The sequence below is a fragment of the Phocoena sinus genome, chromosome 3 (genome assembly GCF_008692025.1).
Source record: "Phocoena sinus isolate mPhoSin1 chromosome 3, mPhoSin1.pri, whole genome shotgun sequence".
Lineage (NCBI taxonomy): Eukaryota > Metazoa > Chordata > Mammalia > Artiodactyla > Phocoenidae > Phocoena > Phocoena sinus.
Genome location: NC_045765.1, coordinates 167570759 through 167692760, shown reverse-complemented (window position 1 = coordinate 167692760; position 122002 = coordinate 167570759). Strand labels below are relative to the sequence as shown.

Here is a 122002-nt window from a genome sequence, read left to right as displayed (position 1 = left end):
GAAATGTGGGCTCAAGTAGGTGAGTCAATTTGCCCTACCCCATGCAGCTAGAAGATGCAGGAGCCACAGTGTCACCCAAGTCTGTCGAGCGCCAAAGCCCGATCTCTTCCTGTGACCTCTGGCTGCTTCTCCACCGAGGGATGACAGCAGCATTGCTGGCCACCGAGGCCACCCATCCTACTAGGGACTGTTGTTCTCGGTTGTCCAAAATTCTGTTATTTGTGGCTCAGGCCTGTGGCGGGGTGGGGGAAGGAATGCTGTAGACGCTAGAGTTCAGCTGTGCCGAAAGGCAATTTCATTATCTCCCCATTAAGTATTGTTTGTGATGTGAGACGGTAGCGGTTTCCATAACCGGTAAGAAAAGGACCTGCGCACCATTGCCACGAGTGCCTCCGCCAGGAAGACTCGCAGACGTGGAGAGGAGCGAACAAAGATCAGCCCAACCGCTGTCAAGGGGGAGCAAGGTTTTCATTGTATTCAGATGCTCATAATGGATCAATCTCCAGCATCATTTCATCTGAAATCGGTTCGCGTGAAAACCGTCATACTAGGTAGGTGTCCATCCTCAGACTCGCAGGCCTTTGGCCAGGCTGGTCGCCAAGGAAACGTGCGGGAAGCAGCCCTGCGCGGTCCTTCCCGCGGCCCCAGCGCATCGGGGGCACATCAGGCGTCGCCCACTGGCCCGGGAGGTCCACACAGGGACCCTGAGGCCGGCGCCACACCGCGTCCCCCCTTCCCCTCCCCCCCCCCGTGCCATCCCTCTCGCCCGCGCCCTTCGGGCCGTGCGAGGGCGTCAGGCCGGAGAAATGTGACCGAAGCCGGGAGCCTTGATGCTGGGGATGTCGTTCTTCCGGTAGAAGTCGGCCTTCACGTGGCCGGCGCGTCTGTGATCCCGGTTCGGGGGCTCCACAGGCTGGTGGATGCGCCGCCCATAGACAGAAGACGTCAGCACCCACACTGGCCTCTCGCGCTCCTGTTGGGGGTGAGGGTCAGGGAGCAGAGCGCTCTTACCTGTCCAGCCCGCGTGCCGCGCATCTGCGCCCCACCTCCACCTGGCTTCTTAGGACCCCTCCACACTGACGCCGGGGGAGGGGGACCTCTTTAACCAATTCACACCCTGTCCCCTCTGCTCAGGGCCTGCCACTGTCCTCAAGTCTTTCAGAGGAAAGACCAAGGTCTCGCACGGGGCAACAGGTACCCACTGACTTCAGGGTCCTGTTCCTCCCCGTCTTCTCCCTTCTCCCCGAGCTCCTACTGCCTGTCTTCTGTCCACCTTCTTCCTTCTCCCAGATACACATCTCCCCAGATCTCCCATCTCCCCCGACCTCTCATCTCCCCAGACCTCTCATCTCCCCAGATCTCCCATCTCCCCAGACCTCTCATCTCCCCAGACCTCCCATCTTCCCAGATCTCCCATCTCCCCAGATCTCCCATCTCCCCAGACCTCCCATCTCCCCAGACCTCTCATCTCCCCAGATCTCCCATCTCCCCAGACCTCTCATCTCCCCAGATCTACCATCTCCCCAGACCTCTCATCTCCCCTATCCCCCATCTCCCCATGCTCCATCCCCCAGACACCCTCATCTCCCCAGGCCCCCCATCATGTCCCCAGCCCCCTTCATCCCTTTCATTTTCTCCATCCCCTTAAAAGGCTGTATTTCTCTGCATACCACTTATCAATACCTGACATCCAGGTCATTATTTATTTGGCTTTTACTTTTCTGTCTCCTCATGGGAATGTCAGCTCTAGGAGGATAGACACTTCTGTTTTCTTCCCTTTATACTCAGTGGCACATGGGAGATGCTCAAAAACTCTGACTGGATCTAAGTTAGGCCAGGCGTGTGCTTATGAGAGAAAAGCACTAACTTCACTACCAACTTGGAATGAATTAACTCAGACCAAAACAACAGAAAAACAAAGTTAATGTCAGTGACTTAAGTGGTGATACTTCATAGTACCTCCACCACTTAATTCCACAGCAGTTAAAAGTTTCTTTGAAAGTGACACGATGGTATTCTTAAACATTAGCTGCCACAGGCAAAAATCCTCTGATCCAAAAAGGAATCCCACCAGAAGCTTTTTCATCCAGATTTCTGTGTATTGTATAAAGATTATGATATTAATACAGAATCCAGATTTTAATAAACATACTGTCCTCGGATCAGATTTAAAGAGACAATGTCCTAGCGTGGAAGAGGGTCTAACCCAGTGGCAGGTCGGCTCGACCATGCCAAGGGGATGCACAGCCTCCTTCCCCCACCCCCATCCCTATCAACCCCCCTCTCTACGCCCACACCTCCAACCCACCACCCAACCCCCTCTACCTGCTGTGAGCCTGACCTTCTCACCCTGTGAGTTTGGTTCCCTCTGTTGGTCACCACCCACCCTGTGCAGCTGACGAGAAGCAAAGCCCTTCCTCTCAGAAAACCATGCAGAGATAAAAGAAGAACTGAGCCGTATGTGGTACATACAGTGGCCTGGTAACTTGGGAGAAATACTCTTTCTTGCATGTGTGGTTTCATCCCTGGAAGGCCAGTGTTCTTAGAACTATGATAGCCAGGCCTGGGAGGTTAAGCAAAGACCTATTTATCTATTGAAAAGAACTCTTGAGTTTTGCTGTCATGGAACTGTTACATTCTAGAGGACTAACCAACAGTCACAAAAATTAATACACAGTTTAACATGGCAGAATGGAGTGAGCTGTGACAGTAGCTTGGTCTTCACTTCCTGGCACAGTGAGACAGAGGAGAGCCTCACAAAGGCGAGTTACGTGCAGCCAACTGCACACGGTGCTAAATAAACACACACACAGTGAATCTGTTCACACCCAGCGATACCCCGCCTTACTATTACCTCCTCGTTAACGTGAAGTCCCAGGCTTTTTGCATGTTCTCTGTCGTCTCGGTGCAATTTCTGATTATAACCTGGGTTCCTCTTAAAAACACAGTCATAGAGGGAAATGATTCCAGTCTGGGAATAAAAAGAGAAAGAAAGCCATGGTTTATTCAAGGGCTGAGCTGTGGAAGCTTCATGCGGCTTGAGAGCCCAAACTCTCCCCCTGATGAAGAGTGGAGATGTATAGAGATTCCCCGACTGCACCGAACGTGTATGGGGAAGGTCACCACCCCTCGGGCAGTGACCAGAGCAGGGACGCAAGGCCCCAAGTTTCTGAGAGGCCCGACAGGGTGGAGATATTTCCAGGGACACTTTTCCTAGACTGTTACAGACTCCTCCTTCCCAGAGGAGGCTCCTGGCTCTCCCTGACTCCACCCTAGGGCTCAAGTCTTAAAATTATGATAATCCACTCAATATATGTGTTTCCCCTCTTTTTTTTTTTTTTTTTTTTGGCCATGCCCCGTGGCACGTGGGGTCTTAGCTCCCTGACCAGGGATCGAACCCGTGCCCCCTGCAGTGGAAGCTTGGAGTCTTAACCACTGGACCGCCAGGGAAGTCCCTCTCCTTCATTTCCACTTTTCTTGAATTTCTCAAATTTTGTATAATAGGCTTGTACTGCTTTGAAAAACTAACAATAACTGAATACTAGGACAATATACCCAAATAGAAGTTCTCCCTCTCTAGAGAGAAATATTTTCTTTAATCATATGTGGCAGCTATAAAAACTGTAATTCATATGTATATGAACACATATATTTGGTATATGTTATATATGTGTATATATACATATGTATAATATACACATATATCCAAACATAGTATAAAATACTCACACGCACAGCTCTAATGTGTTAGAAAATGATCCCATTAACAGAGCTGCCATCTGTAACATCTCCATTTTTTTATCCCCAATTTTTCTTACTACAAAAATAAAACTGCCTCATTTGGTAACTAGTAAAAGGAAAAGAAATCCACGTGTTAGCTGATCTTTAATCTTCGCCTTGTAAGTCAGGCCTGTCATTTCTGTTCCTCCAGCCCAGTGCCAGCTGCCTTGAATCCTCCAGCAGCAAAGGCAGATGCACCACCTCACTGGAATTTGGGATTGCGGGCCCTCTAACCTCTGCTTGCTTGTTTGCTTTTATCCTGAATAGTAATGCTAGAAGAGTCCCCTCCGACGGAAGGACACAGAGGTAGAAGGTAACGGTGAAAAGGATGCACATTGTGTGCAGTCTGTTGGAAAACACATCCCGCCCATTCTCAGTGTGGGAACTCAAGAGCTGCTGACAACAGCAGATATGGCTGGAGTGTGATGTAGCTTCAGCCCAGCCGTGAAAACTCCTTCACAGCTCATCTATCCTGTGCACGACGTGCCACTTCAGCTCGGGAAGGTTTGAAGATAACTCAGACACGGCTGCTGTCCTGGTGCCATTAACCATCTAGTCAGGAAAACAACGCCATTATTTTCAAGTTCTTCAGAATTTCAGTGGCACCATGTTCAAGGCACTTATTCAGTGATGCTGGAATCCTGGTTTGCCTACGTTCCGAGTCACTCCAAGTGACTAGAGACAGGAGCCATGGCTTCTGAATCCGTGCCCTGATGGTCATTTAATGAGGTCACCTCGCAGGAGCTTCTTCTTGGCTTTGTCTTCTCTCCCCCACTCAGCTGCTGGGCCTGTGCACGCATTGGTTTGGCCGGCCCTGACTTTCACACCTCCTGAAGGTCACCTACACCCTACAACCTCCTGAAGGTAACCTTGTACTCATGGGATTAAAAAGCAAAAGACCCAAATCAGTGGAGAGGTGATACATTATTCAGCTTTTGGTACTGTGAACATTGGCTAGCTCTTTGGGAAAAAAAAGAAAAAGAAAGCTGGGTCTTCACAGCACACTATGGACAAAAGTAAACTCTGGATGGATTAGAAAAATAACTGAAAGGAAAACCCACAAGGGACCTCCTAGGCAAGAAAGCAATGGGGACATATCACAAAGAAAATATCCATCACTTTGCCCATGTAAAAATCAGACATTTGCTTATCAAATAAAATTCAAACTTAAAAAACCTTCAGGAAATGAAGAAGAAATCTCAGTATCTTTAACATCAGTGTATAGGATGTCCACAGAAGCAGAAGCTGGTGGGGTTGGCTGGGTGCTCACTTCTAGCCTAGAGAGATTAAGCAAACCTCACAGGAAACCTTTTTCTGGGTAAGCTACCAGGCCAGCGGGTCCGGCAGAGACACAGCAGAAGCTCAAGGATGCCACCCACTCTGCTGGGATGGTGGGACACAAATTCTCCAAAAGAGCATCTCGCCTTCTGTAAAGGGGGTATTGCAATGCAGACCCTTCCCTTTGGGGTTCAGAGCTACTGGCCAGGCCTGGCAGAGGCAGACACGAACAGTAACTTGAAACCCCATCACCCCTACATCACCTGCATTTACACGGTAATGTAGGCTGGGCTCTTGGTCATAATGTAGATTTTCCATTGTCACTGGAATCCCTCCTGGCCTGACTGACCTGTGAAATGGGTGTGTTTCGGGAAAGAGCTGCCGTGGGCAACAGAATAACCTGGTTTCCTAGGACCGAGCACCTGAGTGGGAGCTGCACCTGCAGCCAGAGCCCTTCTGCACCCTGAGAACTTTGGGCCAGAGAGGAGGAGGCCAGCGGCCAGTCTCTGCTCCCTGCAGTGAGTAAGCTGCTCCCTGGTGTGCAGCTCAGCCCCACCACAAGGGGGCAGCCCTGACAGAAGGGGAAACAGGGATCCCCCTTGTGCTGGCTTCCTGTGCAGGTGGCCCATTCCTGCCTGCCCCTCCTGAACTGAGTAAGCCCCTGGGGTCCTTGGACTTGTCCTGGGAGAAAGACTAAAGAGGGAGGAACGAACTCAAGAACAGAATGAGAATGCCATCGCTGTTACCTGAACGAGGAAGGAAGTCTTGCTTCATTCTGTCCCCTATGATGGAGAAACCCACTGCAATATGCAGCTTTACAGAATAATGCCTATTTCTTGTCATTCTAATTGGGTCTCCTAAAATACTCTATGAAAGTAAGATCTATGAGCAGCAATGCCGGACTCCCATCCCCAGGATTAGGTACCAACAGCCTACTATATCTTAGAAGAGTCTTTATTAGAAATCTTACTGCTGACGGATGTGATCAGAATCTTTAAGTCTTCTGTGTGGGGATTTTGCCTACTCAGGACTTTCCAGAGTAAAAACGAGTTTTTTTTCTATCATTGAAAAATAAGAAAAAAATAATCCATCACCAAGCAGGCAGCCTTACTTAGTAATGTGACTGTCCATTTCCAAATCCTAATCAAACCAAAAATCTGGGGTTTCCCGGATTTTAATTATTAATCTTTCTTCTTTCGGTCCTTTTTATTCCTTTATGATTTGAAGCAAAATGATATTAAGAAAAGCCAAACTGGATTTAGATGCTGCCACAAAACAGAGCTTCTGGGTTCCTGATATTTTGCTATTAAAATCTCTCAAGGGATTTCCTCTATTTCACAGATGACTTTTTTTTTTTTTTAAGGCAAAGCAGAGCCCCTTTATTTTTCTCTCATGATTTCCTTAGCTCCTTTGTGTTTTGAGTATCGTTATAATGTATTCTGGTCTTATTCTGGTCGTGGTGTCTGATCACCCACCATCAGTTTCCCTATGGTGACCCTTACTCTTAACACTGAAAAATCACTCCAGTCTATAGCCCTGGGCTGATGCCATAAGACAAGTGGGGGCCTTCAGTTTTCAGCCTCCAAAGCACGTTGGGTCTACTTTGTGCCAGGCACTGTCCTAAACTCTGGAACAGAAATAGGGAGACCCTACTTTAAAGGAGACCACCTAAAGGCTGAGAATGGAAATAAACCCACTAATTAAAATATCTCAACATAACACCCAGGGAGGAACAGAGGTATGTACAAAGTACAGTAGCATCAAAGAAGGAAAGATCAGCTTTTGTCTGGCCTGGGGGTAACAAGTGGATGCAAATGAAGTTGACAGGAGGGACCACACCACTGTAGCCAAGGCCACTGGGGAGTAAGCTCCCTGTGTGTTAAATTCATATGTTGAAGTCCCAACCCCTAGTACCTCAGAACATGACCTTATTTGGAAATGAGATTACTGAAGGCGTAATTAGTTGAGGTCAGACTCGGATAGGGTGGGTCCCTAATCCAATAAGACTGGTGCCCTTATTAAAAGAATTTGCACACAGACACAAATAGGCAGAAAGTGAAGATGATATGAAGAGACACAGGGAGAAGACAGCTGAGCTAAGGAGAGAGGCGGGGGGCCAGCTTCTCCCTCACAGCCTCAGAAGGGACCAACTCTGCCAGCACCTTGATTTCAGATGTCTAGCCTCCAGAAACTGTGAGACAATAAACTTCTGTTGTTTAAGCAGCCAGGTCTGTAGTACTTTGTTACAGCAGCTCTAACAACATACACGATAAGGAGAAGTAGCCATCTTTTGAATGATGGAAAGTAAGGATAGAGATAGTACAAAGGTTATTGCAGTGGAACCAGAGACCCAACCATGGCACACTCTGCTCAGATAAACTGAATCGGTACACCTACTGGCTTGGCAGACATCACCAATATTCAGTGCTCCTCTACTGACTACACAGAGGATTAATCTTCCCTCTCCTTTAGGTTAGTGAAATCATGAGCCCAGTTCTAACCAACGAGTGGTGCATAGAGGTGACGTGTGACTCTTCGATCGGAAGTATTTAAGAGCTGGTGCCAGGGACTCCTGAAGCTTAAGACTGAGGCGTTAGCAGCTTCCACGGTGGCCACTGAGGGATGGTACTGGGCAGGGTCACCCTTCTGATCCCTGTTGGACGCTTAGCATGAGAAATAAGCTTTGTTTCAGGCCACTGAGACTTTGGGGGTTGTTTGTTACTGCAGCATAACCTAGCTTATCATGACTAATGCAAGTTCATAAACAAGGAAGAAGTCCTAGCCTACCACCTCCAGCCCACAGGGGGCCTGGGGGCTGTCTCTTCTGGGGTTGTGGGCTTTATTATACCCAGTGCCTCCTCCCAAACTTGGAAGCTGTCTTCCTCCCAGAAGTTACACAAACTCTCACACAAATAGTTGGGGGAAGATTTTGAGCAAACTGAGATTCAAGTTCTTTATTTTCTCCTCCCTTTCAGAGCATTTTGAATATTAATGCATTCTTCATTGTAAGTTTCCATCACAATTAGGCCAGGGCCAAGTGACCAGCTCTGGCCAGGGAATGTGGGTGAAACCAGTGGGCGCCGTCTCCTAGGCCTGGTCCCTAAGAAACTCACAGCAGGCCTCCACACTCTCTCTCCTTGCTCACTGACCAGCAATTTAAAGGATCCAGGGAAAGACCCAAAGTCCCAAAGATTCCCAGGCCCTGGCAATAATGGAGTCACTAAAACAGAGAAGCTCAGTTTCCCAAGTTAACTGCATTAAGAAGACCCGCCCAGGAGAAACATACATGTTAGGCTGTATTTCATTATGTTATGTTTATATGCTTAAGGCCACCGGTGCACTTATGTTAACAACCTGCTCTCTGGAGAAAAAAGACCTGATTTGTAGTGTTTGCTAATTTCTGTGGTGTAAATACTCCCATCATGGCCAATTTCAGGCTTCCAATTGAATGCAGAGTTCAGAAGAGATGCTAAAAATCCCCTCTTTGTCAGTATGATCAGGCTCTGACACACCACTAGTTAAGACTCTCAGGGTTTGGGGTCCATTTGTTTGCATAGCACATCCTAGCCCACCTTTATTAATAATGTTATGACCGAGCTACTCTCATCTCCTCTCCTCAGGGGCCATAGTACTGCTACCTCTCACCTGGAGGCTTTCAGGTACTGTTTGCCTACCCAGAGCTTTGTGACCTACTTTTAAAACTGAAAATTCCCAAGGTAACTGAAAATGGTTTTCTTTGATTCATAAGGGCCTCATTTTACTTCTGATAGATTCAGTGCTTCTCCTTGGGAGTCAAGCAGTGTATGAAGCTTAAGGAGTATGTTTTCATAAATTTTAATATTGTTCAAAATTCTATCTCTCAGAAGAAATGTAGCTTGTCAAGGACATAATGATAACTTTTTTAAAAGGACAATACTCAACTATTCTCTTTGGTTTGTGGCAAAGATTGTGTTTCCTCTCTGGTGTGTTAAGATCACAAATTTGGGAAATTTTCATAACTTTCCAAATAATCTGAATAGTTTACCAATTTAATAAGAATGAAGCCAGTTGCCTTCTCTCTGCCATTGTTACCAGCTCCCCATTCGCCCCCTCTTCCGCCCCCTGCCCCCCAGCAATTCACATCAAGGAAGAAAGGGCCATCCACGGGGGCTGAAACCTGAATCTAGTCTTACATGTTGTCACTTGGTCAAATATATTGGGGAAAATGCTGTTTGTTTTCATGTATCATTTGCTTGTTGTACTTCTTAAAAGGGGATGGTTTTGAAAAAAATGTCTGAGATACACTGTTAAATGAAAAGAGCATGCTGCAAATATATACACGTAGATGCGTGATCGTGTGTGAACATGTTCTTATATTTTAAAGTGTGACACACATGACTGCATTCATAAACGCATGTGGAAAGGCATGCACCGTGTGCTCACATGGGTGGTCATGACTGGTAGGGACCAACGGGTAGGAAATTCCCTATTCCTGGTGTTTCCTTCCAGAGGAATCACTTCCGCTGGAAGGGCACACATGACCTCTCTCCTCTCACTCCTTTCTCCCTCTTGGGTGACCTGCCCCCCTTCCACCTGCCCTGGAGGAAGACACTCAGCCCCACCCTCCAGGCCTTAAGTTCCCAAGGGCAGGTCACTGAACAGTACAAGTGCAGCCAGCCCAGACAGAGAGAGGCAACCAGAGTCCACTCCCGAGTTTAGTCCCCCGAGGAGAAGAGCAAGGTCAAGGATAACCCAAACAGCAGATAATCCAAAAGGAAACCTCTGTTTAATCTAAGAAGCTAAGCTCATCAATCGGTGACTTGTCTCTCTGCTTAAAAAGTCCGCATCCATTTATTCATCCTTACCGGTCCATCAGCGGCTATTTGTGACGCACCAACTATGAGACTGTGGGCACTCTTTCTATCGCTGAGGATAGAGAAGTCACACAAATAAATCCCTGCCCTCATGGAGCTCATATTTCAATAGGAGAGAAAAAACCAACAAGATAACCAAGTAAAATATTTAGTAGGTTAGATACTAACACATGCAAAGGAGAAGATCAGGCAGGATGGGGAGTGTGTCTTGGTGGGCAGGGGGCGGGGCGGGCATACTTGCATTTGGCTAGTACACATTGGGACTGGAGGGCATGCAGGTGCAAGATGGATAAGAGAGAGAAACTTGCCTAGATTTTGACAGGTGGCCCAGCAACAGAACTGGAGCTCATGTGTCCTCCACAGCCCCTAGGAGTGGCCAAGCCTGTATGGCAGATGTACTTGATGCCTAAAGATGAAGAGGGTCCAGGAAGGGCTTGGGGAGCTGGTATTTAACGCTTCCTGTATCCTGGATGTGGGCATAGGGACACCCCTTTGCACCTCTGTGCAGTCAACACCCATCATTATGCTTACCAAGCGCTTGGCTGCACGAGGCAAAGGAAATTCAGTATCAGGAGGGTAAATAAACAGTCAGCCCCTTGCCTCTTTCTCTCCACCACACACCGTCACAGAAAGTCGGCTAATCCCACCAACACTAAGGTTAGATTTTCTGAGCAAAGCTTCACTCAAGACACAGCTACCCACAATTCACATTAGCATGAAGGAAAGCATATTCTAAAACTGCCTAAGATTTTTTTTTTAATGTAACTTTTAGACTTTGAGAAATTTAATCAAAACTGTCATAAAAGGGCATTCTCCTTTGACTTAGCCTTTCCATTTCAGTAGCAGAAATGTTGCACGAGGCAGAAGAAGAAAGAAGTAATTTAAAAACACCATTGAACTGAATCTATGGAACACTATTTCGTAGAAAAAGCCCACACTGCTAGAGGCTCCCTAGGGAGCAGGACAGCACTTGATAGCATTTTCACTGGTAGCTTTAGAGGACAAATCTGTCTTAAGATCCAGGGTATTACTGGGGCTTTAAAGAAGCATGCTGCTGCAAGAGCTTTGACTTTGGGCTCCTGCAGGGGAGATGCCTTATAGAACATCAGGAACCACCAGACTGACACGCAGACTGCCTGCCTCACCTGTGTTAATTTCCAACAGTGAACAAGATGGAGGATAAAAGGCCCCAGGACCGGTCCCTCAATGAAAGGAAACTCTAATCATCACTAAGAAGAACAAATAATAAGAAGAGCTCTTCTTACATTGGGCTTACTATGTGCCACTTTCCACCCATTAATTAAATTAATTCTCATAAGAGCTCCATGCCTTTGGTGCTGTTCAATCCCTGATCCCGAGATGGGCAAGGTGAGACAGAGTGTTTGGTCTGTGACTTGAACTAATAACACAGAGGACTAATAATGCAGGACTCCTGGGCCTGTGCTACTAAGGAACTAACCGGTGAGTGTGACACACAGCAACTGACTTAAGAGCTACTTTTGCAATGTTTCTTCCCAGCTTTGAGCAGGGCCTGGAATTATTTACAAAGAATTTAGGGGCAGGTGAGACCCCAGCAAATCTGTGATACAGAGTTCATCCTTTTTAGTCCAAATGATCTCAAGGTCAGAGAATCAGCTTCTGGAATCCTGTAGCTGATTGAATACCAGCACATACAAGGTCATTATTGCCATTGGTAGCTGGCTTGCAAATGGACTTTGAAATGTCTTTTGTTGTTCTTGCTGCTTTGAAGGCTTTTTTATTTAGTTGTTAACCTTTCTCCTGCATCATTTTTTTCCCTGTGACGCTAAAGGCCTCAGGACTTGAATTTGCCTGTGACCCCAGCTATCAATAGTACTGAATTTTTTTTCTTAAAATCTACTTTGCATTAATTTGTCTAAGGCCCATCCCTCCATTGGCAGTAAGGCATCAGAGCAGATGTTGGCAAGCATTTTCTGTAAAGGGACATATAGTCACTGTTTTAGGCTTTGCACGTGTCATGGTCACTGTTGCAACTATTCAACTCTGTGTGGTTGCCACTGACAATACTATACACATGGGCATGTGACTGTGTTTTAATAAAACTTTCTTAATTCAGGTGGCAGGGCAGATTTGGCCCAGGAGGCTTCCTATGCATGGCCCCTGCACCAGAGGGGTACACTTCTTGCCTACTTCATATCTGCTTCCAAGTACAGAACCCTGGTCACCTCATACCTTGCGCGTCTCTCTGCCCCTTGGTTGATTTGGCCCCAGAAAGGTGGAGCCATGTGTCAGATTGGTGAATTTAGGAAGAATAAACTGAGTCTGCCAAACTCAACTCTGCCCCTTTTCCCTTGGTAGTGTTTGGCCCACAGGGGGTAGAGGGGTCTTCTCTGCTTTTTCCGGCACCCACAGCTCTAGTGGCTGGATGGGTAAATCCATCTGATTCAGAGCTTCAGTCTCCCCAGGCCCAAACCCATTTGCCCAGAGTCCTTAGCGGGATCCTGCACCCTGGCTTTTTTCTCTGACAGATATGTATCTTGGCCCCCACCTGCTTAATCCTTTATCTTATTTCCCTATAGCCTCAAAGTGGTAATCAATAAGACCCCTCAAAGATACACATAAAATGGTGTACTGTGAATTTTTTCATTATGTCAAGAAGCCGGATAATACTTATATACTTCCAATAAAACAGCGTGGACCAACTTAAAACATCAAGACTCCTTGATTTTTGGCTGGTTCTCTCATGCTGTGCATTAATGCTATGCGTGACTCATAAACTCACTGGCAAGAAGTTCTTTCAAAATATACTGCTCATGGGAGGAAAAGACATGAGGTCCATGGTGGCTGTGAGGTTGGGAACCACTGCTCTCAATCCCATTCCTGTCTTAATGGTTAGCAGAGATATTCAAGCCCGGGCCAGTCAGGAAACAGGGAGGCAAGGACAGATGAGCTACAGGCGTCCCCTTTCTTCCTCCTGTCCTTTTGTCCTTCCATATCGTCAAAGTCAAGCAGAGAGGCGCTACCAGATACAAGAGATCCTCCTGGCTGAGGTTTATGTGTCGGTTTGCTGGGGCTGCCAAAACACGAAGTACCCAGAACCAGGGTCTAAGCAACAGACATACACTGTCTCACAGTTCTGATGGCCAAAGTCGGAGATCAAGGTGCCAGCAGAGCTGGTTCCTTCTGAGGGCCGTGAGGGAAGGATCTGTCCCCAGCCTCTGTCCTTGGCTTACAGACAGCTGTCTTCTCCCTGTCCATTCACATCATTTCCCCTCTACGCAGGTCTATCTCTGTGCCCAAATTGCCTCTTTTCTTAGATGGCAGTCATTGTGGATCAGGGCCCCCCACTAATGACCTCACTTTGATTACCTCTGTAAAGACCCTGTCACCTAATAAAGTCACATTCTGAGGTGCAGGGGATTAGGACTCTAACATAAGAATAATAGGGGGACACGGTTCAACCCCTTACAGTTGTCTAAACTAGAAACTACTGCTTCTGTTTGCACGGCTAAGCTCCGTGGTATCCTTTCACGTGTGGCAAGTACTCAAATGTGTGCTGACCTGATCTAAATGGGGATTCACTTGGGCTCTGTGGATTGTGGGTAGGGAGAAGAAAAGGATGTGTTTGGTGGGAACACCTCACACATCAGGAGGGAAAGACCTCCTTCCTCCCAGGCACTTGGTTATAGATCCCTCTTCAGGCCACCCCTTATCACTGCAGGCTGAGCATCTCCAATCAATGCGCCTTTTAATAATGATGCCCCTGCTTCCCCAGCTGCAAGACAGACTGCAGCAACGTACAGTACAAGACACTGGATGGAGACTTTTAGGAAAAACATGGAGAAGAAAGGAATAAGCGACCCCCACAAATTCTGAATGTTTCTTTTCCTTTCGCTTTTCTTCCTGCTTCGGCTGCAGGGTGGCCTTCGCAGACCCTCAGGCTTTCCCCACGACTCGTGTGTGCCTGGTGAGGCCCGGCCACAATCCTGGGACGCTCCTAGCGGCGCTCTCCCTGCCAGCGGCAGTTCAGCCCTGCCTCGAGGTTTCCTTGTTCGCAGGCGGGCTTCTAGGAGGGTTTCCGCGCCCTGGGCGGTCCGGGCGCAGTCCCTGCGGCGAAAGCCTTCAGGTAGTGGCTGTTTTCGGGCCGGCCCAGGCCTGCGGCAGGCAGACCCCAGAAGCAGCGGTGCCCCTGCCGGCTGGGTGGCCCCGCGCTCCTGCGACCCTCCTCCAGATCCTGGGCATCAGGCTCACCTTGCTGCTCCCGGCAGAAGGAGTAGAAGCCCACGGGCTCTCCCTCACTTCCCGGGGGAAAACTCGGCCCTAACCCACCCCTAAAGGGCTCCGAACACCCGCTGAGCAATCCCGGCCGCCCAGCCCGCACGCCCGGCCTCGCAGCCCCCTTCCAGGTGAGCGTTTTTCCCCTCCCCCCATCCCCACACCCGGCTCCGCGCCTGCCCATGCTCTCGTGGGGGGCGCGGGGGTCCACCTTACGCCGGTGGTCGTAGTCGCGGTACTCGGGTCTAGGAGCCCCAGAGGGAGGCCACTCTCCCACCCTCCCACCCCCTTTGACCCGTACGCCCCCCGACTCCCTGCGCCCCGCCCCGAACTCCGCACAGGTAGTGCCGCTCAAGCCCGCCCCAGCTCTTCTGTGCAGCCCCGCCCCCGGAGCCCTAACCTGAATCTGCAGCCCCACCTCCCCGGCCCTCCACACTCCGCGGGGCGGCCCCGGCCTGCAGCCCCGCCCCCAGAAGCCCTCGCCGGCAGTGTAACCCCGCCCCCAGCATCCTCCCGGGCAGTGTAGCCCCGCCCCATCCCTTCTCCCTCTAACGCCCTCCCCGGAGATGCCCCATTCCCCTCCCCCAGGCCCCTCCGGGATAGTGCGGCCATGCCCCCAGGACCCCTTCCTAGCAGTGAAATCCCGCCCCCAGCACCCTCCCCGCAGGGTAGCCCCGTCCCATCTCCCCTCCCCGCGTCCCCTCCCAGGCAGTGTGACCCCGCCCCCAGCACCCTCCTGGGCAGTGTGATCCCGGCCCTATTCTCCCTCCTCCCCCGGTCCCCTCCCCGGACTGCAGCCCCGCCCCCAGCACCTCCCTGGCCCCTCCCCCGCAGTGTAGCGCCGCCCTCAATTCCCCCCTACCTACCTCCCATCCCTGCTCTCCAGCCCGCCCCGCCCGCCCCGCCCCGCCCCGGGCCGCTCACCCTGCCCTGGCGGTAGTAGTAGCTGTACTCCTTGGGGTCCTGGCGCCGCGGCGGGACGTAGCTGAAGGCGGACAGCGCGGAGATGGGCGGCGGCCGGGGCTTGCCCCGCAGCGTGGCGGCGGTGATCTCCTCCTCGTCGTCCTCCATCCGGCCGCAGTGCTCGGTCCCGCCCGCCGAGGGGCCCGGTCCCAGTCCGCCCGCCGCAGGCTGCCCGGCGCCCGCGTTCGGCCGTTGCCTGGAAACCGAGGGGGCACAAAGCTAGGCTGGACTGCGGGGCGGGGAGGGGGTGGGGCCGACCCTCCCCCGCCCCCCGGCACCTCTGTGCACACCCGGGTCTTTCTTTCTTGGAGCGTCGGGGGAGCCTCACTTGCTAAAGCCGCTGCAGGGTTCCCGGGTGGGAGGCACCACTGGGATCCGCACTTTCCACCTGCTTACCCTTCTCCACGCAGTGTCGGTTCGTTCACTCAGAGACCATTGTTCGCTGGGCAGTTAATGACCTTGCACCTACTGAGTGCCGGCGCTGGGGATGTAGCCTTGAACCACGCAGCCCTTGTCCACTGGGATCTGACAGACTGGTGACGAAGATAGGTGATAGGTGTGAAAACGCAAGTAACTTGAAGAGGGTCTGGGACAGTGCTGCTCAGTAAGAAGATAGAGAGGGCCGCGTGTGTAATGTAAAACTTTCTGGCAACCTTGCTCTCATCCTCCCCTGGGCAGAGGTCCTCATAAAAGCACCAGCAAAGGAAAAAAAAAAAAATCAAAAAAACTCTTATAGTCCACTGCCACTTTCAACCTCTCCAATCTCTTTTAAAGACCGGATATAGGAGCTCAGCTAACGGTCAGGAGTCTTCACAAGCCTTGCACAGGTGATCTGATCTCACACTTTGCAAAATGGGAGAAGTCGACACCAATTATCTTGAGACCTCAGTTAAAAGTGAGACCGAAATCGTTTCATTGAAAAACCCTTTTCCACAGCTGTGTGGACGTGCTTCTGTTAGCTTCGATTTCAATTTCAATTTGTTCTGCACCAGACTGACAGCTGCACAGGGCATGGTTGCACACATACACTCTCTCTGATGGCTCAAGTCTGGCACACAGTAGGTACTCAACAGATACTTGGTGACTCAGTACGGAATACAGCTGCCATAATTGCTTGTGTACCTTCTAAAGGTGAGTCTGAGACAAGGGCTTGGATGTTCTTGCTTTATTTGGGAGGTAATTCCAAGGAGCAGGCAGGAGGGACCAGAGGAGTGAGTGCAGCAGGGAAGTCTGTATAAGGCTGAATTCTCAAGGTCACCCCTGAGGGCAGCTGGAGCTCGACCTTGCCCAAGACTTTCTGAGGAGCCTGGAGCAGCCTCTCAGAACCACCTGCAGTTCAACATGAAGGCGCTTTTTATTTCTTGTTCCCAGTCCTCCTGGGGTGAGACTGCCTTCTGGTTTGTTCACTTCTGACTTTGTAGGACCCCTGCCCAATGCTGCCTAGGCTCCCTGTGGGTCTCCTCGGTGCCAGAGAAGCCCTGGGGCTGACAGTGACAGGTACAAGGCACCAACTTAAGGCGGCATGCTGCTGTCGGGAGGTGGGTGCAGCCCCATGGAACGGCCACCACCCCGGGGGTGGATTCAGATGTGAGGCTGAGAGGCTGCAGGGCGGGAAGCAGAGGTGGAGGAAACGATAGGTAAGACCAACTTTGCCAGTTTCAATTATCAAGAGACTTTAGTTCCTTTATAAAATAACATTTTTCCTCTATGATCCTATTATGTATTCTGGGGACATGAGTGGAATACAAGGTCAAAGAGTCTAATGTGTTTAAGTCCCTTGTGTCTGTGACTTGTACTTGCAAAGTTCTGCGTGGGGGGAGGGAAGGATAAAAGAATGAAAACCCTGCTCTTAAAATAAGTGGGTTAATAGTACAAGAAGGCACGCTGAGTACAAGTTAACTTTGCAGGAGATCAGATCAGCTTTGTTTCACATGTTCAGGTCTACAGTCCTCCGCTCTACCAGCTGAGCTATCGAAGGGTGCACAGATGAGCTTTGTTACAAATGCCAACCTCAGTAGTCTGGGATGTCTACCCCCCTAATCCCATGCCAGCCTCATGGATATACACCGGCGCCCGCAGCTGACGCTGGGTGATGACATTGCACTGGTCTGGCTTAGGTTGACATGGGCGTACTGACCGCTTACTGTTCATGCAGCCTGCTCTGCAGGTCCACCAGGGCCTCGGCTGCCTGCAGCTCCCCGCTGGATGACACACTGGAGGGCGGCCTCCACTGCAGAAACTCAGGCAACTCATGGGAGCATTGGAGGTGCCTAGTCCAAACTGCAGCTGGGACTTGTCCCGTTTCTCTTGACCTCTGGGCAGAATGTAAGCAGGGGGAGACCTGGTAGGAAGAAGTTCTGTTAATTTGAGGCAGGGAAGGAGAAAGCTAATGCTGTGTGACATTAGCATGTCACATGTCACATTAGCGGTGGTTTCAGCACATCTTGGGCGGTGTGTGTGTTATATTTATCATGAGTCCTCATGAGCCCACAGACTTGTTAAGTTCAGAAGAACCCTCTGGTTCTTTATGCTGATGAGAAAATTGAGATGTAGGTAGGATAAGTGACTTGATGCAGGTGACAGGGCAGTGGGTGCCCCTCCTGAAAGGTGTATGGAATATCTGGAAAGGGGGGGGCTGGTCTGAGGGAATGGTTTTCTCCTTTGGAGCCCTCAGACCATTCAGAGATGGGGCCACAGCCTGGACAAAGCACAAGCTTGAGCCCTCAGACCATTCAGAGATGGGGCCATAGCCTGGACAAAGCACAAAGCTTTAGCCCGCGATTCTCAGCCAGCGCACTGATGCAGCCAAGGAACAAAGTGTCCAGATGGCCTCCTCTCCACCTTGTAAACCTTTGTTAACTGAGGTGGAGAGAGGGGGGAAAATCACCTATGAATACATGAAAATGCCATCATCTTTCTAAAAAATCTGTTGAAAATGCAGAAATTTTAAAACAAGGTTGATATCTCCATTTTAAGTTTGAAAGCTTTTACAATCATGTTATTTGTAAATGTCACTGTAAACTCATTTAAGTGGCCCAACATAATTGGACTTTAATTCACAGGCTTTAAAACAGCTTAAAATCCCTTGGATTAAGTACTCCTCTGCTTTTATGATGGTTCAGAGTTAAGAGGGGTGGATGGACAAACACACATATCCGTCACCGGCTAGGAGAACTGCCCATCTGTGTACCCAGCAAACCTAAAGGTCATTATGAACTCAAGGGGTATGAAAGGGTGCTCCTGCTGCACCTTTTCCGGATCCCCCATCAGTGCTGTTTGACAGTGAGAGTAACTGCATGACCCTGGCTCCTGCGACAGGGGAGCCACTGCCCGTCCTCCAAAGCATCTCCACAGGCTCTGGGGCACTGGCAGTGGTCCGTGATGGGGTAACACGCCTTTACCTCACTCGACACCTCCTCCCTGGTAACGAGGCGTGAGTACTGCTGGTAGACTTAGAAAGCATGTTTGTCATCAGGTTTTTCCTGTAGGCTGCATCACTCACTTGATGGAGTCCCTTGGAGTCATATTAAGTATCAAACTTATGAATCAAGACATAGAAGTGCAAATTTAATTCTGGCTTGTTCACCTTGTCGATTTTGAAATCAAAATGAATGTGATTTTATAGATGCCCCCAATGAAAAACCCCCGATACCGACGGCTCTAGCAGTGAGCAAGACCACGTGTCAGAACCAGAGCTCCTTACAGAGGCTGGACCCCAGGGCTGAGACAGGAAATGGTAAGTGAGCCTGGGCCATCCTCTTCTGCCGAGAAATTTTCAAAATCGAATGTGTCAAGGTCAAAAGGACAAAGAGGCCATCCTGAAGGGTATCCCACCGATCTAAAACAGGACAAGTTATGCATCCAAAAGATGACTGTAATGGGCTGAAGCACATCAAGTATATAAAATGTCATGAAGTCATAAATATCCTAAACAAACAAACAAAATACTGACCAGATAACCACCTCTGTATTCTAAACCTTGATACAAGGAAAGACACATTTATCTCATTTTCTTTTTCTGAAACCTTATTTTATTTTTATTGGAGTATAGTTAAGATGTTGTGTTAGTTTCTGCTGTACAGCAAAGTGAATCAGTTATACATATACATATCCACTCTTTTTTAGATTCTTTTCCCATGTAGGTCATTACAGAGTATTGAGTAGAGCTCCCTGTGCTATACAGTAGGTCCTTATTAGTTATCTATTTTATATATAGTAGTGTGTATATGTCAATCCCAATCTCCCAATTTATCCCTCCCCCGCCTTTTCCCCTGGGTAACCATAAGTTTGTGTATAAACCTTATTTTAGAGTTCAAAAATAGTTGATGGGAGAAATTTCTTCTTTATAGATGAATACAAGTAAAGGAATAAAATAAAAGGATAATAAAAATAATAAAAGTAAAGGAATGATAGCGTTAGGAAATCCTTTTTTTTAAACACCTGTTGGAATAATGAATCTAGGCAACAGTCATCAACAGATGCTGAAGCCATTAGGTGACAGATTGACGGGGACTATATGGTGGATGGATCAGGCTGGTGGTGATCCAGGAACCCACTATCAATCTTAATGAGTATCACTAAGAGGGTAACGAGACATTACGGTATGATGTAAAACAAATATACAGCATCTCCTCTGAAGCATCCTTGCTGAAAAAATTAAGCTGAATCTAAGCAAGCCTCTGGATGTAACTTTTAGTTTAACAGGAAATATAGCAAAGGAACCAGTTAGAAAATGTCAAATCAATACTGTGGGATATTTTACAAGGCAATTGATCTAACTTCTCCAATAAATTAATAACATGGAAACCAGGTGAGGGAGGGGGGCAGTTACAGACATGAGACTTAAGACTTAGGGGTATAACATCTAAAAGTAGTATGTGGCCTTTGTTCAGATCCTGCTTCAAACAAATCAACAGTTAAAAAATATTTCTGAGAGAAAGACATATACCATATGATACCACATGTGGAATCTAAAATATTGCACAAATGAATCCATCTATGAAACAGGAACAGACTCACAGACGTAGAGAACAGACTTGTGGTTGCCAAGGGGGAGTCTGGGGTTAGTAGATGCAAACTATTACATATAGAGTGGATAAACAACAAGGTCCTACTGTATAGCATAGGGAACTATATTCAATATCCTGGGATAAACCATAATGGAAAAGAATATAAAAAAGAATGTATATATATATGTATAACTGAGTCACTTGGCTGTACTGAAGAAATTAACACAACATTGTAAATCAACTATACTTCAATAAAAAAAATTTTAAAAATATTCCTGAGACAGTATAGAAAACCTGGAATATAGACCAGGTATTAAATGATCACAGGTAATAATTATTAGTTTTAGGCTTCCCTGGTGGCGCAGTGGTTGAGAGTCTGCCTGCCAATGCAGGGGACACGGGTTCGTGCCCTGGTCCGGGAAGATCCCACATGCCGCAGAGCGGCTAGGCCCGTGAGCCATGGCCACTGAGCCTGCGTGTCTGGAGCCTGTGCTCCACAACGGGAGAGGCCACAACAGTAAGAGGCCCGCGTACCGCAAAAAAAAAAAAAAAAATTATTAGTTTTGTTCATTGTAATAATGGCAGAATAGTTAAATAAAAAAGAAAAAAGTTTTTTGGTTATGGATTCATACTGAAGTATTTAGGATAAAAGTATATGACAGCTTGGATTTTTAAAGAAACATTCCAATAAAAAAGGAAAAGAAAAAAAGAATATGGGAGTAAATAGATGAAACAGAATTGGAAAATTTGGGTATTTTGCCATGCTGAATAAAGGGACTCATGTGAATTCATTATACTATTCTTTCTACACTTATGTGTGTTCAGTGTTTTCCATAATAAAAGTTACAGTAGAATTACTGAGATATTGTTTATTGCAAACATTAGAACCCAGAATATTAGTTCAAGACACAAATAGTGTGCCCTATATACCAGAGACTGTGGGAAGAGATGGGGACAGAGATGTTTAGATTTTTTCTGAGATGGGATTTCAAGTATATTAAGGCAAAATTTCTTATGATGGAGCCAACAGCCAAAGAACACCAACAAAAGGTAAGGCTTATTGACTACACAGGCAAGGGAGCCGGCACACCAGAGGAACCAGGCAGAGGGATGACAGGATGGGTAGAGGATTCGGGTGAAATTGAACAAAGCTGGGTTGGAGATGCAGAGAGCAAGCTTGTGTGTAAGAGAACTAACATGAGGCCTGGCCTGAGAAGAGGACCCAGGATGCTCAAAGATAAGAAAAAGGTAAGGGGGTTTGTGTCCCAAACCCTCTATCTGAAGCTCTGCATCGTCTTGGAAATCAAGGCTGCTTCTCTGCACCAGAATGACCCAGGAGGCTCAGATCCTGCAGGAAACAGAGGTGTGTTCCATTCTTATTACAGCAAAGGTTTTACAGAATGAGGTTTCTCAGCAGGGTGTCTGTGATGCTAATTAGCAAAAGGAGTGGCCGCTGGTTCAAGCTGCTGCCCCAGGAGTCTTAACCATCCAGGCAATGGTGCTCCTCCTCATAGAGCATACCTGATGGGCTCCCTCTCCACGAGCTGTAACAATGAAGTATGACTGCAACGTAACTCTTGTACCAATGACAACAAGAGCCCTCATGGCTCGCTGAGCACTTACTGTTTTCCAGGTACTGGCCATACAGCTGACAAGGCACGACTTATTTCATGATCCTGAAACGGAGCAGGACCCTAAGAGGCCTTTCAGGGACAGTCCCCTCCCCCATGTCCTCTGCTGCAGCTCCTCTCTGAAGTACCCAGATAATAGATAATGGTATCTGATGCACATTTCCTGAGTTGTTTTACAGATGCTAAAACCACCACTAAATGGAAGAAATTAACTACCTGATGACCATGAGAAGTAGCCCCCAGACCTAACTGGCACCTGAGGACTGACAACATTAACCCCTGCGACACCACCCTGCTACCTCACCATCAACCAATTAGAGAATTGTGCACTAGCTGATCACAGATCCTGGGACACCCCCTCCCTCACTTGGCCTTTAAAAATGCTTTGCTGACCCCCATCGGGGGGTTCAGGCTTTCTGAGCACCAGCTGCCTGGACTCCTTGCCTGGTGCCTGCCATAGATGCTGCACTTTCCTTCACCACAGCCCCGTGTCAGGAGATTGGCTTTGCTGCATGTGGGTGGGCAGACCCAAGTTTGGTTTGGTAACAATCCGACACTATGTATTTAGACTCCAGGTGGGTCTGGATATGTTTCCAGTTTGGGGAAATCTCAGCTTTTGGAGGCTTATTCACCACCATGGTGCCACGACCCCCTCCCTGAATTTGTATACAAATTCATGGAAGGGTGCAGCTTTTTTAGAGGGAACTGACTTTTTACCCCCCAGAATTCTATCAAATATGCTCAGTTCTGCTCCTTCCTATTCTTTCTTCTACCTAATGAATATTTACCAAGTCTCCAAATGCACCCAGGTGTACAGAGTCCGCAGGTAGAATCCTGGTCAAAGAACCAACCAGCATCTCTTCATCCCAAGATACCATCTACCCTCCCTGTCTAGGCTTGGTTCAGCCAAACAGCATTCCTTCTTTAGGTCAAGGTATGGAAAACTGCCTGTTTTGTTCAGGCAGAACTGTCACCGCATCATTCCACAGCTCCAGCCTGCCGCCCCCCTCCCTTCCCCACGCCAACAGGCGCGCAGGATACACTCTCTCCTCCTGGGACCAGGGATCATCTCCGTTCCACTGCTGAAGCCCAATAGATGTCCTCACCTTTGCTGCCCTCTCGCGGCTGGTCTGAAGATGATCACTGTTGCTTCAGGGGTTATGCTCGCAAGTGAAATTTTTTTCACCTATTTTTCTTTCTTTGCTTTACTTTTTTTCCTTGCTTTGCTTTTACTTTTAAAAAACAACATCAAGAGTATGTCTTATTTAAAAACATTATTAATATATGGTGCCAGGAGTTATCATACTGTATATGTAATTTCAACAAGGAAATTCACGTCATATTTACTTACATAGGTAGACATTAAAATATTAGTGGCCTGAGGATTCAGTTTATAAGGACATATGGCTGTATAATCTTACGGAGCTTGCCAAATTTACTCCAATTGGTGAAATCAGCACTCTTGTATCTGTTTATTAGCCTAAACTATTTTCATAGCATATCCATGCACATTTTCAGGATTCAAATTTGCTTTAAAACAAAGTCAGTTCTGGCCTCACTCTCCATGGCGACCGTCTGCTTTGTGCTGGGTGCTCTGGCCATGGCAATGCCTGAAATGCTCTCCCACCAGAGACCTGCCTCCTTTTCTTTGAATTCAGCTCACAGATCACTCCAAGAAGCCTCCTGCTGCACCCCAGGCTGGCCTAACGTCTTCTGCCTTCCAGGGTCCTGCTCATACATCAGGACTGCCAGCTGGCTCATCACTATAATCACCCATAGCCCCTCCAGGCAGGAGCTCTTTTCTGCTTCCCTCTGCAGCTCTAACAGTCAGTGGGTACCCAGCATGATCACAGCTCTTTAATAAATGTTTAATGAATGAATGAATGAAGAGGGCAAGGGAGAACTAAATGAGACAAAGGCTCAGGAGAGGATGTAACTAAAAGTGCAGAAGAAGGAGCTTCTCATTCCAATTAGGGCAACCAGGAACAAAAGTCCCGATGGAGAAGGATTTAGATAAACGGAAAAGGCGGAGGAAGAAGGTTTTAGGCTATACTGTTTTTTTCATAGCATTTATAACAGACTGCTCTTACCTCTTTGTGTGGCTATTTAAGTCTATGTAATCAAGTCTCCATAAAAACCCAAAAGGACCAGATTCAGAGCTTCCAGGTTGGTGAACAGGTGGAGTTTAGGGGAGAGTGCTGCCTGGAGAGGGCAAGGAAACCCCACACCCTTCCCTATACCTGCCCCTAAGAGTGTCTTTCATCTGGCTTTCCTGAGTTATATCCTTTTGTAATAAACCAGTAATCTGGTAGGTAAAATGTTTCTCTGAGTTCTATGAGCTGCTCTAACAAATTAACAGAGCCCAAGGAGGGGGTCACTGGACCCCCCAATCTATAGCCGGTTGGTCAGAAGCACAGGTCATGTGACAACCTGGACTTGTGACTGGCATCTGAAAGGGGGGTGGTGGGAAGCGGGCAGTCTTGTGGGACTGAGCCCTCAACGTGTGGGAGCTGGTGCTGCCTCCAGGTAGATGGTGTCAGAATGGAGTTGAATTGCAGGCCCTCAGCTGGTGTTGGAGCATTGCTGAGTGCTGTGTGGGACACCCACACCCCGCCCCCTTGGCCAACGCGTACACTGTAGTTGGGTGCAGAACCCTTTTATCCCGAAACTTTAACTTGACCGTAACGGGACAATGAAGCATCTGCAATGAACTGAAGAATTTTAATCCACGCTTAATTTAAAATTTAGAAGTTTCTCCCTCCAAACACCCCCCCCAAAACCCTACTTAACTTGCTTTGTTTACATCTTTATTCCTTTATTTAAAAAATTATAATATATATGTGTATGTGTGTATATATATATATATATATATATATATATATATATAAAAAGCTCCTATACCAATACAAAATATTATTAACTAAAGGGTTATTTTTGCATAAGTCTACGGTTATAAATGTTTACATCCAAAGTACTAGTCTATTTTTCATTGCTCCTTTTCCTTACCATATATTACTTCTTCTAACAAAATACAAAAGAAAAAACCGGGAGATAAAATTTCTTCCTTATATTTGTTAGAAGAAGAAACAAAGGTCTCTCAAGAATATATTTTTAGTTAGCAATAACTGTCACAAAACACAAGACTTAAAATTATGACACTTACCCATTACATTCCTTTATTGTACTTGATCAATTCTGTTTGATGTATAAAAGTATCTGATACCAGTATTAAATGAAGGTTAAAATTAATTTTAAATTTGCTACTGATAAGCGTATACATGGTATAAGGAAACTAGAGACCCCTTTCAGATCACCAAAGTACATAAATAAACGGCTAATTTGCAAGTTCTTTCACTATTTGAGTTCTGAAGTCAGTATTCATTCTTGTTACCAGTGACCACCAGAGTTTTGAGAAAATAGTTTTCTTTGTAAATATTCCACTAATTCATTTCTTGATTTTAGCATCTCAATCTCGTAATAGGGAATCTGTAAAGAGAGGAAAATAAATCCATCCTCATCCTTCATAATCTGAAATTACCTTGGGTTTGGTTACCCTTTCCGCCTACCACACCCTCCCCACAGCAGCGTGTAGGCTCCCAGCAGGCAGAGATCCCAGCGGTGCCTGTGACGGTGCTGCCAGGTAGCAGAGGCTCAACAATAGGTAGAATGTCTAAATAAGAATCAGACATGATCCCTGCCCTCAAGGAACTTACAAGTTAGGTGCTAACTTAAAATATACAAAAAGTAGGCAGTAATACTAAGCAGAACATGCAAAACAAATTGGTGCTCTAGTGCTGAGAGGGAGTCGACACTTCAGATTAGGGTGAAAGGTCAACCTGAGCTGGGAGTTGATGAACAGCCAGAATTTAGACACTCAGAGAGGTGGGGACCACCTGACTCACATCAGCAAGGGAGAAAGGCCAGACAGAAGAGACCACTGAGCTGGGAGCAGAGGGCCTGGCTGCGGGCAGACCTTGAAGGGACTAGAATGTTGAGATATAGATGTAGTCTTTATCCCATAAGCAGTAAAGAAACAATGAAGGTTTCTAGGCACACACTGGCACGATTCACTTTAGGAAAATTAATCTGGGTATGTACAAGACGGAAAGGAAAAAAGTAACCAGACAGGAAAGCAGAGAGGAGACTGGTAGACAGATTAGAGAATGGAAAGCTCCATGGACATTCATCACGGCTCATCACCTAAGACCTTGCTAAGTGATCTACGATGTAAATACAAGTAAGAGTCTTAAACATTAAAAACCAATGAAGATCCTGCTTTTAATGGGTCATCTTGTACATTCTCGTCATTAAATCAAAGGGAAATTAAAACAAAACAGATATTCCAATATTTAGTAATTCTAAAAGCAAAGTAAAGCACAGCTCATACAGAATTTAGGTATGTCTCACTTTTGGAAAAGAGAAAATTTGAAATTCGTGATTTCAAATTACACATCAAGAGACTTAAGCCTAATGAACAAAGCTGGCATTTAAACCAGACTTAAGAGGCTTGGTCCACTGGGCTGGCATACTACTTAGTATCCTGGAAAAAGCAAATCTGAACTAGAAATGGCTTTTAGGAAAAAAAAAAAAAAAAGGCAAAACCATACCTGGACAACTTGATAACCAAGTAAGTACAGATGTCTTTGTTTAGTAGCTTCCTTTCCCAGTAAGTGTTTGCTATTCAAACAAAATCTTTTTGGACCATCAATGCACAGTGCTACCCTAAAAAACCAAAGAGGAGAGGGAAACTTAATTTTTAAAACAATCCGAAGTATTTATATGGTTTTAGCTGCCAGAGTTTATTTGGGATTTGGCTATTCCTTCGTGCCAATACTATTTTCAAATGAATCATGACTGTTATCCATTAATCTGTTGAAAAAGAACTCAACTTAATTAAATTAAGGTTCACAAGATATTACATGGAATTTCCAAAACTGGTATGCCATAGTGTTTTAATTTTCAGAAGCATGTCTACTTTTTTCACTTTCTTAAGAAAACAATCCCTGTGTATTAACCTCAACAAGTCTTATAACATATAAACCACAACAGTTTTCTTTACCTTTTATGTATATCTTCATCAACTGTAAATGGTAATACAAATCCATCTTCATCTAATTTAATTTCAACATCTGGTAAGAGAAGAAAGGAAAAATTCTTCGTGTGATACCCTCACAAACACTAGCTTCCTTTTCTCCTTGTTGTTTTGATTTCTTCCATACTGCATTTATCAACTGGGCAGAAGGCTGCAAAGTAATGACCACACCAGACAATGGTGAGAATTTTAATTTAATCAGAGCTTTGCCCAACCAAGTCAGCTTTAAACTAAGAGGGCCTTCACTGCACTAAAACAAGGAGGGGGCCCTCAAGGTATCTGGGGCATGATGTGAATCACACACACTTTTACTCTCCTTATAACAACTGGTGGGAATAGTGAAGAAAATCCTTTGAGTAAAGTCAGACACCCGCGCAACTGGCACCTTGCATCCCTGGAGCTCCAGTGCCCAGGGAAGGTGAAGCAGCCGGCAGCCCAACACGTGGGCCCTGGGCGCCGGCAGGCTCCCCCTTCCCTCCTTGTCAAAGGAGCCCATAAAGGAGGGGATTGAGATGTGACCACCTGAAGCCTAGAAACACCGTCCTCCCTGAGCTCACTGTCCTTTACTCATCAATTTGAAAGGAGAAGGACTTTGTAGTCAGCGCTGTCCGCGATGATGCAGACGCTTATACCTGCTACTGAGCACAAGTGCAGCTAGTGCAACTGGGGACCTGAACTGTGAATTTTCAAAATTGGAATTAATTTAAATTTAAGTAGCTACTGGTATGTGTGGCTATTACATTGGACAGCACTGGCCAAGAGGATGAGAGCAGCTAACAATTACTGAGCACTTACTGTCTCCCAGGTATTAGTCTGAGTTACCCCATTTTGTCCTTAAACAAGTCTTTGAGGTCACTACTCCTCTTACTCTCATCTTGCAGATGAGAACAAGCAAATGAATGCCCCGAAAGGATGCCCAAAGGCATTCGGCTACTATGTGGCTAACATGGAGTCCCGACTCTTCAGCCCTACCGTCCACCCCTGTTCCAATTTGCCTGCAGGTAAGGGCCAACTTCATTTTGTTTCCAGACCTTTGGTGGCTACTAAGCCCCACGTGTTCCATCAGAGGACAGCACACTGAGGTTTAGTTAACAACAACAGAACTCCCTACTACTTACCTATCGTGTAACAATAGGGTGTTAACACTTTTGAAGCAAAATACAATCTTGCTCCTAAAAGGTCAATCAGTCCAATCATCACAGATTTATAAAGCTGAAAATCCATGGGGGTCTCCAGGGAAGAGCATGGAGTAAGAAATGATTTCACTTGATATTTAGGAAGAAGTTTTGGACCCTAAAAATGTATGTGCAAACATGAGAAAGAAAAATAAGATACAAAATCAGAGAATAAAATGAAGGTTGCCTGAGTATAAAGTCTGATCCAATATTACTTTATAGGCATGATGCTTCTCCAGGACTTAGGACAAATACCTTTCTCAAAATGACAACGCCAAATATTCTTGTTATAGTTCAAGCCCAATAGTCCAAAATATCTTTTAAATGTGTTTAAATGTAGCCAATGGTCACTGAAAGAAAGAAAGATAGAAAAAAAGAAAGAAAGAAAGAAAGAAGGAAAGAAAGCTCAAGAAACATCTTTGGAACTCTCAGAATTGCTTTAAGGGCCTTGAGGAAACACAGCTGAAGTTTTTAATAGTGGAAATTGTGATAAAGCTGACATTTCAATTTAGAAAGAAAAGGACAGCTATGTAATAATGGTGCTAGCAATTGGTTATCCATCTGGAAAAGAACTAAGAGTTCTGCCCCACATTACAGACTATAATCTATTTCAAGTAGATTAAAGATCTAAATATAGTATGGAACACAATAATTTTTAAATTTAGTAAAATATTTATATTACCTTAGGAGTCATAAAATATACCCAGCAGCTATAAAAAATGAATAATTTGACTACAGAAAACTTAAAAATTTCTGTATAGCAAAAAGGCATCATAAACAATATTAAATTAAAACTAAAAAAATTTTAAACCACAAACCAGGAAGAAATATGTACAACGTACTTAACAGTTAATATGTTTTACAATGTGTTCTAGGACAAAAAACAAATACAAAAGAGAAAGACAAAAGACCCTACACAAATAGAAATTAAGGTGTAACAAGGCAATTCATAGCAAATGTAAGTGACCAGTAAACATGTGAAAATATGCTCAACTTCATTATCGCTCGTTAAAGTGCAACTGAAGCATGTGACTTGACATTTCACTGAGTCAAATGACAAAATCAAAGGGACTAAGAACACACCGCAACACAAATGGGGACACGTGGTCACCTTCATTCACTGCTGGTGAAATATGGCATCTACAACTATACGGGAAAAAAAAAATGTCAGTCTATTGAAAATTAATCCAGTAATCCCACATTCAGGAATCTAGTCTTTAGATTAAAACAACAAAAAGGTTCCAGTATGACAGGATATGTAAGTATGTTTATGACAGCATGGCTGATCAAGACAAGCATTTGAAAAAGCCTGAAAATCCATCAATGGCGGGACAGTAGAATAAATACCGTGAAATATCAGACCATTCTTTAAAAGTATACATTTGATCTTTACCTGTTACCCCTGAAGAATGTCCATGATATACTGGGAATAAAAGCAAATTGTAGTTTGAATAGTCCCATTCCATGAAAAGAGAGAAACTAGATGGTGTTTATGAGTACTCATAAACGTGGTTCAGTCAAGTACGGAGAACACGCAGGAATGGGCAAGATGGAGGTACCATTTCGGATCCTAAACAACGTGTCTGATTAAGTTAGGAGAATGGATCCTTAGAAAGCTTTATACAAAGCTCGAACTCCATGTAAACTGAATTCTATCACGTCAGAGTGAAACTTCTGCTTGGTTTAAGAACATACTCAGTAATGGTTCAGGATCTATTCAGTGCATAAATTCACACCTCTATATCCAACAGCCATGGGGAATGCTAAAACCCTTTAAAATCCCTAGAGAAAGTCTAAGAGCACTAAGACTCATAAGCCTGCCATACTTGATAAAACCTTCTAAGAATCTTACACGGTAGGAAGTGGGTCTTTCAAGGACAAGAACACAGGAATAGGGTCAATTTATTAGAGAAAAGGCTATCTGGTGGCAACTACTCCAAGTGAATGAAAATTCTGCTTTCTAATGAGGTTACTGAGACAGCTCAAAAGAGAAGGAACTTAAAAGATTCGGGAGCGGAGGAGGTGCTGGAGAGGAAGGAGGAGGCAAAAGAATACCATCCCTGTAGGGAAATAAAGCAATGCAGCTCATGCTTTTACCTTATAGAACGGGCATTCTAGAATCGCGGTTAAGAAAAGTTGGGTCAGTTGTGCTAGGCTCAGTCTGTCCAAATAGGGCTCTTCACCTGAAATAAAAAGCATCCCAGTCATAGTTAAGCTTGAACTTTGGTGTGTGTAATAAGAGAAAAGAATATCCAGAATGCACATTAATTCACTCCAGTAAGGGACTTTTAAATGGACACTAGGAAAAGAACTTGTTAGAATTAATTATACCTTCTTGCCTCCCATCTCAATGAAATCTCATTTTGGCTTCCAAGAACGCATGATCCTAACTAGAGAATATAATTAAAAGTGACAAATGTAATGTTAGTAGAATTTGTAGGAATTTCCTTTACCTACGGAGATCTAGATTCCGGCATATTTGGGTGGCTTTGCATTAAGATGAACATCTTCTCAAAAAAAAGGAGTGATACAGTTGTTCTCATCAAAGACGCTAACATGTAATTGTGACACTGCCTCAGCCATCACCAGATCCCTGCAAGAAGACTCAGTTTCTCAGCTAGGGCAGCAGAGTCTGTTTACCCGAAACTGTTTTCTCTCTCCATGCAATGTTCTAGCATTCTTTAATTCTGTGTTTATAATAGCATCTGCAGCTTCGGATTTCTTCGTTAGATCGTTATGGAAGAAAAAATAAAGGCAAAGAAAGCACTGCTCAATAAAAAAGGTACATATGTGACTTGAAAACATCACAAGTTCAAACGCTAAGTTTTCTACTTTCAGAAGTAATAACCAACTCACCTTGCAGCTGCTGAAGAAAATACGGGCTGAATATTTTGGCCATAAAGTTGACTGGATGGCATTCAATAAGTGAACATGAATGGAGAAGTTTCAATAGTGTTTTGGGTGGAAAATAATTGAAACGAGTGAACAGTATGTTTTCTAGCCTCCTAAATAAAGCAGAGGCATTTGGTGGCAAATAATTGAGTTTTCCAAATGGCTCCATTAACTCAGCAGTTTGATTAGGTGAAAATTTTTCTGACTGACAAACAAAAGTTTCTGCCACTGCATTGAGGATGGGTTTTGAAAAAATCAGCTTTCTACTGCAATACTCCATGACTTTGCTGACAACCTCGGGATCCAGAGTGAGACAGAGGGAAGCAACGTGTTGCTCTAGGGCTTCTGTAAAAAATCTGTCATTGTACCCAAAGTAGATGAATGCCTCTAAGACTTCTTTGAGCTCTTCATTAGTGAAATGGGGGATATGCCTCACAACATATTTACCCAATTTTATAACCAGCGTAAGTGCCTGAGTTTGATCAAGGACCACCAGGGCGGTGAGGATTTGGCTCAGCAACTTAGGACTCAGGTTGGAAACTACTGACAGAGAAAAGTTATTTATCTTATGTAAAAACGTCTGGTCAACTTTTTCAGGACATGCCTGCAGTATTCTGTAAAGGGTCACAATATCCTCGGGGGTAAATTCTTCCAAATTTTCACCTTGCAGTTGATATATAATCAGGTCTAGTGTCGAACAACCTGGACCTTGCAGTTTAATCAGACATTCCCCCAGGATACAAAGACTGTGAATGTCCAGGCTACCCATTTCGAGACGATGCTGGCACTCTGCCAGGAGGCTTAGCAGCAAGCGACTTTGGGGATCCACATACAGGGTCAGGGCTTGCAAAGCAGTCACCAAACCCGTGTTTGACAGATTTGAGGGGTCCTGTGCAAACTGATTACACAAAGCTTGAAAGGCGCTATTCTCCAGTATTTCTTTTGGCAACCTTTGATCATCATCGTTTTTTTCCATTTCACAAACCCGATGTAAGGCTCCTGCTGCCATAGTATCAGGCAAAGTCTGCAGTGTGCTTATATAATGTAAGACTTCTTCCGATGAAGTGAAGCTGTTTAGTCTCCTGTAAAATATCTGTTCATCCACATTTTTAACACTGTGTTCAGACCTGTCCCAAGCGTGTGCTTGAGAGAACACTGGCTCGCCAACTGGATGAAGGTCATTTCCGTTTCCTGAATGGAACTTTTTAGAATGGGCATGATGGAACCTGACCCTAACAGGCTCAAGTTGCAGTGACCAGAACCATGGATACAGATGCTCCTTGACTGTCTTGTGAACACAATTTACACGTTGAGTTTTCAGACCAGCCAGAGCTCCATGTATCCGAAAATCAGATAAATGACAAAGGTTCCTCCGCAAGGTAATTAAAGCCATGCCACCAGACTCTCAACTCCTCTTGATTTATAACTATGTTAAAAGAATAAAAATAACACGGTCAAATATACTAGAACACAGTTTATTCAACATCAATGCCTATGGAACTAAGGATGAGTACCCCAAAACGAATGATTCCCACTAAACATTTCCCACTCAAACAGAAGTACCAGAAGAGCAGCGTCTCTGCACCCTAGAGCTTAGAATAGCGGCTGGATCTCGTAATAATCGCTCTCATTTGCCAGGCAATGCTGTACTTAATTACGCCTCCTATGATTTGGTTGATGGGAGGAATTGCGTTTAGTTCAACTTCCCCAAAAGAGGCAACGGGTAAAGTGGCCATTAATTCGGATGGGTCAAAGCAAGGGTGAAAAAAGCGCTTAAAGGGCCTTGAGGTGTTGGTTTCCCCTCAGTTAGGATCTTGTTCCAGGTCTGAGGAACAAGAAGGTCTAGCTTGGCAGATGGGAAGAAAGAAATGTCAGTAGAATAAAAAAAGACGCTGGTCAACGACGGGATAAGGTGGGTGGCGCGCCCACACCTGAACACCCCCGCTGTGGAACCTGGTAACACGAGTGCGCGGGACGGAAAGGACGGGGGACCCCGGGGACCGCGTCCTCCCTGGAGGGAAAGGACCCCACGGGCCGGGCGCCCCCCTAAACCGCCGGGAGCGGCGCCCGAAGAGCGGGGCGAGCCAGGGAGCGCAGGCGCCTTAGCGAAGCCGTGGGCCACGCACGCCGGGCCGGAACAACCGAGCCCAAACCCGGCGTGGACACCTACCTGACTCGGCTCGCTGGGGGACCCAGAGCACAGCAGCCTCTTGGAGCCCCCGTACGCGCACGCTGTACTGGGGCCCAGAGCTTCGGCGCCTGCGCCTGGAGAGGAGCCGCCCCACGTCCGGCGCGCCGTGATTGGCCCAGCTCCTTTCCCGAGCTTCCTATTGGTCTCAGGCGCCGACTGTGTGCGCAGGCGCGGGAGCAGGGGTCGTGGTACCTGCGCTTTCCCCAGCGTCCCCGCCGGACCCCCGCAGGTGAGGATATGGGGGCGGCAGCTTCCAGATGTGGGCGCCCGCCCAGCACGGGACTGAGGGTGGGCGGCTCGGGGTCGGCGAGGGCACCGGCTTCCGCGTCCCTCCCCTAGGCGGGCTGGGCGCTTGCGGGTCGGTCAGGACCACGGCCCTTCGGGGTTGCGGGCGGCGCGCGCGGAGGGCGGGCTGCGCCGGGGACTCGGCCTTGAGGCCTCCCACTGCCTCTGGGAGCGGGTCCCCGGCGGCGCCGCGGCGTTTGCACAGCGGAGCGGGTCCGCAGGTCCCTGTGGGCCCTTCCTCCGTCGGCACTTTTCTAGACGGGGTCAAAGGGTACATTCGGGCGCATGGTCAGGCGAGGGCGTCCGGACTGGGCGCCAGAGGGTCAGGAATGTTGGGAGCGCGGACCCGGCCGGACGCAGGCTCATGCTCCGCTGTTTCTCCGCCGGACCTTGTCCTGCGGGTGCGGGCGAGCCGCCCCCGAGGAATGCGGGGTGCAGTAGAGGCTCTACGAGGTCGTTGTGGGGCTGAGGGGCTCATTCTCTGAAGCTCCTAGGATCGTGCGTGGCTCCTGGGAAGTGCTCCGGGTCCTTAGCTATGATAATAATCGGTGCCGTTTCCATCAACCGTTGTTTTCGTCGGGTGTCTGTGGTCATCGTCCCCGCTCTGAAGGTGTGGGAGCTGAGCCACCGGTCAGTTGAGAAGCTGGCCTAAAGTTCTGCTCTTGTGAGTGATCCATCGTGGCTGGATTCAAGCCCCAGTAGTCTGGCCCCAGAGTGTGATTTGTGTGCCGCGGAATTCGAGCTTCATACCTTGTATCCTCCTTGGTTTAATGAATTCTCTCTTTTCAACCTTTAGAATTAATGCTAACAAACAAACTTAGGAGTATATTTCGTATTATCTGTGGATATTGTTGCAGTTATTTTAAATTAAGAGAATTCATACCTGCAGGTTGATTACTACTTCATTAAAAAGGAAATCCCTTTTTCCCTTTTCTGTTTGTCAGTGTAACTGTCACAGCTGTAGCAGATGCTTTGAAGTGATGAGGTTTTTGTTACTCTATGCTACACAGAGAGGACAGGCAAAGGCCATAGCCGAAGAAATAAGTGAAAAAGCAGTTGCATATGGTTTTTCTGCAGATCTTCACTGTATTAGTGAGTCTCATAAGGTAAGTCATGGTTTTTACGGGGTTTCATACTTTGAAGTATTCTGGTTGGGAAGCGACGTTAAACAACGAAGTGGGACGCTGAATGCCACCATGATCCTTTTTTTTTTTTTAACACTTAGAAATTTATTTTATCAACTGTGTTGCAAGATTCCTGCCAGTTTTTTTCTACGTGTGTGTGTGTGTGTGTGTGTTTTGAATTAAACTACATAGTCTTAAAAACTAAGACGAATAACTACTCTCAACTGTAAATGAGAATAGTAGTATTCGCCTTGTTTTTCTCACGGGGTGCCTGGGAACAAATGAGTTGTGCGTGTTCACAGGAACATGGGAGCTTTCCACCTCACGAATCCTGCTGCCCCATTTGTAACTTCCCTGAAATTCGTGCCAGAGTTCCTCCAAGTGAAGAACCATTGAATTCTTTGGTGAAATAGAAGTTAAAGTGGAGGTGTAAGGATCTGCAGAAGACTTGGGACTGCTTGTTTTTATCACGTTCAGTCTCTGCAGAAGTTCCCACCTTAGGATACATGAGATCGTAACAGATCTGTGCCCAGACTAACTGGTTTGATTGAGACCCTCAGATTATAATTTCATACAGTTCAGGCCCTAGCAACGAGCAGGGGCTCCTCCCTAATACCACACAGTGATGTGCCAGCCACTAAGCCCTCGAATTCAGCTCTGTACTTGAAAACCCACCCTGCAGTGCACTCTCAAGTTCACAACCTCCTGTGGTCCCTCCCGCATCTCTAGTTGTAAAGGCTAGCCTGTCAGCAGCAGAGGTGAATTATAAACTCAGTGCATAGCAGGGAAACCATCAAGTTCCTTGATACAGCAGGGCTAGGGTGGCCCCGATGGAGTCAGTCACCCAGCAGGGAGGGTCCTGGGGGACACCAGCAATCGCAGGCTCCGTGATTCTACAGCACCTTCAAAGTGAATTCACATTGCTGCTGCCACAGGGTGGAGTACAGTCTGTATCTGTTACTACAAAGTCATCAGCATCATATAACCAGCCCTGGTTTGGCCCCCTCACCAGTGACCCCAGTGGGGTCAGCAGCTATTTGAAAGTTAGGTGAGTAGTGAATTTTTTTGCTGCCGCCATAGTCATGTTGTTTGCTCTTCCCAGCTGAGTGATTTCTCCAGTTGACAGTTCTGCTTCCTAGATCATGGTAGTCTTTTTCAAACTAAAGTGACTTTAAACTGCATGGAGTTGTGCTGTGTCCTATAAGCACGGTAAAATGTTAGCTCAAGTCTTTACCTGTTATAGCAGCATGAAAAATAAAGTGATGAATTCCTTTGTGCCAAGTTAGATGATATTCTTGAGGAACAGAGCTCATGGAGTCGATACGAATAGAGACAGGCAAGTGCTTTATTGGAAATACTTAGATTTAGTTGAGAATTAGAATAAGGAAACTTGGTTTGTAAGACTCGGAAACACTGATGATCTCAGTTTACCACTGATGATATTCTTGGCTCTCTGGAACCCTGAGGGAGTCGGGCCCTTCCTGACAGCCAGGTTTCCTGATTTCTGAGGAGTATCACTTTCTTTGCCAACTTTAAAATGCTCTGTGTACCTCTCTGCCGTTATGCGATACAGACAACAAGACGGAAAATTAACCTGATTGCTTTGCTGATGTGTTAAGTCAAAATTACATATAGTAATAGATCTCTGACATGACACCCTTATTTTATAGTATGATCTGAAAACTGAAACAGCGCCTCTTGTGGTGGTGGTTTCTACCACGGGCGACGGAGACCTGCCAGACACAGCCCGCAAGTTTGTTAAAGCCATACAGGACAAGACACTGCCGGGTGACTTCTTTGCTCACCTGTGGTATGGATTACTAGGTGTGGACTGTATTTTGTGCACTTACTGTACTGTTGCTGCTGGATTTAACTCTAGTATCTAAATGTATCTTTCAAAGCCATGGTGTGTAATTGCCTGGGTTTTGTTCTTTTTGGGTTTTTATATAAATACTTTATGTATGTATAATATTTGAATGTAAATAAGGTGCTGTTTCCCCAGTCTTCACCCCACAGCAGCTCCTCTGCAGAGCCCCTGAGTAGCACCTTAACCCCAGGCATACACCAGATTCAACCAGGAAATATTTTCACGATGTTAGTGGCCAGGCCCCACCCTAAACCTGCCAGAACAGAATCCCTGAAGGAGCGACCAGGCATGCTGGTGCTTTTTGGCGTTGTTGTTGTTGTTTTAAAGCTCTCAGGTGGATGTGATAGTTTCCCTAGGGGAAGACCCATTCCCCTAGGATGTGGTTCTCAAGCCTGGCCATGCACTGGGATCTGCTGGGGGAGTTTTCCTTCCAATTCCATTATTTTGAGCCCCCCTCCAGTGATTCTGACTTAATTGTTCTGAGGTAGGGTCCTGGTATCAGTATTTTTTAAAGCTCCCAGGGGACTCTAATATGTATCCCAGCTTAAGAAGCACTGGCCTAGGGCTCTGTGAAGTATAGGTTTAAAATATTAAAGGATCAGAGGACCAGCTCAGCAAGATAGGACACGAGAGAGGGAATTCAGGGTCCATTTGCCTGGCTTGTGATCTGTATTCACCTTTGAGAACTAGTTTGGGGAAGGTATCCAGGAAGGATGGAATGTGCTATGATAAATAATTGGTTAGAGATTTGAGGTTGTGACCCTGGCCAAGATCTGTCGTGTAATGTATTCAAGAGAGCATTTTAGAGTGTTCACATCTTTTTAATTTGTTTTTTTCCAGTTTCTTTATTTTCAAGAGTGGACCTGTACATATTGCTTTAAAAATTCCTCCAAAAATTATTTAAAAGGAAACACTGAAGCTTATCCAGCCGTTTTAGTCAGTCTTAGGCCCATATATGGACCCACCAATTGCTTACCTCATTCTTGTAGGAAAAATCCAGGAAGACAATTAAACAACTAAGAAATTTAAGCTTTTAATTTTAAATTTTCAACTAGGTATGAAATATTAGTCCATTTCTTACCAGGAAATATAGAAGCAATTTTTAATTTATCCAACACAGAAACAGAGCAAATAAATGGTTGGTTGTGTTTCACATGTAACCTCTTCATGTTCTAGATTAGGAGTCAGTAAACGATAAAGGACAAGATAGTAAATATTTTAGGCTTTGCAGGCCACTGGTCTCTATACCATCTACTTATCTCTGTTGTTGTCGCTGAACCTGCCATAACAAGGTGTGAACCAGTAGACTTAGCTGTGTTCCAATAAAACTTTATTTACAAAGACAGTGGGTGGTAATTGGCTCACAGGCTATAGTTTGCAGACCCTTCAGTAGATTGGAAAAGTCTTCAAATACAGATATTACATGTTTTTAATCCTTGTTTACAGATTGCCATATTTTTACACAGATTCATGGAAACAAAAATGTGAGATCTATTTCTGTTAATAGTGGTCCAAAGAATTTATTTGTTTCTATTTGTATACTTAGTATTTCTCAAGGAAAAAATAAGAAAACGTGAAGCTATACATTATTTCTTGTTCCATCAACAACAGCATGGAATGGTATTGTTTTAAATGTTTTGTTTCTCTCTTCTGTATGTGGTTAAATTTAAACCTTATTGCATACTAATAACCTATTTGGTCTCTTTAGGTCTGGGTGATTCAGAATACACGTACTTCTGTAATGGGGGGAAGATAATTGATAAACGATTTCAAGAGCTTGGTGCCCAGCGTTTCTATGACACTGGCCACGCGGATGACTGTGTAGGGTAAGAGCAATGTATCTTCTGTCATTTCCAGTAAACCTTGTTTGTACATGATGAAAGTTAGTGAGTTTATAAAAGGGGTTCACTTTTGATTTAGCACTAAACTTCGATCTTGAAAGTCTTATTTTAGTTTTGTTAGCTGTTTTTAATTCTAGCACCAAAGAAGACCATCCAGAGTTTCACTTATCTATTTTGCTGATTTTTTTTTTTATGTGCCTTATCCATCTCAGTATCTGTTAATGGAAGAAACTAGGAGAGGTGCCCCAGTACAGTTACCTTAGTCTTAAAAATGTATAGGTGTTTGCAAAAAGTCAGCATTTTCTTTAGGCACTTGGGTAGCGTGTGCCCACGGGAGCGACTGGACTCGGGACCTCCCACGTGGAAGGTGCCCAGCAGGCCACGAGTTACGGTTGGAGGATGCGGGTCAGAGGCCTTCCTGGCACACCGGCTCCTTGGTGTTCTCCCTCCTATTGGCCATTTGCCACCATGCCAACCGGAAATATAATTTCTATTTCATTATTTTTTTCTTGTTTTTACAATTCAGCATTTCACTCTATGTGCCACCTTTCAAATGTTCCTAATGTCTTAATTCAGAAACCTTACAGGTACTGTGCTACAACTTACGCTGTCGTTTATCCTTGAACTGCTTTAGCCAGATAACAGCACACACACACGCATTTGACTCTTTTTCTACTAGGCCTATGTACTAAGTAAATCTCACCCACTAGATCTGTGTTTATGCATCATGACAAGTTCAGCAAAGGTCGTGCTTTTCTGCGTATATCACCTTGCCCGGGCGTGTTGGAGACACTTCTATTTCCCCATAACTCAGCCTTTGAGTCCACTACATCCATCGTTTTCTGCAGCTGTGATACTGTGGGTTTGTTCCATCTCCCCAGGGCATATGTCCTGTCTGGTGACAAAGCTCTACCACATTTCCTTGCACGTTATCTTTTAGTTTTGTCCCTTTGTATTGGGCTTCCCCCCAACCCCGAAGCTTGTTGGCATTAAATGTTTATTGTCCTGTATGAGCTATTTAATTGCTAAACACTTATAAATCCATTAGTCCTATTGCTCAGTTCATATTTTACTTCAAAGGCTTTTAGTTTCCCTGTTCATTTATTGGATCGAGCATTAAAATTCTTGTATGTATATTTCAGCAGCCTGCATCTCTTAAGTTGTCAACCTAAGTACTCTTTTCTAAAATTAAAATATTTTCAAGGAGACATCTTGGCTTAAAGTACCACCACATTGAAGGGGTTAAGAATGTAGACTGGAGTCTTAACCACTGCACCACCGGGGAAGTCCCCTGTATTTATGATTAATTCAGCTCTCCTAAAGGATGATTGCTTTTTTCCCCTGTGGTCAGCCTGCCTGGAAATTTTACCGGAATAATTGCTCAGAACTGATCGAAGGTTTGAACTATTAGTCAAAAGAGCATTAATCTGGAGTGGTTTCTTGGTAATATTTTAATCTGTGGGAAACAAAGATCAGTAAATTGGCTAGGCAAAAAAAAAAAATAAAAGGTGCATTCGATTGATGTAATTATCATTTGTGATATTAGAGTAGACTTGGATTTTGGGTAAGTACTGTTAGCCTCATCAGAATTTAGCATGCCTGTCTAAAATTACAGCTTCTTAAATTACCAACTCTAGTTTAGGAAGTTAAGAGGAATCACACTCCTATTACCTTTTACTAAATTATCTTCATTTTTGCTCTCTGAATTTTGTACAGCGCAGCGCTAATGAACACATTAATGTTCTGCTTTTTAGCTTAATCATTCATAAGTATTTTTTGTATTCTGAATAGCCTCCATATTTAGGGTTTTTGACAGTTGCACAGCCTTCTGTCAAATGGACAGATTCTGCCATTATCCAATTGTTATGTATTTAAATGGAGAACTGAGGCATTTGTTTCTTTTTTCCTTTTTTATTACAACAATCCAGTTTAGAACTTGTGGTTGAGCCATGGATTAATGGACTCTGGGCCGCCCTGGCGAAGCATTTTCTGTTGAGTAAAGGAAAAGAGGGGATGAATGGAACTCTCACAATGGCATCTAATGCCTCCCGGAGGACAGACCCCGTGACACCGGAATTACTACACATTGAATCACAGGTCGGACTTCTGAGATTAGATGATTCCAGAAGAAAGGATGCTGAAGTTTTAGAGCAAAGTGCAGTGGACAGAGGTCAATCGAATACATTGGTTGCAGACTTTGAGCCCTCGCTTGCCCGTTCAATACCCCCGCTTTCACAGGCCTCTCTGAATATTCCCGCTTTACCACCAGAATATTTACAGGTGCATCTGGAGGAGTCCTTTGGCCAGGTAAGCAGTTTTACTTTATGTGCCGTGGGTGGTGGTGGTGGTGGTGTTTTTTAAATTACATTATGATGGAGTCCAGCAGACTGTGGCGTGCAGGGAGAGTGTGGTCTCCCACCTCTCTTCTGTAAATAAAGTTTTATTGGAACCCAGCCATGCCTCTCCATTCACGTGATGCCTGTGGCTGCTTCTGCACTGCAGTGGCAGAACTGAGTAGTCACTGGAGAGGTGCTACCTCCACGCATTGCACACCTGCTTGTGTTGCTACCTTCCCTTTCTTTGAAGAAGGAAATGGTTAACAGCTCAGTTTCTCCATTATTTTGGAGAATTAACTTCTTGGTTTCTCACTTTATGTGTTGGCCAGATGAGGGCAAGTTGTTGTGGGCAGTCAGGAAATTATCTCAGCAGCTAAACTCAGAGGACTCATTTATAGGAAAATCTTTTTCCAGTATGGATTTTTGGTATTCTGGGTTACTTCACTTTGTGGGTTTTTCTTTTTCTTGATAATGTCTTACACATATATTTTTGTCTATATTAAGTCTTTTTCTCTTTGCCTAGAGTATTTTTCCTATCAATAAATAAATGACTTTAAAGTGGTCTGTAAATTTTTGAGCATCAAGTTGAATAATAGCTAATATTACCCCATGATTGCCAGTGTATGGTACCCTGAAATTTCTTCCAGCATGCTTAGAATAAATTTCCAGTGCAGCCAATCTTGTAATGCAGAGCCAAGCCCTCTTTTTTAGAGTGGCTGATTGGAGTCCCACAGGGGCTTTCTCACATAAACCACACCTTCTAATGCATTCAGATAAACAGGTATGGTTTTATATGACCAGCCGTGGGTTATTGCCTTTGCACTTATACTTCCATTATTTATTAAGTGGGGTAAATCACAATAAGTACATTGTAGTCAGGGCTGGGAACAGGCATGGGTGGCTCTAGTAAACATGCCGGACTGGTGGGAGCAGGGTGCATGGACTTGTGGAGAGCCAGCCCCCGTGTGCTCGCTGCAAGGACGGGTGCATGTGGCAGAGGCTGTGAGCGCTGACTGATCTGACAAGGCACTTCACTGAGAATCTGCTGAGAGTTTCTTTTATGGTAGGTATCATTAAATAGGCTTGAGTTGTTGGTAATGTGGTTAAAAGATTTTTTAAAATCTCAACTATTTAAGGGAAACTTGTGTAAATCTGTTCAAAGGATATACCTAGAGGATAAGGGGTTGGGGAAAAAAGTTTCCTTTTTTAGGGCATCCTCTTGGGATCATCACCTTGGGGGCAGGGTGGGTGGGAGAGGGGAGGGTAGAAGCAGGATTGGCTGAGTGGGAAGCTGAGCTTCAGTGCAGCCATAAGAAAGCCTTCAGCTGGACCCACTCACGCCACACAGTGTCGTCTCCCCATCCCTTCTGCCTCTAACGCCGTGGGATCTCCTGGACTGTGTAGTACAAGCAACACAGCCTCCGATGAGCGTGTCACGGGGTCCTGCTGCAGAGCTCCTTCCTGCTCTGGGCCCCCCTCAAAGCTGGCCACTTTTGTGTCACCTGGTGTTTGGGTCGGAGCAGTATCTCAGTATCCCAGAGCCTGAAGAGAGGCCTGCCAGGTGTAATGCATCTCTCTAGGTGAAGTGAAGTGCAAGATGAGATAGTGTATTCTTTACTTGGGGGGGGATGTCCTGACACGCACCAAACATTGGAATCCTAAAAATTGTACTTACACCACAGGCCCTCAATCTCCATAAGGCACAGAAGACTCCAGCATCATCTGATTAGCATAATGGTGTTGATACTGTGGACTAGTGTGATGTTTTGCTGAGTGTCCAGATGTTCTACATTCATTTGCACTGTCTTGTACCAGCAAGCAGGAACGATGTCATGGTCTTGGGGCAAAATTGTAAATGTTCAAGTGAAAGTGAACATGTCTAGTCCGCTTTATGGATAGAGATGGAAAAGAGCACCTTAGCTAAACCTTTGTCCACATGCCACGTGCTATTTCTTTTTGCATAGTTCATTAGGAAGACTGTTAGACCTTTACATGAAAAATGGTAGTATCTGATATTTTCCGTATATCTCAGAAATTCTAAAGTCTAATAGGCAAGTTTAAGGTGTAGATGAGCTTCTCTTCTGAAAGACTGAGAGGTGTATGTCTGTAGCTATTTACCTTAGGGAAGAATACTTAAATAGCAGGGCATTTTAAAAGATCCTGTAGCTCTCACCTTGTCACTAAGTGAAGCAGTGGTAAGTATAATTGAAAACTGCACTTAGTAATATTTTATCACATTTGTTTCTCAAGGAGGAAAGCCAAGCACCTGTGACCTCAGTGGATCCAATTTTTCACGTTCCAATTTCAAAGGCAGTTCAACTGACAATGAATGATGCCATAAAAACCACTCTTCTGATAGAATTGGACATTTCAGTAAGTTATAGAATGTGTTTCTGAGCGCAGGGATGTTGCCAGCAAGTGCAGAGACTTGTGCTGTGTCCTCATCTACACACTCAGGAAGAGTGAGGTCTGTGGCTGGACAGCGGCCTTTTTATTCTTGACCCATCATTTTTTCTCTCTGCCTCATACCTTTTCTTTTCACTTCAAGGAGGGCCTAAAATGAGTGACTGGAGGTGATTCTACTTGAGAGCATAGTGTTGGCTGCCTTACTCATTAAGCCACGAAAGAATAATGGAATCAGAGCAGTATTTCCGTATAAGAGCCCCTGGAAAGGAAGCTGTTTACCTGAGGTCAGCGGCTAGTTGGAAGTAGAGCCAGACTAGACAGTCGTGTGACATTCATTCCTCAAAGTGGTGGTCCTTGTTCCTTTGAGGATCTGGAAGAAATCATGGACCCCCCTCTCCAGAAGAATGATTGTATATAAACACTTGGCACACAGTTTTCGGGTGTTGATGTGCTCCCTCTCTGAACCCCATCCATGAGGCTTCCCCAGCCGCTGCCTCATTGGCCTCAGGTTAAGAAACTGTGGTTGTACGTCTTCACAGCCACGTAGCTCAACCCTTGACGAGGGCCCTGTGAGGTTCCGTGGGCTGGGCTCTCAGAAGAGGGTGCACCAAGGCCGTCGATGTGGGTTTAATTGAGTTTCTCATAGAAAGAAAGAAATGTGACGGGCGTCAGAGCTAGATGGTTTTGCTTACGTAGTATTGAGTAGTTCGATTTTCCTTTTGAACATTTTAATCCATATTGCTAATATCGTATGTACACCAAACCATTTCACTCTTGTTCTGTACTTTCGTCATAAAGAGGCAAGGTTTGGCTGCCTGGTAGGGACAGCCTGTGTCCCTCCCAGGCTAGAGGTGTGAGCATGTGTGGCCAGAAGCCCCTCTCCAGAGCATTCCACACCCCGCACTGCTCTAAGTAGACCTGCTGTGGGAGGTGGCTCCACCTGGAGCCCGGGTTTGTGCACGACCAGTACCGAGCCAGGCGGTTTGACGTCGTGTGTCATTAAGGGAAAAGAAATTGCTCTCCCCGACCCCTGTTCCACCCCAGAGAAAAGGAGTAAAGAAAGGAAATTGAAAACCAGTGCAGACGGCCTTAAGTAGTTTCTTTTGCTCCTGATGTGTGTGTGTGTATGTTTTCATGAGAGGACTTTTACATGGATTATTAAAACACTACTTACCAGAGCACCTTAAATTTTAGAAGAGGTCTTAATTTCTAGTCTATGAATACTCAGTGTAAAGCAAAACATTGGATAACTACAGCATTTCTTTAAAAAATAACCCCTAATAAAAGTATGTTTGTTTGGTTACTTGGGCTTATTTGTCAGAAACAAAATAATTCTAGTTGCAATAAACTAATTCATTTATTCAAGTGGTCATATATTTAAAACTCTGTTACCCCACAACTAAAACTCCTTTAACTCATGTGGAATTTTTTGTATTTCATGTTGGTTCTTCTCTAGAAAACAGATTTTTCCTACCAGCCTGGAGATGCCTTTAACGTGATCTGTCCCAACAGTGACTCAGAGGTACAGCACCTACTTCAAAGACTGCAGCTCACAGACAGGAGAGAACATTGTGTCACCTTGGACGTTAAGGCTGACACGAAGAAGAAAGGTACAGCCCTGATCTTTTATTTCCCAGGATGTCATTGGGCCAAGGGACTGGAGGTGACCAGGGCGAGTCTGCACAGACGCCCGGGGGTCAGCCATGGATCGGCAGGCGGAACACAGACACTTGCTGGTCCTGGAGGTTTTTAACTTTCACGTCAAGGACCCTGAATGAGTCAGTTACACGGAATGAGATGGTAGTAGAGTTTACGCTTATTGGATGCTTACAGACATTAAAAGTGAAGTTGAAGAATCAGCTTTTTCCAAACTCTGGAAATCAGCAAGCTTGCAGCAAACTGGGGAACGCTTAAAAAAATGAATGTAACTGGTTTTGGAGAAGCAGGTTGGTTAGTTGACTAGGGCTGATTTGTTAGGCTGTTCTTTGCAATCAGCATTATTTTGTTTCTAGGTTAGCATATTGTCACGCAAAAAAAACTGTATTATATGAATCTTTTTTAAAAGTCTTTTGTTGGGAGTTCCCTGGTGGCCTAGTTGTTAGGACTCCAGGCTTTCACTGCCGGGGCTGAAGTTTAATCCTTGGTCGGGGGAACATCCTGCAAGCCACATGGCATGGACAAAAAAAAAAAAAAAAAAAAAAAAAATTTTTTTTTTAATGTTTGTTTTTCATAGCATATTTGTTTTTGCTTATTTAATATATGAAAATAATTGCTTGCTCCATAATTAAAAGAAGTTATTTTTTAGTTATTTGCTTAGAATCTTGAACTGGAATTCAGTCAGTTCTGAAATTCTTTTTGAGGATGATAGTGTTATTGGACCACCGCCATCTTTTGGCTTTTTGTTCCTTTCTTTTGTTCAGTGGTTTTGGGTAATTTCCCTTTCTTTTGTTCGGTGTACTTAGATTTGGTAGGTATGGCTGGTACAATAATGCTGTTGAATTTATAACCATTGTTTTTGTAAAGTAGGTGTTTTCTTCTGTATTCCTTTTGAGGAAATTTTTTGACTGAATAAACATTGCCACAAGTCATATTGCCACAAGTCATATTGCCACAAGTACTTTGATAGCACTATAATGTAAAATATTACAGCTATTAGTGTTTTTAGGGATGGAAAACATTGTCTTCTCTATTTTCTGTGTCATTGACTCTTTCCCGTCTGCCTGAAAAGGAGCAGCCTTGCCCCAGCATATACCTGAGAAGTGTTCTCTCCAGTTCCTTCTTACCTGGTGCCTTGAAATACGAGCGGTTCCTAAGAAGGTATTTTTCTTTCTTCTTTGGGTGACTATTTAAAAATATGCTCACCTCTTTGTAGGGTTTATTAAATCTGGTATTTGCCCTTTGAAGGCTTAGAAAATATGGTCTTCACAGCATGTGTTCAAGTAGTTCCCAAGGTGCGCAGTGCTTTTGTAATTGTCATGGACAAATATTTTTATGTTGTGCTCATACTGAAATTTTTTGTTTTCTACTGAAATGAGATTTTTAAAGTAGGGCTTTTTCTTAATCTTATTTTTCTAGACATTAACTTGATGTAGCACGGTAACTAGTGATGAAAATGGCCCTAGGTAGCATGTGTTTTCCAGCTGTACGTGGACACTTTTTCTCTCTAATTGGTGGCAGGAAGCTTGGCGTGTAGGGCTTTTCCACTGCTTGCCACCTGTTTAATGTTGTGAAGACCCCTTTTGTGTAAAAACCTGTACTTATTTATTATGTCAGAATTCTGCAGGGAACATTGAAAGGTTTTGGTAGGTTATATTGATGTTTAGATGAATTTGGAGACAGAAAGATCCACTAGATGTCAGTGTTATGCCGGGAACTACTGATTTTGTTACAGCCATGTTACTCAAGTGGATATTCATGGGTAAACTTTCCAAGTTGTGCTTTACCAAACTTGTATTGCCAATGAGCATAAATAGTACTATTATTCGGCTACCCTGTCCGCAATGCAATACAGAAAATATTCTGTATTTTATTATTGTGTTTACTGCATTTGTAGTCTTTGGGAAGTGAACTACTTTATGGAGAGGCTTAGTCCTAGATACAATTTGAGCAAATCTACGATTCACTGTGATGAGAACTCCTTGATTAAATTAAATAGTTTCACAGTTTTAGTTTAACTCTTCCGTTTCTGAAAATTTCGTGAAGTACATATTTAAAAATATATCTTTCCTTACTGCAAAAGTAATATGCTTATAAAAAGTCTGGACACAAAAGTTAGTAACTCAGGAAGCAAAAGTCCTTCATAATCAAACCCCTGCAATTAACAGTTGGATTTTGTTTTGCTAAGGAAAAATGAGGTTATGTAGTATATGTGCTGTTCTGCAACATGCCTTTTTTTTACTTAAAAGGAAATGAGTTTGGGTATGCCAGCATGGAAGGGTACTGAAGATATTTTTAAAAGATGCTATGGGTGCAACACAGTTGTTGATTTGAGGACTTCCCTGGTGGCGCAGTGGTTAAGAATCCGCCTGCCAATGCAGGGGACGCGGGTTCGATCCCTGGTCCAGGAAAATCCCACATGCCACAGAGCAACTAAGCCCGTGCACCGCAACTACTGAGCCTGTGCTCTAGAGCCCGAGAGCCACAACTACTGACCCCACGTGCCACAACTGCTGAAGTCCTCGCACCTATAGCCCATGCTCTGCAACAAGGAGAAGCCACTGCAATGAGAGACCCGCGCACCACAACGAAGAGTAACCCCTGCTTGCTGCAACTAGAGAAAGCCTGCACGTGGCAACGAAGACCCAGTGCAGCCAAAAATAAATAAATAAATAAATTAAAAAAAATTTTTTTTAAGAAAAAAACAATTGTTGATTTGATTATGGACAGTTGGTTGTTTCCAGTTTTCCACTATCTAAAAAACCTACATAGGTGAACATTCTAATTCATCTTTGCACACTTGTTTGAAGTCTTTTTTATGTTTTTATTTATTTTTATTTATTTATTTTTTGGTTGCGCTGGGTGGTGTGTGGGATCTTAGTTCCCCGACCAGGGATTGAACCCATGCCCCCTGCATTGGAGGCGTGGAGTCTTAACCGCTGGACCGCCAGGGAAGTACCTGAGGTCTTTTTTATTTTTATTAAAAAAAATTTATTTTAACTTTTTTTTTAGATTTATTTTTATTTATTTATTTAGGCTCTGCCGGGTCTTAGTTGCAGCATGCGAATTCTTAGTTGCGGCATGCATGCGGACTTCTTAGTTCCCCAACCAGGGTTCGAACCCTGGGCCTTCTGCATTGGGAGGGCAGAGTCTTACCCACTGGACCACCAGGGAAGCCCCCTGAAGTCTTTTTTAAAAAATAAATTCCTTGGAGTAAAATTACTGTGTTAAAAATATTTCTAACTTAAGTTTTAGTAACGTTTGTCAGTTTGTTTTCTGCACAGTGCTGTATTTCCTGTTTTAGTACCATGAAGTTTCTGTAATTGTAAAGTGAAAAATATTGTAAAGGATTTACAATTGCTACTGTTTTAGCCTGTAATTTAGGGAATTTTATTGACTTGAGAAAGCGTTGTGTGAAGTGTTCTTGGTAAACTCCTGTCTTACCAGAGATCCATGCAGAGACCTGGGGCTTTACGCCACGACGTTTCCCAGGTGCTTGTTCTATGTCCAGCACTTTGAAGAAGCCATGTAATTTGTTGGTATCTGGATAGTTTAAGCAGGGATTCTTGGCTGGGCCAGTGGAAACCCGTGACCCTCACAGGAACATGGATCTCATTTTCCCTGTTAAGGGCATCCAGCCCTCCGGGATGTGGGAGCCATGGAATAAAAAGTAGTGGTGCCCACTTGCGTTTCAGGTAGCTTTGACGCAGATGACTTGCCGAAGTTCTTTGCTTCCCGTGAGTAATGAGAGTTTTATGTGTTCCATGATGGATGTGCTTGGAATTGCATTAGAACCAGAAGTTGTCATTAGCAAGTTTGGTCTTTTGCCCAAGAGTTTGGACTTGGTTCAGTCTTTGAGACTAGGGATCTGGGACTTTCTTGTTTTGCTTTATTTATGTTCTTCTCCTCCTCTTTCCACGATGGATCCGAGGTGACTCAGAGTCCCTGTGCAGGGGTCTGGATGTTCTGGCCCTCACTGTTTGTCAGCCTCTGCCCGTGTCCACATTTCCTTGCATTTGTGTTGAAGCGCACGTGCTCCCCAGGAACCGTGCTTTTGCCTGCCTCCCGTGCCCTCCTGTGGCTCTGCCATCTCTTTGGCTGCCCGTCACTTCCTTTCTTCCGTGCAGCCCGCCTTCGGCTCAAGCCTGCCTTCTTGGGAGCCTCTGGCCTCAGAAGCCCTGAACGTCCGTGTGCCCTGGTGGATAGGCAGCCTGTCGCACACTGGTTACTTCTTGACTTCTGTTGCTCTCACTCGCCTGTGAAGCCTTTTGGGCAAGTTAGGTGTCCCCTTTGCCCCATGCTTTACCTGCCCAGTGCCTGTCATAACAGTGGTCAAATAAATGTAGAAATCTGGGTTGCAATCATCAGCTAAGGCGAGAACAGGTACTGTGTCCCGAGATAAAAACGTTAAGTTGTGAGACTTTCTGATGACTCACGTATACCTGCCATGTAATTTGAGATTGGGTTGGTTTAAGATATAGGGAAGGTGACCAAAAATGGAACATGAAAGTGGGGTTTGCCTAACAGGCTGCCATTAAAACAAATAACAGATGAAATGCTCTTGTCCTGACCACACTCCTAGTGACCACACTCACTTTTTCTTGGATAACTGGGCACATCCCCAGGTGGGTACTCAGCCAGCGTTCTAACAGCTGTAACCACAGAGCGCGTGGTGATTTAAGTCGGCTTCCTCGGCCACAGGCGTTCTTGCGAGCCCTCGTGGACCACACTGGCGACGGCGCGGAGAAGCGACGGCTGCAGGAGCTGTGCAGCAGGCAGGGGGCGGCCGACTACAACCGCTTCGTCAGAGACTCCCGTGCCTGCCTTTCAGACCTCCTGCTGGCCTTTCCGTCCTGCCAGCCTCCGCTCAGCCTCCTGCTTGGTGAGTGGATGCTGTCACAGTCACCCCAGCCCTGGGGGGCAGCCTCTCCATGGTAAGAGCACCTTTGAGTTCTCTGCAGGCCTGTGGGAGTGCATCTCGATCACTGTGATCAGTAAGTAAGCGTCTTACAGCTTGCTCTTCACGCTGCCTTGACAGCTGAACTGCCTTCTTGAAGTCGAAGAATCTCTCTTCCAAGCTTAAATTTTTATTTTTTAATTTTTCTTTCCTACCACTGTCACTGTCATTTGCTCTCTTAATATAGCCAGCCTTAATTCTCTTAGCCAAATTTTATCTAAAAATGAGGTTGCCAAGAAAAGGATCTTTTTCAAAGATAGTGATAATTGATGGAGTCTGGTGAAGCGTGTGCTCTGTGTGCAGGGTACAGAAATGTACCCACCTGGGCAGGTCCACCAGTACAAACAAGTGGCCTTACTCACGGTGCCCCGGGGCATTAGCCTTGGGAGAGACAAAACATCCAGGTGTAAAAAGATCATATGCTGTTTTTTTTGCCCAGATTGTGTCTTCTGGTCCTCATACTCCAACAGAAGAGAGTTTAAGATCTTCCCTGAGGAACTGGCCTCAGGAATTGGAGACGTTTACTAGGGACAGTGACTATAAGAATCTTATAGGATTTTAAAACCCTTGTTACTTTCCTATGCTTGTGATTTTGTCGTCTCCTCTCTGTTTTCCTTGGTGATAAATAGTAAAATGTTTAAAATTTGCATTTGTGTTTGGTGACAGGAAAACATGTACTTTTTACCCAAGGTCCCTTTTGATGCCGAGTATGGTTAAGGACACTCCGCTTTACAAGTCAGGCCCTGCCCTTTTCCCTTTTTATTTCTTAGTATTCTCTTTCCTCCTCCTCAGAGTGGTGAGGCTGCCCTTCCTGCGTTCCTGTGCGAGTGAACACTCTACCCCTCCTCAGTTGAGTCTTTTGAGCTAATAGAGGTGTTGGGATAACAACCAGAACACCCATTAGGGAAGTTATAAGAAGTCTTGTAAAGCTGTTAATCATGGAAAAATTGTTCCAATTCTTTTTATAGATTTTCTGTTACCTTTTTAAGCTTATATGTATCATTTATTATACAGTTATGTAAAAAAATTAAAGGCATTGAGACATAAAAGTTTTAATTATTTTCTAATTTCTGTAAGAAAACTTAATATAACTGAAGTATTAAGGTGAGCCCTCTATTAAACCTTATCCTGATATTACAACTGTAAGACATTTTAGAAAGGTCTTTCTAAATTTTTGCTAAATAGCTATCAAAAATATAACATACGGAGCACAAAAAATTATCAGGGTTTGATAGTGGACAATCAGATATTCATATACTGACTTCTTAATCTCTTTTAAAAGAGTACCTGTGGATCTTAAAACCACTAGGTTTCTGGATAACTTGATTGAAAAATGTCCACCATTACACTCCTGTTTTTTTGTTATTATCATGTAAATATTATGAAGGAAAAATATTTCAAGCCTAAGTATTTTCCATAGTCCTTAATCTTTTTTGGGTCATGATCTTTTTTCAAATCTGGAAACTCTGGACACACCCCAGAAAACAGTGTAATTGGTTCCTTGACTCTGAGGCCCATTCATGGACCCTACTCTTACTGCCCTTTGATGTTTAAAAACAAAAAAACAACAAAAAAAAACAGCTTTTAGGTAGAAATACTGAGTTCAGATTGGGGAAATGTGATATGTCTGGTCTTTAAGAATTGGAAAAAAGTATTTAGTGATATTTTACTTAGACACAGTGAATTTATGTGTGCTCTAAAATATGATTTAGAATTAAAACAAGTTATTTAGAAATTCTAAATAAGAAAATAGGAATCAAATTCAGATCTTTACATATAATTTACATATATACATATAATTTATTTTCAGTAGGAATGAATTAATAATTGCTTATTTTAATTTTTTTCCAGAACATCTTCCTAAGCTCCAACCCAGACCATATTCATGTGCAAGGTACTGACGTTTATTAACATAATACTTAGCCTCTTTCTCCTAAAATGTAATGAAACTCTGACTTCCAAATGCTTAGTAGCTACAAATCCATTTACTGAAAACTTAGCAGATTTGTGCAGGACAGTAGCAGGCGTGATGCGGAGTGAAGAAGAGCAGGCTTGGACTGTGTCCTCCTGGAATTCATAGGGTGTGGCTCCCGTGGTCCAGAGCCGTGTCCCCACTGAGCGAGTCTGCAGGTCCTCCACCTGTGGCCTTTACTGGTGTGCCCGGCCACCTTCCCTGGGTGGACGTAGGGAAGAGGGAGGAAAGCTGGTATAAATCTCATTCAGTCTTGGCGGCAAACAGGTAACCAGAAACTGTCCTGAATGACATCACAAAACTAGGTCGGGCGGCGGGGGGGGGGCTTTGAAGTAAGCAGCAGAACTGTTTTCTGAAGAGGAAGAAGGTAGGTTTAGAGCCCATTAGGAAATACCCTCATGCAGTAAAAAAGGCCTAGCTTGGCCTGTATGTGTTAGTCCTGAGGCGGAGTTTACAAACTTATCTCTGTGTCTTTGCAGCTCGAGTCTGTTTCACCCAGGGAAGCTTCATTTCATTTTTAACATCGTGGAGTTTGGGTCTGACACCACAGCGGTGGCTCTGCGGAAGGGCGTGTGCACAGGCTGGCTGGCCACGTTGGTTGAATCGGTTCTTCAGCTGAACACACATGCCTCCCGGGCAGATGGCGAGAAGGCCCTGGCGCCCGAGGTACTAGGAGTGGGCAGTTTGGATATCATTAGAAGTGTGCTCTTTGCCCAATTAGAAAAAACAATGTAGGGTCCCCTGCATTGTCCATTCCCCTCAAATTATTCAAAGGAGAATTTATGCCCTACTTGAATTTTAATATCTCTTGGAAAGTCAGGAGAACATTACTTTCATTCAGTGTAGTCCATGTGTTTCCTAAATGTGTAAAGCATGAGTTTTGTATAATACATACGCTCTTTGCTTCTTGCTTGTCACATTCATAAAGGAGAAGACCTTTGCGTCAGTGTTCTTGGTAGCTTGGCACAGGAGGAGTCAAGTGCACGGTGAAGGCTGGCAATGAGGAAGAGCCTCATTTTGTGCTCAGTCGGTGTCCTGTGCCCCAAAGGAGTCATCTTAAAGTGGCAGCTGACAACCAGAGATTAATTTTACGTCCTTCAGTTTGGGGTAGGATTTTCCCCTGCCCGTTTCTTCCCCTTTTGTTGGAGCCGTGGTGTTATTTTATATTTTGATCCACACTTGGCAAAATCTCACTCGAGACCGTACGCATAGGGAGCAATTACCTTCTCCCTCCTCACCCACAAGGATGGTTGAAATTTAAAAGAAATTTGAGTCTGTCATGAAGTCTTCTCCATGGTATTGAAGAATGAGCATGTCAGTTGTAATGTTATCGTATTACTGGTTTGGTTGCTGTAAGTTACTGAAGTTAAAACGTTGACAGCACTTAGGGGGATTTAAGACTTCTGATACACACTTGAGTGAGCTTAAGGGAAGACTAGGGCTTAAAATTGCCCTTTAACTTGGTATTTTCCCAATCTGCTGCCTGGAGCAGGTTCTTTACCGTGTGTGTCCCTCATATCAACAAAATACTAAGAACATGAGAAACTTCTTTTTTGCAAAGAAATATTGTAGTACTGACATGAAAGTATTGTGTCACTTCATGATCTCATAAAAATAGCAGATGATCTCCAGAAAGCTAAAAAAAAAAAAAAAACGTATATTGATGCTGTATTACAGACACCTTTGCGTGCCTTTCACATATTCTTTCTTTCCTCTCTCCTGCCCTTTTCTTATTCTTTCCACAGTTTAACAGACCTTTGTTGACTACCCAGTGTTGAGGCACTAGAGGTACAGATAGAAAGGATATAATTTAAAGCTACTTAAATTTTGTTGTGCCGTGTAGCACCATATTTTATTCAGGATCCGTCCACCGCATGCCCTCCCCCGACTGGTAGATAGTACTGTTGTTCACAGATGCCCCTGCCCCCTGAGGAAGAGTAGGCTTGCCCTCCCATTCATGTGTAGCCTGGCCATGTGACCAGCCTTGGCCAGTGAAAGGTGAGCAGACAGGATTATGCCACATCTCAGCAGGCGCTCTGAACCTGATAGGATGCTGTGGCTTGCCTCTCTTGCTCTTTCGCTCTGACATCGGATGGAAGATTCAGGTCAGGGATGCTCCTTGGGTTTGGATCCAAGTGAAGGATATCATGGTGCAGAGCTGCAGCCGATGAGCAGAGCCAGAAGTAAGCGTTTGCTGTTGTAAGCCATCGGAGACTTACAGCAGGAGCTGACTAGTATTCTGGTCTCTTTGCCGTCCCTGGAACATAGGAAGTGTGGTCTCTTTAGCAGTTTCCTGCCATACCCATCCTATCCTGTTTTGTGTTGCTTCCTGGGACTTATCATCACCTGTCATTCTATAAATATATGTTTGTTTATTGTCTTTTCCACGCAGTAGAATATAAGTCCCATGAAGACAGATTTGGTTTTGCTCATTTCTCTGTCCTAGAGTTTGTCATATTGAGTACCTTCAATAACGTTGTTAAGTGGATGAATCAAGTGAATAAGGCTAATATAATATTAATTACAGTTTCACTCCAAAATGAGAACAATCAGTTGACACAGCTCTGCCAGTTCTCCGTTTAAAAAGTACTGTGTTCATCCTGTTGATGAACTTCAGACAATTTTCCTTGAATTAAAGGTTAAAATATATACAATTATACCAGCAGGGAATGGAGGGAAGATTCCTGTCATTCTTAACTGTTAGTATCACTCTGTGTAACTAAAGCATATGGCAAAGTGAAACTGAAAGATGAATATATTTACAAATTGATTCCCTTAAGTATCCCTGGCACATGATTTAGAAGAAAACCCTTTTGAAATTATAGCAAAAAGATTTTGTTTATCTATATATCACTTATTCTAGTTTTGCAACAAACACAGGTAACATGGGACCTAGAGTAGCAAATGTAGCGCAGCGCTCTAGTATCTTTGGGGCAGCCCCTTAATTTCTCTTTCGCTTGCCTAATTTTCACTTAAAACCTTCACCCCATCTTGATGTTAATCTTCATTGCCCCTTTATGTCCTAACATGAAGAAGAATGTCTTCATTTTTTTGTGCATTTCTTCATGACACCTATAATGGGTTGCCTACTAGGAAGCAGATCTTTTTCTTGGGCCTAGAAAAACAACTCAATTATTATTTATTCAGTGTTCTACCTCAGAAATATCGTGCCTGTCATTTTTAAAATACCTTTGATTTGGATAGAAAAGAAAAATTTACAAGACAGACTTGTTTATTTCTCTGCACTGACAGCTGTGTTTGTGGTTTCAGTAAGATTTAATGCTGCAGTTTAATTTTATGGTGCTTCTTCGAGGGGAAGTTGCACTTTCTGATTTCTTTAGCAGGCATCACCTTGGTTATATGCTTTTGTCTGTTTTTTTTCCGAACTTATGAGCATTGGTTTAATATTTCAGATATCCATATCTCCTCGGGCAACAAATTTTTTCCATTTACCAAATGATCCCTCAGTCCCCATCATAATGGTGGGTCCAGGAACCGGCATAGCACCTTTCATTGGCTTCCTGCAACATAGGTATGTGTTTTCTTTGGCTGATGAGAAAATGTGTCCCTTGTGGTCCTGGGTGGAAGTATGTAATAGAGAGCTTTTTTGTTTTTTCAGTGGTTTTGAGAATATTGGACTTTGGTTGTAAATTTTTATTTTAAAATATTATTATCAAATATGTGATAGCATAGCATAATTTGTCACCATGGGAAAAGTAAATATATCTTCTAGAAATTGTGCTTTGTACTGGAACTTCCATTTTTACTCCAGTACATTCTTTTTCTTTTTCCCCTGCTGAACCATAGTTTATAGTGCATGTATTTGGGGACAGATTTCAAGCACACCTTTATGCTGTGGTGATGTGCAGTTGTCCCATCTATTCCTTACCTAGATAAAATTGGTAGTCACAAAGATCCAAGTGCACCAGCAGTTTCAAAGTTAAACCCTTAACGTCAGTAATTTTCAACAGAATGATATTAGTACATGTATCTTTGTATCAGAACACATTTTTTATAAAATAAATAAATAATACTGTACTTCTCTCTCTGTTTGTGAAATAACAATTCTTAGGTAATGTTCCCCAGATAGTGGAGTAATACCCTTTGTACAAAGTCTTTTTGTTGTTTTCTTTCCTTTTTTTTTTCTTAAGAAATCAAAAAAGTAGGGCGTGTCCATCATTTCTGAAACATTTCACAGCAGACCATTCTACCTTTTAAAGCCTGGTGCCGGGACTTCCCTGGTGGCACAGTGGTTTAGGGTCCACCTGCCAATGCAGGGGACACGGGTTCGATCCCTGGTCTGGGAGGATCCCACATGCTGTGGAGCAGCTGGGCCCGTGTGTGCCGTGGCTGCTGAGCCTGTGCTCTAGAGCCTGCAAGCCACAACTGCTAGGCCCGTACGCCACGACTGCTGAGGCCTGTGCACCTAGAGCCCATGCATGCTCTGCAACAGGAGGACGCTGCAATGAGAGGCCCGTACACTATGGCGAAGAGCAGCCTCCGCTCGCCACAACTGGAGAGGGCCCGCGCGCAACAATGAAGACTCAACGCAGCCAAAAATAAAGAAAATGAATGAATTTATTTAAAAAAATAAAATCCCGGTGCCACTTTTCTATTATGTTAATTGAGAGTTAATTTTTATTCATAAAATTATTATGAATATTTAATGTAGAAATTAGTCTGGGTTTCACAATGTGATAATTTGAATTATCCTCACTACAGAGATGTCATATAAAGCTCAGATGTCTGCAGTTCGTAGGTAAGCTTACTTTTTGTAGTGTCTGCTGGAGTGGCCCAGGTACCCTGCGGGTAGTGAAATGTTAATTCAGTACATGGACTTCGAGTGACTGCGAAGGTGGATTTTACAGACCTATCTGGAGAGGTAAAAGGAAAAAGAAAGATTGCTTTTACCTATTCTTTATATCAAACATCTCAACTTCCTTTTTTACTTAGAGAGAAACTGCAAGAACATCACCCAGATGGACACTTTGGAGCAATGTGGTTGTTTTTTGGCTGCAGACATAAGGATAGGGATTATTTATTCAGGTACGTCACAATTCTAGCATTGTAAGACTCAGCCATGCCGTACAATGCTAATTTCAGACTTCTTCAACTTTAATTTACAAACCTTCCAGTGACCTATTAGATATTGTATTTCAGAGAGGAGCTCAAACATTTCCTTAAGTGTGGAATTCTCACTCACTTGAAAGTTTCCTTCTCAAGAGATGCTCCTGTGGGGGAGGAAGAAGCCCCAGCAAAGTACGTGCAAGACAGCATCCAGCGTCACAGCAAGCAGGTGGCAAGGGTCCTTCTTCAGGAGAATGGTCATGTTTATGTGTGTGGGTAAGTGGCCATCATGCTCAAGTGCCGGGGAGGGGAGGGCAGTCAGTAATGTTTATTGAAGAGACCAGGGACCGATTGGTTAATGATCTGGACATGTATGGATGAGAGATTTGATTCTTAAATACAGGAATAGAAATACAAGCTCTAAAATGATTTTTAACATACACTTAATAGCCAAGAAGTTGGCCAGCATGGCCCCCCCCCAAAAAAAAAGAAAATTAACTCATGCACTGGGGAATGCTTTGTGCTGTTTTAAATACGTTTTTAGCCTCTGAACGTTACATTCTGTCTCAGGATTGATTTTGTTGTATCAGTAAATAGTGAATATGTGATTTGTGCAGTCGACCTAGCCAAGGAAAACAGCTTTGGTTTTGACTCTGAGAATGTGGGTCTAGGATCCTTTTTCTTTAAGGCATAATTTATGTCAAAGTTGACATAAGCCAGGAGTCATTCTTATGTTTCATCTACTTATTGACATAAGATCCATTATAGAAACCCAAGATTGCCATAGAAAATAAAAATTTTAGGAACTTAGCTACTTGTTTTAATGGAACTCAAAAATGTTTACCAGTTAAAAAGGAGTTTTGAAATAAGAAATTACTCTTTTTTTATCCTAACACATCCCTGGCATTTAAAACATTCCGTAAGTCATCAGGTCAGGTTTTTTTTTTTTAAACTATGATACAGAGAAAGAACTACTGGCATAGTGACCTAGAATACATATAAATATAATTGAAAAGGTTCACAAAACAAAACTTCCTTTTTCTACTTACTTTTTATGACACATTCTGATAACTTTTATTTCGTTCTATCATTTTACAAAAATCTGACTTCGGCTACAAAGTTGATTTCATGACCCATTAACGACTCCTCAGCTAGAAAACGCTGCTCTAGGTCAGAAAGGGCAGAGCTTCTGGACGCTGTGTTGGTTTACATTTTCATTTACTTCAGTGAAGCATTTGATCTTTCTTTGTTTGCAGAGGACAGTGCTGTCAGTGTCAGATACAGGTTGAAGGCTTAGATGCAGCTCTGATACTGGAGGTGAAGTCCATTGTGCAAACATAAGTACAAATATATGACTAACTGGTAATTGAGAACTTGGAGGGGTTCTTAAACATCTTAAAAAACTCCTAAAACAGTAACCCAGAAATAACTCTGCACCATCACTGGTGCTTCATTTTTCACATCCGTGAAGTGAAGCTGATAGCGTTCATAGCTGGTCAGAGGTGAGGGCTCAGAGGGACACCCCACGGCACTCTAACATGGACCGAACACAGGAGACTGAGAACAACAGCCACTGAGGAAGGAGCGAACTTGTCCCTAAGTCCAGGGGACACTGACTCAAAGGGGAGCCTTTGCTGCTGCTAGTCAAGTGGGAAGCAGACAGAGGGGCCAGTAGGTTTGGCAGCTGCAGCCGCGGGACATGGGGAAGGGCCGTGGGGATAGAAGTGATCTCAGAGTGCTTGAGGGGAGAGCATGACAGCCGTTAAAACTTTCTCAGGAAATTTTACTGTGAGGGGCAGGGCAAGTTCAATTCCTGAGACGTTAAGAGTCCTGTCAGACACTTTCATTCAATAAACATTTGAGTGCCTACTAAGTATTTGGCACTGTGCAGATGTCGAGAGACAAATAGTAAATGAGATGCACTCCTATCCCAAGCCACCTGCTCCCTATGGGAAAGCCAGGTCAGCAGATGCTCACGGTATACCGGGTGCTGTACAGGGGCCACAGGAGCGCACAGGAGGGGCCCCTTGCCCGACCTGCAAATGAAAGAGCTGGGACGTGGAAACACACTTAATAGAGGGCCAGCCCTTGGCAAGTTCTCAGTAAACGTGTCTGTTAATAACTCAGCGTGTGCACACGTGCATATGAAGGCTTAGACGTGTCCGGGAGCTTGTTGCCCTCAGGAATGCCTTGAGAATAGAGGAAGACAGGTGAGGAGGGGCCCGATTGTGAGGTCCTCAGACATTTAAAGATTTTGGCTGCTCCCAGAGCACAGACGCCTTTGAAGTGTTTAAAGCTGTGAATGGGGTGGTCAGCATTGCATGTGACAGTGGTCCTGGGCGGAGGCCTGTCCCTGGGGGAGCAGTAGGTGCCTGGAGACCTGAGGGACACTTTCCAGAGAAATGAAGGGAGGACTAAGGTGTAGTGACAGAGTCTCGGCAGTGAGGTTCGTGAATTAAGGAGGATTTGGTAAAAATCACTGTTTCTTAAACAGTAATACCGTTATTCTTTTTTTTAGAGATGCTAAGAATATGGCCAAGGATGTAAATGATGTCCTTGTGGAGATAATAAGCAAAGAGGTTGGAGTTGAAAAACTAGAAGCAATGAAAACATTGGCTACTTTAAAAGAAGAAAAACGGTATCTTCAGGATATTTGGTGATAAAATTGGAAAATAAAGGAAGAGAATTAAGCTTTTTGGCTGAAAGTACTAAAAGACAACTTTACTGAAGCTTGAGACTTCCGATTTTTAAAATTAAAAATTTTTTTTCACCATTTCTTGGAGGAGGTCGGGGGGTGGCATGGGGAGTGGACCATTTCACAGTGTAGGAAGCTTTCAATTCAGGTTCCCATATCTGCCCCCTCAACCCTCCCCAAACCACCCTGAGCTGAAAAAGACAGCCCGCACTCCTCCGCCAGCACCTCCCGGGGCGTCTGTCCCTCCGGGAGAGCTTCTGCAGGGACTGTGACCAGATCACAGGGCATCTCTAGCAGTACATGTGAAGGCTTCTCAGTATGGGATATGGGCACGAGCGTCACCTAGGTAGATAGTTAAATCTTGTGAGCTAGTCACCGTTTCTTTTTAAATAATCTAAAAATAATTTATATTCTTATGTAAAATATACGATAAAAATATTCATATTAGCACATTAAAATTACATATGTATAGAGCATATCTGATTATATGATTATATAATTTTATCAAATTTTTTTTATTATCAAAACTATTTCTGATAAAAAAATATTTTAAGGTAATGCTTATAGGGATTTTTTTTATGCTAGAAATCTGAAATATATTTTGAAATTCCACTCTGGCATGTGATTTATTTACCACAATTACTTCTTTTTAATATCACAGTGTCAGAATTTAGGGAATTTGCATTCACTTTACAGATGCGAGCAAATGCATATTTAAGTAAAGCTACCACCCTTTTCTCGTCCTCTGTCCAGCCCCCAGCCCACCCCCATTCCCCACCTTTTCATTTCTGCTCTTTTGGCATATTTTTTAGTTTTTCCACATAATTTATTTTACCTCCATGATATCACACAAGTTGTAACCTGGGCTTAAAATACGTACTTAATATCCTTGTGTTTTTAAAATTGCTACTACTGTCTGCATATTTTATGTCTTCCAAATTCATATATTCAAATCCTCACTCCAGTGTGATGGTGGTAGGAGCTGGGGCCTTTGCGAAATGGTTAGGTCATGACGCTGGAGCCCTCAGGAATGGGGTCAGCGCCCTTGTTACAAGAGGCCCCGCAGAGTTCCCCACTCCTTCCCCCTGTGAGGACATCGTGGAAATCGGTTGCCTGCAACCCTGAGGCCTTCACCAGAACCCGACAACACTGGCACCTGGTCTTTCCAGCTTCCAGAACTGTGAGAAATTCTATTGTCTGTTAGCCACCCGGTGGTATTTTGTTACAGCAGCTCGAATGTACTAAGACAATTCCCGGTGACATGTTCTCTTTTAAGATTTTGTCGGAATGGAAATCAAAATGTAAAAGGGGTATGAAAACTTTTCTCCTACTCTCAGGTATATATTGTTTTTTTTATGAAAGAGATTGGCATTTAAAAAACAAATCTTCACCTGTCACAGGTTTCTGGTCATTTTGAAAAATGAAGATCTGAAGGAAATATTATATAATCTTAAGATTTGTTAAGGCTTCCTGGCTGTTTATTATAATCTCTAATCTCATATATTTTACAATAGAAATATTTCCAAAAAAACAAAAGGCATAAGAAAACATAGCAAGCAGAATTATATGCATATGTTATATATATATCAGCCAAAATAGACTCAAGGTGAAAACATGAAAGGGGACAAAGAACAATATTCCTTATTGATAACTAACAAGAATATATGACAATTAAGAACTTGTGTCCATCTTTTTAAATTATGGTTTTCTCAGGGTGTATGCCCAGTAGTGGGATTGCTGGGTTGTATGGTAGTTCTGTTTTTAGTTTTTTAAGGAACCTCCATACTGTTCTCCATAGTGGCTGTATCAATTTACATTCCCACCAACAGTGCAAGAGGGTTCCCTTTTCTCCACACCCTCCCCAGCATTTATTGTTTGTAGATTTTTTGATGATGACCATTCTGACTGGTGTGAGGTGATATCTCATTGTAGTTTTGATTTGCATTTCTCTAATGATTAGTGATGTTGAGCATCCTTTCATGTGTTTGTTGGCAATCTGTATATCTTCTTTGGAGAAACGTCTATTTAGGTCTTCTGCCCATTTTTGGATTGGGTTGTTTGTGTTTTGATACTGAGCTGCATGAGCTGCTTGTATATTTTGGAGATTAATTCTTTGTCAGTTGCTTCATTTGCAAATATTTTCTTCCATTCTGAGGGTTGTCTTCTCGTCTTGTTTATGGTTTCCTTTGCTATGCAAAAGCTTTTAAGTTTCATTAGGTCCCATTTGTTTATTTTTGTTTATATTTTCATTACTCTAGGAGGTGTGTCAATAAAAGATCTCCCCACCAGTGTTCATTGCAGCACTGTTTACAATAGCCAGGTCATGGAAGCAACCCAAATGTCCATCGACACATGAATGGATAAAGAAGATGTGGTACATATATACAGTGGAATATTACTCAGCTATAAAAAGGAATGAAATTGGGTCATTTGTAGAGATATGGATGGACCTAGAGTCTGTCATACAAAGTGAAGCGAGTCAGAAAGAGAAAAACAAATATTGTATATTAACGCATGTATGTGGAATCTAGAAAAATAGTACAGACGAACCTATTTCCAGGGCGGGAATAGGGATGCAGATGTAGAGAACGGAAGTGTGGACATGGGGAAAGGGGAGGGTGGGATGAATTGGGAGATTAGATTTGACATAAATACACTACCATGTGTAAAACAGATAGCTAGTGGGAACATGCGGTATAGAACAGAGAGCTCAGCTTGGTGCTCTGTGATGACCTAGATGGGCAGGATGGGAGGGAGGTCCAAGAGGGAGGGGATATATGTATGCATACAGCTGATTCACTTCCTTGTACAGCAGAAACTAATACAACATTGTAAAGCAGCTGTACTCGAATAAAAAAAGTTTTGTCCATTTTGTTGTCTGTCCATGCGTGACCCCAAAACTGATAGGTCCCTAAAGACAGACTGAGGAGTGTCTGTAGTGGCCCCAGAACCTGACCCGAGCCATCTGATTTATGCACAACATCCGGGTTACTTCTGTTAGGTTGTTAGATGCCAATTTCAGGTGAGTACTGATCAGCTGTTGCCTCACAGTGTGCCAGCAAGTGATGGTGAAACTAGATCCCAGGCCAGATTCTGTAGCACATGGCAGGTATTTAATAGTTTACTAGCAGTCAGGCATAAAACATCTTACAGCCTGTCATGTAAGCTTAATGAAGTTCCAGCCCTGTCTCTCTAGCTGGGCCAGTTACATCTTGCATAAAAAGTTTCACATCTTGTGTCAGTTTATTCAAGGTGGTTGTGACTACTCCAGGAGCAGGGTTTTGTTTCTCCTAGCAGCATTGTGAGCTACCCTCCAACCCATTGGCTGGACACAGTGCTATTTTATGCCTCAGGCGCTACCCCAAGGGTCTTGCTAGAAAAAGTCTTTGACCTTGTTTATGCTGCAGTGAAGAGTACCTCTGAGTTAATCTGTTCAAACTCCATCATATCTTAATAGTGCTAGGTATTCAGTAAGAGCCCTTTTCTAACCTCAGTTTTTCTAAGAATCTACTATTGGACACATTATTGTCAGTAACGTAATGTTGATCAGTGATGAAATCTATTAATAGAAGAGCTGGGGGTAGCTGTCTGCATTAAGGTTTTCTTCACTATAATGCTAACTGCACCCCGAGGATTCCTTACTCTCCAACACACCTGTGTATCTGAAGTATTCTAGACTGAATTCCAGGCACCGTAACACTGGGATACTAATCTATTTAGTCATAAACTGTCAGATAAAAAACTTGGAGAATTTGGCCTTTGCAGTTAGCAAAGTAGATGATGTACATGCTGCATCCAACAAACTAGGTACCCATTTTGGTTTCAGATATGCTTGAAACATTTTTAAAATTGGCCATGAACTTGGCCATAAAGGAAAACTCAACAGATTGCGTGAAATAAGGCATTGTTTGCTGATCCTAATAGAATTAAAAACTATAAAAAGCAGCCCACAAAGGCCACATTGAAGAATTTTTAAACACATGCAAATGATTCATGGCATAGGAAATAAAACTAGATGACAGAAGATTTAGGACTGGTTTCTTCTAAAGTGCTAACTGGACACACGGTTGTGGCCAAAGGAACACCCGGAGGGAAATTTCATCCATTTCACAGATATTTTGAGGGCCTACTTTGCCAGGTATTGAAGTACTGTTGATACAGTAGTGAACAAAGTAGGTAAAATGCCTCTGTTCTCAGCTTACATTTCTATTTGAGGAGAGCCGTAAATGAATGAATAAATAAATACCAATTACGATGTCTGAGAAGGTGATAAGCGTCATGGAGAAGGAAAAACCAGGCTAAAGGGGCTTTGGTATGGAGAAGGACAAACCAGGCTAAAGGGGCTTTGGTATGCGGTGTTGGAAGGGCTGTGCAACCAGACAGAGCAGTCAGGGAAGGGCTCACTGAGAAGGGTAAGATCTGGAAGAGAGCAGGCAGCCGGCTGCTGTGGATATCAGGCCAGGGGGCAGTCCGTGCAAAGGTCCTGAGGTAGGACGGTGTCTGGTAAGTTGGAGGGAGAGAAAAGAAATGGGGAAATCCGGTGATGTGTTGCCTTGAGGTCATTGTAGATTTTGGGTTTTACTCCGAGTGACTGGAAAGCCATTGGATCAGAGGAATCACATGATCTATTGATAGTTTACATTCTGCAGGACTTAACTCTGTCTGTTGTGGTTGAGACTGAACTGAAAGAGCCAAGGATTGAACCATTGAAATCACTTAGAGGGTTGACATAATACAAAGGGTCAGGTCATCAAATCAGACTCACGAGAGTCAGAAATCTTAACCTTCTCCCGCTTTACTAATGTCAAGGATGCAGGTAAATGCAGGACACGTGGAGAAGGGAGAAACCTAGGACTGCCTCCACCAGTCCCTAGAATCTTCCTGCTGCGTTAGGCCCTTGCAGACCGAGATTATCATAAAACGCATACATTGCAAATAGGGCATCACTTACACAAAAGGGACTATTTAGGTCATGGAATATCTCTTTTATATGCCCAAAATTACACAGCTAATGCAACACTTTCTGGAACGCCCAGCCCTATAAATCTATGCATCCTAGGTTTATCTAGGGGAGCACTGTAGACAAACCAAGGACATCCCACCAAAAGTATTCAGTAATTATATTAACTGTAATTGTATTAACAATCCAAATAAAAGCAAGATTATTAAGCAAACCAACCCATATGTTATTTCGAAGAGATAGACTTTAAGTTGGAAGGTTTGGAAAAGAATACCATGCAAACAAAAGAAAAGCAAGTGTAGTTAAATTCATATAAAAAGGAGGCTTAAAGCAAGAAATATCACAAGAGATATTTTCATGGTGATTAGAGTCAATTGATGAGAAAGACATGAAAATCCTAAATATGCATGCACTCAATAAAAAAGCTGCAAAATATATAAAGCAACAATTGTCAGAACTAAAAGGAGGAAAAGCCAAATCCAAAATCACATTTGGAAAGTTATACCATAGAACAAGCAAACGAGAGTAAGCATTTAAAAGATTTTTAACAACACAATAGGATCTAATTGACATATATAAAACACTAACACCAACAACTTCAGAATAGAACTTGTCTTCTAGTTTACATTGAATATTTACCAGAATAAACCAACTTTTAAAGAGATAGAAACTGTACAATAGGTTTTCTGAGAATTAAACTAAAAGTCAATAACTAAATGAAGCTAGAATAACCTCCAAATATTTGGAAAATAAGCAACACAAAGTAACCTATGAGTCAAGAAAAATCACAAGGAAATTAGAAAATATTTTGATGAAGATGAAAAAAGACTCCAAAATTTGTAGTATGCAGCTAAATCAGTGCTTTGGGGGAGCTTTGTGCATCTAAATTCTTATAAAATTAAAAAAGCTCAGAAGTCAGTGATCTACGCTTTAATACTAGGAAGTTAGAAAAGGATCAGTACGTTAACTACCAAGAATATGAAAGGAGGTAGTAAAGATAAAAGGAAATGAAATAGAAAAAACAATGTATAATAGAGAAAACCAGCAAAGCAAAAATTGTTTAAGATTTTTTCCATCTTTATTGAGGTATAATTAACAAAATTGTATAGAATTATAATGTACAACGTGATGATTTGATCTATGCATACTTTGTGAAATGATGACCACATCAGGTTAATTATCACATTCATTACCTCACATAGTTATCGTATTTGAGTGTGTGTGATGAGAATGCTTTTAAGATCTACTCTCAGCACATTTCAAGTATATAATACTGTATTATTAACTATGGTGACCATGCTGTACATTAGATTCCCAGATCTTATTCATCTTTTTGTGTGTGTGTGTGTGTGTGTGTGTGTGTGGTATACGGGCCTCTCACCGTTGTGGCCTCTCCCGCTGCGGAGCACAGGCTCCAGATGCGCAGGCTCAGCGGCCATGGCACACGGGCCCAGCCGCTCCGCGGCATGTGGGATCTTCCCAGAGCGGGGCACGAACCCGTGTCCCCTGCATCGGCAGGCGGACTCTCAACCACTGCACCACCAGGGAAGCTCCAGATCTTATTCATCTTATAACCAAAGGCTTGTACCCTTTGACTGGCATCTCCCCATTTCCCCGGCCTCCAGCCTGGGGTAACCACCATTCTACTATTTCTATGACTTTGTTCTTTTTAGATTCCACATATAAGTGAGACTGTACAATATTTGCCGTTCTCTGGCTTATTTCACTTAGCATAAATGTCCTCTGTGTTCATTCATGTTGCAAACGGCAGGATTGCTTTCTCGGCTGAGTAATATTCCATTGTGTATATTGTTACAGATAAACTGAGGCATATTAAACATTTTAAGATTTTATTTGAGCAAAAATCAGTTCAAACCAGGCAGCACCAAACAGGAAACTTTAGGAGTGCTCCACCTATGGAAACTAGGGAAAGACTAATGAGGAAGATGAGGAAGCAAAGCAAGGGAATTGTTTGGCTATGGCTTAAGCAGGTACGTTATTTGGGAAATCCTATTTGGCTGTTTCTGATTTGGCTGTCTGCCCTTAGGTTGTGATTTCTTAACCTTGAGGCACTACAGGCTTAGGTTTTGGTGGCTTACATAGGCTGCCAAGGCATTAAAGCCACCTCAGGGCTTCCCTGGTGGCGCAGTGGTTGCGAATCTTCCTGCCAATGCAGGAGACACGGGTTCGAGCCCTGGTCCAGGAAGATCCCACATGCCGCGGAGCAACGAAGCCTGTGCGCCACAACTACTGAGCCTGAGCGTCTGGAGCCTGTGCTCTGCAACAAGAGAGGCCGCGATAGTGAGAGGCCTGCGTACCGCGATGAAGAGTGGCCCCCGCTCGCCACAACTAGAGAAAGCCCTCGCACAGAAACGAAGACCCAACACAGCCAAAAATAAATAAACAAAAATATTGTTAAGTGTTAAAAAAAAAAAAAAAAGCCACCTCAGCCTACTGACCTCCTTGTTTAGTTAATGTAACGATATATACCACATCATCTTTATGCATTCATCTGTCGACGGACACTGAGGTTGTTTCCATACCTTGGCTATTGTGAATAAAGCTGTAACAAATATGGGAGTGCAGATATCTCTTTGAGATCCTGATTTCATTTCCTTTGGATGTATATCAAGAAGTGGAATTACTGAATCATATGGTAGTTCTATTTTTAAGTTTTTGAGGAACCTCCATAGTGGCCATGCCAATTTACATTCCCACCTAAAGGGCACAAGTGTCCCCTTTTCTCCACATTCTCACCAGTACTTATTATCTCTTATCTTTTTGATAAAAGCCATCCTAGCCGGTGTGAGATAATAGCTCATTGTGGTTTTGATTTGCATTTCCCGATGGTTAGTGATATTGAACACCTTTCCATGTACCTGTTGACTATTTGTGTCTTCTTTGGAAAAATGTCTGTTGTCTTTTGCAATTTTTTTTTTTACTACTGAGTTATATGTTTTATATATATATATATATGAATGATATTATTAAGCCCTTATCAGATACATTATTTATAAATATTTTCTCCCATTCCATAGGCTGCTTTTTCATTTTGTTGATGGTTCCCTTTGCTGTGCAGAAGCTTTTTAGTTTGATGTAGTCCCATTTATTTATTTTTGCTTATGTTGCCTCTGCTTTTGGTTTCATAACAAAAAATAATTGCCAACCAATGTCAAGGATCTTTTATCCTATGTTTTCTTCTAGGAGTTTTATGATTTCAGGTCTTACATTTAAGTTTTTAATTCATTTTGAGTTAATTTTTGTAAGTGGTATAAGATAGGGAACCAGTTTCTTTCTTTTGCATGTGAATATCCAGTTTTCCCAGCACCATTTATTGAAGAGACTGTCCTTTTGCCATTGTGTGTTCTTTGTGCCTTTGTCAAAGATTAGTTGACTGGGTATGTGTGGGTTTATTTCTGGGATCTAGATTCTGTTCCATTGATCTGTGTGTCTGTTTTTATGCCAGTAACATACTATTTCGATTACTGCAGCTTTGTAATATAGCTTGAAATCAGGGTGTGTGATGTCTCCAGTTTTGTTCCTCTTTCTCAAGATTGCTTTGGCTATTTGGGATATCTTGTGGCTTCATACAAATTTTAGGATTGCTTTTTCAATTTCTGTGAAAAGTGCCAATGGAATTTTGGTAGCAATTTCACTGAATCTATAGATCACTATAGATAGTAGGACATTTAATAGTGTTATTTTTTTCCAATCCATGAACATGGACTATCTTCCCATTTATTTGTGTCTTCCTCAATTTCTTTCATCTATGTCTTATAGTTTTGCAAAATTCAACATCTTTTTATGATAAAAACTCTCAACAAATTGGGTACAGAAGGAACGTACCTAAACATAATAAGAAAATACCTGCACATTTGATGTCAGGAGTATTGTGAGTGAAAACAGTTTGGTTACCAAGAGCCTGAATTAAGAGATTTATGAACAAGCTATGATCACTTAGGAAAAAATAAAGGATATTGTATTTCTGTACATCCAGATTGTTACTATAAATTTAAAACTTGCTACATGAAAAATAAACAGTTACCTTAAGTAAGTTGAAGTAAGTCTTAAACCTGGACTTTCTGATCAAACTTTAGTGTGTCTTTCTGATCTCCCACTGCTCCCAAGTGCCTAAACTGTTATACCTTGGCTTTAAAATCCCTATGGCAATAAGACGATTTCCAATAACCTGGGTCTTCTAAAGTGTGTTGCTTTTTTGCCTATTCAGGACTGTTTCTTCACTCTGTGGATTTTTTTCACTGGACATGACTTGGCTTTATTTGAATTTTCCTAAAATGTTATCACCGAGTGGGTTGTACTTCAATTTCATCTTTAATCAGTCAGATTAATAAAATACTGGAAAGAATATCCACATTAATAAATTTAAGCTTTAAGTTCTTTAATCACAGCACTAATTATACTTTAAAGTTATCTCAACTGGATTTGTATTTTGCCATGATTGGGGACTTAAATTTTTATCCATTTATTTATTTTCTTTTAATTGAAGTGCTTAGCTCATTCTGGTTTACACAGAGATTTCCATGATTTTCTTTTTTCATATTTGGTGATGGAAAGTTTCATTCAGCTTCAGTATGTGCTTGAGGGGCATTGTGGTGGGGATGGGGGGAAAGTTCATAGTCTGGAATCAGAAACTTAAGAGCTGCAGCTCCTTGGAGAGACAGAGAGCACAGTAGTTAATAGCATAAATACATGTTTGAAACAGACACATGTTTGAAACTCAGCTCTCATGCATGGTTGATGGCTTTGAACAGGTTATTTAACCTCTCGTTGCCTCAGTCTGTTAAATGAGGATTATGAGCTAATTTATATAAAGAACTTAGAATAGCTCCTGGCATTCAGTGAGTCCTTTATAAGTGGAACTGCTATTAATGATAACAACTTCAGATTTTTGTTTTTGTTTTTGTTTTCTCTGTGATATGTATTTCCATTTTTTTCTATAAAATACCGAGATATAAACTACGATAATTTCTGGTCCTGTAAGATTCTCAGTTTATTTTGCTTCTGAGGTATTAGTGATAAATATTTAATGGTTCAAACATGAAAGTAAGCATTCATGAATATGGACAATTTCAAATAGCTCTACACAGACCCAGAGCTGCCTGAATTACAATTTTTGGTGAGATGAATGAATGCCCTGCATCCCATGCAGACTGCCATGTAGAATGTCCCATGTGACAAGGTCTGGTCAGTTCTGGTTTCCCTCCTGCTCTGTGAGCCACAAAGATTAGTCACTCAGGTGATGCAGTTTACCAAATGTGTGCGGACATACACGTCAAGGTGGCTTATTTTCATCAAAGTTGAAAACTGAGATAATTTAAATACTTTTGCAATATTTGAATGGATATGATACATTTTCCCACTCAGGAAGGAACATTTTTTTTAACATCTTTATTGGAGTATAATTGCTTTACAATGGTGTGTTAGCTTCTGCTTTATAACTAAGCGAATCAGCTATACATATACATATATCCCCATATCCCCTCCCTCTTGCGTCTCCCTCCCACCCTCCCTATCCCACCCCTCTAGGTGGTCACAAAGCACCGAGCTGATCTCCCTGTGCTATGCGGCTGCTTCCCACTAGCTATCTATTTTACGTTTGGTAGTGTATATATGTCCATGCCACTCTCTCACTTTGTCCCAGCTTACCCTTCCCCCTCCCCGTATCCTCAAGTTAAACACTATTAAAAGCAGAGTTACTCACAGTGTTGTTAAATCAATTCTTCCAGGCTTTCATCTATGCTTTGTTTAATGCTAACATTTTTCTTTTTAAATGAGGTTGATTGACATTTCATGGAGATCCAAATAGCGCTTTTGACATCCATTAAATTTTCATGACCTGAGGTTCAGCTGTGTTTTTTTAGGTTAGGACAACTTTTACTTTTAGAAGTATTCTTTTAGGTTAAGAATATTAGACTAGAGTTGGCTGAAGTATGTTGAATGCATTTTACTGTCTGATCAGTCTCTCTTCAGCATTTATTACGTTCAGTGGACATGTGTGCACAACCCACCATTGTAAACAGTGGGTGGTATGATCCGAGAAGAAGCCCAGTTCAGAACCTAGGGTTCCTTGGTCTGCCCACTTCTGCCATGTGTCTCATACCAGGGTTAACAGAGTTTATCCACCCCTGTGTGTCAACCCTGTGGGCCTCACGGAGTCATCACTGAGATTCTGTGAGATACGTGTTGTTATTCTTAGTCTGCAAATGAGAAGGTTTGGCTAAGAAGATTTAACTGCTCCATAAACTCACACAACCTTATTTTTCTTCTAAATGAGTGTCTTGGTTATTCTCAGGTCTTTGTTATTCTTTGTAAGTTTTAGAATCAGCTTTTCAAGTTCATCAAAACATCCTGATGAGACTTTTAAGTTGGAATTGCCTTGAACACATTTTGGTAGGACTGAAATCTCTGCCATATTGTTGCTTGCTATCATGAAGATGATTCTGCTCTCCATTTGATTAAATCTTTTGTAATGTCCTTCAGTAAAGCTTTGTAATTTTTTTCACACAGCGTTTATACATCTTTTGTTCATTTTATTCTTAGGAACACTGGATATTCTGTGATTCTTAAATTACTTTTTAAAAACTTTAAATGACTTTCTAGAATTTGAAAAAAAACTAGTTTGAAAGTAGGATATAGATAATATTAATCATAGGAATTTAGTAGATTTATCAAATAATATTAAATAGCTTTACTAAACCACACAATAATAATGTTATTGTGGAATTAATTCTGATCGGCTTAGAAAAATTAAACTCCAGGCTTTATTCTGATTTTGCCGCTTTTCTCACTAACATCTTTCTGTTCCAGAGCCCCACGCAGGACACCACATTACATTTAGTGTTCTTATCTCCTCGGTCTCCTCCAGCCTGTGACAGTGTTTCAGCCTTTCATTGTTTTTCATGACACTGAAGTTTCGAAAAGCACTTGTCAGGTATTTTGTAGGAGGTCCCTTGTTTGGGGTTTGCCTGATAGTTACTTATGGTTACACTGGGATCATAGTTTTTAGAGAATACACCCGAGGTGAGATGGCACCTTATTTCTGGGAGCACGTGGTATAACATGATTAATCACTGGTGAGGTAACCCTGTCACTTGGTTAAGGTGGAACCTGCTGGCTTTCTCCACTGGGAAGTTCCTATTTTTCCTTTTCGAAATGAGTCACTAAGTCCAGCCCATATTAAAAGGGAGGGAAATTAAGCTTGACCTCCTGGAGGAGTATCTATATATATTATTTTTATGCTTTGTAAGGAAATTTTTCCCTTCTCCAAGTTATGTATTTTATTTTATCATCTGTTTCTATCAGATCGACTCATGGGTATTTATTTAAATACTATGGGTTATAATATTATGGGGCTTTTTGCTCAAATTGTTCATCTTTGACTACTGCAAGGTCTTTCAGGTTGACTCTTGTGTCCCTGCAATATGCCCCTTTGTTTTATTTTCTAAGTACTTCCTTATTTTCTGGTACTCTGAGATGTTCCAGGATCATCTTGTATTCTCCCTGCCCCAGTGTTACAATCAAACATTTTCCCAAAGAGCCCTGATTCCTTCTATTAGAGAACCCCTGATGACCACTGATCTCTTTTCTATCTCTCTAATTTTGCCTTTTCCAGACTGTGACTTGATTAGAATTATACAACAGGCTGCTTTTTGGGTGGGTCTTCCTTCATTTAGCAAAATGTCTCTAAGATTCATCCATGTGATTGTGTGAATTGACATCTAGTTCCTTTTTATTGCTAAGTAATATTTTGTTGCACGGATATACAAAAGCTTATTCATTCACCGATTGAAAGAAATCTTCTACACAAACGTAAGTTTTCAATTCACTTGGATAAGTATGTGGGAGTGGGATTTCTGGGTCAGATGCTAAGTTTTCTTTTATTTTCCTTTAAAAAAATAATTTCTAAGAAATTGCCAAGCTGTCTTCCAAAGCACCTGTCTTGTTTTGCATTTCCCACCAGTGATGGCTGAGAGCTCGTGCACTTACTTTGAGAGTAAATTAGTAGGAGCTCAGCCTTGTTAGAGCTTCAGGACTGTCCCGTCTGCGGTCTCCGTGGCGTCATGTGTTACTGCATTCAAACAGGAGAGTCAAAGTTTCAAAGGATGGCATGGAGATGATAGAAACAAAGAGACAGAACCTGAGTTACTTGAATTTTGTTATTCTGTATGACCACTTGAAGTTTTTCTTCATGGTGACTTTTTTTAACATTGGAAAACACTTACTTGCTTCAGTCTTCCTTTATAGGTGAAAAATGCTTTGAAATATAGGTGTAGCCGTGATCATATGATGTGCTCATTAAGAAGCTCTGCGTGGACTACAGACCAACGCTGGGACATCCACTTCAACCTCTGAAGTGCGTTGCCGTCTGAAAATTAACGTGGACACAACAGGTGCTTCTCAGATTTTCTTCCCTACTGTATGTGATTTTTTTTTTCCTGAGCCATCTTCTTTTCTGGTGTAAACTTTTAAATCAAGTAAATCAGATATAAAAATATTTATAAACAGCCAGAATCAACCTTAAAAATGATATAGTGAAACCCACACTTTAAAACTGTTCCTTGAAGATCAGCACACAGAAACTGGAGAAAACCATTAACCAAGCAACAATAAAACTTAAGTAAATGGACATTTGTACAGAAAAAAAATCCAATTTAAGGCAGAACATCAGGAGAAAGGACAAAAGGGGCTGGCCTTGTGCTGCCAGAAGGAACTGCAGGGCATATTTGAGTATTTTATTAATTTCACCAAGAACTGGACAGTTCTTCTGAAGCAATGGGTTAAATATTCTCAATGTTTCTTAACATCCAGCCCTTTTCTCAGACTCTTTCGGACATTTTCACTTAATAGAAATTTATGGTGAAGGTATGTTAGAGGAAATTCTTGACTGCAGAGACATTTGAAAGCCATTAGAATCAGTCCTGAAGGAACAAAGACAATAACAGTATTTTCAATTTCTGGAATTTATTGTGAAATGTGATTTTTTTTCTTTATGGATCTCTGACAAACTTACATTTAAGACTTTTCCTAACAATTCATATATCTGTTCCTTTACATGAAAAAACTTTCCAAACTTAACATTTTTTTAAGGTTTTTAAAATAACATTTATTTCTTAAAAGTTAACATGTGCATCATAGGAAACCAAAGAACACAAGAAGCAAAAAACAAAGTCATCCATCATCACAAGCAGTTTACCATTTGATGTGTCCTTCTAGGTCTCGTTTGTATTTTTAAACACAACTAAGCATCCATTTTTATGTAATTAAGATCATACAGTTATGTATCATGCTTTTTCACACATCATGAATATTTACCATTTCAAAGTCCCAAAGCTATGAGTATTTTGATAACCAAAAATACACTACACCAACTTAATCTGGAAGGAGAAAAAATGTAGTCCTTTCTTGGCGACAAAAACTTCAGAAAAGACAAAAATGGCAACAGGCCTCTATCTAGATAAAGATAGTGGCAAAGTTATGATTAAAGTACTATATTCCCTTAACGTTCAATTAAAAATGAGACATAAAGCAACAGAGTACCCAAAGTATAATGCTTTTAAGAGGTTTCATTATCTGATCTAAACTATTGAAGTATTAGCAAGGAGGTATGTTTCCACTGAATTACTTAACAATGTATTCCTATAGTACAGCTAAGAAATGCACACACATCAATGGTTATCATCAAAATATAAAAAGGAACACATCCACATACTTCCCTCCCTTTTACACTTCCTTTTGCCCCTCTGCTGCCAACCTAATGAACAAGTCCTGGTGTACATTTCTCAGATGGCTTAACAATTCCATGTCCAAGATGCTACTTTTTTTTATCAATTATAACAAAGATATTTACAAATTGGTTAATTCACTAGCTCTACTTTTTATCATACATTGTCACCTCAGGACTCCTAAAAACCCTAGGTGTTGCAAAATAATGAATGAACGTTGTCCATAGTAAGCATTGGTACTTTACAAAAATGCACATTTAGACCTATGGTTATAACCTAAAACTGTCTTCTAGATATGGAGATATTAGCCAAGAGCCCTTCCCTTCACCCTTCCTCTTACCCCTCCTCCAGCATATCAGCAACTAAGCACAGGACTATATCTAGCTCCAAGACGTGGATTAACATAGACGCTCCCAGAAGACACAGCCCTTCCTAAAAACCAACAAAATGGCATTTATTAAGGTGTTATTTTACTACCTCTACTTTTATTATACTTTGGGCATTAGGACTTGCTTATTCTTTAATACACAGCAATATTAACTAAAACATACAAATAGAACAATGGTTAGACAATCTGAACTTGTCTGAAGACTCATGGGCACAGATCCCTTCTCTGTACCTCCTTCCCTGTCCGCTCCCGCCCCCCCCCCACCACCCAGTGAATAGTTAGCTCACTCTCCAAGACTCAAGTTTAACAATTTCCACTTCCCCAATACAACCATTCCTATGAATTAACAGAAAAAAATACTTAAAAGGTGTTACTTTTAACCCTCTACTTTCAACATATATTGTGCACTTTTACACATCTAGAAAGATTAGATGTTTCAAATATGGATTTAAGTTTGTCCACTATGTATATATGTAGTAGCACTGAAGAAGCTGCACACAAAGGCTGTAGTCACAAAGTGTCTCCTAAACAGGAACACTCTAGCCTAGAACGCTTCCCCTTTTCATCTCTATCAACCCAGTGGACAAGAATAATAAGCATCTGTAATGCTTAGAGGGGATTTTAACAATTTCACTTCCTGCAGTTGTTTTCAGAAGTCTTTGCTATGAATTTTAACACAAAGTGTACACAATGTATTTATCGGCTATTTTTGTCATACACTGGCAACCTCTTTAACATCTAGGAAGACTAGATGTTGTAAATTTGGACCTCTGTCCTTCACTATGTACACAGTCAAGTAAAACAAAACGCAGAGACATATCGGACAATGGTTAGTCTTGGTATAAAGCCCTTTACACTTTCTTCTTTCTTCCTGAACCAGCACAAATAATGTGTACTGCTCAGAGAGGTGGTTTGATCATTTCGATCACTCCATTTCTAAAAGATAGTACTTCATATGAATTTTAACAAAAGGATATATCTACAAAATATGTTACTTCACTACCTCTACTTTTAACATATTTTGTGCACTTCTAAACATCTAGAAAGACTAGATGTTTCAAATAAGGACTTAGGTTTGTCCACTTTATACAGAGTAGTGTTGAATAAACTACACACATGTAACAATGGTTAGATCTGAAAGTGTCTTCTACATAGGAACATTCTAATGTAGAACACTTCATTTCTCCCAGTACCTCCTTTCTGCCATCCATCCAACATTGGGCAAGTATAGGCACAGGTGTCACTTAGATGTGATTTCCAGTTTCACTTCCAAAGGTCCTTTTCAGAAGACGGCCTTTCAATGAATTTTAACACAAAGTGTACAAAATGTGTTAGTTTACTAACTCTACTTTTGCCATACATTGGCAACCTCTTTAATATCTAGAGACTAGATATTATAAAATTGGGACCCATTGGTCCAGTATATACAAAATATATACAGTAAAGTTAAACAAAATTCATGTAACATATAGAGCAATGGATAAGTTGAAATGTTCTAGTACCTGCTAGCAAAACATCTTTTGCAATCTTCCCTCCCACCTCCCTAAACCCAATGAACAAGCATAGAGTATACTGTTCAGAGAGGAGGTTTAACAATTCCATTTCCAAAGACAGTATTTCCCATTAGTTTTTAAAAGCTATTTACAAGAAGTATTATTCTACTAAAACTACTTTTAAATACATCAAGCACTTCTAAACATCTAGAAAGAATAGATATTTCATATAAGAACTTACTTGTCCACTATGTACACAGCACTGTTAAATAAAATTGTACATATGTAACAATGGTTATAATCTGAGGTATCTTCTAAATATGACCATTTTGGCCTGAACCATTTCCTCCCTCACTTCCTTCTCTCCACCGCCAATCCCGTGGACAAGTACATGCATGTGTAATGCTCAGAGGTGGTTGAACAAATTCATATCCAAAAGTCATTTACAGAAGACAAGCTTTCCTATGAATTTCAATAAAGTGTACAAAATGTGCTCATTTTACTAACTACTTTGTCATACACTGGCAACCCCTTTAACATCCAGAGACTAGATGTTGCAAAATTAGGACTCAATTTGTCCATTATATACACAGCAAAACAAAATGAACATACAAAAAATGGTTTTGTCTGAAAATGTCCAGGTATGAACACACTAGCATATTACCTTTTGCAATTCTTTCCCTCCCTCCTCCAAACCACTGAACAAGTATAGACAATAGTATACTGCTCAGAGAGGTGGTTTAACATTTAACATTCCCAGAGAGAGTACTTCCTGTGAATTTTAGCAAAAAGATATTTACAAAGTGATATTTTACTACCTCTACATTTAACGTACGTTGGGCACTTCTAAACATCTAGATGGACTAGATGTTTCAAATAAGGACTTAATCTGTCCACTATATACAGAGCAGTATTGAACAAACTGCACACATGTAACAGTTGTAATCTGAAAGTGTCTTCAAAATAGCAGCATTCTAGCCATTCTAAGACCACCCCCCTTCTCTCTCTCCCAGCTCCACCAACCCAGAGGGCTATAATGCTCAAATTTTCAGAAGACGATCTTTCCTAGAAATTTTAACACAAAATGTACAAAATGTATTATTTACTAACTCTATTTTTGTCATACACTGGCAAGCTCTTTAACATCTAGAAAGACTAGGTGTTGTAAATTAGGACTCATTTGTCCATTATATACACTATATACACAGCAAAGTGAAACAAAATGCAGGAACATAAAAAAGACAATGGTTAATCTTGCCTCACTATAAACACACTGGCACAGAGCTCTTTGCACTTCCTTCTCCTCCCCCCGACCTTGCACCAGTGCACAAACAAACACAGTGCATACCGCGTACTGGTCAAAAGGTGGTTTGGCCACCCCTCCCCCCCAAAACATTTCGTACGAATTTTAACAAAAAGATATTTACAAAATGTCTTTTTACTACCTCTACTTTGAACATATATCAGGGACTTTAGAAGATCTAGAAAGACTAGATATTTCAAAAAAGTACTTACCGTCAACTACACATACAGTAGTAAGGAGTAAAACGCACACACAAACCAGTGGTTCTAATACGCAAATGTCTTCTAACTGTGATCAGTCTGGCACAGAACCTTCTTTTCTTCCTCCTCAACGTCTTCCATTCCATGTCCTCTAACCCACTGAACAAACGTGGACCTCTGTGGCTCCTGATGTCGCCTCTAGAGGTGGTCAAACAACTCCATTTCGAAAAGTCATTTCCAGAAGACATTGCTTTTCTACGGTTTATTTTAAAGAAACAAATGGCATTTACAAGACATGTGATTTTCTAACTCTATCATATGTCGTTAACCTCTTCACATCTAGAAGGCCTAGATGTAGTGAAAAGTTTTCTTTCGAAAGGTTGGGGGGAAAGTTGAGAGCAGCTGTTTCATATTATACACACAGGCCTTCTATAAATGGCCAGTAAGTCTTCCCGAAGGGTGGCAGGCACTTCCTATTGGCCGCACGTGGTACGTGATTCTACCATTTCTATCTTCCGACATCGAGGTCTTGGTAGAACGACGACCAACCGCCCTATGACCTGCTAACTTTCCACCCGTCGTCGACCGGGGCTCCGCTCACCTTCCGGGCCCGTTCAGGCCTTTCTCCGTCGTTGTCTGGACGAGGTGACGTCTCATCCCACTGGGACAGAGAGGTCCCCTCAGGTCCCGGATCACGCGGGCTCCAAGGCCTAAGGGTGGCCGAGCTGGCGTCCACGTAGACCCCCCCTTCCCAGGCCCTGGAGGCTCTCCAATGGCCGCCATGCTTCTCTCCCTGCCACGCCCGACGCCCAAAGGTGCCACGTCCTCGGTGGCCTGCCAGAGGCTTCGCCTAACCCCTGCAGCGTGGAGTCTAGAGACCTGGCGGTGGGCAGGATCTGGGCTCCGAGGGGCCGCCGCCGTTAGGTCGCGGAGGTGGGGTGGGGGAGCAGTTCGTTGCTGCTTCCAGGCTCGGGCACTGCCGGTGGGCAGCTGCGGCAAGGGCTCTGGGGCTCGGCAAGACACAGCCTGAGCCTGTCCCGGGGGCCCCGCAGTTCACCTGCCGACCGGAGGCCGGAGGGCCTGGAGGGCCCCGGGCTAGAAGGCCGAGATCCGCTTCTCACCACGCTCTCAGCCGGAACTCCAAACTTGACATTTAAGAAGTGTTTTTCAATTAACTATGGGGAAAGGGACATGACAAATCTTGCTATATGTCCATTGAACATGAATATGCAAAGAATGTTAATTTTGGCAAATATACAGCAATTACAAATTGAAGCGAATGCTGTACTGTAATTTATTAAGGCATTAGGCTCATATGTAGGTATAAATTTCCCCTTCTTCCAAAAGTGCATTAGTGCAATTAAAAGAAACAATTCATTGCTATTTATCTTTTTATTGTATTTCATTTTAATTTTTATAATTAAAAATGATTATACGTATATCAAGTGCAATAAGAGGAAATTTTTACTGTGTTTCTTTCTTACCATTATTATTATGTGTTTCACTACATAGCTACTACTGAAAATAATTGTCACAAAGAGGAGGTGATGGTAAACCATGATCTACCAGGTGTCTGACATGTTAATTAGGCTGCTGCTGACCTGAAGTTTGGCTTCAGAAAAAAGGAGTATTGTAGGCTCATAATAATAAAGAACACAGCTTCGTGGGGGAGGTGCTTTCTGTTGGGAAGGAAGAAGTCTTTCATTAAAAAAAAAAGAAAAAAAAAAAAAACTAATGAAAGAAAAAGAAAAAGATTTAAAATGTTTACCATTTTCTTAACATGCGATAATTTTTGTTACTATGTTAAGATAAAGAAATTGGAATATAGAACGTCTAGCACATGACCATCATTCCTTTGCTTTCATTATTTCTGTCATTAAAAAAAAATGCACTTTCTTCATCATTTAGCATCTTACACGGCCTCTGAATGACCACTGGTGGGTGTGAGGTTGCTGAAGTGGAATTTCATGTCTGCTGTAATATATTAGCAGAATACGAAGTGGAATTTGGTCAGGATTGTTTTGTTCCCTTGGGCTTGTAATTTGGCCATAAGGGTCGCACAGGCTCTGATGGAGCAACATGGCAGCCGTGAAGGTCGAGGGGGAAATGGACGGTCACAGTCACACACGCATCCTCTTGAAGGCCTGTGTGGCTGGTGTGAGCTCGGATGCGCTTTGGCAACGGTAAGACACTTAGCTCCACGGTGACCAGTGATCACCACCCCAGCCCTTTATCCAAAGATTGCAAAGCAGTCTGCCCGGATCCTTTTGTTTTTTAAATTGCATCAAATTGAGAAAATGTATGACGGTGTTTCTGTATGTATTAATTACATTCTAGTTTCTGAACATTTACCTTTTTTTAACTTCAGTTTTCAAATACATATAAGAAAAGCTGATTTTTAAAAAAATAAGTATTAGACTATAAGCCAAGGACAAGTGCAATATTCATTATAAAAGACACCTTTCATTTCCTCTAATGGTGTAAGACAAATGTGGCTTAAAATGGCCTGGAAACTTAGCGGGTCTTTATGGCTTCAAGTTCTCCTCACAACTCCATCCACACTTTTGATACAGGTTTTCTGAAAAGGCAACAGGACACTCTCTTACTCTGTGCAGGATGAGACTTAATTGCATAGTATTTCTTTAATGGTTAATCATAAAGTCAGTGATGTACACGGAGCGATACCTCACATCTTTTTCTCTGCAAAGAATCCCGACGGTATTTTGAGCTGGCAGCTCTGGGTAAAGGGCAGCGGGGTGCAGCTTAATGGCACATACATCTCTCGGTCTGTTTGCCTTCACGTGACCTAGAATTCTGCCCGGTAGACTTGGTGTGAAAGCCTGTGTCACACCGTCTATCTTCTGCGAAAATTATTAAACCTTTATCAATATTGGTAACTGGGTAGAAAGGTTAACCTAAGTGAACAGGAATCTTGATGATGGTCCATGAGATGAGTTAACAGATTTCAAGTCCTTAGAGCTATGCCAGATACAAAATAAGGATTTACAGTGTGCTGCTATTTATTGCTGATACTAGTCCTGTTGCTACTATGCTCCTACCCCTAGAATTTCTACATTTATTCCTGCAACACCCCTTTGTGGCTGGGCGTGCTCTGAATTCCAGAAGTGTGTTTGATGTATGGCAAGGTCACTTTGATACATTTCTCATTTCCCTGGCAAGCGCCCACCCCATGGCGTGGTTCCAGAGCACACATCTGTCTCCCTGGCCCTCGATTCAATAGCAGTTAACTCAGCACCTCTCACCAGCTTTAATTCATGGTCCAAAGGTTAACAGGTAAAGGAACAGGTTTGGAAAAGTTCTAAATCATGTTTCTGTTTTTCCAGGTGATTGACTTTAACAAAAGAGCATGACTCCACTGGGTCTAAGAGCAGTTAAATTCTGCCTTTATTTCAGAACGTATCTGTAGGTTATTAAGATTTTTTTTCTTCAGTGTTTTCAAGGGGAAGTGAGAAACCTGTATTTTCTTTGTAAGACGTTTCTCAGGAAGATATGTGAACTACTGTCACGAGACCTACTGCAGCGAGGAGGCTTAGCCACATGCACAGATTATTTTCCCATTTGAACACTATTTAACGGCCATTACGGATGAATAAGCTAGGGTTGTAGCAGGTTATCGCTCACCTGCATTTTTGCTTAATTACTAGTCAAAAGGGATAAACTGGGGAGGGTTTCGTTTGCAGCTGGACTAGAAAAACCCGGAGGATGAGTGTGATTTGCTCCAATAAGATTTGGGACCATACTGCTAACCAGGCAGCCTTGTGGGGATGCACTTAGGGATGCACTGATGGGCTTTAATAATTTCAGACCCAGTGCCCAGCACGTGTCGCAATTCTGGGAGACGACATCGTCGACTGTGAAATCTAAAGATCAAGAGAAAAGTGAAGGGAGATACTTCTTGCCCACCTTCTCCCTAGAATATCAGATCTGCTGTTCCTCTTGCTGGATAAATGAAGTAATAGTAGCCAAAATTCAAAATAGTTCCCCACAGAGCAGTAAATGCCCTGGTTTTCTTAGAGGGACTCAAACATGCCTAAATGGGGCTCAATTCCTCCTTCCAACGTGCCGAAGCTGACCTGAGCCGAGTCCCCAAGTCGACAGGTATTAGAACCCCGTGTCTCTCAGTTTTCCTTCTATGATGAAGCAAGTGCGTCAGCCTATGTTAGTTTCTGGAATAGCTTGTCAAAGATGGTTCTCAGAAGAAAGGAATTTTTCTGGAGTTTATCAGACTTTGAGGCCTAGCTATTCAGGTTTAGCAAGAGGGGGTGGGAAGGAACAGCTGTGGGACCCAGATATTAAGGCTAAAGCAGTAAAAACAGCCAGCAGATCATGTTAACAGGGTGTCTCTGAGATGAGTGCTGTCCCTGGCAGCCCCCAAGCATCTGCTGATGACGGCAAGGAATCGTGTCTGGAGCCTGAGGTGGCGAGGGTGGGATTCTGACAAGTTTACAGCATGGACCCTAATCGAGTGATGTCACTTCACAGGCTCCCTCCCAGCTGCAGGGGAGGAATCCTCCCACTCTCCATGCTGGGGCTGTGGGAAAGAATGGGCTCTGTGACCTTTTCAGCCCCTCAGCATCACTTGGCTGGGAAAGCTGGGTCAGACGGAGAGTCTCCTGAGGCTGGAGAAACAGACAGAGACAGCGGAGGAGGACTGGAGTAGCAGGGACATTACTGAGTGGTCCAGCTACAAAGCTGGGAGCTGTGTTTTCAGCTTAATGTACATGTTGATTCATCCATCCATCCATCTGTCATCCACTCATCCATCCATCATCCATCCACCCATCCACCTATCCATCCCTCCATCATCCACTCATCCATCCATCATCCATCCACCCATCCACCTATCCATCCATCATCCACTCATCCATCCATCATCCATCCACCTATCCATCCCTCCATCATCCACTCATCCATCCATCATCCATCCACCCATCCACCTATCCATCCATCCATCCATCATCCACTCATCCATCCATCATCCATCCATCTATCCACCCATCCACCATCCATTCACCTATCCATCCATTATCGATCCACCCATCCATCCACTCACTCAACTCATCCATCCATCGTCCATCCACCCATCCACCTATCCATCCCTCCATCATCCACTCATCCATCCATCATCCATCCACCCATCCACCTATCCATCCATCATCCACTCATCCATCCATCATCCATCCACCCATCCACTCCTCTGTCCATACATCATCCATCCACCCATCCACCTATCCATCCATCATCCACTCATCCATCCATCATCCATCCACCCATCCACTCCTCTGTCCATACATCATCCATCCACCCATCCACCTATCCATCCATCCATCCATCATCCACTCATCCATCCATCATCCATCCATCTATTCACCCATCCACCATCCATTCACCTATCCATCCATTATCGACCCACCCATCCATCCACTCACTCAACTCATCCATCCAACAAATGCTCATTGATCAACCGCTACAACCCTGCTTTTTTTCTACTATTATTTAATTTAAACAATTTGTATTGGAGTATAGTTGCTTTACAATACTGTGTTAGTTTATACTGTGCAGCAAAATGAATCAGCTATATGTATACATATATCCCTAATTTTTGGATTTCCTTCTCATTTAGGTCACCACAGAGCACTGAGTAGAGTTCCCTGTGCTATACAGTAGGTTCTCATTAGTTATCTGTTTTATACAAAGTATCAATAGTTTATATACGTCAATCCTGATCTCCCAATTCACCCCCCTTCCGCCTCCCCCTTGGTATCCATACGTTTGTTCTCTATGTCTGTATCTCTATTTCTGCTTTGTAAAGAAGATCATCTATACCAATTTTTTCAGATTCCACATATATGCATTAATATATGATATTTGTTTTTCTCTTTCTGAATTACTTCACTCTGTATGACAGTCTCTAGGTCCTTCCATGTCTCTACAAAGGACCCAATTTCGTTCCTTTCTATGGCTGAGTAATATTCCATTGTATATATGTACCACCTCTTTTTATCCATTCCTCTGTTGTTGTTTTTTTTAACATCTTTACTGGAGTATAATTGCTTTATGATGGTGTGTTAGTTTCTGCTTTAGAACAAAGTGAATCAGCTATACATAAACATATATCCCCATTTCTCCTCCCTCTTGCTTCTCCCTCCCACCCTCCCTATCCCACCCCGCTAGGTGGTCACAAAGCACTGAGCTGATCTCCCTGTGCTATGCGGTTGTTTCCCACTAGCTATCTATTTTATGTTTGGTAGTGTACATATGTCCATGCCACTCTCTCACTTCATCCCAGTTTACCCTTCCCCTTCCCTGTGTCCTCAAGTCCATTCTCTACATCTGTGACTTTATTCCCGTCCTGCCACTAGGTTCTTCAGAACCCTTTTTTTTTTCTTAAGATTCCGTATATGTGTGTTAGCATATGGTATTTGTTTTCCTCTTTCTGACTTACTTCACTCTGTATGACAGTCTCTAGGTCCATCCACCTCACTGTAAATAACTAAATTTCATTTCTTTTTATGGTGGAGTAATATTCCATTGTATATATGTGCCATGCCTCCTTTATCCATTCATCTATTTATGGACACTTACGTTGCTTCCATGTCCTGGCTATTGTAAATAGACCTCCAATGAACATTGTGGTACATGACTCTTTTTGAATTAAGGTTTTCTCAAGGTATATGCCCAGTAGTGGAATTGCTGAGTCGTATGGTAGTTCTATTTTTAGTTTTTAAAGGACGCTCCATACTGTTCTCCATAGTGGTTGTATCCATTTACATTCCAACCAACAGTGCAAGAGGGTTCGCTTTTCTCCACACCCTCTCCAGCATTTATTGTTTGTAGATTTTTTGATGATGGCCATTCTGACCAGGGTAAAGTTATATCTCATTGTGGTTTTGATTTGCATTTCTCTAATGATTAGTGATGTTGAGCATCCTTTCATGTGTTTGTTGGCAATCTGTATATCTTCTTTGGAGAAATGTCTATTTAGGTCTTCTGCCCATTTTTGGATTGGTGTGTTTGCTTTTTTGATATTGAGCTGCTTGTATATTTTGGAGATTAATTCTTTGTCAGTTGCTTTGTTTGCAAATATTTTCTTCCATTCTGAGGGTTGTCTTTTCATCCTGTTTATGGTTTACTTTGCTGTGCAAAAGCTTTGAAGTTTCATTCGGTCCCATTTGTTTATTTTTGTTTTTATTTCCATTTCTCTAGAAGATGGGTCAAAAAGGATCTTGCTGTGATTTATGTCATAGAGTGTTCTGCCTATGTTTTCCTCTAAGAGTTTGATAGTATCTGGCCTTACATTTAGGTCTTTAGTCCATTTTGAGTTTATTTTTGTATATGTTGTTAAGGAGTGTTCTAATTTCATTCTTTTATATGTAGCTGTCCAGTTTTTCCATCACCACTTATTGAAGAGACTGTCTTTTCTCTACTGTATATTCTTGCCTCCTTTATCAAACATAAGGTGACCATATGTGTGTGGGTTTATCTCTGGGGTTTCTATCCTGTTCCATTGATCTATATTTCTGTTTTTGTGCCAGTACCATACTGTCTTGATTTCTGTAGCTTTGTAGTATAGTCTCAAGTCAGGGAGCCTGATTCCTCCAGCTCCATTTTTCTTTCTCAGGATTGCTTTGGCAATTCAGGGTCTTTTGTGTTTCCATATAAATTGTGAATTTTTTTTTCTAGTTCTGTGAAAAATGCCATTGGTAGTTTGATAGGAATTGCATTGAATCTGTAGATTGCTTTGGGTAGTATAGTTATTTTCACAATGTTGATTCTTCCAATCCAAGAACATGGCATATCTCTCCATCTGTTTGGATCATCTTTAATTTCTTTCATCAGTGTCTTATAGTTTCCTGCATACAGGTCTTTTGTCTTCTTAGGTAGGTTTATTCCTAGGTACCTTATTCTTTGTTTACAATTGTAAATGGGAGTGTTTCCTTAATTTCTCTTTCAGATTTTTCCTCATTAGTGTATAGGAATGCAAGAGATTTCTGTGCACTAACTTTGTATCCTGCTACTTTACCAAATTCATTGATTAGCTCTAGTAGTTTTCTCGTAGAGTCTTTAGGATTCACTATGTATAGTATCGTGTTACCTGCAAACAGTGACAGCTTTACTTCCTCTTTTCCTATTTGGATTCCTTATATATCTTTTTATTCTCTGATTGCTGTGGCTAAAACTTCCAGAACTACGTTGAATAAGAGTGGTGAGAGTGTGCAACCTTGTCTTCTTCCTGATCTTAGTGGAAATGGTTTCAGTTTTTCACCATAAAGAGCAATGTTGGCTGTGGGTTTGTCATATATGGCCTTTACTATGTTGAGGTAAGTTCCGTCTATGCCTACTTTCTGGAGGATTTTTATCATAAATGTGCATTGAATTTTGTCAAAAGCTTTTTCTGCTTCTATTGAGAAGATCATATGGTTTTTCTCCTTCAATTTGCTAATATGGTATATCACATTGATTGATTTGTGTATATTGAAGAATCCTTGCATTCCTGGGGTAAACCCCACTTGATCATGGTGTATGATCCTTTTAATGTGCTGTTGGATCCTGTTTGCTAGTATTTTGCTGAGGATTTTTTCATCAACATTCATCAGTGATATTGGCCTGTAGTTGTTTTTTTTTTTTTTTTTTTTTTTGTGGTACGTGGGTCTCTCACTGTTGTGGCCTCTCCCGTTGTGGAGCACAGGCTCAGGAGGTGCAGGCTCAGTGGCCATGGCTCACAGGCCCAGCCACTCTACAGCATGTGGGATCTTCCCAGACCGGGGCACGAACCCATGTCCCCTGCATCAGCAGGCAGACTCTCAACCACTGCGCCACCAGGGAAGCCCAGTTTTCTTTGTTTTTGACATCTTTGTTTGGTTTTGGTATCAGAGTGATGGTAGTCTCATAGAATGAGTTTGGGTGTGTTCTTCCCTCTACTATATTTTGGAAGAGTTTGAGAAGGATAGGTGTTAGCTCTTCTCTAAATGTTTGGTAGAATTTGCCTGTGAAGCCATCTGGTCCTGGGCTTTTGTTTGTTGGAAGACTTTTAACCACAGTTTCAATATCAATGCTTGTGATTTGTCTGTTTATACTTTCTATTTCTTCCTGGTTCAGTCTCGCAAGGTTGTGCTTTTCTAAAAGTTTGTCTATTTCTTCCAGATTGTCCATTTTTTTTTTTTTTTTTTTTTTTTTTTTTGGGTTACGCGGGCCTCTCACTGCTGTGGCCCCTCTCGTTGCGGAGGACAGGCTCCGGACGCGCAGGCACAGCGGCCATGGCTCACGGGCCCAGCCACTCCGCGGCATGTGGGATCCTCCCAGACCGGGGCACGAACCCGTGTCCCCTGCATCGGCAGGCAGACTCTCAACCACTGCGCCACCAGGGAAGCCCCAGATTGTCCATTTTATTGGCATATGCTTGCTTGTAATAATCTCTCATGATCCTTTGTATTTCTGCAGTGTCAGTTGTTGCTTCTCCTTTTTCATTTCTAATTCTATTGATTTGAGTCTTCTCCCTGTTTTTCTTGATGAGTCTGGCTAATGGTTTATCAATTTTGTTTATCTTCTCAAAGAACCAGCTTTTAGTTTTGTTGATCTTTGCTATTGTTTCCTTCATTTCTTTTTCATTCATTTCTGATCTGATCTTTATGATTTCTATCTTTCTGCCAACTTTGGGTTTTTTTGTTCTTCTTTCTCTGATTGCTTTAGGTGTAAGGTTAGGTTGTCTATTTGAGATGTTTCTTGTTTCTTGATGTAGGATTGTATTGCTATAAACTTCCCTCTTAGAACTGCTTTTGCTGCATCCCACAGGTTTTGGGTCGTCATGTTTTCATTGTCATTTGTTTCTATGTATTTTTTGATTTCCTCTTTGATTTCTTCAGTGACCTCCTGGTTGTTAAGTAGTGTATTGTTTAGCCTCCATGTGTTTGTATTTTTTACAGGTTTTTTTCCTGTAATTGATATCTAGTCTCATAGTGTTCTAGTTGGAAAAGATACTTGATATGATTTCAATTTTCTAAAATTTACCAGGGCTTAAGTTGTGACCCAAGATATGGTCTATCTTGGATAATGTTCCATGAGCACTTGAGAAGACAGTTGTTTTTGGATGGAATGTCCTATAAATATCAATTAAGTCCATCTTGTTTAATGTATCATTTAAGGCTTGTGTTTCCTTATTTATTTTCACTTTGAATGATCTGTTCATTGGTGAAAGTGGATTGTTAAACTCCCCTACTATGATTGTGTTACTATCAATTTTCCCTTCTATGGCTGTTAGCATTTGCCTTATGTATTGAGGTGCTCCTACGTTGGGTGCATAAATATTTACAGTTGTTATATCTGCTGCTTGGATTGATCCCTTTATCATTATGTAGTGTCCTTCTTTGTCTCTTGTAATAGTCTTTATTTTAAAGTCTATTTTATCTGATACGAGAATTACTACTCCATCTTTCTTTTGATTTCCATTTGCATAGAATATCTCTTTCCATCCCCTCACTTTCAGTCTGTATGTGTCCCTAGGTCTGAAGTGGGTCTCTTATAGACAGCATATATATGGGTCTTGTTTTTGTAACCATTCAGCCAGTCTATGTCTTTTGGTTGGAGCATTTAATCCATTTACATTTAAGGTAATTATCGATATGTATGTTCCTATTACCATTTCCTTAATTGTTTGGGGTTTGTTCTTGTAGGTCTTTTCCTTCTCTTGTGTTTCCTGCCTAGAGAAGTTCCTTTAGCATTTGTTGTAAAGCTGGTTTGGTGGTGTTGAATTCTCTTAGCTTTTGCTTGTCTGTAAAGGTTTTAATTTCTCTATTGAATCTGAATGAGATCCTTCCAGTGTAGAGTAATCTTGGTTGTAGGTTTTTCCCTTTCATCACTTTAAATATGTCCTGCCACTTCCTTTTTGCAGAGTTTCTGCTGAAAGATCAACTGTTAACCTTATGTGGATTCCCTTGTATATATTTTTTTGTTTTTCCCTTGCTGCTTTTAATATTTTTTCTTTGTATTTAATTTTTGATAGTTTGATTAATATGTGTCTTGGCATGTTTCTCCTTGGATTTATCCTATATGGGATTCTCTGCAGTTCCTGGACTTGATTAACTATTTCCTTTCTCATATTAGGGATGTTTTCAACTATAATCTCTTCAAATATTTTCTCAGTCGCTTTCTTTTTCTCTTCTTTTGGGACTTATATAATTCGACTGTTGGTGCTTTTAATGTTGTCCCAGAGGTCTCTGAGACTGTCCTCAATTTTTTTCATTCTTTTTTCTTTATTCCGCTCTGCAGTAGTTATTTCCACTGTTTTATCTTCCTGGTTACTTATCCGTTTTTCTGACTCAGTTATTCTACTATCAATTCCTTCTAGAGAATTTTTAATTTCATTTATTGTGTTGTTCATCATTGTTTGCTCTTTAGTTCTTCTAGGTCCTTGTTAAACGTTTCTTATATTTTCTCCATTCTATTTCCAAGATTTTGGATCATCTTTACTATCATTACTCTGAATTCTTTTTCAGGCAGACTGCCTATTTCCTCTTCATTTGTTTGGTCCGGTGGTTTTTACCTTGCTCCTTCATCTACTGTGTGTTTATCTGTCTTCTCATTTTGCTGAACTTACTGTGTTTGGGGTCTCCTTTTCACAGGAGGCAGGTTTATAGTTCCCCTTGATTTTGGTGTCTACCCCCAGTGGGTAAGTTTGGTTCTGTGGGTTGTGTAGGCTTCCTGGTGGAGGGGACTGGTGCCTGTGTTCTGGTGGGTGAGGCTGGATCTTGTCTTTCTTGTGGGCAGAACCGTGTCTGGTTGTGTGTTTTGAGGTGTCTGTGACCTTATTATGATTTTAGGCAGCCTTTCTGCTAATGGGTGGGGTTGTGTTTCTGTCTTGCTAGTTGTTTGGCATAGGGTGTCCCACATTGTAGCTTGCTGGTCATTGAGTGGAGCTGGGTCTTAGCATTGAGATGGAGATCTCTGGGAGAGCTTTCACCATTTGATATTACATGGAGCTGGGTGGTCTCTGGTGGACAAATGTCCTGAACTTGGCTCTCCCACATCAGAAGCTTAGGCCTGCCACCCAGCTGGAGCACCAAGACTCTGTCATCTACACAGCTCAGAATAAAAGGGAGAAAGAAAGGAAGGAAGGAAGGAAGGAAGGAAGGATGGAAGGAAGGAAGAAAAGAGAGAGAAAGAGAGAGAGAGAGAGGGAGGGAGGGAGGGAGGGAGGGAGGAAGGAAGGAAGGAAGGAAGAGAGGAAGAACAAAAATAAGGTAAAATAAATTTATTAAAATAAAAAATAATTTTTAAAAGTTAAAAAGTAATAAGAAATAAAAAATGAAAGAAAGAAGAGAGCAACCAAACCAAAAAACAAATCTACCAATAATAAGAGCTAAAAGCTATACAAAAAAAACAAAAAAAGCAAAAAACGAACAGACAGAGCCCTAGGACAAATGGTAAAAGCAAAGCTAACAGGCAAAATCACACAAAGAAGCATATACATACACACTCACAAAAAGAGAAAAAGGAAATTATATATATATATATATATATATATATATGGTTGCTCCCAAATTCCACCTCCTCAATTTGGGATGGTTCGTTGTCTATTCAGGTATTCCACAGATGCAGGGTACATCAACTTGACTATGGAGGTTTAATCCACTGCTCCTGAGGCTGCTGGGAGAGATTTCCCTTTCTCTTCTTTTTTCGCATAGCTCCTGGGGTTCAGCTTTGGATTGGCCCCGCCTCTGCGTGTAGGTCACCAGAGGGCATCTGTTCTTCACTCAGACAGGACGGGGTTAAAGGAGCAGCTGCTTCGGGGACTCTGGCTCACTCAGGCCGAGGGGAGGGAGGGGTACAGGGTTCGGGGCAAGCCTGCGGCAGCAGAGGCTGGCATGACGTTGCACCAGCCTGAGGCGTGCCGTGTGTTCTCCCGGGGAAGTTGTCTCTGGATCACAGGACCCTGGCAGTGGTGGGCTGCACAGTCTCCTAGGAGAGGAGGTGTGCGTAGTGACCTGGGCTCATACATTGGCTTCTTGGTGGCGGCAGCATCAGCCTTAGCATCTCATGCCTGTCTCTGGGGTCCACGGTGATAGCCGCAGCTCGTGCCTGTCTCTGGAGCTTGTGTAGGCAGTGTTCTGAGTCCCCTCTCCTTGCACACCCCAAAACAGTGGTTTCTTGCCTCTTAAGCAAGTCCAGACTTTTTCCCGGACTCCCTCCCAGCTAGCTGTGGTGCACTCATCCCCTTCCAGCTGTGTTCACACAGCCAACCCCAGTCCTCTCCCTGCACTCCGACCGAAGCCCGAGCCTCAGCTTGCAGCCCCGCCCGCCCTGGCGGGTGAGCAGACAAGCCTCTCGGGCTGGTGAGTGCCGGTTGGCACCGATCCTCTGTGCGGGAATCTCCCCGCTTTGCCCTCTGCACCCCTGTTGCTGTGCTCTCCTCCGCGGCTCCAAAGCTTCCCCCCTCTGCCACCCGCAGTCTCCACCCACGAAGGAGCTTCCTAGTGTGTGTGGAAACCTTTCCTCCTTCACAGCTCCCTCCCACTGGTGCTGATCACATCCCTATTCTTTTTTCTCTGTTTTTTCTTTTGCCCTACCCAGGTACGTGGGGTTTCTTGCCTTTTGAGAAGTCTGAAGTCTTCTTCCAGCATTCAGTAGCTGTTCTGTAGGAGTTGTTCCACATATAAACATATTTCTGATGTATTTATGGGGAGGAAGGTGATCTCCATGTCTTACTCTTCTGCCGTCTTGAAGGTTCAACCTCATTTCTTTTTTTTTTCATTTCTTTTTAACACTGAATAATATTCCATTGTCCAGATGTACCACAGTTTATTTATCTGTTCACCCACTGAAAGACATCTTGGTTGCTTCCAAGTTTTGGCAATTGTGAAGAAAGCTGTTATAAACATCCATGTGCCAGTTTTTGTGTGGATATAAGCTTTAAAATCGTTTGGGTAAATACCAACAAGCAGAATTTCTGGATCATATGGTCCGAGTATGTTTAGTTTTGTAAGACACTGCCAGACAGTCTTCCAAAGTGGCTGTACCATTCTGCATTCCCACCAGCCATAAACGAGAGTTCCTGTTGCTCCACATCCTTGTCAGCATTTGGTGTTGTCAGTGTTCTGGATTTTGGCCACTCTAATGGGTGTGTAGTGGTATCTCATTGTTGTTTTAATCTTCATTTTTCTGATGGTACGTGATTTGGAGCAAAATTTCATATACTTATTTGCCATCTGCATCTTCTCTGGTGGGGTGTCTGTTAAGGTCTTTGGACCATTTTTTAATTAACTTGTTTTATTTATTGTTGAGTTTTAAAAGTTCTTTGTATATTTTGGATAACAGTTCTTTATCAGATGTATCTTTTGCAAATATCCTCTCCTAGCCTGTGGCTTGTCTTTTAATTCATTTGATACTGTCTTTTGCAGAGCAAAAGTTTTCAATTTCCATGAAGTCCCAGTTATCAATGAGTTCTTTCATGGATCATGTCTTTGGTGTTGCATCTAAAAAGTCATGGCCATACCCAAGGTCATCTAAGTTTCTCTTATGTTTTCTTCTAGAAGTTTTATAGTTTTATGTTTTACATTTAAGTCTGTGATCCATTTTGAGTTAATTTTTGTGAAGGGTGTGAGGGCTGTGACTAGATTCATTTTCTCATTGTGCTTTTAATTTGCATTTGTCTAATGACTAGTGGTGGTCTGCTGATTTCCAGGTGCATGTGGACAAGCTCATGGATTGATACCCCTCTCCAGGGAGTGGGACAGCACTGGCTTTGATGAAACAAAAGAGCTGAGGCAGTAACACTATGGACCACAGGCAAGCCCTGTCTAGGGTTCCATAGCTGGAAGCATTCATTTTACCAGAAATTGAATACAAAATTTGGGGGTTTGGCTGAGGCCGATGCCATGGCTTCAGCACAAGGTGCAGCACTAGGCAACATCCTGCCCCTCCTCCAAAAACAGCTGTGTAGACAACAAATATAAAACCCTATGTAGAAAACATCAGCACCTACAGATTGCAATTTTATCATAAAACAAGCTTCTAGAACCGCCAGTCATGTAAAAATAAAAATAGGTCTGTTTACAGAGAAGCTTTAAAATCATCATTGTTCTATAAACTTTGTTCTTGCAGAGGTATCTGTAGCAAGATCCAGCATGTAGAAAAGGTAGGTCAGTTTTTTCTTCAACTGTCTACTTACTTTCTGATAGTCTTTGACCATGTCTCCTCCCCTCTTTTTATAAACTATTTCTTCTTCTGGTGGTCGAGATTAACAGACTGAAGACACTGCATAGACCGCCCAACACCTTGAACATTAATTATACATATTCCAGTATTAAATAATTGATACCTAGATTTAAATTTCCCAAGAGTAAAATGGGGTTGAAGCATTTATGAACATTTGCTTTGCAGATCCATGGCAATCAATATAAGCCTCCAGCCTTTGGGGTGACTCAATTATAATGAGGTATGAGGTTTCACTTGCATCCTTTAAACTTTCTACAATACTAGATGATAAGAAAACACATTCTCAGGTTCACATCAACTACAAATTTGAACTTTTCTGTCTGTGCCATCCATAAGCCACTAAAGTACTTGTCTATGTCACAAACACACCTGGATAGGAGGGCATCAGATATTCCCCCAGCTGGCCCTCTTGGGTTAGGATACAGGAGTCCTTGAAGGGCATTGAGCATCCAGGACAACATGGGGCAAAGCTCATGCCTGTACTGAAATGCTGCTTCCTTGTGTCTGAGCCAAACTTACCAACTGGCGATAGAGCCCAGAAGCATGCCTCATGGGTATATTTATTGAACGTACAGAAATTTTAATTACTCTATAATCCTCAGAAATGATGTTCTAACTCTTTAGCCTGCTCATGTTAACACATCAGCAAGGAGACAGGTAAGAGTCTGGATGGATCTCATTTTAGGACTGGCAGGTAAACACAAGCAGTTATCCAACAGCAATGCTATAGGATGCTTAGGGAGACAATACAGACTTCTTTCTTTTGTTTGCTGAGAAATCAGTTAGACTTTGCACAGAAAATCAGCCACCTAACTAACTGTGGGGTTTCCAGGCCAGCTTACTGACCAATAACAGAATAAAGCATATTTAAAGCAAAGAGCCACACTAAGCAGATTCGAGAGACTTAATAGGCACATTTTTCACTTATGCAGAAAAAATGTGGGCCTATGGAAATGTTCCAACTTAGCTATTTTTAGTTGCATGAGGCACAAAGATTACATAATCATCATAAAGATGTCAGCTGGCCCCAGCCTTCCCCAGGCACCTGCAGGAATGATTCATTTGACTAATGATAAAATATCTGCATATGGAGAGAGTCATACATCTTCCACGTGTTATAATATGTTAGTGCAGGAGAAGCACTTTTATCAGTACATGACATTAACCCTGGGGAGTCCAAACGGCTAACGTATCGAGAAATGACAACAGGTGTGAAATCACTCTTGCTTAACTTGAGGGCAGCTTCAGGGTTAGAGTAGAAGCTTCTAGCGGTTGCTGGTGGAATGACCCCTGGATACTTTATCCAACCGTCCCAGGTTAGGAGCTGTCCAGCCCTGGAGGCTTCAGACAAAATCAGGAAAGGCCAAAGGTTCATGGATTCCTTTCACTTTCTTACGCCAGTGACCAAATAATAGAGAAGTGAAAAGCTGAGGTGGATGTCAGGAAGTGGGCGATATTGGTGGAATGTTCTAGTAACGTCCTCCTGGATTGTCCAGCTGCCGGTGCTGAAGACGAGCCTGTCTGTTTGGAGTCTCCTTGCCGGTTACAGCTGCAGAGAACCAAGGGGTGTCCGTCCACCTCGGGAAGCGAATCCACCTCTCAGGCAGGACCTCGGGTTCCAGGTGCATCGAAGAGGCTCAGCTTAGAGGGAGAAGCCCCGGATTTAGGGCCAGATGAGAAATATTTCACGTGTGCTGCAGATAGCAGGTGAGGCGAAGGTGGCTCAGAGAGTGCTTGGGAGGAGGCCAGGTGATGAGGGTGCAAACACCCCGGGGACCTGAGCGCAGGGGACAAACCTGCAGGCTCTCCCCAGGGGCCTCGCTCTGCACGTGGTGACGCCACCCCGGGTCCACGGTGTGCACAGCAGGGCCCACCTCCCGAGCGGGGCCACCCCCTTCGTGGATGGCATCCCCCCCCAACCCAGGCCGGGATGCCGGCCACCTGCTGGGTCCCACTGCGCCCTGATGCCATCTCACGCGCCTACCTGGCTCTGCACTGAGGACTGAATTGTTCAGGAAAGGAAGAGAGGGCGCAGGGGAAAAGGAAAACGTCGGGAAGAGGAACTGACGTTGTTTTGAACCTGTGGTCCACGTGATGGCCGCCCATCCTCGGGCTAAGCCTAATGCCAGAGAAACCGGCGGCGCCCCAACTGCCAGGCCAGCCCGTCCTAACCGCCCTTCGCAGCGCCACAAAACTAACCACGTCAGCAAGCTGGACACGTGTGACTCGGTGGACACCATCAAGGCAAGGGATCAGCAACCCCCCCCCACCCCCCCAGCCAGGTGAGCAGAGAAGGCAGGTGGACCCTGGGGGCTGCCGGCAAAGCTCAGTGGTGGTGACGCAGGTGACAGGGTGGGGGGCAAGGTAAAGGACCCCCCTGATGATGAACTGCCTTGTTAACTTTGCTTGTGAAACCATGGCACGTCGCCTTGGGTACACAGATTCCAAAGGAACACGGGAAAAGCAAGAACTGAAGACCTGCCGTCTTCATCTGAGGAAAAGAGTGTCACTTCACGAATTGTCCCCTAGATGGCGCCCCGAGACAACGTTTGCATTGTTTACACCTCCGCCTTCGAATCTTTTTCAAGTGCAGCAAAGGTCCTCTGCACCCTGTAAGGCAATTGAGGTGGTGCATTTTGTTATTTTGTCTTCTGCAGTGGACTTTTAAGCCACTAGTGTTGAAACCAGATATTCTGTGTAGTCTCCTAGCCCCCAGGAATAAGGGGGCAAGGGACATTAACCCTGGGCCCAAGTGACCCACGTAACCTTGAGAAAGTGGCTCATACCCTCTGAGTCTCCGTTTCTCCATCTATAAATAGGAGACAATAATGTCTTAGGAAATGATTTGTTCTCTCCCTCCCCTATTCTACCCACTTCATTTCCCTTTGTAATTAAAGTTCCTTCCAACCAGTTTGCTTTTATCCCCGTTGGTCCTCTCTGATTAAATCAGAATCCGGTAGGTTTGTAAAATCTGCTAAACTGTCTTCTGAAGTGGCTGAATGGCTGCATCCGCTAGCAATGAGGGAGAGTTCCTCTTGCTCTACATTCTCGCTGGTAATTGGTATTGCCGAGTTTTTGGAGTTTAGCCGTCCCAGTAGGTGCGTGGTGGTATGTGGGTGTCATCATTTTGAATGATTACTTAACAGAAGAACAATTGGTTTAGAATAGTGTTAGCTGTAGTCCAAGCGTTTTAGCCTCCCGTGGACTCTCTGCTTTCCCATCACTGTTCGACTGTTGCTGCCTCCCCCACACACCCCCCCATGAAGCCGCCGTGCGGTAGGCTTTCATGGTGGTGTCTACACTTCTGCTGGGACCTTCTCCACACAGCAGTTCTTCCTTAGGCTGCGATGGTGGGGACTCCTGCCAACACTGATCACATCTTCAATTTCTGTGTGACTTTTTCACTCTTTTTTCTTTTTCCACCATAAGAAGCACAATTAGAGCTGAATACTTTAAGCTGCACTAACGTGCTAAAGGAACTAGACGGCAGTATTAATCACAGTTTAATTTCTAGGGTTATTTCTGGATACAGTTGAAGTTTGGCTTGTTTTCATTAGGAAACTGGCTTTAGTCTCACACTGAAATTCTTCGGAAGTGATTCTCCGTGTTCAGTGCTTTCTCTAATATCCAAAATCAACCCTGCAGTGCCACAGAGTCCCTGCTCGCTGCATAGCGGTGGCCTCCCCCACATAGCTCTGTAGATGATGGCTTTGATGACACTGAGGGCTTTGTCATCCCAAATGACATGGACTCCATGAATTCTGAGGCGCTCTGGGGGCACAGAATCAGACTCTTCTATGTGAACTCCCAGCGTGCCCAGACTTGGGTGTTTCCTTACCCAGTTGTCTGACTCGCTTTAGGCATGTTTCTGTGCTGCTGCCCCTGGACGCTTATGGGAGGTTCTGAACTTCCCTGCTCCTTCAGAGACATTTCACTAAGCCTGTAGATTCTGACTAGAATCGGCATTAATACTGGGAAAAAAGAGGGTTCCCTGTGTGTGTCAAGGGTGGGCAGAGACTTTAAAGGAACTGAGAGGAGTAGAGGGTGAGTGGACGTGAGGACTCCCTGCCGTGGAGAAGCCTCTGCCCCCAGGAGGGTTCAGCCCATGGGAACGGCGTGAGCCACAGGTCTGGCCCCATTGACTCACCAGTGATGCAAAGAGAGAGGAAGCGAATGTGGGAGAAGGTGACCTTGAAAAGAAGGGGACCTGGTCCCTCCCAGCCGAGTGTCCTGGACATTCCCAGGTGGGGACCCACGATCCGCTTGCACAGTCCTGTGGGCTGATTCCTGGATCTTGCGGGATCAACTGCCCAGAGTGCAGGCGAAGGTGCCTCTATTTCCTTATTTATTTGTAAAAGGGTGAAATTAATGGGAATCAAAGCCTGTGTGGTGAGAGTTCCCACTGGAGACTTTGGTAGAGTTCATGGTATCAGATGCCTTTCAAGTTATGGACAAAGTTTCAGCAGGGGAATCCCAGGGGCTACCTGAAGGGATGCTGTTTGTGTAACCACAGATCAAAGGAGATTTTATTAAAAAATATATCAGGTCTGCGTTCAGCTGGTCATTTTGTGTAAACACGTCCTTAATGCACATTGGAGGTGCAGCCTCCTTAGTGTCTGAATTTACAAATATACCAGTGCCCCTTTATGAGGTTTCCCTCACTTTTAGAATCAATCATGTCCATTACCCCAACACTGTCAAACCACTTTCAGCATTGACTTTGCTCCGTGGGCATCAACTTTCTTTAGGCCTAGGGAGTCTTCGTTGTTTTTTTTTTTTTTTTTTCTCATGTGTGCGGAATTTGAAGTACCTCCATTGCTTATATCCGAATTCAGCCTTTGTCTATCAAAAGATGGCTACATAACAGCAGACAACAGCTACCATGAGCAGATACAATGAACTCAACTATGTTGGCCTCAGGAATAACCACTCTGCACGTGGGGGGCTCCTGTTCAAGTACCACTGCCTCAGTAGTAAATTTCCACATAAATAGAGTATTCAAATGATGCTCTTAAATCAACTCATATCCAAATTCTTACTATTCTTTTGAAGGTGATTGCATCAATCATGTCCAGGGCATCCATTCATCCATGGTGTATTTGGAGATTCTGTTGACACGGCGTAGCTAATATTGATTAATAGTTGATTACCCACCTGTGAATTATCTATAGCAGACTCCAGAAAGCCATTCCGACTCCCTTGCTTCTCTGATCAGTGATTGTGAAATGAGAGAACATACAGTAATATTTACTTTGACCTGAGAAATGCACAAAAGGGAATACCAAATATTGCCCAGTGCATTACCATGTAGGGTAAAATATGTGCAGCCTGGGCACTAGTTTGGAATTTATTTCTGCTGTTCTCCCCTATTGAGATCACTCATAATAATCGATTGATAATTGATTTAAGGATGTGTTGTAACTCAATGAAGACAGAACCAAGGCATTCATTATTTATTTTGAAATTACAAATCCAAAGAAAATATATTGCTCTGATCTTTGCTTCTTTTCTCTTTTGGATATTGAAAAACAATGAATGAGATATATAATCCCTGCCTGATTGCCTCTCCGCAACGCTGAAGTGTCGGCAGTGATTTTTTTAAATGACTGTATTCCATGCTCTTTTAAATGTTTTTTATTAGTTCCCTGACCAGGGATTGAACCCAGACCCTCGGCAGTGAAAGTGCAGAGTCCCAATCACTGGACCACCAGGGAATTCCCTCCATGCTCTTTTTAAAATGGACTTACATTAAAGGTGAATTATACATTGTTTTAGCAGATGGAACAAGGTTTGATTCAACTTTAATATAGTTTATTATCAAAAATTTGGTATCAGAATCAACAGGAATAGAGACCTGTTCTCTTCTTGAAAATAGTTCCCATAGCAAAGTGACTTAGAGCCCCATTAAACCTAATTCAGAGCCTGACACCAATTGTACAGTTCCTAGCAAAAATCACCTCATATACAGCCTTTTCTAAAGATCATATTAGCTCTGCCATTGAAAAAAAATCAAGCTTATTACCCATGAAAAAAGTTGATATCAGGGCTTCCCTGGTGGTGCAGTGTTTGAGAGTGCGCCTGCCGATGCGGGGCACGTGGGTTCGTGCCCCGGTCCGGGAAGATCCCACATGCCGCGGAGCGGCTGGGCCCTTGAGCCATGGCCGCTGAGCCTGCGCGTCCGGAGCCTGTGCTCCGCAACGGGAGAGGCCTCAACAGTGAGAGGCCCACGTACAGAAAAAAGATGATATCAGATCTAATTCAGATAAGCCTATTTTACCGCGCAGACAAGATGAAGCCAGCCAGTCAGGAGCTCTCTCAGACCAGAAAGGAGAAAAGTAGTGTCAAATTTACCGCACGGTCGTGGTGGTAGAAAATCAGTCGATAGTATTTCTTAAACTGAAGTGTAAGTCAGGTAAGAAGAGGCTGTATGCCAGGGGTCCCCAACCCCCGGGCCGAGGACCGGTACCAGCCTGTGGCCTGTTAGGAACCGGGCCGCACGGCAGGAGGTGAGCAGTGGGCGAGCGAGTGAAGCGTCATCTGCCGCTCCCCATTGCTCCCTATTGCTCTCCATGGCCCCCCACGGCCCCCCTACATGGTAATCACTCACATTACCGCCGGAACCATCCCCCCTATCCCGCCCCTGGTCCGTGGAAAAATCGTCTTCCACGAAACTCGTCCCTGGTGCCAAAAAGTTTGGGGACCGCTGCTGTATGCCACTTCTCCTAATTTAATCAGCAATCAGAGGCAATTTGATCCTCACTTACATGAAAAATTTTAATGGCTCAATGTGAAAGACTCACAAGCTCGGAGGGACATCTGGATTCTGAAAAATCCAAACTATCCTTCTACGTAGTAGCTTCCCTCTCTTAAGTGTAAATAATATATACCATGTAGGTAGATATTATTTTTCTTTTGGGCGAGCTGTGCATCTTGTTGGCTCGGTTTTCAGGATCTTAGTTCCCGGACCAAGGACTGAACCCGGGCCCTCGGCAGTGAAAGGGCAGAGTCCTAACCACTGGACCTCCAGGGAATTCCCTAAATAGCTTAATTTCTTATAAAAAGTTGGCAGTGCCTAGTTTAAGATGATGATTAATCGTTTCACTTGGATATTACTGGTTCCAGTTAGAAACAAAGGACTGATTGGCTATACTTTAAGTAAATTTGTTCTTATAACTCTCTTTGAACTCAGGAACAGAAAACAATGAACACAACCCATCCCCACGAGGGATGTGGTGCCAGAAAATTCATGTTCAGAATTTAGGGTTACCCAGACTCAGTCTTCCAGAATCTGACATCCCTCTAACTTTTATACCTTCCAAAACAAACAAACACAAACAAACCCCTCACACCACTGTAGTGTCTGCTCTGTAGTAGGGATGTCAATGTGACGCATATAGAAATTAGAAGTTTTATTAGTATTCCTCTTCAGGCAAATCCATAGATAGAGGAAAGTCAGAGACAGGCTGGTGAAAGCTGCTACAGATATGATGATTGGACGAATGAGAACCACCTAGAACATTGCCTGACTTTTTATTTCTTTGAAGTCGACTTCAAATTGCTTCACAAGTTTCCAAAAGGTGTCATCCTTAGCTTTGGCTAAAAAAGTTCATGTTTTGATTTTTTTGCTAAGTTGATTGCTTTTCCCCTATACCATGATTGTTGACCAACATTAGACTTGAACTTCTGCACTTTGAAGAAAAATGCGGTATAACCCTTCAGTTGGAGCATCTAGATTCACTACTGAAATTCTACATCCTCCTCAGAGAAGATGCATACATTTGGTCCAATGCAGAATTCTTATAAAGTGAGTGACGATAACTGCATGTTTTACCATTTGATGTGACTTCTGAAGACATGAATTGCTAAATGCCTCATTCTGTGTTAAATACTGTTGCTTGTTTTGTGATACACAATAAACCTGTTTGGAATTGTTTTACTTTGTCATTGGACATTTTCTAAAGCCAACTTCAGGCCTCGGTGAAAAGTGCAGGAAGTTACTGACCTCCCTATTCTCAAAAATTACATTTAAAAAAAAAGCAGCCCATATTAATTACAGTGGAGCTTTTGTAGAATGAAATAGCATTGCCTTTCCCTTCAGCTGAAGGAGAAAATGGAATTTTGGTTGTCCTGTTGGAATGCTCCTGTTTTGCCGGGTATTTCCTCACTGGGTCATTGGATGCACCGTTCAGTTTCTCAGTTCTTACGATCTTAATTATTATAGTCATTGGAAACTTGGTGGTTAGAAATGTGTAATACAGATTTCCAATGGTCTTCACTTTCATCTTTTCTGCTCAACTTACTGGTTTTAAATGCTCGCTTGAGAGCTGTCCAGGTCTATATCTAAGAAAGTTGTCTGATGACACCAGACAGATACGTTGTTTTCAAAATCAGTTTAAGACACCAGCTGTAGCAGTGCAGGCAAGGAGCCCATCGCCCGCTGCCCTGGATCAATGCTGGAAGTTCAGGGAAAGGGTGGGCGGGTGTCTCCCAGCCAGTCAGCGGAAACCAACTCTCACCAGCTCCCAGCCTCAACTCAGAGGAAAACAAATATATTTATAAGGTAAAATGAGGTGGTATCCCAGAAATGACAGTGTCCCGCTCACTCCCTGCTCTTGGCGAGTTGCCAGGTTCTATAACCCAAACCTCTGCATCTTTTATAAACAATAGATTCATGAAGGATGATCCCGAGTATTGCCAACAGTCCCCCAAGCTTCCTTCCATACCAGCCCCCTCTTCATCTCTATCTGCCAACATTTTGGGGACAAAATAAGAGAATCCTGATTATGTACAGTAAAAAATGTATTATATTTTTTGTACTTAAGCTTTATGTAAATGGTTTGTCTCATTCCATTGTAAGCGAGCATTGAGATAAATCCGACCATTTAGGAAACAATTAAGTGGCATTTTTCTTTGTGGAGCCTCAGTGGCCCCTGTGTCCCAGATGTGCTTGCTACTTAAAGATCCTTGTAAACCTTTAAGAAGTACATTCATCAGAGTGAAGCTGCAGAGGACCTCGTGGGTAAACCCCATAACACGCTCCTGTGTGAACAGATCCTAAGGACTCTTGGGTGAGGCCCGGATGGGACCAACAAGCTTTGTGATGATTCTGTGATGTTGCAAACAACTTTCACAAATATTTCCAGAGGAGATGTGAGGTAAGGAAAGTCAACCAGGTTTTTAATTTACAAGGGGTTGGTACCTGGTCATGTTGATGATTGATTTATTAAGTCCTATTATACTGACCCTCTGCCCAGCACACTGTATTTTGTTCCTCCTTGCATAAAAAGGTTATTCTCTTTGTTTTTTAACAGCTTTAATTGAGGTATAATGTATATACCAAACAACTGTACATATTTAATGTATACAGTTTGATGAGTTTGGACATATGTACACACCGTGAAATCATCACCACAATGAAGGTAGTAAATACATCCATCGAAACAAACCTTGTGTGGAAATCTTCAGTTGATCAAAAAGACAAGATAAGTCTCAATATAAAGGCCCCACAAAACACCCAAAACACCAAGTAATGAAGCATTGAACTTTTGAAGAATTCCAGTGATTGTTTACATCTTTTTCTCAGTTCAGAAGGTGAGCGGGATGAAGAAATTTGCTTTCTTGCTTCTTGTTTTTCTGAAACTTCCTTTGCAGCTATAGAGGTCTACATTCTGGAACCTGGATGGTTTCACATGATGCTCGTGTATCTAAATCCTCTACTTAGAATCTGCTTCATTTGTTCTAAATAAAATAAAATGTGAAATGTAACTTAAAATTTCTGTCTGGACGTATTTGAAATATATAGTGTAATTTTCCACTTAAAGTGTTTCCTTGGGCTTCCCTGGTGGCGCAGTGGTTGGGGGTCCACCTGCCGATGCAGGGGACACGGGTTCGTGCCCCGGTCCGGGAAGATCCCACATGCCGCGGAGCGGCTGGGCCCATGAGCCATGGCCGCTGAGCCTGCGCGTCCGGAGCCTGTGTTCCACAATGGGAGAGGCCACAGCAGTGAGAGGCCCGCGTACCGCAAAAAGAGAATAAATAAAAGTGTTTCCTTGAGCCCAGAGTGTGTGAAGAATAGCAGAAATGATTGCTTGCACCCACTGCATCTCCATAAATGTTTACTACAAAGCAGAACTTGTTCTTAAAATAATATCTGAACCGGTTTCGTTTAGGGAGGATATACTTGATTGATTTTTTCATAGTAGATATGAAAATAAAATCTGAAATTGCTTTTCTCTCAATCTGTTTTGCATAAATTTCCTCGTGGAAAGATTTGAAGTTCTCGCCTCACCTTTGCAAATCACAGTGAGAACAAGAATGCCATAAACATCATTTTGGGAATTTTGGGAATTCAAAGCTCCTAAGATTGCAGTTACTGAAAGAATCACAGAGGAAATAAAATTCAAAGATAATCCTCTGTAAAATTGTTCTATGTACAATGTACAGGGACAGTAAATGCTCACCTCTATTACGGTTTTTAGCTAGGGGTGATTTTGTCTCCCAGGGTACATTTTGCAATGTCTCCAGGCATTTTTGGTTGTCACAACTGGAGGGTGGGTTGTTACTGGGATCTACTAGGCAAAACATTCACAGGAGACTGCCCAGCCCACAATACAGAATTATCTAGCCCCAAATATCAGTAGAGCTGCTATTGATAAATCCTAATTTATATTTTGAAAAACTGCTGCTGGTATTATGAAAATAAGTCTTGCTAGAGAACAGCGAGAAAACTTTGCTGTAATATGATTTCAAAAATCTTGGTGGGTGTGGACTTGATCATATTCATCAGTAATTTGTGATGGGACAAATGATTCTGACCGTGTCACAAAGTTATTTATAAGTAGACATGTTTTCTTTCCTTTTATGATAATTCAGGCATACAAGCATTGCAGGAGCAGGAAAAGACAGCCCTGATGTGGTGACTCTTCATCTAAGGCTTTACAAAGAGATGAGTGGAGAGTAGATACCTCAAGACGGCAGGGGGAAGGTGGGAACAAACTGGTAAATGGGTGCATAAGAAGAAACAGGTGGCACATCATCTAGTTAAATATGTTTTAATTTAAATCAGATTGGTTAACAGCAAGTTGCTCTATGTAGCAATTTGGTCAAAGCAACAATAGGGGCAGAAATAAATCCTCCCAGTCATAGTTTATTCTTTGTCTTAGTACTAATAATTATAATTGCAACAGAAAATAATCTTCAAAAATTATATATATTTTTAATAATTTTTCATGAAATTAACTTAAATGTACAATGAGAGTTATGATAATGTAAGACTCCACAACACTCACAACTGAGTCCGCAAACTCAGATGTACAGGAAATAGATCACTTTTATATATTTGAATCAGTTAACTAATCTTCAACCTCAGTTAATCTGGGGACCTTCCCCACCCAATCTCTCTCCTCCAAATGGTGCAAAGCTTCCATGATCCAAAGAAGAAAAGTCCATAGAACCAGAAAATTGGAGGATGGAGGATACCACTTGTGCTTTAGCACCTAATAATGCTGATTAAAACCAAGACACCCATAGGCTACATGGTCCACTCAATGTCACAAACTGTGACTAGAGAGTGGGGGGGTCTCTAGTGAGACTAGGGTCCAGTGAAGTGGGTCACTACTCCCAAGGTGCATTCACAACCACAACCTGAAGCTGGCTCCCTCTCCAGGATACCAACACAAAATGATGTACAGCTCTCTGCTGCTCATGGGAAACCAGGCACACATCCCTGATCCCTACCTGAATGTCATTTAATAAGTACAAGAGAAGGAAATGTGATTGTTGAAGAATTTTAAATTACTGAAGGTGATCTATGTCTTTTATTCCTTGTACTTCCCAATCAAACATAAAAATATTACTATATAGGCAGAGGGGTCATCATTGGCTTTAAATATTTTATTTAATAATTTAGAGAGAAAACTACAAACTTTTGAAAAATGACAGATTTTATCTCTGTTATATTTTTATATTTCCCTTTTTTTGTTACAAATGCATCATCATAGAATACCCAAAATATATAGAGCTAAAAACATATATCCATAATTCTATCTACCCAAGGACAATTACTGTTAACACTGTTATGTATGTCCCTCCACATTTGATTCTGCTCATAATTGTAACAGCTTATATTGAGTGAATACTTATATGTTCCTGGAATACTCTGCACGCTTTTATATTTTTCAAATACTTATAATCTTATGAAGTAAGGGTTGTTATTATCCCCGTACATCAACAATAAACAACAGTGACTACAATAATCCTTGGGGGAGTGTGTATCTGATTTCCAGAGTTGCCGCATTATATAAATAAAAATGTCTAGTTTTCAACAAAAAAATTCTGATACATTCAAGGAAACATGAAAGCATAACTTTAATGCTCATATATAGGAAAAAAATAATTGACAGAAATTGTCTTTGAGCAAGCCCAGACATTGGATTTACCAGACAAAGACTTTAAATCAGCTGTTGCAAATATGTTTAAAAAATTCAAGAAAGAAAAACAAAAGCCATCTAAACAATTAAAGGAAAGTATGAGAAGGGTGTCTCACCACATAGAGAATACAAATAAAGAGACAGCAATTATATAAAGGAGCAAAATGGAAACTTGCTCATTGGCACCACTCAGGCAATGCTGAACTGGGATAGAAGCACAACTGTTGGTTATTGGAGCCCATGATTTTTAGCCACTGTCTATATATTCACCCACACTATGCACACACGCATACCCACACATATATACATAGAAATATAATTTGTTTCTTTCTAAGAAATCTGATAAAAGTTTCGAAACCTAATTTGATTTATTAGTTAAATCTCGCAATTGCTAGATATTCCTTTTACTGCATCTTTTTCCTATACAGGTGTATATACCCTTACATTCGTTCTGACACAATATAGAACAGGAATAATTAACTAAAATTGATTTGAAAAGTAAAGGTGAGAACTTACATAAAAATGTTACCACTTTAAGTTCAGGAAAAGGTGACAAAACCACAATATGGTTTCCTATGTGTATGAAAGCCAATGAATATGTAGTTTAACCTTTCTATCAAATTGTTTTGATAGCCAACATACATTTGAAAGAAATTTTATTTCCATAAATAGTTTTTGACCAAATTTTCTAGGATCCAGATCACTTATAAACAGACATATTAGATAACTGAAGGAAACACTGAAGAAAGTCCATTCTTTGTGCTTTTTCTTTTTGTTATGGAAATTACTGATTCAGAAGCTGTAAGGGATCTAGAGGCTGGGCAAAAAGCAGCAGCTCAAAGCTTTTATCAGTTTCATAGGACTTAGAGAAACACGTTTGGAGTTAAGGACAACCAAAACCAAACCAAACCAAACCAAACCAAAAACAAACAAAACGCAGGACTTCACCTCACACAATTCTGCAGAAGACGACATTGCAAAGAAGTGAGCAAAACTTTTTGCCCTATTTTTCACCTTGAAACTTTCATGATTGTGAAGCCACATGGAATGCTTTGTCTTTGCCTTTTAGCAGTTTAATTAGGATGTGCCTAAGTGTGGCTGTTTTTGTATTTATGATGCATGGTATTCACAAGTTTCCCTGATTGTGATGGGGTAAGCCCTGGAAACAAGAGTCCTTCCTCTAACTTAGAAAAGATAAGGAAAAAGGAAAATAAAGTCAGAATTTGACGAAAAGCCTATCAACACTAAAGTAGTTCATAGCTAATGACGTCTTATTTTCAATGAGGTGCTCAGGAAGAACATCTACAGTGAAAAGGTGTTAGTGGAGGTATAAATCCTTGGAGAAAAGTATAACATCATGAGGAAGTTAAAAATGCACTAACCAGGGATGAGTGAGAGAGCCGCACAGCTGCCCTGAAGGTGCAGATGATGGGAGAACCTGAGTCTGGAATGGCTCTGACAGCAGCTCTTCACTTCTCTCCAGCATGACTCAGCATCCCAGGAATGGGTACCTCAGTGGGGAAAATGCAAGGCAGGGAGGGAGATTCTACAGGGAGGTGGATTATAGAGCCTTCATGAGAATGAAGTTGAAAAGGTGAGGCGAGAGGCAGGTGGTAAATGGGAGAAATACAGCCCAGAGAGGATGAAGGCCTAGAGAATGTAAGGAATCAATTTCAGCAGGTTAAGAGTGAGTTATGGTACACGGGGCAAGGGCAAAGAAAGGGGGTTGTTATTGTGGCAGAGAATTTCAGATCTGTTTCTTTCAAGGTGGAGCCATGCTGGGTAATGATATCATCTGCGGTGTGGCCATGCCATTTGAAGACAAGAGACATCAGGGGGAAGTTATTACTGGAGCTGATATCATGTCATTAATGAGGCATGAATGTGGAGGCCCTAGTAACTCTGGTGCTGGCAAGGGATGAGGTGGAGGCAAGAACGCTGAACCCGGGTGGCATCCCCAAACAAGAGAGGAGTAGTGAATTGAGGAGTAAGCCATGGCACCGCTGGAGAATACAGAGGGATCATCACGTGATATGGGATTCTCAAGAGAGAAGTGGGAGACGATGATGCACTAATGCTGACCCTGTTCGCTGGCAGCCAGGAGGAATAAACGTTCCCTCCTTCCTCCAAGGTGGGGGAAGAAGTCAGGTGTGGAAGCAACCTCCAGCAAACCTTGGGGTTTCTGTAAAAGTGTGATGGCTGAGGGAGCAGTTTAGAGAGGGTAAGGGGTTTCAGGAGATTTCCGTAAATAGAGTGCTGGGCTTAAGGAGATGGTGGGGTCTCAGGAACAGGTGACCTGGATAGGGGAGAGGACTGGAAAAGCTGGGTGTCAGGATCCCAACTGAGGTGGGCATCCTTTTGCCTGATCCTGAGGGAGATGAGTGGGAAACAAACACGAAGGATTGAAACCAACCCCCGGATCATTATTTTATCTCATTAACTGCATACAGATTTTTAGTTCTGTTTCTCTTTCTGAAAAAATGTCGTATCTACTTCTGAACTCCTTTCAAGAAACGAATAAATTGTTCTGTTTTTCTAATTTATGGTGATGGTCCAAAATCTTCTCCAGATATAAGACAACACATGGAAATGTCCTTCTGAGCACTGGAGATTGTACCTGTGTTTGCAAAGAAAGATTTGGGCTTTCTGTATAATTTAAAAGTATTAAATCGATCTATCAAAGTGCTAAAAAATAAGTTGAGGGATTTAGAGCTGTTTTACACAACAAAACACATAAAGAGTGGGAAACATTTCCATATTTAACTCAAGGTAAATTAGTATGCAGGTCTAGGTTGACATTATGAGACATTTGTAAGAGATTATCGTTACTTTTGCCTTTAAGTGAAGTGGTTGGTCTTTAAGACTTTATCATAAATGTTATAAAACCTAATGGTTTATATAATTAAAAATCTCAATTCAGAAATTATAAGATGCTGTGTACTTGGCACTATCGATTCAATAAATCAAAACAACCAAGCCCATACATTAGAATTTAAATATCTTACCTTTTCCCGTTTTAGTGATCGAGTCAAGCTATGGAAAGCACAGTCTTCGTTGTTTTCATTTAACATTTGAAATATCACCAACCCCTGGTAGAAAAGTGCTAAACAAATTAGTCTGCCAGTTTTAGAGATATGCCAAAGCAGATGTTGGCATTTTCTTGTTATATAAACAATAATTCTAATGTGTTTATATCAATAGATTTTCTCTTTCTTTCTTTTCTTTCTAACCTGCAGATTGTCTTTTATGGAATTTAAGAGTGCTTGATGTTAAATTATCCACTTCTGGGGCTTTGACCAGATTGAAGGGAAGGACAGTAAGGCAAGATGGTTGCTGATCCTGGTAGCTAGTGGGAGGGATGGTCAGGGATGCTGAGGTAAAAACAGGTGGGAACTGATGGGGATAAAATAGAGGCATCCAAAGAATTCCCAGAACCCAGGGTGCCTAGGCACCAAGTACGTTTGGCTCTACAGTGCTCCCCACCCAGCATTTAAGGATTGTCTATTCCTTAAACCTCGCAGTTCATGGCCTTTCCCACATTACTCAACCCCACCCCCAGCATCCTTGCCTTCTCTCTCTTTCCTCTTCTCTTTGCTCTGCCTCTTGACACTTGCATTCTGTGTTTAAGTGAACAAATGAATTTGCAGTAGATCAATTCAGTCTAAGGGCTATCTTATGGTCATCAGATATGGGATAAAAAATGAGGTTGCATCACCCACTTTGGAAGGCTCTCCTGGTCTTTTGGAGTCATGAGATACAGTCTAAGTTAGACCTGGTCCTCTCTGGGTGCCCCTCCCAGAAACCTCTCAGGCAGAACAGCTCCCTTCTGTCTTTTCTTGATTTGCTCTCCTGGTCATCCCTAAGCTGAGACCAGCACCATGGACCCTCATAATGCTGATGCACCAGAAATCTGACCTGGGAGGAGGGGAGAAGTGTGACTGATAGAGGATTTGCCTCTGCCATTCAGGACTCATGAGACCTGTGTGCCATCAGAGTGTGGGCAGCCGCCCCTTATGGGACAATAAAAATCCACTCTGATTAGAACATCAACCTTAGCCTCCTCCTCTCGAAGCTTCAGTCATGGACCCTGGCTCTTTCTAGGGTAATCCAGTAGGCATATATGTCCTTTCCTTTCCTAGGTCTTCTCCAGCTGTCATAGCACAATGTAGAATCCATTACACTAACCCTGTCATGGTCCGATGGTCTTCCTTGATCTGCATCCCACATCTGTCCTCAGAGCAGCTCCACAAGGGACTCACTGCTTGTTGGACACGTCTGCATGACACATAGGCCATGAGAGAGGTAATCTGAACATTTCTTGATAGATATTTCCTAATTGAATAGCTCCCAGTACTTAAGTTTCTAGAGTGAAATGTGAACTTCATGTCTTTGGATAAGAAATTGAATGGGGCTTTAATTTCACCCCAGGATGGAGCCTCATCACTGCAGATGTAATCAGGCTTAAGGGCAGAGGTGTGAAATGTCAGATCTTATGCTGGAGTGACCAGATGCCCAACTAGAGTACAGACATTCTTTTATGAATAAACTCTCAAGACCAACACAGATGTCCTGGTAATTACTCTACAGACACTGACAAAAGGCATCCAAAGATGTCACTGACTGGTTTTGTATGAGAATGCAAATTCAATGAGGAATGACATCCTTAAAAGAAAAGAGAAGAATCTGAAGTAAGCATGAGTCCGGTGGATATGGTTAGAATTGGCCTCTAATGTCAGGAGAAACAAGAGAAAATGAACAAAGAAAACAAAGTAAATCTTTAGCCAATAGAGATTTAATAAAAACAGGAAAAGTAGAGAATGCCAATTTTTACAAAATTAATGTATCATAGAACTTTTGAGGTTGACATAGTCGTGGGTAAAGGATGCTCAGGAGACATAATTTTTTAGACGTGCAACATTTCCTAGATATGAAGGCCTTTTGCTAACTCGCTCACAAGAGACTAAGGAAGATGCAGTTCATAGAGAGCTAGGCAGGAGCAGCTGCCTGTGAGGGGGAAGAAGAGTCTGATTGAACAGCCAGTTCCTAGAGTACGAAGGTGAGGAGTGAGAAGTCACTGGGGTTGTCATGATGGATGGTGTCAATGCACTTTCTAACGACCTTGGGGAGGGGACAGGCTTCAGGGTGGCCGAGCCTGCTAGGAGCAGAGCTGTGTTTCAGAGAGAAGCGACCACGGGGAAGAACAGAGAGGATGCCTAGATCCCAGTACATCGTAAGGGAACGCATAGGTGATTGCAAAATAACCAACCATGTATTGATGCACGTGGGAAGGCATCCTCTAAGCCGTGGTCCAGGCTGGGGCATCTCTATCAGTTCAACTTCCCAAGAGAAGCTCCTGGCCTCAGTGAGATCAGCATTTGGCACCACCTGGGAAAAGTGTGTCCGTGGTTAGAAACAGCAAGAGGACTGTGGTTCTATTAAGAAAAGAAGAATCTAGAAAAAAAGCCAAATGCTCAGAGCAAGACCAGCCTCCATCAGTTATGAGGTCCATGTCTGGCTTTGCTTCTGAGTGGCTTTTTGACCTGAATAAATCTGAGGGAATCTGAAAAACAACTTGTACCAGCAAAGTGTCTGGAGCAGTAGAAATGAAGACATTCCCGCAAGTCTCGGCTTGAAGTGAAAATACACTTTGTGCCTGAATCTGCCAACCTCACTATGCTAATAGACGTCGGAAAGCTCTGTGCTCCTAGCTTGGGAAATGCCAAGGAGAGGAGACTAATCCACAAACTTTTATTAATTCTGGAGACGCAGCACTGATACAAAGAAGTAAAGGATTCAATTTCCTGCTCTCAAGAGGATCACAAAGCAACTAGGAAAAATAGACCCCAGGAATGAATTATCCCTCTGTGGTCAGAGTTACGCCCCGTTAGCGTGAGCTGTGCAAGATAGGAAGCCTGGGGAGTTGGGGTGGGTAACTGGGAGCTTCAGTGTAATTTCCTACACTATTTGGTCTTTGGGGTGAATTCAGGTCTAGGGGATACTTCACATTCTCATAATTTGAGAGATTATGATCACATAGTCTGAAACATTTTTTCCAAACCTTTGTAACATTATATTCAGTATTTTTTCAAAATTATTTAACTTATCATTTACCATACAAAGATTAGAGAAGAAAAAATGTAAAAGCCCTCAATTGTACAAAATATCAGAGTACTATACTGCATATGTATATTGGATTTTAAATCTTCCAAAGTGTACTTTGGCCCCTTAAAAAATAATACCCTCAAAATAATCTGGCAAGTTGTGAAAGGGAACTGTGATTGTCCATTCGTGGGGATGAAGGTTGTTCAGCTGAGTGGGTGGGCACAAGCGGGACTGCCTGGGCTCAACCTCTCCCTCTGCCACTTACTGGGACCTTAGGATTTTAATTGGCCTCTCCATGCCTTAGTTTTCCCTCTGCAAAATGGGGATAATTATAACACCTATAGGGACATGCTAATGATTCATTGAGTTGATATATATATATATATCTCACTTAGAAAAATTCCTGGCCAGGTAGGAATGTAATTTCAACAAAAGTAAGTTATTATTACTATCATTAGATTGAGCATAAATGTAAATAATATTTCAAGGAGTAATATTTTACCAAAATGTCCTTGTGGCAGCTGGGAGCTTGTACAATTAAAAAGAAAAATAATACGCAGATTTGAAGAGTGGAAGGATGCTAGAAAAGCAGGAACAAACACATGTCAATAAAACTTGGGCAATGATATAACCTTGGGAGTCTTTAAGGACTCTACAAAATCATAAACAAGTTATAATTCTCTATGGCAGAGTTGTCAATATCAAGGAAGCCATTTAGATTCTTCATTGTTCTGTGAAATACAGAGTAACCTGTCAGAGCAAAGCCATTTCCTGCCCTCCAGTGATGGAAGGACTTGTTCAAGCCCATAATATTCATATAGCTTTTAGGAAGGAAGGTTTTCTCTACAACTAAGATAACACTGTCGTAATTAGTGGGTATGCCTCAAAAGAACAGTGTGAGATACTTTAATCCATTGAGAAATTATGGATAAGATAGCTGTGCTCAATGAGTCAAGATTGCTAATTATCTTAGACTCTGCCCTTGAGATCATCAGAAAGACATGAGTGCTTAAGGCCAGGTAGATTTGATTTGATTTGATTTTAGTTTAGTTTGGCTTTTCTTTTGTCTTTTTTTTTTTTTTTTGACAAAAGAGATGATGGAAGTTGAGAGTTTAGCAGCTGTTGGGTAAATAAATGACATTTATATAGATCTATTTTACATGTTTATATGATTTTTCTGGTTTTGAGGAGGAAGGCAGGTACTGTGGGGGAATCTGGGCAGCCCTCGGGTGCTCAGGATGGGAATACTGGCAAGGAGCGCTGACGCAGTGATGGGTCTGTTTCCCGCTCAACCCTGGAAGTGAGAGCCCAGCTGATGTGATGCTTTGGGGCCGGCTCTGGAATGAACTCTCTCCCATGAGAGACCTGTGACTCTGGGGAAATTAAAATCAGTTTAGCCATCACAGTGAAGAGTGGTGGGGAGAATACTGTCTCCCTCGCTGTGTGCGGGCCCAGAGCTCTCTGTCTCCTGAGCCCTGGGTCTTGGGAACGAGAGCAGTGCCCTGGGCGAGACCCTTGCCTTTCCCCCGGGGTGGGGGTGTTGTCGAGTGGTAGCAACCGCAAGCAGAGGCAGCAGCGGAGGTGCTGATCTCAGGGAGGGCAGTGGGCCCAGGTGAGGAGAATGGGGCCCCTTCCTGCGGTGTGGCCACGGGTGCGCGTCCTGCCCTTGGACACGGCCCCGGGCTCCCGAGGTCCTGGGGTGCAGGTGGCCGCGGGCCGAGCACCTGCGGAGCACCTGGGGGGCAGGCGAGGCCGAAGCACAGAGCCCGCAGGTGTCCATCAGCTGCGGGAGCACATCTGCTCCAGCCCACCTGCCGCGCGTCACCTCCCAAAGGTACCTGGGCCAGAGAGCGCTCACAGCTAAACCAGACGTGCCTAGAAACGGGCGCGAGCTAGCTCCGCATGCGCGAGAGGACAGCCTCTCATCGCCGTGCGCAGTTGGCGGCAGGAGTGTGGGACGGTGTGTGCGTGATCACGACAGCACAGCCGCCGCACGTGCAATGGGAGAAACGCCAGCGCCACGTGGGAAATGCCTGGCTTGAGGACGGCCAGGAGGACGGCGGCGTCAGTCATCTCAGTAAGTTCCACAACTGCCCGCATCCAGATGTGGTCGGCCTTCATGGAGAGATGCCCAGATTCGGTGCTTTTCTCTTTCCTTCTTCCTCCTCGCATTCATCCGCAGGTCCCTGTCCTGGCAAGAGGGAGACCGCGTGCCAGATCAGGTCGACTGACTGCATCCAAACGCCTCATCCCTGGGGAGGGACCGGCACCTGCTCGGATAAACGTAATTCAGCAAAATCACCCCTTTGACAGCAGCCGAATTTAAATACAAACCTCCTCCTTCATAGGAGCAATCTCATCGGAAGATGCCTTCCTGAAAACGCAAACCTCTGTCTAAAGTTATGCAAAACTGGAATTCGTGAAGCTGGGGTGACTGCTGGCTGCCGGCTAGCAGGCCACTCTGCGGGCTGCTGTGGGCACAGGGGCGGCAAGGGGCTGTCAGATGCGGGGCAGCCGGGCCTCTGCTCGCAGCCCTGGGTGCCTGGAAGGAGGAGAGGCGTCAGGCTCTGGTGTGAAGTCGCCGGGACCGGAGAGGAGGAGACTCCTGAGAGATGGGGCCCTGCGGCCGCTTTCCCAGGAGGCGGGGACTGAGCAGAGGAAGGGCAGGTGTCACAATCAACAGCCGTATGTCCAGGCAAAGCAGAGAGTATTTGTTGGTGAAAGCCCGAGAGGCTGCTTGGGGCAGTTTGCTGGGAGGCCGGGAGGAAGCAGAGTTTGAGGGGACAGAGCGTTTCTGTGGAGCCAGGTGAGAGGAGAGAGAAGTTAGAAAGGTCAGGAGGGGCCCGCCACAGACGGCGCTGGGAGCCTTTGTCAAAAACACAAACAACGCAAAATGAGTGGCCTTATTGTTTTGTTCGTTTTAAATTGTGCGGCTCCTTTCTTTTTAAAATAAAATTTATGTGAAGCACAATTAGAACAGTTAAGAGTGGAGCTGGTACGGTGAGGCATAGAGAGACCTTCTTCCGAGCTCTCACCCATGGCCAGGGCCGCAGGTACCGTCCAAACTCCCAACCACATGGCTGCCCTGGGAAGAATCAGCGCCCGGAAGACATCACCGGGAAGGGATGGTCCTTTCATAGACCCAGAGACAACAAACGCAGCACAGCTAGGGGAAAACGGCTTTGTGATCTAGAGGGAGAGAAAGAAGGAGGGAAGATAGGTGTGCTGAGAACACGGAAGGCCCCTTGGGCAGGGGCTGGGCTTGTGTTGGGCCCTCGATCCTTGGCAGTCAGCAAATGTCAGGTTGCCAGACCTGGAGACCAGGACGCTCACCAGGGTGAGCTCTCAGTGCTTAGAAAATAGCCAGCCGTCCTGTTTATCTTAAAACCCATCACTGTGAACTTTACAATGTGGTCAGGTTATTTTCTGGAAGCTTTTCAGAAAATAAGTTTCAGCAGTGTAATAAAATGAAGCTGGGACCTGGGTACCAGCAGGTCCTCTTCTGGGACGGCATGAGATGCTGCAGCTTGTGGAAGTGGTCCTTTGTGAGAGAAGGCCAGCAGCATTTGGAGCCAACAATGGGTTGTTATTCAGCCGAGGAGGGCACAGAGTTTTACCCACTTGGCCCAAGTTGAATCCCACTAATATATGTATATATATATATATATATATATATATAAAGATTAGATGTTGGGAAACAAAGGAGAGCAAGGGATTAAGGACAAAAACCCAGAGCCCGTCTCAATCCTACATTCATCCTTCCAGAATTGGACATTGATGTTTACAAAACTTTGACAGCCTGAAGCAGCAAACCAAGATAATGTGTCTGTCTCAAATGCATACATTAGAAAGAAGGTTGTGATTTTTGTCTCTTTTGAGAAGTTTATTGTGTCTGCTAAATAACATTGGATTTTCTCCTTTGTGATAGGTCGGGTTTTGAGGAGAGAAACTATTTGCTGTGGGAAAGCTGCCTACATTGCTTTTGTATCACCTCCAAAGTACTGTGACCAGTGTGTCCTAGACCTAAGCCTCCCATTTCCCCGCAGCTCACTCTGCTAAGACTCAAAGAATAGCTTTAAGAAAATAAAAATAAAAACAAATTCAAAAAAAAGTTTGGCTACCTAACACTTTACACCCAAAATGTTTATGAAAAAATGCCTAATGCCCCTTCAATTAAGTTGTATTAAAACAGAAGGTTTTTGGACTTCCCTGGTGGCGCAGTGGTTGAGAGTCCACCTGCCGATGCAGGGGACACGGGTTCGTGCCCCGGTCCGGGAAGATCCCACATGCCGCGGAGCGGCTGGGCCCGTGGGCCATGGCTGCTGAGCCTGCGCGTCCGGGGCCTGTGCTCCGCAACGGGAGAGGCCACAACAGTGAGAGGCCCACATACCGTAAAAAAAAAAGGAAGATTTTGCTAATTAGCATTAAGGCAGACAGTACTGAGCTTATATTGATGAAAGCTTCTTGCTTTCCATGTTTAAATTACTGGTGTTTCATTGACTCACACAGTTGAAATGAAGAGTTAGCGAAGTCTCAGGAGAGTGACCTCAGGTAGATTACTAATTCACATTTAGGTATTATGAAACTTTTGAATTTCCTATGTATTCTCTTTCTGTAACACAGCAGATACCAACTTTTGCTGTAGAGAGGTGTTCCATTTATTTTGGACACTCGGAAAAGCCAAGACAGTTTTCAATAGATTCACATGAAGGCTCATTTAGACCCAAATTCTGTTGTCAATAGCTCTTCCAGCACCCATGGCAGCTGTGAGTCTCTGGGACCATCTCCCTTAGACAGACAGCACCGTGAGAATTCTAGTCTAAGGGAGACTGTGCTGACCTGGAATATATTTCTCTTCAACATTCCACCAATGAACGCATGTCAAAAACTGGCCCATGCTGAATAAATATAGTCAATGTAAAATTAAAATGCAGAGTTGAGATTGCAAGGGATAAAAAACACCACAGGTGCCTAAAATGAGGGGGGATTTAAATACAGAGCCTGAGTTGGCATTGATTATATTGTACATGGGATATCAGAAGCAGATATTGTCTTATTGTGTTCAATGTCCCTGCAGGGGCAATATTCTCTTGATCTGAGTGGAACTGGAAATAAACTTTTTATAAAAGGACAGAATATAAGGACTCGAAAAACCTCTGCTCACTCTTTAGGGATCCAGTGCCCATGTGGAGCTCTAGTTGTAAGCTATGTTTAGAAAACAGAAACCCATGAGAAAACAGAAAATCCAGCCTGTAATATGCATTGGTTTGGAGTTCTTAATTCATACTACATGTAATCGAAGAGATTAGTACAGAAATTATTGTTAAAAACTAGTCTATATAAAGTCTGCCAAGGACCTACCAAAACGTGGCTTAAAAGCAGGCCTCAAAAGAATCAAATTGATCTAAAGTAACTTAACTGAATGCCAGAACTGAAGTTCAACTCTCTATAAAGGAATATTAAAAGATAAAAAACCGAATCAGCACCATAAAATAACAAAATAAAATAAAACTCATAATTTCTAAGAATCATTAAAAAGTACTAAGCATACAAATAAGAAGGAAAATATGACCTCAAACCAGGAAAAAGAGCAATAATTAGAAATGAGAGAGATGCTGGAATTAATTACCAGACAATGTTAAAGACCTATTATAAATATTCTTCATAGGCTCTAGAACATAAAGGAGAACATGAATACAATGAAGAAAGAAATGTAAAAAAATTTAAAAGACCTACATGGAATTTTTAGATTTGAAAAATGCAATACCTGTGGGGACTTCCCTGGTGGCGCAGTGGTTGGGAATCTGCCTGCCAATGCAGGAGACACAGGTTTGAGCCCTGGTCCGGGAAGATGTCACATGCCATGGAGCAACTAAGCTCGTATGCACCACAACTACTGAGCCTGTGCTCTAGAGCCCGTGAGCCACAATTACTGAGTCCGTGTGCTGCAACTACTGAAACCCGCGTGCCTAGAGCCCACGCTCTGCAACAAGAGAAGCCCGCACACTGCAACGAAGACCCCACACAGCCAAGAATAAATAAATAAAATGAATAAATTAAAAAAGAAAAAAAGAAAAATACAATGCCTGAAATTCAAAATTTATAAGCCAATTACCCACTGCAGAAGAAAAAACACTAATAAAAATTATCCCAAATGAAACAAAGAGAGAAGAGGCTGTAAAAGAAATAACAGAATGCTGGTGTCTGGTACGAAATGGTTGTTTATAATTGCAGTCTCAGAGGAGAGGAAAGGAAGGGGAGAAAAAAGTATTTGAAGAAATAAGTGGCCAAAATGTTTCCAAATTTAGTATAAATGATAAACCTACAGATTCAAGAAGGTCAGCAGAACCCAAGCAGAGGAAAAACGAAGACAATCACACCAAGGGACATCATAATCAAATTTTTAAGAGACTCTCTTAAAGCAGCTAGAGAAACAGATGCATTACATACAGAGAAACAAAGGTAAGATAGGAGCAGAATTCTTTCCAGAAACTATGTAAAGTAGAAGAATATGGAACACCGTTTTTAAAGTACTGGAGGAAAAAAGCTATCAAGATAGAATTCTAACTTTAGCAAAGATATCTTTTATAAATAAAATAAAGGATTAAAAAAATTTTATTGGAGTATTTTTGATTTGCAAAATGTTGTGTTAGTTTCAGGTGCACAGCAAAGTGATTCAGTTATACATATACATATATTCATTCTTTTTCAGATTCTTTTCCTGTATAGGTTATTACAGAATACTGTATTGAGTAGAGTTCCCTGTGCTACACTTTAGGTCTTTGTTGGTTATCTGTTTTATATATAGTAGTGTATGTATGATATCACTCATATGTCAGAACCTAATTTTAAAAATGATATAAATGAACTTATTTACAAAATAGAAACAGACTCACAGATTTCAAAATCAAACTGATGGTTACCAAAGGGGAAACATGGAGGTGGGGAGGAGGGATAAATTAGGAGCTTGGGATTAACATACACACACTACTATATATAAAGGATTTTTTTTTCAGACAAAAGCTGGGAGAATTAATTACCAGTAGACTTGCATTAAAAGAAATGTTGAAGTCTTCAGGCAGAACAAAAATAACACTAGATGGAAATATGGATCTACATAAAATGAGGAGGCATGCTGGAAATAGTATGTGGGTAAAAAATAAAAGATATTCTCATTTCTTAAACTCATCAAAAGAAAATGAGTGTTTGAGTCATAACATACGGAAGGGTTTTAATATGGGTAGAATAAAGAGGGATGACAATGGCACATAGGAAGTGAAGGTAGGAAATTCAAGTTACTGTTGTAGGTCTAGAAATAGGTCCACACATATGTGCTCACATGTGACACAAAGTTGTTGGTGATAAAACAAAATGGTATATAAGCACTTTAAGAACAAATGGACAGTTTTTTTATAAATCTAAACATACACTCATCATGCAGCTCAGTGATCCCTCCTAGCTACTCAGTCAAAGAGAAATGAAAACATATGTCCAACCAAAGACTTTACATGAATGTTGATAGCAGCTTTATTAATAATGGCCCCAAACTGGAAATAACCCAAATATGTCGGTCCACTAGTGGATGGATTTACAAATGGTTGTACATTCATACAATTGAACACTACTCAGTATGAAAAAGGAATAAACTACATGTACACACAACAGCATGAGTGAAGTTCAAAAGCATTACAGGACATGAAAGAAACCACACACACACAAATTACACGATGTATAATTCCATTTTTTCAAAGCTCTAGAAAGGGCAAAACTATGGTGACAGAGAGCAGAATAATGTTTGCTGGAGGGTAGAAGGGGTGGTGAAGAAGATATTGATTGTAAGAAGCTCAAGGAAAATTTTTTGCATGATGCAGATGTTCTATATCTTGTGATGGTAGCTACATAAATACAAATAAACTATTTTTGTTGTTGTTTTTTTGTTTTTTTTCTTGCGGTACGCGGGCCTCTCACTCTTGTGGCCTCTTCCTTTGTGGAGCACAGGCTCCGGATGCGCAGGCTCAGCGGCCATGGTGCACGGGCCCAACCACTCTGCAGCATATGGGATCTTCCCAGACCAGGGCACGAACCCGTGTCCCCTGCATCGGCAGGTGGACTCTCAACCACTGCGCCACCAGGGAAGCCCCCAAATAAACTTATTGAATTGTACACTTAAAGCTGTTGAATTTTATTTTATGTAAATTATAGCTCAAAAAATTGATTAACATATCTAGTCTAGAATTAATATTAGGTGTCAAGGCAGAGGCAAATATCTCACAGTGAAGCCTCCACTGCAGGGAGCAAAAGTGTCTCTAACTGAAAATAAGCAGAGCTGGAGTGTGGACAAGGGCAGAAACCCTCCAATCTAGGTTTTCAAATGACTGCAGAGCAGAGAACTCCCTGTACTCCTCTCCTGACCTGGAAGGATTTATCTGAGCAAAAATACAAAGAAAAACAGAAACAAACATAAATAAGAAAATATAACTTCAGTGGTGCTTGAACCATGGATTTATACAGATAGACAGATATAAGCAGCTTTATGGACATGTAATTGATATAAAAATACCTGTACGTATTTAATGTGTACTATTTGATGAGTTTTGACATATACAAATACCTGAGACACCATCATCATAACCATGGTAATAGACATAACCAACAACTTCCAGAGTTTCCTTGTGTCTCATTTAAAAAAAAATTATATATATTTATTTATGTAATAATTTGTAACATGCAATTTAGCCTCTTAAATTTTGCAGTGTACAGTACTGTACTGTTATCTGTAGGCACTGTGGTATACAGCAGATCTCTAAAACTTATTCATTTAGCTAAACAGAAACTTTATAACAATTAAACATCCTCCCATTCCCCCTAGACCCAGCCCCTGACAATGATATTGTATTATCTGCTCTGTAAGATTGACTATTATTGATACCTCATAGAAATGGAATCATGCAGTATTTTTTCCTCCATGATTGCCTTATTTCACTTAGTGTAATGTCCTCCAGGTTTACCCATGCTGTTGCAAATGGCAGGATTTCTATATCTGGAGGCTTCTTTTTTGAGGCTGAATAATACTCCATTGTATGAATATACCACAGTTTCCTTATCCATTCATCCATCTATGGACGCTTTGGTTGTCTCTGTATCTGGGCTAATGTGAATAGTACTGTGATGAACACAGAAGTGCAGATACCTCTTTGAGATCACTATTTCAATTTCCTTGGATATATACACCTAGAAGTGGGGTTGCTGGAGCATATAGTAGTTCTATTTTTAATTCTTTGAAGAACCTCCATACTATTTTCTATAGCTGCTACACCATTTTAAATACTCACGAACAGTTGGGGTATTGGAACCCACAACGATTCCAATTTCTATTTCTCCACATCCTTGACAACTCTTGTTACCCTTTTCTCCCTTTTTTTTTTTAACCTTGTAACCATCCTAACAGGAATGAAGTGGTATCTCATTGTAGTTTTAATTTACATTTTCCTGACAATGAGGTGGAGCATCTTTTCATATACCTATTGGCCATTTGTGTGCTTTCTCTGGAGAAAAGTCTGAGTCCTTTGTCTATTTTTAATTGGGTTATTACTACTATGATTTTTTGCTGTTGAGTCATAGTAGTTTGTCCCTTGTCATAAACCTATGCATGTATGGTCAACTGATCTTTGACAAGGGTGCTAAGAATACGCAATGGGGAAGGGATACTCTCTTCAACAAATGGTGTTGGAGAAACTGGATATCCACATGCAAAATAATGAATCTGGACTCCTACCTTACACCATACAAAATGGATTAGAAACTTAAACATAAAACCTGAAACTGTAAAACACCTAGAAGCAAACATAGGGGGAAAAGTTCTTGACATTCATCTAAATAATGATTTCATGGATATGACACCAACAGCACAGGCAACAGAAGCAAAAATAGACAAGTGGGACTACATCAAACTAAAAATCTTCTGCACAGCAAAGGAAATGATCAACAGCATGAAAAGGCAACCTACAGAATGGGAGAAAATATTTGAAAACCATATACTGGAACCATTTCTTAAAGCAGTTAGTTTACCTTAACTCTCACTGAAACATCATTTAAAATTTTTCTGTAGTTCTACACAACATGCATACTAAGAATTTGGATACTGATTTCTTTTAAAAGAAAACTAGTGTTTTTTAATACGATTGTTTATTCAGTAAGTGCCAGTTTTATATCTATAGTGACACATAATGTTAAAAATAGCTGACTTTTATAAGAGGAGTTTGGCCTTACAGAACATATATATTTCTAAATGCTTGCCAATAAGAATCAAAGTTCTTTACAAAAAATGCATATTATTTTTTTATAGAGAAACATTCTATGTCATTGTTTCAAACTCTTCAAGGTCACAGAGTCTATAAGGATTACAGTACTTTTAATGTCAAGCCCTTGTGAAAATCATTCTTGGCTTCATAGGAATTATGAATTGATGAGTTCATAGAAATTATACATTGATGAGAAATGAAATATGTAAGTCTGCAGAATTCTCTGAGAGTGACATTTCTGAAATACCACTAAGGAAAAAATCTTTTGAATATTTAAGCCATGATTTGAAGATTTAGAAATATCAATTAGTAAACCGTTCAGAGGCAAATATATCGCACCAGGTTTGCACTCACCAGTGGCTCTGGTGACTTCACAGCATCTTCACAGCATCCAGCTTAGATAAAACAGAACTGAAGTTAAGTCACAACTTCAGGGGGGAAGCACTTGTACCCACATGTGGAAATTTATTAAAATCATACCAAATGTTAGAACCATTCTGGCATTCATTTAGTAAAGTTATATTAAAAC

The 122002-nt window shown here is 42.7% G+C and overlaps 3 protein-coding genes across 7 annotated transcripts; 1 reads left to right on the top strand and 2 right to left on the bottom strand.

The window, feature by feature from the left end:
- Positions 1-793: 793 nt before the first annotated feature.
- On the bottom strand, positions 794-15236 carry C3H5orf49 (chromosome 3 C5orf49 homolog). Its single transcript, XM_032625642.1, has 3 exons — positions 15090-15236; positions 2855-2971; positions 794-973 (listed from the first exon to the last, which is right to left on the bottom strand). The coding sequence occupies exons 1-3, from the start codon at positions 15234-15236 to the stop codon at positions 794-796; spliced, it is 444 nt and encodes a 147-aa protein (XP_032481533.1).
- A 9676-nt stretch (positions 15237-24912) lies between these two features.
- On the bottom strand, positions 24913-33192 carry FASTKD3 (FAST kinase domains 3). 4 transcript variants are annotated; one of them, XR_004349419.1, is made up of 7 exons: positions 33098-33192; positions 30892-32353; positions 30133-30218; positions 27979-28153; positions 26828-27011; positions 26376-26490; positions 24913-25254 (listed from the first exon to the last, which is right to left on the bottom strand). XR_004349419.1 is itself a non-coding variant. In XM_032628939.1 (7 exons), exons 2-7 carry the CDS (start codon positions 32318-32320, stop codon positions 25156-25158), a joined length of 1974 nt encoding a protein of 657 aa, XP_032484830.1. In that variant the 5' UTR covers positions 32321-32353; positions 33098-33182; the 3' UTR covers positions 24913-25155. The 4 variants fall into 4 exon arrangements, 2 of the variants coding, with proteins under 2 accessions (XP_032484830.1, XP_032484831.1); XR_004349420.1 differs by adding an exon at positions 30489-30756 and having other exon boundaries at positions 26828-26897; positions 27979-30218; positions 33098-33188; XM_032628939.1 differs by having other exon boundaries at positions 26828-26897; positions 33098-33182.
- An 82-nt stretch (positions 33193-33274) lies between these two features.
- Positions 33275-60608, top strand: MTRR (5-methyltetrahydrofolate-homocysteine methyltransferase reductase). Of its 2 annotated transcripts, none has more exons than XM_032627111.1 (15): positions 33275-33347; positions 34348-34509; positions 36198-36351; positions 38103-38220; positions 40164-40542; positions 42822-42944; positions 44434-44587; positions 45706-45794; positions 49335-49515; positions 51442-51484; positions 52042-52228; positions 54976-55094; positions 56516-56608; positions 56723-56905; positions 59148-60608. In XM_032627111.1, exons 2-15 carry the CDS (start codon positions 34384-34386, stop codon positions 59287-59289), a joined length of 2091 nt encoding a protein of 696 aa, XP_032483002.1. In that variant the 5' UTR covers positions 33275-33347; positions 34348-34383; the 3' UTR covers positions 59290-60608. The 2 variants fall into 2 exon arrangements, with proteins under 2 accessions (XP_032483002.1, XP_032483003.1); XM_032627112.1 differs by lacking the exon at positions 33275-33347 and adding an exon at positions 34046-34067.
- Positions 60609-122002: the final 61394 nt, after the last annotated feature.

What these genes read in the sequence shown, in the direction of transcription:
- C3H5orf49 (XM_032625642.1), bottom strand. Translation starts at nt 15,236, where the DNA reads ATGGAGGACGACGAGGAGGAGATCACCGCCGCCACGCTGCGGGGCAAG. An exon ending in ACTACTACCGCCAGGGCAGG is followed by an intron (nt 2,972 to 15,089) that starts GTGAGCGGCCCG and finishes TTTTATTCCCAG; the next exon opens with ACTGGAATCATTTCCCTCTA. An exon ending in GACTTCACGTTAACGAGGAG is followed by an intron (nt 974 to 2,854) that starts GTAATAGTAAGG and finishes CACCCCCAACAG; the next exon opens with GAGCGCGAGAGGCCAGTGTG.
- FASTKD3 (XM_032628939.1), bottom strand. Translation starts at nt 32,320, where the DNA reads ATGGCTTTAATTACCTTGCGGAGGAACCTTTGTCATTTATCTGATTTT. An exon ending in TTTTCTTCAGCAGCTGCAAG is followed by an intron (nt 30,219 to 30,891) that starts GTGAGTTGGTTA and finishes TTTTTATTTCAG; the next exon opens with GTGAAGAGCCCTATTTGGAC. An exon ending in TTGGTTATCAAGTTGTCCAG is followed by an intron (nt 25,255 to 26,375) that starts GTATGGTTTTGC and finishes CTCTCTTTACAG; the next exon opens with ATTCCCTATTACGAGATTGA.
- MTRR (XM_032627111.1), top strand. Translation starts at nt 34,384, where the DNA reads ATGAGGTTTTTGTTACTCTATGCTACACAGAGAGGACAGGCAAAGGCC. An exon ending in TACGAGCGGTTCCTAAGAAG is followed by an intron (nt 45,795 to 49,334) that starts GTATTTTTCTTT and finishes CCTCGGCCACAG; the next exon opens with GCGTTCTTGCGAGCCCTCGT. An exon ending in GATAGGGATTATTTATTCAG is followed by an intron (nt 56,609 to 56,722) that starts GTACGTCACAAT and finishes ATTGTATTTCAG; the next exon opens with AGAGGAGCTCAAACATTTCC.